The sequence below is a fragment of the Leopardus geoffroyi genome, chromosome B2 (assembly GCF_018350155.1).
Source record: "Leopardus geoffroyi isolate Oge1 chromosome B2, O.geoffroyi_Oge1_pat1.0, whole genome shotgun sequence".
NCBI lineage: Eukaryota > Metazoa > Chordata > Mammalia > Carnivora > Felidae > Leopardus > Leopardus geoffroyi.
This window is the reverse complement of record NC_059332.1, coordinates 97,314,287-97,458,465: the sequence shown is the minus strand read 5'-3', so window position 1 is coordinate 97,458,465 and position 144,179 is coordinate 97,314,287. Positions and strand designations below refer to the sequence as shown.

General features: G+C 39.6%; 2 protein-coding genes and 1 long non-coding RNA gene across 3 annotated transcripts; 2 read left to right on the top strand and 1 right to left on the bottom strand.

The window, feature by feature from the left end:
* Positions 1 to 11,099: 11,099 nt before the first annotated feature.
* Positions 11,100 to 12,012, top strand: LOC123608815 (ferritin light chain-like). Its single transcript, XM_045499201.1, has one exon. It carries the CDS (start codon positions 11,332 to 11,334, stop codon positions 11,884 to 11,886), a length of 555 nt encoding a protein of 184 aa, XP_045355157.1. The 5' UTR covers positions 11,100 to 11,331; the 3' UTR covers positions 11,887 to 12,012.
* Positions 12,013 to 41,248: 29,236 nt separating this feature from the next.
* Positions 41,249 to 117,353, top strand: SEC63 (SEC63 homolog, protein translocation regulator). The gene is made up of 21 exons (XM_045499200.1): positions 41,249 to 41,658; positions 58,156 to 58,255; positions 63,581 to 63,695; positions 65,199 to 65,311; positions 73,454 to 73,515; positions 74,099 to 74,157; positions 75,637 to 75,687; positions 76,685 to 76,793; positions 79,052 to 79,146; positions 79,251 to 79,383; positions 80,953 to 81,045; positions 81,828 to 81,982; positions 84,240 to 84,387; positions 88,069 to 88,151; positions 91,108 to 91,167; positions 91,368 to 91,541; positions 95,720 to 95,878; positions 100,192 to 100,293; positions 103,654 to 103,752; positions 115,157 to 115,261; positions 116,265 to 117,353. Exons 1-21 carry the CDS (start codon positions 41,535 to 41,537, stop codon positions 116,406 to 116,408), a joined length of 2,283 nt encoding a protein of 760 aa, XP_045355156.1. The 5' UTR covers positions 41,249 to 41,534; the 3' UTR covers positions 116,409 to 117,353.
* Positions 117,354 to 121,170: 3,817 nt separating this feature from the next.
* On the bottom strand, positions 121,171 to 122,459 carry LOC123609790. The gene is made up of 2 exons (XR_006717963.1): positions 121,993 to 122,459; positions 121,171 to 121,758 (listed from the first exon to the last, which is right to left on the bottom strand). It is a non-coding gene; the product is annotated as an uncharacterized LOC123609790 (long non-coding RNA).
* Positions 122,460 to 144,179: the final 21,720 nt, after the last annotated feature.

Below are 144,179 nucleotides of genomic sequence, written 5' to 3'. Positions count from 1 at the left end.
TCTTGCTCACCCTAAGTATCCCCAGCAGCTCAGATAGCACCTGGCATGTTGTAGATGCTTAATGAATATTTGTTGAATATATGAATTAACGAATAAAACAAGCTGGAGGATTGTGGATTATTGTTCCAATAGCAATGGGCTATCCAAGAACATCAGTGTCAGAAGTAAGACACATAGACTCATCAGCCTAAGGCAATTGCTGCTGACTGGAACTTTTCCTAAACCAGGGCTGTACTCTGACAGTCCCTTGTAATGTTTCCTGTCACATATCAGTTTAAATTCCTCACTGAGAAAATGCCCAAGCAGTACTGGGAGGTATGATGCACCTATTAATGGTAGGTTCTGGGGACACAGAGATGAGGAACCTCCAGCCCTTTCCTGAAAGATCTTGTAGTCTAACAGGGGGAAGACAGAAGGGGCTTTATTGTTTGTAAATTGCCTAGACCACAGGGTTTTCTTAGCACACGAAGCTGTCTCAGCAGTGTTGTTCTATGATATAAGATACTGAAATGGTTCCTGAATCCTTCACCCTTTGAAGCCTAGGACAGTTTGGATTCCACCAAAGTGTCCAACGTTTCAAAACCAATAATAATTTTTTAAAACCTACCCATTACTAAGCTCCTATTATATGCTAGACCTTGCTCTGGGCATTTTTTACAGTTTTTCTCCCCAGGTAGTTCCAATTATGTTACACTCATTTTTACCTATGATGACACTGAGACCCAGGAAAATTCAGTAACTTGTTCAGGGTCACATAACTAGTAAGTGAAAGCCATGAATCAAATCCTGGGTTTGTTTTTTTTTTAATGTTTATTTATTTATTTTGAGAGAGAGAGTGAATGCATGAGTGGGGTAAGGGCAGTGAGAGAGAGGGAGAGAGAGAATGCCAAGCAGGCTCCACACTGTCCAAATCCAGGTTTTTCTAATGTCAGAACCCATGTTCCTTGCACTACACTACAGGCTGTTGTTTCAAATATTTCAGGATTCAGTTCTTCCATTTTTCACCTATAATGGATCTCTTCCCAATTTCCCTTTTCTGCTCATGTCAAAGAACATCTTATGCATGCCAGGTAAAAACCATATAGACCCAGGCAGTCTTTTTACAAAAAGGGTGCAGACCAACGGCATTGTACTGATAGAATCATTAAAGAATGTGGTAGGAGCTCTAAGGATACCTAGAAGACATGGGGTAAAAGTAACACTAAACAATAAATTGCAGATGTAACTGACATGAGACCCTTAATGGGACTCAGCTTCTGCTTCCCTTTTGATAACTGCAGAGGCTTTCTGGGTGATACCATTTATCCCCTAGGTCTGTCCAGATTCCTCTCATCTCTTGCCTTTGCATAGGTGTTTTCAGCCCTTAACAGTCACCCAAAAAGTATTCATTGATGAAAAGCAGCTATATCTTCCAAGGGGTGTGACTTCCCCAGTGAATGGGCAGCAGTGAATGCTGGCTTCCCAGGGAAGCCAAACTCTTCCTCCATCTCAGAGAAGCAGTTCCATTCCTCCCAGCCCCTGTGTATGTGATTTTCATAATTTTTTTCTTTCAGATATTCCTACTTGGAAAATTGTGATTTTTATTCCTGCTCATTAAGTCTTGTAAATATTACGATTTGACACGTCACATCCCCAGTGAGTTTCCCTTCGCAAACTCTGGGCTGTTTGGACGGGTGCGGAAACAGGCAGGAAGGCTGGAGTTGGTGGGAATAAAGACCCCCTTTCTTCCCCTACATAACGTGTAGCCAATGGCAGGGCACTACTGGAAAAGTGCAAGCATAAGGGAGGAAAACTTTTAAGAATAATTATTATCCTTTTTTTTTTTAAGTTTATTTATTTTGAGAGAGAGAGAGAGAGTGTGTGGGGGAGGGTCAGAGAGAGAGGGAGAAGAGAATCCCAAGCAGGTTCTGCACTGTCAGTGCAGAGCCCAATGTGGGGCTCAAACTCGTGAACCGTGTGATCATGACCTGAGCTGAAATCAAGAGGTGGATGTTTCACCAAATGAGCTATGCAGACGCCCCCAGAGTAATTTTTATTCTGCTGAGGGAGTAAAGTTGACTTTCCTTTAAAACCAGTCTGGAGTGTCAGGCAAGTATCAAATTATCTTTCACCCTCTTGAGTTTGAAATAGTTTTGTAGATACGTGTGACAACGAACTTCAAAACAAAGGCTTTTAGAGGAGACAGGTCTCTAGTTGCTCTCCTCTCTAAACACGTCTTCTAAGAACGCATACGCCAATGGGAGAAAGGATGGGATGAAGAACAAGGGAAATAGTGGAAGAGAAAATGAGGGGCAATGGGCCGAGGATAGGAGAGAGGGAGAGTCAGGAACAAGGGCCACACTGGGGTTTAAGTGTTCTGCTTCCTTTTCTATTTCATTAGCACAAATAATGGGGCTACCCATGGGTTTCAAATCCACTTAAGCTCTTCTCGGGAGCCGGTTGTGGCCTGAGGCACAGGCTGACTCTCAGAGGAGAGCCAGGCAGTGACAGAGGCAGAAGTCGAATGGAAAGCCTCTGACACGTGAGCAGTCGGGTGGCGTCAACAACAGCTGACCTGTCATAAGACCTTGGGAAGAAAACCAATGAGAATCTTGTTTCAGAGCAACTAGTGCCCAGCCAGCTCCCTGCTAGGTGCTTGGAAACAGATTGACTAGCATAATGGAGTGGTTTTGTAATCTGTCATAATACCATAAGCCACAGACCCACAGACTTTGACCCCTCACAGGTATAATCAGCTCCTTTATTCAGCTGTACATGTTCTCCCATGGGGCGGGGAGAAGGGGGCCCTTCTTCTAATTACATATCCACCACGGATGTTTTGCTGGAGAACAAAGCATTATATTCATTAACAACAATCGTATAAACCAGCTTCTTTTTGCTAGCCAGTTAACTAATTGACAGTTAAGAATTTGTATTAATAATATACTGCAGCGAGGCCTGGCTTAATCTGACAGTTTAATGAAACACATAGGCAAGCTCTACAAGCCAGCATGACTGTCAGCCCTTACGTAGGAATCCTGCTTACAAAGGATCTTAACTTGCCTGTAAAACAGTATCACGCTGGCAGAAAATTGTTCTCTCAGGTCCGAGTCCAGGAGTCAGCAGAGTTATTCGCTTGGGTGATTTGTTGTTGTTCTTCCCTTTGTGATGCCTCTGAACAGGGAAGTGATTTTGTCCATATTTTCTTAAGATCTTAATGGCGTGGTTCCCTTGTTCTGGACTAAATTATCCGGGTAGTGAATTATTCTGACTCTTCTTGTCTGCTTTTCTGTGTCCCTTAGCTTCTTGTTTAAAATTTTATCTTAGGGGATAGAGAAAGTACTATTTCTCAAATCGTTAGCAAATCCATCAAAAGGTAAGGGGTGGTTAGAAATGGAGAAACTCAAATTCTATCATTTCACTGCCCTTTCCAGTCTTTGCCTTTGAAATTCTAACCATTTTTCCAGACCCAGCTTAAATAGTCCCTCCTCCATGACATCTTTAATTTCTTTCACTGATGGAAACCAAATATGTTCCTCTTCTGCTCTCCCAGTGCCCTTGACTCACTGACTATCACCCTCTTGGCACACAGTCTGTCTCATCTCTGCCCTCATCCTCCCTCCCGTGATCCTTTGCCTATAGTGAATTCTTACTATTTGCTGGGTCAGATGGAATTTATTCTTTATTGCTTGTTCTTAGTCTGTAAGCACTCTTTTGATCGCTATTCTTTTTATCACTGTCTCTAGAATCCAGTCCTCTGTGGCAAGATGTTAAATACCTCTGGCCCGTCTCCCTGCTTCAGTCCCAGCCTCCTTGAAATGGATCTTTCTAAGACATAAATACAGTCACTCCTCTGCTTAAAATCCTTCCACTGTTCTTCGTTCCATCATTCCTTCCCCAAATATTTACAGAGACTGCACTGGGTGCCATCCACTGTGTTGGGAGCTGGGGATTCGGCAGGGAACAAAACTCTCCAAAATCCTGTACACGTGGAGCCGACACTCCAGTGGGGAGATAAGCAATAATAAATGAGAATATAATATGTCAGATGGTGATAAGGGCTACAGGAAAAAGAAAACAAGAGATGGGGTCAGGAATGAGGGAAGGGAAGGTGCTATCCTGGGTCAGTCAGGAACGGCTTCTGCACAAAGGGTGGCCAAGTGAGGGAACAAGCCAAGTGGAAAACCTGAAGGAAGAGGTCCCCAGGCAGAGGGGACAACAGTGAAGGAGGTCTTGGGGTATGAAGGGGCAGGCCGGTGTGGTTGAACAGAACGAGGGTGAAGTAGGAGGTAGGGGGTAGATAATGTTAGACTTTGTGGACGTTAGGAAAACTTTGGATTTTACTGAGTGAGAAGGAGAGCTTTGAAGGATTTTCAGCCAAGGAGAGTTTTGATTTAACTTCAGGGTTGTTTTTTTTTTTAATGTTTATTTTTGAGAGAGAGAGAGACAGAGCATGAGCGGGGGAGGGGCAGAGAGAGAGGGAGACACAGAATCCGAAGCAGGCTCCAGACTGAGCTCTCAGCACAGGGCCAAAGCTGGGCTCGAACCCACAAACTGTGAGATCCTGACGTGAGCCAAAGTCGGACACTGAACCGACTGAGCCACCCAGGTGCCCCTAAACTTCAGTTTTTAAAAGATCCCCCTGGCTGCTGTGTTGAGTAGAGGACTGGGGAGGGCTGGATAAAGATGGAAGTAGGGAGACCTGTTCAGAGGCTTATTGCAGCAATCCAACAGAGAGATGGCAGCTACTTGGACCAGGCTGGATCATGCAGGTGGTGAGAAGTGGCTACACTGGATGTTTTTGAAGGTAGAGCCAACAGGAGGACTTGCAGGTGGTATGGATGGAAGGAGAGGGGGAGGGGAGAGGAATGAAAGGTGACTGACAATTTTAAAATATTATTATTTATTTAGAGAAACTGGAAGCATGGCTTAGGACAAAGACTTTGGGTTTTTCATCCTAGGACCCCATTTGGCCCACCTCTCAGGGTCATCACGTGCCTCTCTCTTTCTATATTCTGTGTTCCATTCACACCCAGCTCCTCCATGTTTCACCCTCACATTCTTTCCCATGCCTGAGTCTTTGTTCACGCTAATCTCTTCTACTGGATGGCCAAAGTGTGGTCATCTGTCCACCGTGCAAACTCCTATTCGTCCTTCCACAACTCTAAAATGACACATCTTCTGTGTGGTCTGCTTTCTTTTTCATACACACACACACACTCTGTCTCTCCCTCTCTCTCTCTCTCTCTCTCCCCTGAGCAGCAATGTTTGCCTCTTTTGTACTAGGCTTACTTATTCAGATCCCCTGCATCTGGGGCTTCTGGAGAAAGCGTGCTCCCAGAGAGTGGGACACTGTCATATTTATCACTCTAACCCTACCACAGTAAGGTGATAGGCTTTCATTGGTGGGCTTTCATTAAGTGTTTATTAACTCAGTGAATGAATGGGAATCATGGAGAGATGTGCCTCTTTCTCTAAATCTGTCTTCCCCCTTACCTGTCCTTGTACAAAAAGTTTTGGTTCATCCACCCTCTCTCTGTAACCTCATAAGCACTCATGCTACCTGGCAGGGCATATGATGAAGTGACTTGATGGATAAACACTGATTTGGTTTGGAAACTCAGGAATAAAATTTTATTTGCACCTTAAATATGTTTTAAAATATCAAATGGACTTAGGACTGCTTTCACTGTCCCCTGAATAAGGTTGTTTGCAAGGAATGGCAGGCTTCAAGTTCACTCCCAGGAAAGATTTCTCACAGGTCATGGAACAGAAAGGCTCATGGAACAAGTTAAGCTACTCAGATCAAAAGATTTATTGAATCTCTTTAAAACACAAGATAGGGGGACACCTGTGTAGCTCAGCTGGTTAAGCATCTGACTCTTGATTTCAGCTCGGGCCATGATCTCACAGTTCGTGAGTTGTAGCCCTGAATCGGGCTCTGTGCTGACAGTGCGGAGCCTGCTTGGGATTCTCTCTCTCTCTCTCTCTCTCTCTCTCTCTCTCTCTCTCTCCCCCCTCCCCCACTCATGCTCTTCCCACCCCTCCCCCCCCACTCATGCTCTTCCCCCCCCTCCCCCCCCCACTCATGCTCTTCCCACCCCTCACCGCCCCCATAGGGCACCTGAGTGGTTGAGGCTGGTTAAGCATCTGACTCTTGATTTCACCTCGGGTCATGATCTTATAGTTCGTGAGTTCGAGCCCTGCATCAGGCTCTGTGTTGGCAGTATGAAACTTACTTGGGATTCTCTCTCTCTTTCTCTCTCCCTCTCTCTCTGCCTTCCCTACTTGTGCACACCCTCTCTCTTTTTCAAAATAAATAAATAAACATCAAAAAAATAAATAAAACTTAGAAACATACACAGGATGAGAAGCAGGGGGACATAGATGGGGTGAGTTAAAATCCTTTTGTTACGGGGCGAGCAGCATGGAAGGAAAACTACCTTTCTCTGCTTATGTTGTAGTTAGATGGATCACGTGGAGGTTGGACAAGTTAGCGTAGGTCAGCAGAAAGAACGTGCCTGGAACTACCACATACCCCTTCGACTAGTTTGCTGTGGGTTTTATTTGCATTTCTGGGGCAGAGTGGCGGAGCATACATGGGGTCATAAAGAATAAAACTGAGATCACCGGAAGATGGATGATTTTGTAATTATCAGCCTAGATGTAGCATGATCCATACTCTATGACAGGTCTTGTCATCCCTTTTTGTCTATAAGTAGCACTCTAGTTGTTCTGTCCTTTCAAACATACAGCATATCTTACAGGCTATCAGTTTACTTACTACCTAATACCTAGCATGTCATATGAATTCTAGCTGTTTCATAGTCTATTTGCTCACTTATCTGCACTTGATAGATCCTAGGAGTTTTATCTCTCATAAGCTACTCATTTACTTTCCACCTATGCTGAACCATTTTTGTGCATTTTATCTATCTTAGCTGTTTTTCTTTCTTTTATAGCAGAATTGGATATTCTTAAATAACATGGCAAACACATGTACTTCTAGGCTGGAAAAGAGAGAGTCTAAAATGCCAGCTTAAGTGTATCTGTGCCCTAATACGATATCTAGGGAAGTAATTACACCCAGTAATTTATGCCACTCGCCACCCATAGTGCATTCCCATGATTGGCTTACTGAAGAACGTGTTTAAGGGCAAAAGAAAAATGAAAGTCATAAAAACCTCTGGGATCATTAATTATGTAAATCCACACTTCTGGTTAATAATCAGAATAGTTAATTGGAAAATTTTGTTTCCAGTCACTTTAGTAACTCAGAATCTTTTTCTTTTCTTGCCTGCTCCCTAAAAGTCCTACACTATTTCCAAAATGGTATTGCTTAGCTGGAAGAAAGAAGCCCAGGGGCAGGGATGTATGTATTATATGTATGTATTCATTAATTTATAGATTCACTCTGGTATTTTTTATTGTGTAAATTGTTTTTTAAAAATAAACTTTTTTTGCGGCATACTTTGCACACAATAAAACACACCCACTTAAGTGTGAGATTCAATGTTTTTTTTTTCCCAAATTTTTATTTAAATTCTAGGTAGTTAACATATAGTGTAATCAATGGGTTTTGACAAATGTTTGCCCCCATGTAAACACCACAATCAAGACATAGAGCATTTCCATAATTCCCCCCCCCCACTCAATTTTTTCATCCCAGCAGCCATCTGACACAAAAAGTAATAGGCTCTAAAATGTCCATTTTTAAAGGATTTCACTTTCCTTAAAGCCCAGTTCTTGCCTCCATGGGCAAATTGAGATACCTATAAAAGCATCACTAAGTGGTTTCTTTCCAATAGGTGCTGGACAACACTTACCCAATACGTTGTTTTTACTTATTGGTGTCAGGAGTATAGGTGCTTTTAGTAACTGTTGTTGGCCTTGCCTTCTGCTGTCATCTTGAGAAATGGCCCAACCACAGTTTCTGTATTACTTCTTCCCACTTCTGAACCCTCAGTCATGGTCAGACAGGATGCATGACTGCCTTTTACATGCACCACATTTAACACAAAACATAATGCAAACTCTATGCATTTGTTCACATGAAGTCCCAGTCTGTAAAGCCCTTTCCAGGACCAGCTCAAGCCCTGCCTCTCTGAGAAGCCTTTCCTAACCCACCCACACTTTTGAAGATCCCCTTCTATCCAGAGCAACCGTATTGTGCACATGGTTAGTGCACATGGTTAGCGTCAACAGTTTAGTGTCTAGCCCGTGTCTGTCCCCTCCATAACTGAGTAGTGGACTTCTCAAGGGCAGAGACTTCCCTTCTGAATGGCAATGTCCAATGCCCAATGAAGAATCACTAAATGACTGAGCTCTTGAGACTTTCCTGGGCAGAATACATTATATTTGAGCAGGTCTCAAAACACTTTTTGACTCACAACAGATAATTGGATTTTTATCCCATGCCCTAGGCAATGACCTCAAAGGGACACAATGGGAGCGCTGGGTTCTGCACTGTGATATAGAAGCCATTCTGCCTTAAGGAAACCTGATGTGTGACAATCCAAACTTACAGAGTATATAAATAATGCATATTTTTTTGGAGAGTAGGCAAGGAGTTGTAGGAAGGGGAGGGACAAGAGAATATCCATGATTACTTTCCTTACAAAATGTTGTTCCACCGTAGGGAAAGCAGTCATCACAGGCTCCTTGAGGGCTTGATTTCTTCCTCTTTTGGTCTCCTCTGGGACTTCCTTCATCATGAATCTTCTCTCTTTCCAATTCCTTCTCCCTTATGCTATGAACAACTCCAATTTTCTTTAATTAAAAAGAGAGATGAAAAAAATATATTTATCCTGAGATCCTTGATCTCTCACAGCTGTGATTATATCTTTCTCCTTCCCTTCTCTTCCAATTTTCAGAGTCTACATTCATTATCTTCACTTTCTCTATCTTTTCACTTCTTCTTTAAAAAAAAAGTTTATTTACTTATTTTGAGAGGGAGAGAGAGAGAGAGAGAGAGAGCAGGGGTGGGGCAGAGAGAGAGGGAGAGAGAGAATTCCAAGTAGGCTCTGTGTTGTCAGTGAGGAACGCAACACAGGGCTTGATCTCAGGAACTGTGAGATCATGACCTGAGCCAAAATCAAGAGTCAGATGCTTAAGTGACTCAGCCACCCAGGTGGCTATGTTTTCACTCCTAAACCCACTCCAGCCTGGCATCATCTACTGACACTTCTCTTGCAAAGATCACTGAACTCATAACTGCCAAAGCAAATGGTCAATTTTCAGTACTATCTTTGTTTCATTCACAGAGTTGATCATTCTTTTTCTCTCTCTTCCAGATTTTCTTCCAATTCTCCTAAAACTCTTTGTCAGTCTCTTTCTTGTAAGCCTTTCTTTTTATCTTATCTTTCCAGATGTTGCCATTACTCAGGATTCTGCCCTTGGCCTGCTTATCTTTTCCTTTGTATAATCTCTTTTCCCAATTGCATTTATCCCCAAGCTTGAACTGTCACCTATACAATAACAGTGAAATGTGGTTTTCCAGCCCAGCCCGTATATCTCTCCCAAGATTGAGGTATTGTCTATTAACTTCTTCAAAGTCAACATGCCCCAATTCTACTCATGTTGTTTTAATGGCACCACCATCTCTTCAACACCCAAGTCAGAAACGTGGGTAACATCCTGACTTCTCTCTCTGCTTTCCTCCCACCCTTCATTCATTCAGGTCCTACTCCAGGAAGAGTAAACATCTTTTCTTTCAAATTTCTCACATAATATAGACTGGAGTTGCATTTTACTTGGCAAGGATTGGATCCCAAAGGTGATGAGCACAGTGACAATTGGGAGAGTTAAAATTAACCCGAAAAAATTTTGCTACAGTCTATGAAGGATTAAATGTTATAGGAATTTCCCTTCTATCATAAACTGCTAGAAAACCAGATAACCTATTTGAAACAACAGTGTCTAGACATTGGACAACAGGTTGTGCAAGATTGTAATCCCTGAGAGAAGGTAAAGAAAGAAGGAAAGATTTATCAGCACTATAGCTCATTGTCTGGAGGCAGTTTCTAGGCTGTAGGGCAAGAAGAAGGAAACTAAACAGAGCCCGATGATCTTGCTGAGGTGAAAGACAGAGATCAGAGTTTGGGGGAATCTGAGGTGTAGAGTGCCAGAGTAAAGGGAGGTGAACTCCAGAGAGCTACCCAGGAGTCCCTTTGAGTCTTTGGCCGAGTACTAATCTGAGCATATACAAGAGGAAACTCCCTAAGGCCTGGGAATAAACCACTCTAAAAACAGTAAGATAATCAAATGTTCAAAGTTCATGCAGGGCTAGGGGTGGTATGTGTTTCCACCAGCCAGAACAGAGGCCTCCTGTTAGATAAAGTGCCTGCTTTTGTAGTGGGACTAACTTAGCTCTAGAATAATGGGTCTCTGTAGTGCAGTTCTTCCAGTGATGAATTCTTTCAGCTTTTCTGTCTGAAAACATTTTATTTTGTTTTGTTTTGTGAAAGATGTTTTTGCTAAGTATAGAAATCTAGGCTGACAGGTTTTTGTCTTTGTTTTCCAGTACTTTAAAGTGATGTTCCACTGTATTACTGCCAATGAAAAATCTGTTCTCATTTTAATTCTTCCTCTCTATATAATGTGTATTTTTTTCCTTTCCTGCTTCTAAGATATTCTCTTTATCACTGAGTTTCAGCAATTTGATTATGATGTGCCTTGAAGTAGTTTTCTTCATGTTTCTAGTGCTTGGGGTTTTTTACGTTCCTTAGACCTCAGTTTACAGTTTTCGTCAAATTTTGAAAAAGGTTCAGCTCTTACTTTTCTAAATATTTCTCGAAATGTTTTCCCCTTCTCATTCTGTGGAGGCTCAAATTATTATATATTAATCATTATATAACTAATATATAATGCAAATAGATAATATATTCATATTATATAAATATGTGTATATTAATTATTACATGTTAATATAATCTGTATATAAAGCTGCTTTAAGTTGTCCCACAGATCACTGATGCACTGTTCAACTTTATATTTCTTTTTTCTCTCTGTATTTCATTTTGAATATTTTCTTCAATCTCACTGATTTGCAATGTCTAATCTGCTATTAACCTCATCCGGCATATATTTTACCTCAGACACTGTGGCTTTAATCTCTACATTTGGACTTTTAAAAATATCTTCTGTCAGTACACCTGGCAGTCCCAAGGATCTGCCTCTTGCTTCAACAGTATTTGGATGGAACAGATCCAGGGACACCTCTTCTACCAGCCTCTGACCACCCTCCAACATGTTTTCTAGTCCGAACTTTCAGAGCTATCTTCTCAGCCACCCTCTGCCTCTGAGATCAGCTAACACCCTATTTTGAGCTTAGCTCCTTATTACAGATCAACAATGAGCTGCCAGATTAATCAGAATTATTCCACTAAGTTGGAGACCGCCACCAATTGCCTGGTCAACATGCATCTGCGGGCCTCCTACACCTTCCTCTCTCTGGGCTTCTATTTCAACCGTGAGGATGTGGCTCTGGGGGGTGTGAGCCACTTCTTCTACAAGTTGGCTGAGGAGAAGCGCAAGGGTGCTGAGCATCTCTCGAAGCTGCAAAACCAGTGTGGTGGCCACGCTCTCTTCCAGGATATGCAGAAGCCATCCCAAGATGAGTGGGGTAAAACTCAGGATGCCCTGGAAGCTGCCCTATTTCTGGAGAAGAACCTGAACCAGGCCCTTTTGAATCTGCATGCCTTGGGTTCTGCCCATGCAGACATGCATCTCTGTGACTTCCTGGAGAACCACTTCCTAGATGAGGAGGTGCAACTCATCGAGAAGATGCGCAACCTTCTGACTAACCTCCACACGCTGGCTGGCTCCCAGGCTGGGCTGGGTGCATATCTCTTCGAAAGGCTCACCCTCAGCCACAACGAGGAGTCTCTGGAGCCCAGCAGCCTTTGAGGGGCCCCTTTGGCATCCCTCTGGCTCCAGTCTTATGCCTGAGCCTCTCCCTACAACACCGGGCAGCTTTTTAACCATCCTGGAGCCCTCTCCTAAGCTGTGGCTGTGGACCAAATGGAAACAACATATCTTCCATGTCTCTACTTGACTTTTTGAACATACACTGCCGGAGTCCAGCTCCAGCAGGTCCAGGGGTTCCTGAAGGATGAACAGCATCGGCAAAAGAGTGAAAATAAAATAAAACTAAAATAAAAAACAAAAATAAAAATGGACACAGACAACAGCAGTGTGTTGAACTGGCCGCTTTATTGTGGTAAACGTGCCATTATATTTGCTAGCAATTTCCTTGTAGCATACGTCATCTATGTTTTCTAGCATTACCTAATTTTATTTATTTATTTAAAAAAAATTTTTTTTTTCAACGTTTATTTATTTTTGGGACAGAGAGAGACAGAGCATGAACGGGGGAGGGGCAGAGAGAGAGGGAGACACAGAATCAGAAACAGGCTCCAGGCTCTGAGCCATCAGCCCAGAGCCCGACGCGGGGCTCGAACTCACGGACCGCGAGATCGTGACCTGGCTGAAGTCGGACGCTCAACCGACTGCGCCACCCAGGCGCCCCTAGCATTACCTAATTTTAAAAATGTTTCTATGTGTAATCACCCTTTAAGGAATAACATGGTTATTTTCTCATAATGTTCCCTCCTGCCCTTTGCTTATTGATTAATTTCTTACATTATTTTCATTATGTATCTACATTTACCTACAATCTATAGAGCGTTTGCTTTGCTGTTTTCATGAGAGGTCATCTATCTCTCAACACCTCAAATGGAACAGTTACAGGGACATGACCTCTTAGTTGTTTCCCCGAACCATTTGTGGTTTGAGGAACAAAAGTGTTCGCCTTGGTCCAAGGTGCCAGGAGGGGGCCAAGAGGGCCTTAGGAACCCACGCCTTGTACATTCTCAGAGAGACAATGCACCTAGGAACTAATGAACCATTCTGTACTTTAACCGACTAGGTTCAATCATCATCTGGAATGCCTCCTGGGGGCCAAGTGGGCCTAGGGGTTGGAGTAACTTGTGCCCATAGATACACTCCTTAGTTGCCAGAGTGGGGCTTTCAAATGCATGTGTCCCTCCTGGACTTACAAATGTATAAGGCTATCCTTCCTTCAAATAGAGGAGTCTCCATAGGGGATGACAAGGGTCAAATGTAGGGCCGCACAATTTCCTTGCGGAACCTATTTTCTTTTCTAATGGTTTGTTTCCCAGGGAGCCTGTCGAGGACAGTTCCCCAACAGACAATTCCCCAGGTACTTTTATTAAGGCCAAATTACATAAAAGCGGGAGGACAAGAAGCTTCACTGTCAGCGGGCCGCCTTGCAGTCCCAGTCCATTCACAGCATCTGTCCTTGACATCAGGCCGGATAGCTCGGCTTCCAGCAATACACAAAATATCATTTTAATACTGTCTGCTAATTCCAACGTGTATACCAGGTCTGGATTGGCTTCAATTAATTGACTGTTGTCTCTGCAAAATGGTGCATATTTTCTTGCTTTCTTTGTTTACCTAGTAATCTTTTTTTTTTTTTTTTTTTTAATTTTTTTTTCAACGTTTATTTATTTTTGGGACAGAGAGAGACAGAGCATGAACGGGGGAGGGGCAGAGAGAGAGGGAGACATAGAATCGGAAACAGGCTACAGGCTCTGAGCCATCAGCCCAGAGCCCGACGCGGGGCTTGAACTCACGAACCGCGAGATCGTGACCTGGCTGAAGTCGGACGCTTAACCGACTGCGCCACCCAGGCGCCCCATTTACCTAGTAATCTTGATTGGATGGCAGACATTGTGAACTTTACCTTATTGAGTGATGGATATTTTTGAATTTTTGTAAATATTCTTCAACATTGTTCTGAAATGCACTTAAGTTACTTGGAAATCATTTGATCCTTTTGGGCCTTGCGTTTAAGACGTTATAGAATAAACTAGAATAGCATTTAGTTCAAGGGTAATAATCATTCCCCATTGTTGAGGCTATACACTTCTGAGGATTCTACAAATGCTGTGTGAATGATGAGGTTTTCTAGACTGGCTGGTGGGAACACCGCTGTTAGCCCTGTGCAAGCATCAGGTATTATTCTCTGTGATCTTTCACATAGTTCTTTCTCGAGCCTCGGGTCATAATTTCACATGCTTGTGCTGATAAATACTCTTAATATTTGAAGGTGATTTTCTGCAAATCTCTGGAGTTCTCTCTGCACAGCTCTCTCTTTTCTGGCACTTTGCACTATGAACTTTAATCGCTTGGTCTCCCCGGGCTCTTAGCTCCATGTCCTCAATTCAAGGAGTCCAAAAAGATCCACCTGAGTTCTACTCTTCTTTTCTGTGCCCTGGAAACTTTCAAGGCAGAAAGCTGGGGAAATCATGGGAATTGTTTCATTTGTTTCCTATCTTTTAGGGATTACTGTCCTTCATTGCCTGATGACCATTGTTTCATACATTTAATTTGATTCATTGTTCTTGCATCAGGTAGGATGGTAAATGCAATCATTGTTACTCTGTGATGGTTGAAAGCAGAAGTCCTAAAGGCTCCTCTAGATCTGCCCTAAAAAACTTAAAAGAAAGCACTGAAAGAATCAAACTCAAATAACTTAGTTGCATGTCAGGATGAAGTTCAAACTCTTTAAGAATATAACAAAGCCCAGTGTCTAACAATGTAAAATTCACAATGTCTGGCATCTAATAAAAATTACTATGTACACAAAGAACCAGGAAAATATGACCCACACCCAGGAGAAAAATCAACCAATAGAGACAGATCCAGAAATGACAGAGGTAATAGAGTTAGTGGACAAAGAATTAAAATTGTATAAGTATATTTGAGGATGTAGAGGAAAACATGAGCATGATGAGGAGAGACATGAAAGATACATATTTTAGAGAGAATCAGAGACTTGGATTCTAGGATTGATGCTTCCACAGGCTGGCTGTATGACCCTAGAGAATACCTCTACCCTCTCTGGGCTAATGACATCTCTAAGACTCTCTTCCTCGCCATCTCTTTCTCATCCCATAAACTCTACATCCTAAATGTCTACCTGTCTCCACCTCCACTTCCTAATCATCTCTCCCCCAGACTATGGCAAACCTCTCATCCCAACTACCACCACACCCAATCCTTTTCTCCCACAACATAGCCAGAGAGATTTTTCTAAAATGAAAAATAAACCATGCCTGTTTTCTGGCCTTTCAGTGCCCTTAGGATTAAGTTCACAGTTCATATTGCAGACTCAAGGCCCCTCTTGGTCTGGTCCCTCCCTGCTTGCTCTCTTGAGCCTTTGGGGAAACCATGCTTGCCTTTCCCTCCTGGCTTCACTCCTACTCTTTCATCCTGGGGCTTCCTGTCTGGAATATTTCTCCCAATGATGTTTCATTCAGTTCATGCCTGATTCTTCATTAAATTCCCAGCTTAAATGCCACTTCCTCAAGGCCCTCCCATAACTCAGGTGCTGCTCCTGCTATGTGCTCTCATATTTCTTTGCTTCCATAATCACGGCACTTATCTCACTTATCTCACCATATTATTATAATATTATTATATTATATTATATTATATTATATTATATTATATTATTATAATTGCTTAATTTTCTCTCCCCATCCCAGCCTCTGTGCCTGGTCTCCATGGTATCCTAGCACCTAACCCAGGGTTTGGTTCTAAAATAAGTGAATATTTATCCTCTATAACGTACTGTAGTTCTGCTCCTTGTGTCCCCGTTCTAGGCCATGCCCCTGTAACCCTGGATTCCTGACCTAGCCTCAGATCAGCCCCCCTGCCCAAGGGTCTCCTTCGTTTAATCCACCCTGCTCACAGCAGCAAGAACCATCGTCCTCAAGCATCATTTTGATCATATCACTCCCCTTCTTAGAAGCCTACAATAGCTCCAATTGCCTCTTGAATTAAATTAAAACTCCTAATCATGGGTCTCAAGGGTCTCTACCAATTAGCTGCCTCCCTTCCCCCACACCTAGCTGCTGTCATCTTTTCACAGGCCCTCCACATGGCTTCCCCTGCTGCCCTGCAAATCTGCTATGGGCCCACCTCCTCCCTAAGCTAGCCCTATGGCACTCTCTCCTCCTTTCTGAGCTTTCTCTCTTTCATTCTGCATCTCATGTCCTTTCCTGCACTTAAAAAATATGGCTCAATAATCATTTCCTTCATGACTGTTTCCTAAATCAACTCCATGTGGCTTTGTCCTTTCTAGCATAATCTGTTTTCAGGTATGTAGAATATTTGTGCTTATATGTATGCCTTATGGCTTCTGCTAACTTATTTTTGGTACTGTCTTCCCTATTAGGGTTCAGCAACTCGAAGGACAGGGACAATGTCTTTTTGTCCCTTGTAACTCCCTGTGATCCTCAGGCAGGTTCTGTGTGTGAAGTCCTCGATTACCTTTGCAACAGATATGATGGGGAGGGGGGAGACTGGAAAGTGGGAATTCCTAAAGGAAACCAGTTTCTCCTCAGGTTTGCCAGACCAGACTCTAGTCAGTCTGACGGGTGCAGCCCCAGCTAAGCAGCAGATAGTTTGTGCCCAACACCCCCACCGTGGGGGGATCTTAGCGTGGTAGTGAGAAAGAGGGACAAAAACAAACTTTTCTGAGTGCCTGCCCAATGCCAAACACTGTGCTGGGAGGTTTATATATATTATTTCATGCCTCTCTCCAAACACCCTGACAAATTAGGGATGATTCCTGACTTACAAGTACATTAGGAGTCAGAGAGGTGGGTTTAATCTGCCTGGTCACAGATTCAGGTGTTCCTGATCCAAAACACATGCTCCTGTTTTCATCCCAAGGAAGACATATTTCTGAATGAGTGGACTTTCTGGCAGGGTGCCCCAAATCTAAACCACAATTAGAACACACACTGACGGGGCACCTGGGTGGCTCAGTTGGTTAAGCTTCCAACTTCAGCTCAGGTCATGATCTCCCAGTTCATGGGTTCAAGCCCCGCATCTGGGTCTGTGCTGACAGCGCAGAGCCTGGAGCCTGCTTCAGATTCTGTGTCTCCCTCTCTCTGCCCCTCCCCCATTCGTGCTCTGTCTCTGTCTCTCTCAAAAACGAATAAACACTAAATTTTTTTAAATATATAACTTATATACAATATCAGAGTGTTCACAGACATGTAGCCACAGGTTTATGTAGACCTCAGGCCTGCAGAGAGAACTACATGTTCTCCTTATGCCTTTCCTATTTTCCAGACTCCGGAACCTATTAAAGGTAAATATGTGAGGACCCTGTGTCAATATTATTTATGTACATGTTTCAAATGATGTTCTCTATAAGTTTTGAGTTAAAGATCCAAAGCCTAGCTTCAACATGGAGACCTCTGAGAAAACCTAGGGACTGAAAAGAAGTTGCAGAAGGGGCTTTTGTGAAAATAAATTTCATGTCCCTTCGCAAGGTGGGTTGTGCCTGTATTAATCTGTGGTCCCTACTGTTAGGTTTTAATCACACCTTTATTTCCAGACGGGCTTTCATCATGATTGTAGACAACACTATCATTCCATTTCAGCTTAATTTTTTGGAGCTCATGCCAGAGTCTGCTCTATTTACAAGGGGAAGCTCCTTTCAAACAGTAAACTCATTTTCCTGGGCAACTCTTTCCTTTGTAGTTGAGGAGAAAGGAAAAAGGGAAAAACTGGAGGCTCTGGGGAGGATGTTTGAGGCTGAAGAGTGACATCTCTCGGTGGGGAGATGGAAGGGACTTCTAATTAGGCCGCTTTTTACTGGGACGTGTAGGAAATTGAGTGTCCATAGCTTCAAAGTGTCCACGAGCCCCTGAAAGTCGTATGCGAAATTTGGGGTGTAAAGTGTGTATTTTTCTGAAAAAGTGGTCCAGAGCTTTCATCAGGACCTCAAAGCGTTCTTTGCTTATGGAAGTGAAGGTCTCCTGGGTTGGGCCTGTAGTTCCTGTGTTTGAGGTCAAAAGATTACCTGCAGCAGAACCACAGCGGGGTGGTTGTTGGAAAGTCAGATTCTGGGGCCCCCACCCCCAGTCTTCTGATTTACAATCTCTAGGGGTATGACCTGATCACTGAATCTTTAACCACTTTCCCGGGTGATTTGGTTAAATTTCTGAATTTGCTAGCAGGTTTCAAATGTTTAATATCATTTTTTAGAATAAGGCTAGCAATTACAGTGTAGGAAGTGCTTACATTTCCCCAAATAGGCCTGGGTTTGAATCCCAGCTCAGCTACTTACTGAATGTGTAACCTGGCAAGTTATGAATCTCTCTGAAACTTAGTTCCCCTACCTATAAATATGGGGCTAATTTATCTGTTTTGAGATAATATTGCTTAATACGTAGTAAGAATCCAAAAAGTATTCTTTATTGTTTATAGCTTCTCTTAAACATTGAGTATTCCCTCAAACTCTCTAGGTCTAATGTGTATTTTTTATATGCTTTACGAGACTTTTTTTCATAAAGATATTGTCAATAAACAAAACAAAACAGGTTAATCATTTTCTACTGTGTATAACCATGTATAAAGGGGTTTTGTTATACCTGCAAATATTCCTGAACTGTAAACTATAAGCTGAAATTTTCTTTGCCTCAACTTAACAAATTAGCAATATTTATATTTTGCAAGCTCTACCACACTGCAACTCTTTCTGTAGACTTAGTGATTTTAGCAAATGCAAAGCATAAATATCAGAATTTACCAACAAGGGCAAAGTCTTCCAAGCTTAATAGTTACATTATTGAGAATGTTTGGTTTAATTGAGAATCTACTCACTAGTACATCTCCAGAAGCAAACAGCAAAAAGGAGAAAAGAAGAAATTCCTGTTGTACAGCCAGTTCTAAAATCTTGTTTGGTAAGATCACCTCCCCAGCCCTCCACCCGCCCCCCCACCCCCACTCCCAGCCACACTCCACCCCCTACACCCCCAGCAAACATTGGATTGTTTCACGCAAATTCCTTCCCTCCGGTGATTTTGTAGCTCTGTTGTACTACAGCTGTCTCTCTTTTATCATTTGAAAATAATTGACACAAATACCCATTTTTACATACCAAGGAACATTTATCCTTGCTCACGATGTAAGCAGAAAATTTAAAGGAAATATACTGTCTAAACAAAACCAAAAACTCTTCTAATTCATTTCCACAAAGAGTAACCAAAGTTCTCCTTTGATAAACTAAAGAATCTAAGAATTTGTCTCTGGTAGCTTTTTTTGAGGCTAGACATTTATTTCAGTCACTGGTGGAAGATGACTCGTTTATCTGGAGCGTAAGAAATTGCGCCTCTGCAGAGAATTGCTTACCCAAGAGGTGGACTACAGTGGTCTGCTTACCTTAAATTCACCATTTTAGTAATCTTAAATCAGAATCTTCTTGTGGAGGACAGGCTTAGGTTTTGTATTCCTTGATTGCCATCTGCTGGTGGTCCTCCATACTAGAAAATAAAAATTCTCAGAAAGATTGCCACAACCTGGTTGTTGCTTCCTTTGAGCAGTTCTTGCCACCTCAGAGAGAACATTTTTAACGTCCCATGATGACCCTGATGACACCAGAGAGTCATGCCAAAGTTCTGGAAAACATGTCTCTCAGAAACAGACCTTGTGTAGTTGTTTCCTGGGAAGATGGTTGCACAGCTTACTAGGCATGCTGCAGGGCCAGTTGCTCATTATTATTATTATTATTTTTTGAAACATGCTTGGGGGGCCTGGGGAGCTCAGTCAGTTGCGTATATAGGACTCTTGATTTCTGCTCAGGTCATGATATCATGGTTTGTGAGTTCGAACCCCGCATCATTGACAGTGCAGAGCCTGCTTGGGATTCTCTTTCTCCCTCTCTCTGCCCCCTCCCCCTCCTCACTCTCCCTCTAAATAAATAAATAAATAAACATAAAAAAAAAAAACATACACTTTAGTTTTGGGGTTCACAGTAAATTGAATGGAGAGGACAGAGATTTCCCATATATCCCCTGCATCCACACGTGCACAGCCTCTCCCACTATAAACATCTGGCACCACAGTGGTACATTTGTTACAACTGATGAACCTACACTGACATGTCATTATCACCTAGAGTCCACAGTTTGCACGAAGTTTCACTCTTGGTGAACTTTGGTGTTGAATATCCTATGGATTTTTGACAAGTGGATAATGATATGTCTCCACTATTATAGTATCCCACAGAATAGTTTCACGGCTCTAAAAATCCTCTGTGCTCTGCCTGTTCATCCCTCCCTAACCCCTGACAACCACTGATCTTTTATCGGTCTTCATAGTTTTGCCTTTTCCAGAATGTCATGTATTTGGAAGAATATAGTACATACGTAGCCTTTTCAGATTGACATCTTGCACTTAGTAATATGCATCTAAGTTTCTTCTTTATCTTTTCATGGCTTCATAGCTCATTTCCTTTCAGCATTAAATAATATCCCGTTGTGTGGATGTAGCACAATTTATCTATTCACCTACTGAAAGACATCTTGGTTGCTTCCAAGCTTTGACACTTGTGAATAAAGCTGCTTTAGGCATTCTTGTACAGATTTTTGTGTGCACATATGTTTTCAACTTATTTGCGTAAATACCAAGGAGTGCAATTGCTGGATGGTATGATAAAAGTTGCTCGTTTTTAAAAGGACCAAGGGATGGGGCGCCTGGGCGGCGCAGTCGGTTAAGCGTCCGACTTCAGCCAGGTCACGATCTCGCGGTCCGTGAGTTCGAGCCCCGCGTCAGGCTCTGGGCTGATGGCTCAGAGCCTGGAGCCTGTTTCCGATTCTGTGTCTCCCTCTCTCTCTGCCCCTCCCCCGTTCATGCTCTGTCTCTCTCTGTCCCAAAAATAAATAAACGTTGAAAAAAAAATTAAAAAAAATAAAATAAGTAAATAAATAAAAGGACCAAGGGGGCAGAACTGGCTATGAACATCTGTGACAAGAATGCTCTGGGCCCATGGTGGGCTTCATGTGTTCAGGAATCCTGCCAAAATCATATGCAAGCTGTTGGGTAATGTGTATTTTCTGGGGAGATGGTTCACTGCTTTCATCAGGTGCTCAAAAATGGCTGTGGCTCAAGAAATGCAGCTCCCTGGAAACTGAAAGGAGTCTAGGTGAGGGGTGCCTGGGTGGCTCAGTCACTTGAGCGTCCAACTTTTGATTTTGGCTCATGTCATGATCCCAGGACCATGGGATTGAGCCTCGCATTGGACTCTGTGCTGAGTGTGGAGCCTGCTTAAGATTCTCTCTCTGTCCCTCTCGTCCCCTCTCCCTAGCTAGCACACTCTCACTCTCTCTCTAAAATAAAAAAATAAATAAAAATAAAAAATAAAGAGTTGAGTTTGGTTGAGTTGAAATTAGAAAATAAGTTGAAATTAGAAATTAGAAAATAATAAGGAACTGGCATTCCTTGAGAACATGTGCCTGATACTCTTAGACAGCTCTCATTAAAAAACAAACAAACAAGGGGCACCTGGGTGGCGCAGTCAGTTAAGCGTCCGACTTCAGCCAGGTCATGATCTCGCGGTCCGTGAGTTCGAGCCCCGCGTCAGGCTCTGGGCTGATGGCTCAGAGCCTGGAGCCTGTTTCCGATTCTGTGTCTCCCTCTCTCTCTGCCCCTTCCCCGTTCATGCTCTGTCTCTCTCTGTCCCAAAAATAAATAAACGTTGAAAAAAAATTAAAAAAAAAAACACAAGCAAATAAAACAAAACAAAAACAAACCATAATGCTAAAAACAAGAGCTGGGGTGTATTGAGAATCCACCAAGTTAAATAGTTTATCTTTGTTACTCTATTTCTAAACTTACAATGACCCCATGCTTACAATTTATTTCCATTTTATAAAACTGACCGGGAGGGCACCTCGGTGGCTCAGCTGATTGAGTGTCCAACTTCAGCTCAGGTCATGATCTTGAAGTTTGTGAGTTTGAGCCCCACATGGGGCTCTCTGCTGTCAGTAAGTCTGCTTCAGATCCTCTGTCCTCCTTTCTCCCTGCCCCTTCCTTGCTCTCTCTTTCTCTTGCTCTCAAAAATAAATAAACTTTAAAACACTGACCAGGGATCAGAAATACTGTATTGCCTATGTTTGTACAGCTAAACATGGGGCTGAAACTCAAACACATACCAGTTTAGACTCCATTCTCCAATAACAAGGACAATTAAAAAGAAAATTCTGCCTCCAGTGTTTTCCACAAGGGAAGACAGAGCCACACACCATCTGTGGTGAGGAATGGAGACCCCCAAAGAGGAAGAAGAGAAATGTCTGAGCTAAGTCTCAAAGGGCAATAAAGACCTGGCTAGGCAGAGAAGCAGGGGGCAGAGGCAGAATTCCAAGAAGGAAACAGCCCGTTCCATGACATAGAACATGAGAAAGAGGCTGAGTGAAAGTTCCAGAGCTGGTGCTATGATGCTCAGAAAGAACAAATCCTTGCCAGCTCTTGGGGCAATAGGACAAAGACTAATAATCTCTGGTACTAAAAAGAAGAAACTTCAAAAGTGAATTTAAATTAGATAAACTGGACTTCATCAGAGTTATAAACGTTTGTGCTTCAAAGGACACCATCAAAAAGTGAAGTGACAGCCCACAGAATGGAAGAAAATACTTTTAACTCCCATATCTGATATGGGACTTTCACCAGAGTATATGAAGAACTTTCACAACTCAACAATAAAAAGACAACCCAATTTTTAAAAGGGCAAAGTTTTTTTTTTTTAATTAATTAATTAATTAATTATTTTTTAAATGTTTATTTATTATTATTATTTTTTTTTAACATATGAAATTTATTGTCAAATTGGTTTCCATACAACACCCAGTGCTCATCCCAAAAGAAAAGGGCAAAGGTTTTAGATAGACACATCTCTAAAGAGGACATACAAATGGCCAATAAACATGACAAGATGGTCGACACCATTAGTCATTAGGGACCTGCAAGTCAAAATTACAATTCAATACCACCTGAAGCCCACTAGAATGGCTAAAATTAAACAACAACAAATGTTGATGAGGATGTGAAGACATTGTGACCCTCATACATTGCTGCTGGGAGTGTAAATGGTGCAGCCACTTTAGAAAACAGTTTGGCCATTCCTCAAAATGTTAAACCTAGTTACTAGATGACCTAACAGTTCAACTCCTAGGTACATACTTGAGAGAACTGAAAGCATACATCCACACAAAAAACCCGTCCACGAGTGCTCGGAGCAGCATTATTTTTTTTTTTTTTCAACGTTTATTTATTTTTGAGACAGAGAGAGACAGAGCATGAACAGGGGAGGGGCAGAGAGAGAGGGAGACACAGAATCTGAAACAGGCTGCAGGATCTGAGCGGTCCGCACAGAGCCCGACGCGGGACTCGAACTCACAGGCCGTGAGATCATGACCTGAGCCGAAGACGGACGCCCAACCGACCAAGCCACCCAGGCGCCCCATCGGAGCAGCATTAATTAGTTCAACAGTAGAAACAACCCAAATGTCTGTCAACCAATGATTGGATAAACAGAATGTGAAATGGCCATATTCTGGAACATTATTCAGCCATAAAAGGGAATGAAGTACCTATGCGTGCTACAACATGGATGAACCTTGTAAACATTGTACACACTGAAAGAAGCCAGTCACAAAGGACTGCATTACATAATCGTATTTATATGAAATATCCAGAATAGGCAAATTCACTGAGACAGAAAGCAGGTTAGTGGTTGGACAGGCGAGGGGGGGATGAGGGAGAATACCAGTGGCTGCTGGTGGGTACAGGATTTCTTTTGGGGGTGATGAAATGTTCTGAAATTAGGTCATGATAATGGTTGCACAACACTATATTTTCATATAGTGAAAATCACTGAATTGTACACTTTAATAGGATGAATTTTATGATATGTGAATTACATCTCAACAAAGTTGTTGTTCAAAAAGGGAGAGGGAGGAACCATTCCTGAAGCAGAGTTGTCCTATACACAGAGCTGTATCAGAACGGGCAGAGTGAGGGAGGGACCTTAGGTAATGACAACAATAACAATTACAACCCCTAACTTCATTCACTTAATAAATAGTTGTTGAGCACCTACTACAGTCTAGATGCTGGGGATACAGAGAAACAGACAAAATCTCTCTCTTTAGGGAGATCCTATTCTAATGGGGAGACAGCCAGTAAGCAAATAAGTCGCTGTGATATCAGATAGTGCTAAGTCTTAGAAAAAGAAAGAAGGGCAAGGGTGAGAAAAGGATGGTAGAGGGAGGAACTGTTTTAGATGAGAGGACTGGGAAGGCCTTTAGGGGGTGACATATGCACAGAGACCTGAACAAAGTGAATTTTGTCAGTATTTCCCCTGCAGGCACTGAGTTTAAGATGTGCATCCTACTTTTTTCTTTAATTTTTTTAAACATTTATTCATTTTTGAGAGTGAGAAAGACAGAGCATGAGCAGGGGAGGGGTAGAAAGACAGGGAGACACAGAATCCGAAGCAGGCTCCAGGCTCTGAGCTGTTAGCACAGGGCCGGACGCAGGGCTTGAACTCACAGACTGCGAGATCGTGACCTGAGCTGAAGTCAGACAATCGACTGAGCCACCCAGGAGTTCCAAGACGTGCATCCTACGTAATCCTCTCAACGACCTCTGAGGTATACCATTATCTTAATTTTACTTCTGAGAAAGTTGAAGTAGAGAGAAATGGGGCTGGTGTTCAAACTCAGGTTTGTCCTTTTAGGGCACTTTATAACTTTTCAAAGCTCTTTCACGCAAACGGAGTAATATATGCAGAAATGCTTCATGGATGAGAAAGTACTATGCAAATGTAAGTAATTATAACTCTTTTAATGTAATCTGGTTTGACCTCCACGGCATCACTGTGAGGAAGATAAGGTGTGCAATATTATACCATTCTTAGACAAAAACAAACACACACACCTGTGAAGTGCAAAGTAAAGTAAGTTGCCCAAGGTCACAGAGTTAGTTAATGGTGTAGTCAGAACCAGTTAATGGTATCAAAGTTAATGGTATATTCAGAACCAGTACCATGTTTTTAAAGTTTTGTATTTGCATCTCTTGGGATGATAAATTCTAAGTATTTTTCTTGCCAAGCATATTTATAACTGCATTAATTATTAGAGTTAAAAACAGCTTAGCATTCCTGAATAAATCTTTGGATGATCCCTTCTCCCTTCTTCTGTATCTTGGATTCCACTCACTCCACAGACTCCTTCCTTCTCCTCCATGTCTTTTCTCATTCACTAACTTTTCCAGACACAGACACCTTCACATACATATTCCAGGAATTAGGGAGAAGCCCCAGGCTTCCCATGCCTCTTAATTAGCACACGGAAGAGGCACTTATCCTCTTAACTGAATGAGACCAAATCATTTGCTCTCAAGACATAGAGTGCAGTTACTAACAGAAATATGGATTTCTTAAGGTGACTACCTGGGGTTTGAAAATCACCCTTCAAAATGATTAAATGTGCTTGATTTTAGATGCTCTAAGGGGCGTCTGGATGGCTCAGTTGGAAGAACATGTGACTTTGGATCTCAGGGTTGTGTGTTCGAGCCCCATGTTGGGTGCAGAGATTGCTTAAATAAATAAAACTTAAAAAGAAAATAGGTGCTCTAGATCACAGGGAATTGGCAACATTCTGAAATGTAAGATCTATTAAGAACAGATAGTAGCATTCATCTTTCCCTTCATCCATTGGACCAGAAATCGGCCCTTTGCTGACCATTGAGCCAAAACCAGAGGCTTTGAGACTAAGATTCCAGAAAACCCACATGGGGGAGTTGGTTTGTAAATAGTGCCTTGGAGCAAAGTGGTTGGCTAGAGGCCTCGGGATACTTACCCTAACCAACCGCCTCCCCAACTCCCATTCTCTGTAAAGCTTGGTTCTTGATCACTTTCCTAAACGTTTAAATACGTTACTGTTTAAACCTTCTGTAGGGATTGGAGATATGGCTGTATCTAAAACTGAGAAGGACTCAGGCCCCTTCATAGGGAGCATAGGACCCTCATGGCTGATCAGGAGGGACCCAGCCCCAGTGGAGGGCAACAGGAGTAGTTTCTATTACGTTTCACCTGGAGAAGCAGCTAGTAGCATCCTATGAGGAAAAGAAAAGAGAGGGGCTGAGAGCATGTTATATAAACATGGTAAAGTCATCTATATTTAAAAAGAAAAAAAAAACCCCACAACCATTGATTCTTGATGTTGCACACACCTCCATCTTCTGCCTCTTCTTCCAGCTCTCATTTCCTGTTCCTTTTCTTCCTGATAGAGTGGTCCAGATGCTGAGCACCTTCACTTGTCTCTGTCTTTCTTTTCCCTCCTAATCCCTACACACCGGCTTCCCCCACCCAGATTATTCCACTGAAGCTGCTCTTCGTAAACTCATCCATCAGTGAGTGGCAGCCATCTTGGTATAAATACTAGGCCAGCATTTCCCAAAGTGTGTTTCTGCAGACCCTGGTCATGCTCATTTTTTTAAAGGAGGGAAATGGTCAAATACTTTGGGAAACCTCACATCTTCTACTTTGTCTTAGAGATTTACATTCCTATTAACATATCAAGGATTTGGGGGTGTGTTTCAATTCCTTCTCTTCTCCTTCTTCTCTCTTCCTTCCTGATTCCAGTTTAGGACACCTTCCCCTGACACCTGCAAGTGAGGGGTGGTGGGTCACAGCAGCTATAACACTATATGTGTGACTGTTTTGTTTTTTTTTTTTAATATATGAAATTTATTGTCAAATTGGTTTCCATACAACACCCAGTGCTCATCCCAAAAGGTGCCCTCCTCAATACCCATCACCCACCCTCCCCTCCCTCCCACCCCCCATCAACCCTCAGTTTGTTCTCAGTTTTTAAGAGTCTCTTACGCTTTGGCTCTCTCTCCCACTCTAAACTCTTTTTTTATTTTTCCTTCCCCTGCCCCATGGGTTTCTGTTAAGTTTCTCAGGATCCACTTAAGAGTGAAACCATATGGTATGTGTGACTGTTGAGCAGACAGCCCAACAGCTCTTCACTTGTTCTTCTAGTCATTTATTGGACATAGAACGCTCTATCTGAAGCACTGGGGCTTCCCTTATAACCAGTTTTGGAACCCAAATCTGAGTCAGTGACAGCCTGAACAAATGAAACTGAGATTAATTTTTTTCTTCCTTCTGCACTTTTTTTTTTTTAAAAGTCCTCCTTACCCACTGACATTGTATTAATGATTTAGTCTTAGAACTTGACTGTAGATTAAAGCCTAGATTCCTTATTCTGATCTTCAAAGCCCTTTACAAACTGATTCCCCCCATTGTCATCTTGATCCCGTAACTGGATGACTTTGCTGGAACAGACCTAAGATTCAGATCCTGGTGACCCTCTTTACTTTGTAGCTGTTTGCATTTACTCACATGCATCAGAACTGAGGAACCCACTGGGTAAAACACTTGAGCCCTGTCCACAATTAGGGTGAAGACATATACTGACAAGTCTGCTTGACTGGGGTCCCAGGTAGAAGCTGGGAGAGCACATTGGTAAGAAGAGTAACCTGGTGCAGGGAGCAGGGTAGGGAGCAGATGCAAAGAGGAACATCTCTGTCCTAACTCAGACTGCCTGGATTCCAAACTCGTCTCCACTGCTTACCACCTGTATGTCCCTGAAAACATTTCTTTATCTCTCTAAGCCTCCTCTTCCTCATGTTGAAAATGGGTGCAGTTCTGGTACCTAATTCATAGTGTTGTTGGGAATGAAATGAACTAAGGTATGTACTCAGCAAATTTTCCTGTTATCAGCCATAAGACTTTAGTATCATGGAGCTTGTAGTGAGCAGTTCTGGATAGAGAGCAGTTGACCCTGGAACTGCACTTCATTTGTGTGCTCTGAGGAGAAAATGCCTTTGGGTATGAACTGTAGATTCTGTGATTCTTTGGCATTCAAAAATCCTTTCTGTGGACTTCTCGAATGGCTCGTCTATCCCTCCCCCACCTCCAACTTCAGAGAACACACTACTGCCATCACCAAGCAACATTGTAATATAATATTAGGGTTTGGTCTTTTTGCAAGAGCAATGGTGTAGACTTCCAACAATCAATACAAAGGCTCCTGCATGTAAGCAGTGGCAACAGTGGTGATGAAGGCTGGGCAATGGCCTCTTTGGGTTCCATTGTAGTCTGAGCCTACAGGCTGTAACCTCATTTGCAAGTCCAAAATGGGCACGAGAGCTCCTGTGGTCATTTGTGCAACTTCTGCACGAGGCTGGATTTCCTGCAGCCTGCCAAGCAGAGATGGAGAGCCATCAAAATTGGGTGAATGAACCTAGATCTGGGGAAGCTCTAGACACTTAGGTTACATTTATACACTAGTAGCAATTATTTATTGAGGATCTTCTGTTGCCAGGCCCTGGGTGGGGTGCCTTTCATTACTAAGCATACAGGAAAAAGTTATTCCCATTTTACAGATGAAGTTAAGACATTTGTCAAAGGTCACACAGGCAGTAAGTAGTAGAGCCGGGTTTTGAATTGTAAGCTGATTTGGAAGTCCAAACTCTTCTCTTCTATGCCAGTCTGCTTTTCTTTATCTACACTTCCAGCCATATCTTCCAATATTGCACACTTTGGATTAACTTTGTCTCAAATCTGTCTCATCAGTTCCATCTACAGTTCTTCTTACTTTCATTTCCTAAAGTACTGCCCTTTATGATGTTCAGCAGGCATATAGTGTCCTGCCTTCAGGAGAGTTACAGTCCCCAGGCCCTTCTATCTCAGCCATTGCTGTATACTTTTGTAGCTTTTATCTACAGACAGTAGATTTGGGGGAAGATCTACAGCTTTGCTACTCAAAGTGTAGGTCATGGTCCAGCCTCACCTGTAGTTTATTAGAAATGTTTATCATAAGCATCACCTGTAGTTTATTACAAATGAGGAACCACAGATCCCACCCCAGACTTACTGAGTTAGAACCTTCATTTTAATAAGGCCCCCAGGGGATTCATATGGACACTAGATTCTGAGAGACAGTAGTCTATATCTTTGAGCAGAATCTCTGAAGCCACCAAATGCTGAGGTAGTTCCCAACCCAGTACAGAGCTTTCTAAAGCTAAGAGACTGCTGGCCTCAGCAGATCAAGAGCCCTCAACATTACTTGATGGGGTATCAGCTACCTCAACACTTAAGCCCCCAACACCTTAAGTTTTCATGGTGATTTCAGGCAGCTACAATTGTAAAAGACTGTGAAAGGTGCTTCAACATGAAGAGGGGTTTAACTTTTATAAGTGATTGTGGTCGTTCTAAAATTTGGTGGCCAATTGGAATCATGATGGAAGGTGGGGAGAAAAATTCTGATATAACTAGTATAGAGAATGGCCTAGGCATTGGCCTAGGCATATATTTTTTTTAAGTTTATTTATTTTGAGAGAGACAGAGAGCTCAAGTGGGAGAGGGGCAGAGAAACAGGGAGAGAGAAAGAATCCCAAGCAGGCTCCATGCTGCCAGTTGCAGAGCTGATGTGGGACTCAAACTCCTGAACTGTGAGGCTGTGACCTGAGTTGAAACCAAGAGCTGGATGCTTAATCGACTGAGCCACCCAGACATCCCTACATTGGAAATTTCTTCAGTTCCCCAAGTGGTTCTCTTTTTTTTTAAAGTTTGTTTGTTTGTTTATTTAGAGAAGGGGAGGAGTGGCAGAGGGGAAGAGAGAGAGAATCCTAAGCAGTCTCCACACTGTAAGTGCTGAGCCTGATGTGGGGCTTGATGTGCTCCTTTTCAGAGTTATTTGAGTAACTGTGAGATCATGACCCAAGCTGAAGTCAGATACTTAACTGATACCCAGGTGTGCCCCACCCCCAAGTGGTTCTTATATGCAGTAAAATTCGAAGACACTGAACTACTGTGAATACCTCCTTTCAGTTAATATAATTCTGGGGCCTATGTTGAATTCAAAGATAGCTTACTATAGGGTTTCCCATACAGTAAAAACTTGGTTTGCAAGCATAATTCGTTCTGGAAACATGCTTGTAATCCAAAGCACTTGTATATCAAAGTGAATTTCAAGAACCATTGGCTCAGTTGTGATCATGTGACATTCAGTATCACATACTACTCGTATTGCAAGACATTGCCTGTTTATCAAGTTAGAATTTATTAGAAATATTTGCTCATCTTGTAGAACATTCATGGAACAAGTTACTTGCAATCCAAGGTTTTCCTGTACTTGATTTTAGGACTTATCTGGAGGAATTGCTAGAAATACAGCAATCAGGCCTCATCCCCAACTCACTGAGTCAGAATCACCAAGGGCCTGGGAGCTGTAATTTTAACTAGCATCTAAGTACTGTGCTCCCTCTCGTAGAGGAGTTTTGGAAGATACTGCTTCCAAAGACTAGTGGATTAGAAGCTCTAAAACCTGCATCAGTCATCTACTTTTATTATCTTGTTTCTGGAAAGACACCTGAACTTCACTCATCAGGAACTAATTGGGTTTAAAAGCACAGAAAAATGGTCTTGGCATCATTCTATAGCTTTCTAAAGGGAAATGTTTTCTTATAAAATGCTCAGGCTGGCTGTAATCTAGAGCTTAACACAGCTCTTGGCAAAGGGTCTCAAATACTTGTTAAATAAATTAATGAGTAGTTAAATAACTCTGAAAAGGAGCACCACAGTGGCTGGAAGAAGGAACCAGCAAGCAGACTATCTCCCTTAATTCCTGACTTTTGATCTCCTGCTTGTATGCAAATTACACATACATCCAACCAGTACAACATACTCTATATAATTTGCTTCGGTAAACTTGACATACGACAAATAGATAAATTAGGAAGCGGTTATTCATTGCATGAAAAGTTGATTTGATTTACAGATATGATTCATTAGAGCAGTGTGGTTCCCAGACTAGCAGAATCAGCATCACCTGAGAACTTATGAGAAATGCAAATTTCCCGGCTACCCTATACAGCCTGAATGAGAAACTTTGGGGATGAGGCCCAGCAGCCTGTGTTTTAACAAGCTTTCCAAGTAATTCTCTTTCAGCTAAAGTTTGAGAACTCCTGCACCAGAAGAGTTCTTTAAATGAAACATTCCACACCACAAATAAGAAAAATTATGTCCAAGAATACACTTACTGTCAAAGGGGACCTTATCTGTATTCTATGATCAAATATCACTATGCATCTTCAGAAAGCTTCCAGATTATAGCTGAGTATTTCTTTAAGAAAGGCTTTAATGTATAAATAAGTATGCTTTGCTTATATTTAACATAAATTAGTATATGGTGTAAGGAAAATATCACAGCACATTGCACACAGTGAGAGTTAAGTTCGCTTTTTGACGTTTTTCAGTAATCTGCTGAGCCTTAATGTAAAGTATATTTCTTGCTATGAATAATGGTCAAAAACAGTTTGAAAAGCAGAACTGTATATGATATAAGATTTGGTAGCTTCTCACCCTGTGAACAGAGAATGTCATATAAATACATCTGCAGAAGGGCTCATTATAAGGATCAAGTCAGTAATCCCTGCTAAGCAAGAACATTCCTTACGTTCTAAAAAGGCTTTTTATTTCTGTGGTCCTGCCTCAGATTTCAAGCAGTGGTCTGGGTTCTCAGGTTGGCTGCTTGTTTTTCCCAGAGTGTCTGAGTTTTGGTGAGAGGAGAGACAGGCACTATGCAGATAATTAAGACATGTACAAATGGACTACTAGTATGTGTGAATACTATACCTAACAACTGTTAAAAGTAATTCATTTAACATTTACCTAATGTGGAAATGGATGAAGATCATCCAAATGAGAATAAACAGAGGCTATTTCTTCAGAGCTTGGTATGGCAAGGGATTCTGCCACCATCACCTGTGTTTGGCACAGACCCAAAGCCAGGCAGAGGAATGGGAAAGCTTTGTAGTGCAAAAAGGGAAGGCTTCAGGTATGCTCTGATTATAGGTTGTTGGCATGGAGAAGCTGGAGACAGGCTAACTCAGAGCAGGCCATCCTGTGTGATTGGTTTAGCAGCATATTTGTCTGGTTGAACCTGGTTTGAAAATGGGGGCAAAAAGCTGAGAAGCTGGCAGTTGACCTAGTCCAGACGTTCTGGGCTGATTGCTGAAGGGATTGGTTTTGGCTTCCTGGATCGATTGCTGTAAGGGTTACGTGTTAGAGTTCTACGGTCATATAGGTCCAGCCTGTGTCATTACCTACTACAGCAAAGCAAAAACCTCATCTTTAGGGCAAGTTTTTTTTTTGTTTGTTTGTTTTTTTAATTTTTTTTTTCAACGTTTATTTATTTTTGGGACAGAGAGAGACAGAGCATGAACGGGGGAGGGGCAGAGAGAGAGGGAGACACAGAATCAGAAACAGGCTCCAGGCTCTGAGCCATCAGCCCAGAGCCCGACGCGGGGCTCGAACTCACGGACCGCGAGATCGTGACCTGGCTGAAGTCGGACGCTTAACCGACTGCGCCACCCAGGCGCCCCTAGGGCAAGTTTATTAATTTATTTAACACTTAGGATCTCTTGCCAACTTGTCCAGTGAATCAGAGATTGAAATGAGGGTTGAATCTGGTTAGTCTATAGGTCAAAGCTTCCCTCCCTCTATCTGAGCCATTCGTGTTGGCAGGGATGACCCATACAAATGTGCTTTTGGTGGACTGGAAATGCCCACTGATGCTGAAACATCTTGGCTCATTATCAGTCAGCTCAAGAGTGGCTACTCTGTCTGTGCTAATCTGAGTGAACCATGCATGAGAGCTGGGGACCCGATGATGACCATAAGCACTCATCCCTCTTCAGCCCCGAGACAAAGCAGGCTCCCAACCCAGCTGCTTGCCCTAGTCTAGGCTGCCATGGACGCTCCCACTTGCTTCTGAAGTGACTCAGCACAAGTCTCCACAGTGGGTGGGATTGCTGCAACCTTAGCAACCCATAGAGGTCAAACTTCTACTACCTTCTTTCAATTCAAGGTCTTAGCCAGATGCTAACTGTAGCCCAGGAAGTAGTGGCTAGAGGATCTCACCATTTAACTGCCCAGTTTCCGTGGACCACCGATATTCTTAGTGGCATCTGCACCCCTTCCAAAGTTTGGGAATGTCCCATCTTGTGAGGCAGAACCTTCATCTCACCATAGAAGATATTCACTTTCTCATCTCACCAAATACTCACTTTCCCAGTCTCCCCTGCAGCTACAGCATGGCTGTGACCCAGACCCACAGATGGGGTATAACTATATGACTTAAACTTCCCCACTATACAAATGCAAAACTCCTACAACATACACTATCTCCCATTACCTACCTGTTCAGCTACTCTATAGTGTGAACCAGGTAAAGTGGGAGAAACAGGAAAGGAAGAAAAGGGAAAAAAGAGGCAGTGAAACTTATTTTAAGTGGAAAATTTTGACCAGGCTTTTGCTTAAGTTTAAGCAGAAGGTACAGTTTCTGAGATTGTAATAATTAGCATGAATTTAAATAGCAGGTAAGAGGATAGAATATACAGAATGTGACAAGTTTAAAAACAATTATGGAGTGTCTGGCTGGCTCAGTCAGTAGAGCATGTGACTCTTGATCTCGGGGTTGTGGGCTCATGCCCCACATTGGGTGGAGATATTACTTAAAAATAAAATCTAAAATAAAAATGAAAACAAAAAGTTATAAAATGATACATCAAACATTTTAATAGGATAGCATAAACTGAATATTCATTCAACAAATAACTTAATGTGCATATTCCACATGTGAGACACTATTCTAGGCACTGGCAATACAGCAAACAAAACAAGATTCTAACTTTGTGGAGTAGTGGGGAAAGAAATTCAATAAATAAATCAATATAGAATATATCACTTGGTGACAAATGCTCTGGAGAAAAAGAAAAGCAAATAAGAAGACAGAAGATTAAGGAGGGTGCTACTTTATAAGGAGATCAGGAAAGGTTTCCCTGAAGGACTCATATTTGAGCAGAGAATTGAATGATGAGGGCTTTGAAGGGGACCACCGGGATAACTGAGGGAAGAATATTCTAGGCAGAAAAAAACTTACTATGGGTGAAGGCCCCAAGAACAACAAGGAGACCAGTATGGCTGAAGTAAGTTAACGAGGGGGGGGTGGTAGCAATGGACTCGGAGACGTGGGGGTAGGGCACATGACTTAGGACCTTGTAGACCCAAACCCTTGGCTTTCATGCTGAGTGAGACAGGAAGACTACAGAGGGTTTTGAGGAAAGTTAAATGATCTTAGAGGCTTTGAAGGATCTTACACACATATGCACACACCCAATTGTGTGTGTATGTATACCTGGTCAATATGCATAAGATCTATAGATAGTACTAATGTCAATTTTCTTATTTTATTTTATCTTAGAAAGTGAGAGAGAGTGAGAGACAGCGAGCATGAGCTGGGGAGAGGACCAGAGGGAGAGAACGAGAGAGAGAATCTTAAGTAGGCTCCACGCTCAGCAAGGAACTAGAAGGAGGGCTCAATCTCAGGACCGTGACCTGAGCAGAAATCAAGAGTTGGACACTTAACCGACCGAGTCACCCAGGACCCTTCCAATGTTAGTTTTCTTCCTTCTTTCCTTCCTTCCTTCCTTCCTTCCTTCCTTCCTTCCTTCCTTCCTTTGGGGGGGGGCAGGTGCAAGTGAGTGAGCGGCAGAGAAAGAGAAAATCCTATGAGGGGGAGAGAGAGAGAGAGAGAGAGGAAAGTGGTGCTCACCCTAACCCTTAGCAGATCTCGAGCTCACCCCAGGCAGGGCATAAGCTCACTGGAAGCGGGACTGGAACGCCTGAACCCTGAGATCATGACCTGAGTTGAAGTCAGATGCTTAACCGACTGAGCCACCCAGACACCCCCCAATGTCAATTCTCTGCTTTTGATATTGTATTTTAGTTATATAAGACGTTACCATTGGAGGACGTTGAGTGAAGGGTATATGGGCCTCTCTCTACTTTTTGCAACTTCTTGTGTATCTATAATTATTTCAAAATCGGAAGTTAAAAGAAGATTTAAAAAAAAAAGAAGGATCACTAGCCGCTGTGTAGAGAACAGATGTGAGGCAGGACAGAGGTGGGTAGCAAGATAGGAAGTAGAGAGCGGAACAGGATGTGAAATACAGGCACCAGCAAAGTGATGTAAGGTATGTCAAACAAGTCTTTTTGGGGACATAACTTTTGTATTACATCTTAGGAAGATTTGATTGATATCAAAGAGTTGAAACTATATCCTGGGTAAAGAAGAAAGAGGAAAATAATAGAAATGGTGACCTAGTTCACCCTCTTGTTTCCTGCAGGACCATACTTAAACCATACTAGTTCAAACCATTTCTTTTTCTTTCTTTAAGGCCTCCCAAGGGGATTGCAATGTCTCCCACTCATACACACCTCTAACAAAGTTCATTTTAAAAGCAATATTGCTGACATGTGGCCTGTAACCTGGAAGCTGGACTTAAAAGTCTTTTTTCAACTCTGTTAGTCCTATTCACAAACAGACCGGACTTTATGCTATTCTCCAAATGTATTTTGAGCTGATTCCACCTGGATTGTTAAATTCAATTTCTATGTAAGTTTCCAGGCCTAGCTCAATGGCCACCTCTTCCTTGAAGCCCTCCAATTGTCTCTAACAAAACAAATGCCTCTTTCCTATGAACTTGCAAATATTTTTATCAGTACACTTCTTATAGCATTTATCAATTCCTTCCTTAGGTTTTTGCTACTTATTGAGATAGTATGTCCTCTTTGTTAGATTGTAGGTGAGTTTCCAGAGGTCAGAGACTCTGTCTTTAACATTTTTGTACTCCCTACACTGGCTAATAGTGTGTGAACTCTATGGATGTTAATGTGGAATGACCAAATTTCTTTTTTAATCTGTGTTTGGAGGTTAGGGGGTACATTCATTTTGGAGTTAGGGAGGTATTTTTATATAGTGTAGAGTTACTTCTGTGTGTAGTTGTTACCATCTCCAGGAATATTCTTATTACCTCACCCTCTGGGCAGAGTCACCCAGTATTGTAAAATGAAAGAGTGATACATCCTAATTCAGGATATGTATTTATCCCAGGAGGCCTGGCACCTGAAGTATAGAGGTAGTGGAGGAGAAACATAGTTTGAAATGTACAAAGTCAGAAACTACTTTGTGAAAAATTCTTCCACTCAGTAGGTATTAAAATTGTAAGCAGAGGATTGGGTTCTCATTGAGGCTTGTCAAAAAGGAAAATGTCTCTTACTAGGAAGATACTCAATATGCAATGCATGCAATTTTAAATGTACCACAGTTTAAAAAACTCCCAATGGAAATCATGCAAAATAGAATCTATCAGATTTCTTCCATCTGTAACACAAACCTATAGCAATTATAATTTTTATAAATGTTAACTGTCTTTAGTAGACTTTATTATTTTTTTAGAGCAGATTTAGGTTCACAGTACAATGCAATGGAAGGTACAGAGATTTCTTATATAATTTCTGCCCCCACTCATGTACAGCCTCCTCCATTATCAACATCCCCGCAAAGAGTGGTACCTTCCTTACAGCTGATGAGCCTACGTTGACACATCATTATCACCCAAAGTCCATAGCAAATGTTAACTTTTGTTTTATAATTTTATATTCTTTTTCCTAAAGTCCCCCAATTGTATATGCTTAAGTACCCACAAATATTTGTTTTTCAACAAGTTTATATTTTTTATGGTTTTCCTGAAGTTCTAATCTCTATTGAGATTTTTTTTTCTTCTTACTTAAAAGTATAGCTTTGAAATTACCCATAGTGCATTCTTCTGTTTATTTATGGCCATTCTTCCAAGTTGTATTTCAATCTGGGTGGGAAATTTCAGTAAGTGCTCTTTTATGGCTTATTGGGCAATGTCAATCAATATTTTTTTAGTTAAGCAATTTGTTGATGTTACTCTTGTCATCACTATGGGGGTAACTCTTCATCTCTTAAGGACAAATAAAAAAGAATTGGTTAATTTGTATTAGAAGAGATTTAGTTCTTTTATTTTTTGTTATTATTATCTTTTAATGTTTTACTTATTTTTGAGACAGAGAGAGACAGAGCGTGAGCAGGGGAGGGGCAGAGAGAGGGAGACACAGAATCCTAAGCGACTCCAGGCTCTGAGCTGTCAGCACAGAGTCCAATGTGGGGTTTCGAACTCACAAACCCCAAGATCATGACCTGACCTGAAGTTGGACGGTTAACCAACTAAGACACCCAGGCGCCCAACAATTAGCTCTTAATGAAAGAAAATCCTAACTCTGAAACAAAGTAATAAGGGTTTAATATTAAAGATGAATTGCTAGGCTTTGGCAGTGAAGATTATTGTAGGGTGGGGGGAGGAATAAAAGACTGGAAATAATTGCATGAACCTACCTAATAACTTGGTTCTTTCCAGTCTCATTAAGGCTAATTCCATTAAACAGAAAATTAAATAATATTGATTATGGTCACACAAATGTATGTTAGTATGTAGAAATGTAAGTCAACACTATCAGTACGAGAAGGATTGGGAATGAAACAAAGATTTGCTCTAAGGAAAAAGTAAATTATTAAGAAGAACCTAGAAATAGTCAGGCTTTCTACACTTGAGAGGAATTATCTTCCTAGCCATTGAAATGAAATTGATTAAAATATCCATTTATAGATACATAGTGAGAATACAAAAAGGCCTTTTAGAAAGTGCTATTAGATTAAGAGCAAAATGTATTTGTAGATCTGGTTCTGCCATATTCACTTAGTATTACTAAGTATTTCATTAAAATGATCTCTTGAAAGAAACTGTTGGGTTAGTTTAAAAACATCAATGAGGGGTGCCTGGGTGGTCAGGTGGCCGACTTTGGCTCAGGTCATGACCTCGCGGTTTGTGAGTTCCAGCCCTGCACCCGCCTCTGTACTGACAGATCAGAGCCTGCACCCTGCTTCAGATTCTGTCTCCCTCTCTCTCTGCCCCTCCTCCACTCACACTCTGTCACTCCCCCCAAAATGAATACATGTTAAAAGTACATAAATAAAAACATCAATGAATCAGAAATTGTGATTAATTAAGGCTATAATTAAGATTTGCTCTGGGGAATATTTGGGTGATCCAAGTTTATCCATGTTCAGTAACATTAAGTTCTAGGATACCTTTAGAAAGAGAAGATACCATGAAAAGAGAGGAACCAAAACACAGACCTGCTCTCAATGCTAAAGCACAAACCACGGCCATCAATTCCTCTGTGAAAATCGTTTTCATGATTTTGAAGTTGAGCATAATCAAGCCCTAATGTCTTTTCAATACCTCCCTTCACATTCTTTAATCTGCTTTGATAAGAAAAAAAATTCATGTTTTAGATTGGTCTGGAGGTTAGCAAATAAATGTGATTTGTTAAAAATATTATTTCGTGGTTCAGTTCTGTTCAAGCCATTCTTATGCATGACCCCAAAGCTGCAGTGAAAAGATTACTCCTGCAGAAAAAAAGTCAGAAGGGGAATATTTATCATCAATAATTTATATTGTTACAAGGTTATAAAACTGATGTATTATCTTTACACAAATGCTGAGTAAAGTATATAATCAGAGTAATAAAAAATAACCAGCTCAGCATTATTAGAACCTGGAAAGACTTAATAACAAATTCAACATAAACAAAAGAAACTTCAGGAAACTACCCACTTCAGTTGAGCCAATTTTATGGCTAATTTGTTTCTGAGGCAAGGCAAATTGTTCTGGGCATATCTGCTTTGGGGTAATCAAAATGCTGTGCTCACTTCATAGTTCAATCCCCTTCCCCTCACTTCTTTTTTATTTTTTTCCCCTCCTGTGTAGTCTTTGAAAACCTTTATATAGAAAAATGTGAGGAGGGAAATGTAGAGAAGATTATTTTTTTTAATGTTTTACTTATTTTTTTGAGAGAGAGAGCAAGCATAAGCCAGGGAGGGGCAGAGAGAGAAAGGGAACAGAGGATCTGAAACAGATTCTGCACCAACAAGCTGACACCAACAAGCCCATGTGGGGGTTGAACTCATGAACCCCAAGTTCATTAGCTGAGCCAAAGTCAGCAGCTCAACTGACTGAGCCATCCAGGTGCCCCAAGAAGACTATTTAAAAAAATTTCCTTTCAAAATGGTAGGTCATTTGAAAGGGAAGAGACAATACATCTGAACATAATCCATTATGAAGAAAAGCATTACTGATTATGATAAATGCTAGTTTTAAGGACATAAAATAAAAGACATGTGACCAGATTCCTCTTCTAACAATGGGAGACATAATGAGAAGAAGTCAGTAAAGACTGTACTAAAAATTTTTGCTTTAAATGTTTATTTATTTTGAGTCAGAGGGGGGTGGGACAGACAGAAGGAGAGACAGAATCCCAAGCAGGCTCCTCACCATCAGCGAAGAGCCTGATGTGGGGCTCGAACTCACCAACCAGGAGATCATGACCTGAGCAGACCTAGATCGAGAGTGGGAGGCTTTACCAACTGAGACACCCAGGCACCCTTTAAAATTCGTTTTAAAAAATAGTGTAAGAATAGACCTACCCTATGACCCAGCAGTAGCACTGCTAGGAATTTACCCAAGGGATACAGGAGTACTGATGCATAGGGGCACTTGTACCCCAATGTTTATAGCAGCACATACACAATGGAGTACTACATGGCAATGAGAAAGAATGAAATATGGCCCTTTGTAGCAACATGGATAGAACTGGAGAGTATTGTGCTAAGTGAAATAAGTCATACAGAGAAAGACAGATACCATATGTGTTCACTCTTATGTGGATCCTGAGAAACTTAACAGAAACCCATGGGGGAGGGGAAGGAATAAAAAGAAAAAAAAGAGGTTAGAGTGGGAGAGAGCCAAAGCATAAGAGACTCTTAAAAACTGAGAACAAACTGAGGGTTGAAGGGGGGTGGGAGGGAGGGGAGGGTAGGTAATGGGCATTGAAGAGGGCATCTTTTGGGATGAGCACTGGGTGTTGTATGGAAACTAATTTGACAATAAATTTCATATAATAAAAAAATAGTGTAAGAAAATGTAATGTGGTATTTGCTTATTTCATAGTTTTTCCTTTGTATAGCATGTTCACTATAATTCCCTTTACTCTTCACAACCACTCTGTGAGGTCGGTTAGGTGGGTCTTTCCTTTTGATCCATAGAGAGGAGATGGAGACACAGGAATAGGTCTCAGCCAGGGCTGCAGTGGGACCGCGCAGGTCATTCCCAGATCAGGAAACCAGTCCTCTCCACTCCCAGCTCAGCTGACTCCAGCCTCTGGGACCTCACAGCCAGCCAAGAGAGAGTCTCCTGAGAGCGACTGCTTCCCTAGGCATCCCTCATCGAAACACAGATTCCTGCCCACACCTTGCAAGGGGTGCCAGCCGCTCTCAGGGAAATGTTAAGGTCCACGACAAGGTGGTGGCCAAGGGCACTGGCTTTGTGGTGTCCAGTGATTTGAGTTTGAATTCCTGGACCTTTTCTTACTATGCATGACTTTAGGCAATCTCTCTGAGCCTCAATTTCCTCATCTGGAGAGGGCATGCTTTGATTTTTCCCAAGGGGTTTACCGACGATTAAATGGTATAAAGCAATAGAAGTCTTAGCCTACAGCCTGGGACGAAGAAAATACTGGTGACCTGGTGTCTATAAATATTGCCTCTGGGATGTACAGGCCACAATCTCTATTGGCCTGGGGAATCTCCATCTGCAAAATGGGCACAGCTTAGATCGCAATCTTTTTTTTTTTTTTTTTTTTTTTCAACGTTTATTTATTTTTGGGACAGAGAGAGACAGAGCATGAACCGGGGAGGGACAGAGAGAGAGGGAGACACAGAATTGGAAACAGGCTCCAGGCTCCGAGCCATCAGCTCAGAGCCCGACGCGGGGCTCGAACTCACGGACCGCGAGATCGTGACCTGGCTGAAGTCGGACGCTTAACCGACTGCGCCACCCAGGCGCCCCAGATCGCAATCTTTTAATAGCAAACATTACTTTGCAAACAAACCACAACAAAACCCCCACCGTCCCCACTGCGCCGCCCAATTCTGAATGACCCGTGTTTTCAAAATGTGAGGGCTGGAGGGACGGATCTGGAACTTAAAGAAGCGTTATTATTAACCAGGGAAATTAAATAAGAGAGAGGGCAGACAAGGTGAGGTAAGGATGGGAGAAGGGAGAGGCAAGGAAACCTCAGATCTGCTCCGAATAGCTGCGACTCCAGGAGCAGCCAGGTGATGAACCGCACGCACTCACAGCTCCGCGGGTCTTTGCTGGGACCCCCCTAAAATGACCTCAAGACAGCTAGTGTGGGACGCTGGGAAAGAAGGCGCAGGAGAAAAGGCACCACCGGGTACTCTTAAGGCTAGAGGAGGACCTACAGGAGCTCGAGGGGCGGGCCTCTGGCTTGGGGGCGGGATCAAGGGCGGGACCTCGCCGAGTTCCACGGCTGCGCGCGCCACGTCGCCCTTAGCGAGTGTATTGGGGAGAGGCAGAGGGAGGGAAAAACCGAGTGGGGCGGGAACTATTTCTTCTCGCGAGATCTGGCGACGGCAGCGGCGGTGGCGGCGGCGTGTCCGTGAGAGTAGCGTGGGGGCGGGGAGGAGAGGCGGCGGCGGCGGCGGCGTCCGAGCTACGCCACACAGGGCCGGGGTGTTGGGTGCTGGAGATCAGAGCGGGGTCGTGGCGGCGGCGGTGAGGACAGAGCGGCGGAGGGGGGGGGTGCCATGGCGGGACAGCAGTTCCAGTACGATGACAGCGGGAACACCTTCTTCTATTTCCTCACCTCATTCGTGGGGCTCATCGTGATCCCGGCCACATACTACCTCTGGCCCCGCGACCAGAACGCCGGTGAGTCCTGCCGGCAGCTGCCCGCGGACCCGCGCAGGCCCCGCCGGCCCCTGTGGGCCGCGCCGCCCCCGTCCGCTCCAGCCTAGCCCAGCCCCCAGCGTCCGGGTGATACAGCCCGCCCAGCCGAGCCTCGAGTCCAGGCGTCCGCCTCTGGCGGGGCCCGGGCTCGGCGGTGTTTCCCTGGTTCCTCTCCGGGCTCCTCTCCACCCTTGTTTCATTGTCCTTTTCAGGAGTTTCGCTTCGCACCCTCTCCCCCATTGTTCTGGACGCTCCTTGCAGCCTCCTCCTGCTTCTTTGTCTTCTCTGCCTCTGATTTTATTGGTTATTTTTCTATATGGAGGGAGCAGGATGGGTTGGGGAGGATGGGAATTGGGAGGTGAGAGAAGAGTTGGCAAAGGAGGAAGCCGAACGTGCAGGCACAACTCCGAGCCCCCAAGCCACGGCCCTCTACCCTCACACCCCCGTTTCTCTGCTGCAGCTGCCGTTACAGATGTTTTGGGCACTGTCTGAGCTGGATGGCATGTTTAGGACTCCTAACTGAGCTCACCGACCGCCCCTCCCCCCGTGCCTTTCCCCTGTTGCTTTTTCATTTGTTCACTCACGCTGTGGGGTTGGAAGCAATGCTGTTATTCCCCTTAGCAAAAATAGGCTGTTCTCTATTTCCTTCTCTTTGGAGTTTCCTGTTTATGGAGGAAAAGTGCAAGAATGAAGGATTAAGTGTGTAGGTAGTGCATCTCGTTGGTGGTTGTGAGGTACCTGGTCCATTTGCTTTTAGTTCTAAATCTTTTCTCATTAAACACATGGGATTAGAACATAGAATAATAGAGATTCTTTTCGAGGCATTTTATGTTGCGCTGTACTAGGATATATGGCAAGTGATATTCTTGAAGCTGATGGAACTGCCAGGCCCTAATAGGTTATTTAACTAGTAGTTTTTGAGTAATAACATTTAGGGAAAGCTTTCAATTTCATAGGAGCTATGCTAACTTGATTAAACGTTTTCCTTCAAGTTCAGTGTGATGGAAGTCTAGGTTGTCCACGTTGTATACTGTATTTGGGGGCAGTTGTTAACAGTGAAGCATTTAATTCTTTTTATGCTTTAAGACTCCATGTTCTGTAAAATTCTTGAATTGCATCATGGAATTAAATTGAATTTAGGATAAATAGCAAAGGATTCCATCTTTTTGTACATTTGATGGTAAGTTTAAATATCCATTGGGTGCAAAATCTGCCCAAAGTTACCAGTTTTCTTACTTTGTGGATAGTTTATGAAAGTTGGATTTTGGACTGTTGTGCCTTAGTTTCCTGTGTATTTAAATTATCTGGGTTCTTTGGACAGTGGTTGTATATGAATGATGAAGTCTTAATACTGTAATGGTTTCCCTTATCTGCCAAACCTAGGCCAATCTAATTTTATTTTGAGTGAAAAGTGAACTTCTGAGTACAGTGGTTTAATTTCACTTACTATCCCTATGTGTGCAACTGGTTGTGTGGAAGACAGAAGGGTATTGGGAGAGAGGTAGGTTTGGATAGAATGTGTTTCGAGAAGCTGCTGATTTCAGAAATTAGTCATTTTAATCTACACTGGACTTTTGAAATTTGAAAGTCCTATTTTGATGGTCGGTTTTGTATTATAAAATTTGCCTGATAACTTACAGGCAAGTTATACTTGAGCTGCTTCAGCATATGGTTAGTTGGTCTTTGGAAAGGTGATAGGGAATTAATAGTGACTATATAAGTTATGGATTTCAGATGTCACTTTATTTAATCCTGTTGAAAACACAATGAAGTAGGTACTGTTATTATCATCTCTATCCTTATGTGAAGAAACTGCAGTTTAGAAAGCTTAAGTAACTTTCTCCTTTGTGGCAGAACCTGGTCTGCTTAGCTTCAAAGTCCTCTGTTGTCTCCAAATTGCTAGAGAGAAAGGTGTTGATTTGTCCTTTCTTTACATCTGGCTCTCTGCCTCAAGCTTGCCTTAGTCAGTAAATGCGTACATGTTAGTAACGTATTTGTTTGGTCTTGCTCAAAATTGCACTGTGAAAATTAAGGTGGGTGCTTAAAATGCTATTCTCATCATCATGAAAATTGGTGGACATCACTTGGGCTATTTTTTATTTTTGTGTTTCTACCGTAATTTGAGTTGTTTCTTTAGAACTACCGTGGTATTAAAGGGATGTTTTTATTATAGGGACTTTTTTCCTGAAGTTCAGTTTGCAGTGTCTTGGGTATCAAAGAGAAATCTTGGAATTATAGGTTCACCCAAAGCTCTGAAAGTTTTTCTTCAGATGTTTGCAGCAAAATAATTTGGTGACTTGTATCAACAGGTGGCTACTTACAATCTTTATTCTTCTCACTTAGCAAATAGTATTAATATAGCATATTAATTTGGAATACTAATTTGTTTGATGATTGGTGTTGTTGTAGATCCTCAAGGGCTTGTAAAGATAGAGGCACTGTACTGTGTTTCTAAAAGCTGAAAAATTCTGAAATATGTATTTCCTCAAGGGTTTTGAATAAAGGATATGGACCTGTAGTAGTATTTTTGATTAACACAACAGGATATTTTTATATTTGATTTTGAAGCTTACTGTATTTCATTTTCCTGTGAAACTGCAAGTAGCCAGATGTAAAAATGTAGGCATATGAGTTTGAATTTCAGAGTTCTTATGGCATTCTTGACTTTTCAGGGATACTCTCTGCAGGAAAGTATGAAAATGTTTTCTTTGCCAGCATTTCTACATTAAAGTTCAGGTTAATTTTCGTTTTGTTTTTCAAGATGATGAGGGGCGCCTGGGTGGCGCAGTCGGTTAAGCATCTGACTTCAGCCAGGTCACGATCTCGCGGTCCGTGAGTTCGAGCCCCGCGTCAGGCTCTGGGCTGATGGCTCGGAGCCTGGAGCCTGTTTCTGATTCTGTGTCTCCCTCTCTCTCTGCCCCTCCCCCGTTCATGCTCTGTCTCTCTCTGTCCCAAAAATAAATAAAAAACGTTGGGAAAAAAAAAAATTAAAAAAAAAAAAAAGATGATGATACATGTGGGTCTTTTAGTTTCAAGGTTTATGCTTGTTTCAGTGTTGCTTTTCTTGAATTATTGGGCTCTTGGGTCCATTAGAAATTATGGCACCGTTTCACAGATGGTAAAATCTACAGTTTGAGAGATAGAAGTAATTGGTCATCGGCATATTTGATATGTTAATTGAAGTTCCTCTGTTATCCAGAACACTAATGGAATCCTTTAGCCTTGATTGTTGTCTAATCTGTTGGGCTAAGTGCACTCACAGTTAATACCCCTTTTAGTAGTTGCGGGGTCCTATTTATTTTACTCTCCTGGTTGTTTGCAAATGTGTTGAGTAAGTTGACTGAATACTTTTTCAGACCATTATGGACAAAAGCTCTGCATGAAGTAATAACAGAGGGTTTAGATTTCCTTAGAACAGTGGTTCTCAACCCTGGCTACACATTAGAATCACTTGGGGAGCTTTTAAAAAAAAAAACAAACTTATACCCATCCCCAGATATCTGGTGTAATTGGTCTGGAGTGGGTGCTGTGTATTGGTTATTTTTAAAGGTCCCTATGTGATGTAAATGGTAGCTAGCAAAGAGAACTTCCTTAGTACTGGTCTTTTGCTGGAGTTGTCATTTTGGGAGATGGTGTATTTCTTTTGATATGTGCTCTTTGCTAAAAAACAACCACTAATGTTTTAGCCTTTTTGTTTTACATAGCTAAGAAGCACTTCCTGTAGAACAGTGCTGTAAAGTTCTTGTAGTTGAAAGCCGAATATATTTGTTAAAACAGTGTTGGGGCACCTGGGTGGCTCAGTCGGTTCAGTGTCCGACTTCAGCTCAGGTCATGATCTCACAGCTTTTGAGTTGGAACCCCGCGTCAGGCTCTGTGCTGACATCTCAGAGCCTGGAGCCTGCTTCAGATTCTGTGTCTCCCTCTCTCTCTGCCCCTCTCCTGCTCACGCTGTCTCTCTATCAAAAATAAATAAACATTAAAATAAATAAAACAATGTTAATAATACAGGTTTACAGTGGTATTTAACAAGAAAAAATAACTGCTTGTAAATATTAGAATTTCAAATAATCAAGAACATGCTTTTATCTGTTCCATAGATGAAGGCTTATTGATCCTTTGAATTGAGATAAAATATATCATTATCTTTTCCAGGTTATTGTTTCTTTAATTTCTTGACCTTATTTTTTTAAAACTTATTTGACCTTACTCCTTGATCTTACTGTTTCAAAACTGTCTGGTTTTGAAACCTGGATCTGCTGCTTTACTAACAGTGTGATCTTGGGCAAGTTATTTAACTTCTATATATTTTAGTTCACTCATCTGTAAAATAGAGACAGTAGTTATTTATTTTACAGAATTAATTCAGGAGTAAACAAATAGATATACTGTACTCAGGTTTTTTTTCCCCATGGTTTTGAAAGGATGAGTAAAACTTAAAAAAAAAGTTATGTTTCTTTATTTTTCTTTGCTTTCTCCCTCTCAGTGTGCAAGTGATTCAACTCTCTGACTTGGGAATGTGAATAGGAGTCCATTTTTAGTGCTCCGTAGTATAGTAAGAAAACTCTGAATTTGGAAAGTTAGAAGTTCTGGCTTTAAGTTCCAGCTTTGTTCCTATTTTGTTATTTCTGAACTCAATCTCATTTTCTAGGCATAATAATAATATGCCCTATAAGAAGTGATTCTCAGAAGCAAAGAAATAAAATGCACATAAACATGCCCACAAAACTAAACACGGTGTAGACATTCCTTCATTTGATAGGTATTTATAGAGGATTAACTATGTGCTAGATACTGCTTCTAGGTGATGGATCAGATTTTTAAGTGCATAGAACTTTTTTCTTACTAGGTTGTATATACCCAGTACAGAAAAGCACACACACAAAGAAAGCAGAACAAAAATTGCTTGTAGTCGCATCACCCAGAGGTAATTAAACATTTTGGTGTGTGCACCTCCCCCTTTTCTTCCTTTTCTGGGGATGACTGTAGACATGGTCCTTCCTCTTGTTGCGGAAGGCCCTACACCCCCCTCCAGCCTGAGACAGATAATTGTGATTCTCATCTCAGCTCTGCTGCTGTTCATTTGAATGTTTGCTAGCCCAAGGCAAGTAGTGCTGAATGCACTCATAATAGCACTTTGAGCCAGACTCAGGTATTATCCCAATTTTACTAATAGGAAAACTAAGTCCTAGAGGAGGAAAGTTTATCTAAAGCCGTATAGCTTCTAGCTGGAAGATAGGGTGTTGGATCCAAAACCGTCTTAATGCTAGAGCTTCTCTTGTTAGCCATTACTCTTGCACTGCCTCCTGTAATATAACACACGATAGTAAGTATTGAAATGGTAAGTGGAAAGTGCTGTGAGAGCACAGAGGAAGAAATGAATAATTCTGTTTCTGGATTTGGGTATTTCATGCAGAGGAGGTTATTTGAGATGGGTCATAAAGGGTCAGTGGGGGAAATGTATCCCTTAGGTAGGAGAAAGTATATGCAAAAGCATGGAGATGTTTAATAAATGGTAGAGATTTGCTGTGTTCTTAAAAGTAAATCAGCCATCTTAGGACTCTTATACTTTATTTTGTAATTTTTTGGGTAAACAGTGGAAGTTTTTAAATAGTTCATGACATGGTCAGTTTGCCATTTTAGGAAGCTTATACTTTATCCTGTAAGTTATTGGATAAACAGTGGAGTTTTTAGAGTAGGGTAATGCCTTGGTCAGTTTTGCTCTTGTGGAGCATTGTGTGGAGAATGATTTGGCAGAAAAGGATGGGAGGTTGATGGGTGGGGAAGAACTAGATAGAGAAGGAGACCATTTCAGAGGCTGATTAGTCCACTGACATGTCAGGATGTAGGGGAATGGGTAGATTAGAAAGAGAACTCTAAGATAGCTTGGACTACTTATAGAATGTCAAAGTACCTTGGTGAGAATTAAAGTGGAGTGCAGATTTTGAATTTTCACTTATTTCTCCCTCCCTCCCTCTCTCTTTTTAAAAAAATTTTATTTATTTATTTTGAGAGAGACAGAGACAGCAACGAGGGGGAGGGGCAGAGAGAGGGAGAGAATTCCAAGCAGGCTCTGCACTGTCAACACAGAGCCTGATGCAGGGCTCAAACCCAGGAACTGTGAGATCATGCATGACCTGAGCTGAAACCAAGAATCAGATGCTTAACTGACTAAACCACCCAGGCACCCCTGTTTCTCCCTCTCTTAAAAGCTGCTTGGTGGGGCACCTGGGTGGTTCAGTTGGTTAAGCCTCCAACTTTGGCTCAGGTCATGATCTTCTGGCTGGTAAGTTCAAGCCCCGTGTTGAGCTCTGTTCTGACAGCTCAGAGTCTGGAGCTTGCTTCGGATTCTCTGTCTCCCTGTGTCTCTGCCCCTCCCTGTCTCATGCTCTTTCTCTTCTTCAAAAATAAACATTAAAAAAAAACAAAAGCAAAAACAAACCCTGGTGATTGGCCCAGTAATAACTGATTTATCAGTTCAGTTTTGGGATTGAGTGCAGGGAAAAGGGTGGGGATGATCATTTTTATTTCAAATGAAATATTTCAATTGAAAATTATCTATTGATTTATCTAGGTTTCTAATTATAGTGGAGTTGATTATTTCAGTCTGTTGAATGGAATTTAGCAGAAAAAACTGGCTCGTATAGCTTTGTGTTCACAGGAGTATATTTTATGAGCATTCATATTTAATTTAGAACATATAGTCTTTTTAAGACTAGATCTTGGAGGGATATTAGACATCTGAGAAGTTTGAGTCATTTTAAAATAAAGTCATTTCCCTCTGATCTATCCTGACAGAAAGGGGAATCAGACATGTACGCTTAAGTCCTACACAGCAGAGGAAACCAGCTGGGACCTTGGCATAATGAATTATAGTGCAGCATTTAGACTTTGTAGATGGGGTGACAAACATTGGATTAGTAAATGCATTGTTGCAGTTGTTTTTATTTAAAGGTCATACTGCATACTTGCTTCATCTTGGAAGAACCTGAAAAACAAAGATAGTCCTATTTTCTTTTTCTCGGATATTTGTTCCCTTAGTCATACTTTTTATTCAGACATAAGGGAAGTCAAAACAAATGTATCCATACTGTACTTGGACTTTCTTTTAAAAAAGGTTTTCTGTTACCAGACTTTATCAATAAGAAATATTACACATTCTTACCATCACATTGTTTCTTTGAAAGATGTTGGCTCATTCTCTTAAAAAGGCGTTCCTTTTACATTTTGAGATTGTGTTTGTGTCCGTATGGATGAAGGGATTTTCATCTGGAAAGTAGGTTTTTTGCTTGTTTGGTTAAATCTAGTAGTTATTGTTTGAGCCTTAGCTGTTTGCCTGTACCAGGAGGGCAGAAGATAGGAGTATGAATGCCATTGTTTTGATAGAGTTTGTAATCTGGGTGGGGTGGAAGGATTAGGTTTAGACAAGTCTGTGAATTATATCCGTAGCACAACAAAGTAAATGTAAGAGCAGTGAAAACAAGTGCTTTGGAAGTTAGGTGGATAAAGTATTTGCATTTGGTTGGTAACGATAGTGGGGATCTAGAGTTCAGGAAAGGCTCTTGCGGGTAGGTCAATTTTGACTAAACTATTAAAGGATGAGAAAGATTTAATGGGTTGAATGGTGGGGGTGGGGGTCCAAAGAAGAAATCACACGATGGGGGGCTCCTGGCTGGCTCAGTCGGTGGGCCCAGTGACTCTTGATCTTGAGGTCATGAGTTAGAGCCCCACACTAGGTGTAGAGATTACTTAAAAATAAAATCTTTAATAATAATTAAAAAACGAAATCATATGAGCAAAAAGTACAGAGGCTGGAAAGCATGGAACATGTTAAAAATACAGATCAGTTGAAGCAGAAATCATTCATTGATTAAGTGTGAGAAAAGATCTGAAAAGTTGATTTAAGTCAAAAGGAGAATCTTGTATGCCTAGCTGAAGAGTTTATGTGTTTTTTGGTTGACAGTGTGTCATTTTTGGACATTTTAGAACATATTTTTACAGTTGTATGCAAATTAATGTGATAACGTTTCATAGAATGAGAAAGAACAGAGATTAAGAAGCAGAGGGATAATGTGGGCCTGAACAATGGTGGTGGCAATAGGAAGAAACAGGACTTTCTTCAGATACTGCTGAGGTGGAATCTTTTCTTTTTAAATTTTATACTTTATAAGTTTATATCATATTATATAATTATATATACTTTGGTAAAGTATATATAATGTAAAATTTCTAGTTTTAGCCATTTTAAATGAACAATTCAGTAGCATTAATTACATTTACAATGTTGTGCAGCCATCACCACTGTTTACAATATTTTTCATCACCCCAGACAAATTGTATACCTATTGACAATAACTCCCCATTCTCTTTTTCCTCCAGCCCCTGAAAAACTCTAATTTACTTTTTGTCTCTATAAATTTGCCTATTCGAGTTATTACATGTAAGTGGAATCCTACAATATTTGTCCTTTTGTGTCTAGCTTATTTCGTTTAGCATAACGTTTTCAGATTCATCCATGTTGTAGCATGTGTCTGAACTTCATTCTTTTCATGGTTGAATAATATTCCATTGTATGGATATACCACGTTTTTATTCATCTGTTGAACGCTTTTTGTTTTATTTTTAATTAGAGCGCAGGCATGAACAGGGGAGAGGGGCAGAGGGAGAGAGAGAGAAAGAAAAAAATTAAGCAGGTTCTGCACTCAGCATGGAGCCTGGTGTGGGGATTGATCCCATGACCCTGGGATTATGCATGACCTGAGCCAGGATTCAGAGTGGGACACTTCAGCCAGCTGAGCCACCCAGGTGCCCCTATTGAATTGTGAATAATGCTGTAGTGAGCATTGTCATATAAGTATCTCTTTAAGTCCTTATTTTCAGTTTTTTGGGGGTGTATATTACTAGGAGTGGAATTGCTGGGTCATAGGGTAATACTATGTTTAGCTTCTTGAGGAACCGCCAGACTGCCACAGAGCTGCACCATTTTGCATTTCTACCAGCAATGTAGATGGGCTCTAATTTCTGCATATTCTCTTCGCTTATTTTTCATTCTTTAAAAATTATAGCCATTGTAATAGATGTGAAGTGGTATTTCATTATGGTTTTGATATGCATTTCCCTAGTGGCTAATGATTTTGAGCATCATTTCATTTGTTTGTTGGCCATATGTATATCTTCTTTGGAAAAATGTCCATTCAAATCTTTTGTGCAGAGCTCGATGTGTTGTTTATCTTTTTTTTTTGTTAACTTGTAGGAGTTCTTTATACATTCTGGATATGAATCCCTGCTAGATACATGGTTTGAAAAGATTTTCTTCCATTCTATAGATTGTCTTTTCACTTTCTTGTGTCTTTTGATGCATGAAAGTTTTTAAGTTTGATGAAGTCCAATTTATTTTATCTTTCATTGCTTGTGTTTTTATTGTCTAAGAATCCATTGGCAAATCCACGGTCATGAAATTTTATCCCTGCATTTTCTTATAAGAGAATTATGGTTTTGGTGTTGAGTTGTGTAAATTTTTTTTTTTTTTTTAAGTTTTGAGAGAGAGAGAGAGCATGAGCAGGGGAAGGGCAGAGATTGGGAGACATAGAATACAAAGCAGGCTCCAGACTCTTAACTGTCAGCACAGAGCCTGACATGGGACTTGAACTCATGAACTGGGAGATCATCACCTGAGCTGAAGTCAGATGCTTAACCAACTGAGCCACCCAGGCACCCCAAGTTGTGTAAATTATTTATATTTGGATATTAACCCCTTGTTGGATATATCATTTACAGATATCTTCTCCCATTCAGTAGGTTGCCTTTCCTTTTTGTTGATTACCTTTGCTGTGCAAAAAGCTTTTTATTTTGGTGTAGCCCTAATAGTTTATTTTTGCTTTTATTTTCTTCTATATCTATACTTTAGTGATTAATATGCTATTCCTTTGTATCATTTGTGCCTTTAGACAAGTTAACCTTTCTGGGCGTCAATTTTATTTATTTATTTTGACAGAGAGAGGGAGGGAAAAAGAGAGGGAGGGGCAGCGAGAGAGGGAAAGAGACTCTCAAGCAGGTTTGCATCAGTGCAGAGTTCAGTGTGGGGCTCAGTCTCACAAACCGTGAGATCATGACCTGAGCTGAAATCAAGAGTTGGGACATTTAACCTACTGAGCCACCCAGGCAGCCCTCAACATTTTTAAAGTATAATACATACATACATGCCCTCAGGGTTATTGGGAAGTCTAAATGAGAAAATTCATGCATTCAACAATTATGTATTAAGCACCTACTATTTGCCAGGCATTGTGTTAGGCAGTGGAATGTGGGATAAACAATGTAGGCGGGATCCTTATTCTCTTGAAGCTTACATCCTAGTGTGGGGGAGATGAGTGACATACTACATATGAACAATAAAATATCAGATAGTGATATGTGCTGTGTAGAGAAGTAGAGTATTCAGAGAGTCTTCCTGAGAACATTCCTTCATGCTGTGACAAAAGGCAGCCAGTTATTCAGAGGTTTGAATTGGGTAGGAAAAGCCTGTTACAGGCTGAATGAACAGTTGTGTGTGTACAAGAGCCTTTAAGGCAAAAAAAAGTTGGGCATATTCCACCAACAGAGAAGACCAGAGTGGCAAGGGTATGTCAGGTGAGGAGAATAATCTGGGATAAATTCAGAGAGGGAGCTGGGGTGCAGAGCATGTCTGTAAGCCAGGGAAAGAAGTTTGGATTTTAAGTTTGGATGGGAAGGTTATTGAAGGTTTTTAAGCAGAGAAGTGACAAGATCTTGACTATTTTATTTCTTAATGAGAGGAGAATAGTTTTTGGCCACTTTATATATCCTTTTATGGGTAATGTCTTTTCTACTTAAAATGTTTATTTAAAAAATTTTAGTTGCATATTTAAGAAATCACATACTGGGGGCAGCTGGGTGACTCAGTTGGTTAAGTGTCTGACTCTTGATATTGGCTAAGGTCACGATCTCATGGTTCATGAAATAGAGCCCCTAAGCAAGCCCCGCAGCGCAGAGCCTGCTTGGAATTTCCTCTCTCTTCCTCTCTCTCTCTCTGCCCCTCCCCTGATTGTGCTCTCTCCCTCTTCTCTCCCCCCTCAAAATAAATAGGCATTTGAAAAATTAAAAAATCACATCCTATAAAATATCCTGCAGGTGGTCCCTGGTTATAATGGTTTGACTTAGGATTTTCCAATATAAAGTATGACGTTGATATGCATTCGGTGGAAACTGTGCTTCACATTGTGAATTTTGATCTTTTTCTGGGCTAGTGGCATGGGGTACAGTGCTGTTAATGGTACTGGGCAGCAGCCGTGAACCACAGCTCCCAGTCAGCCATGTGATCATGAGGGTAAACAACTGATGCACTTAAAACCGTTCTGTAGCATACATCCGTTCTGTTTTTAACTTTCAGTACAGTATTTAATAAATTAAACGGGTTTCCTTCTTCGTTACCAGAGTATGCAGGGGTATAGGTGGCAGATGAACCCAAGTTTCTGAAATCTTCCAATTTAGATAATCTGATGATAGTGAGTAGTGTTTAGTCAATCCTCTTTTGTCTAAAGCTCTTTTGTCTAAAATTGTGTCATATTGGCAACAGTGTGCCTTTATTTTAAAAATAAGTTTTAGGGGCGCCTGGGTGGCTCAGTCGGTTAAGCGGCCGACTTTGGCTCAGGTCACGATCTCGCGGTCCTGCATTGGGCTCTGTGCTGACAGCTCAGAGCCTGGAGCCTGTTTCAGATTCTGTGTCTCCCTCTCTCTCTGACCCTCCCCCGTTCATGCTCTGTCTCTCTCTGTCTCAAAAATAAATAAACGTTAAAAAAAAATAAGTTTTAGTATTTAGAGTTTTAACTTTTTTTGAACATATGGGATATTTACAAACTTATAAGTGAAAGAAAGCATAGCAGATACTTTACTCAAATTTTAGTGATTTATCAATTTATAGTATTTATGTTGTCTTCATACCAAAAAACGTAGCATCGAATTTTAACATATAAAAGCTTATAGATGTTAAACCTGAGTATGATAAACATACTGATTTTTTTGGCAGTATGTGCTAAAGGATTTATAGGTGGAGCATCTTGATATCTGTAGTTTACTGGAAGATAGTTCAGATAAAAAAGAATGGGGAGGGGGCTGCGTGGCTCAGTCCGTTAAGCATCTTACTCTTGATTTCAGCTGAGGTCATGAACTCACTGTTCCTGAAATCAAGCCCCCAAACTTGGCTCTGTGCTGACAGCGGGAGTCTGCTTGGGATTCCCTCTCTCCCTCTTTCTCTGCCCCTCCCCCAACTCGTACATGCACATGTTTTCTCTCCCCCCACCCCCAATAAATAATAAACTTAGAAAAAAAAGTGGGAGGGGAAAGAGGGAACTAGAGGTAAAGCCAAGAGTTGCAAAATGTTAACATTTGGTGAATTTAGATGAAGGATGTTTTCATTGTGATATCTTTCAACTTTTTTGAAGGTTTGAAATTTTTCAAAAAGTTGGGAAAAACATTAGTCATGGGGAATAAAAAAATTAATTTTTAGAGGTATGTGTCAGTATTATAAGAAATGACTTAGGATGAAAATATATTACATTAGGATAAAATTATGTGGGGGAAATAAAATGAAGGGCTGGCTTGTTCATGAAGTTTTGTAAAGGGAAATTTTGTAAATGGTAAATGTATGAAACTGCTGTGGTTTTTAGGTTTAATTTGTGTGTTTAAAAGTGATGGAACTATTTTATTTTAAAATGTCAACTCATATCAGAAATGACATCTTTTGTAACTCTTCAGACTTCTGGTGAAAAATTTGAGATGCCAAATGAGAAACCTACAAGTAGGTACATGAGTTTTACAAATTCTTTTGTGGTAATGAAGCAAACAGGTTTGAAGATTTAAGATCTGGCTAATGTTCTTTCAGCTCTTTGGGTTCCAGGAATATGGTGCTAAGAGTTCACTCAGTTATACTACACCTTGGCAGATCATACTGGCATGGGCAGATGGATGTGACTATTTTAGCAAAAGGCATTATATAGCTTATGAAGCACAGCCATATTAACCTTCTCCCAAACCTGTACTATTCCCACGGACATAAAAACTTTATGTTCACCTGCCAAGAGCAGTCATAATATGTTGTTATATAGTTTAAGTCACAGAATTGTTTTATGACTTTGTAATTTCCCTTTTCTGTAAATGTGTATTGATTTCTTTAAAAACTATATCATAAGTAAATGGTATTACTAACATAATTTTTACTAGCTATAACACTAGTAATTTATAAATGAACTTAAAAACAAATTCTAAGTGTCTTTTAAAAAACTACCTGGAAAGACCTCACTTGTGGTAGTTACTTTCACTTGAGATCATTCATACAGAGATTTGGAATGTGTGCTATGAATGTTTAATTGTGCTGGAAATCTAAATGCCAGTGTCTTCCTGTGTAAACCATAGCTTGTAGTACTTATTGATTGACTTCTGTATTCTCCTAAAAGGTTAAGATTTAATTTTTGGATTGGAAGAGTGAGGCGTACAAGGTACATATACATTGTGCAAAACTACGTAACTGAAAATCGTGTGTACTTTTTTTGGCTAGAGACATTGGGAGAATGTCATTCCTTTTAATAGATCAAGCTGGCTAATAAAGAGACTTCTGCATTGTTCTTATAACCTTATCAAGCATTTCCTTGGTTTTATAGAAAATGGGAGACTGTGGAGGCTTAATTTAATGAAATACAGATTAAAAAATCACCAGTGGTATTTTCAAGTGTCTTGAAAATAACCATGAAAATCAGAAAATTAATATTACTACCATTTCATTCTCAGACCCCATTTAAGTTTTGTCACTTGTGTCAGTGAAGTTGTTTATAGCAAAAGATCCAGCTCAGAATCACACATGACATTTAGTTGACATGTTTCTTTAATCTCCTTTAGTCTGGTACAGTTCTTCACCTTTTTGACTTCCAAAATTACAGGTCAGTTATTTTGTAGGATGGCTCTGGATTTGGCTGGTGTTTAATCATGATTAGATTCAGATTTATATCTTAGGCAGGAATTTCACAAAAGTGATTCTGTGTTCCTCTTACTATGTTCTATCAGATGGCATATGATTGCATTTTGTCCCATTGCTGGTAATGTTTACTGAGCACCTGATTAAGATAATGTCTGCCAGGCTTTCTGTATTAGTTTCTTATTGGTGCTGTAACAAATTCCCACAGTCTTAATGGCTTATTACATTATTGCAACGTAAATTTATTCTCTTACAGTTCAGGAGGCTGGAAGTCCAAAATCCATTTCACTAGGCTAGTCATGGTGTTCGTAGAGCTGGTTCTTCCTGGAGGCTCTTGGTTAGAGTCTATTTCCTTGCCTTTTCCAGCTTATAGAGATAGCCTGGGCTCCTTGGCTTATGATTCCTCCTTCCATGTTCAGAGGATATCACTCCACCATCTGCTCCTGTTGTCATATCACCTTCTTTGTCTTTGACCCTCCTGCTTCCTCCTTATAAGGACCCTTGTGACTATATTGTATCCATCCAGATAACATAGAATACTCTTCTCTCTCAAGATCTTTAATTTAATTGGATCTGTAGAGTCTCTTTTGCCATGTAAGATAATGTAGTCACTGGTCCTGGCTATTAGGATCTGAACTTCTTGGGTGGCAATTATTCAGCCTACCATACTTTGCACTGTAAAATTATTTTTTCCCTTTTGTAATTTGTGGGAAGGCACTTGAATCCCTTGTTCTTATTAGTGGAGAATGGTATTTAGAAACTAGATCTGGGTACTAGTGTGCTTACTGCTATTGGTCTCACGCACTGTTCCTAGGCTCACTTAGTAGACAGTGGCTATATGTGTATGTATATAAGTCTACGTCTGTAACCCTTTATTAAAATATATTAGTTTATAGCAATATCTTCAATTCCAATTCAGTACCACAGGATTCATTCTTATTATTTTCTCATATATATAACTCCCTTCTGAGTCCAGTTATCCTTTGTGTATTAACTTATTTGATCAATCCCCCTGTATGTTACCAGTCTCCTTTTCTGTCACCACCCCTTTCCCTCTATGGATCCCTCTTCACCACACCTGGTTGGTTCTGCTACCTCCTGTCACCTAGCTCTCCATGTGGATGCTTTCCTCAAAGCATGGTGGTAACAGGGTAGTTGGACTTCTTACATGGTGGCTTTGGAGCATTCTGTTATAGGCAAAGTTCTTTTACTTATCTAACATCTCATTTAAGGACTGTGATTTTGTAGTTTTTTTAGTATTGTGAAAAAATTTATATTTAGTATTAGCCAGCTAGACTCCATTTAGATGATCTCATTTTTGTTGGCAACATCCAAAGCATTATAGTCAGGAGCCAGTGGACCATATGCCTTCTTAATCACGCCTGATCAGGGAGTTGACCATGGCCCTTGTCAATATCATAGAGCTTCTTCATAATCTGATCTGGTGCTTGTTGGCCTTGACATCCATAATGAACACAAGTATTGTTGTCTTCTATCTTCTTCATGGCTGACTCATTGCTCAGGGGGAACTTGATGATGGCATAGTGGTCAAGCTTGTTGCTCTTCCAGAGAAAATATTTGGGCTGCCTTTGGAGTGTCTTGGGCCACCAGAAGGTGGGTAACATGCAGATCTTTTTTTTTTTTTTTTTTTTTTTTTTTTTGTGGCTGTGGTTGCCTTTCAGCACTGCCTTCTTGGCCTTCCAAGCCTTTGTTTTGGCTTTGGCTTTGGGAGGGGCAGGGTTTTTTTTCCCTTTGCTTTCTGCATGCCATCTTTGCTAAGAGGTACATTTTTTTAAAATTAAATTAAATTTTATTTTATTTTATTTTTTTTGGTACATTTTTATTTTATAACTTTTTTTTTTTTTTTTTTTTAACTTGGGAGACTTATTCAAGTGATTGGTAGTGAGTTTATCAGTAAAACAATACATGATATTTTGGCTTGGTTTAATTCCTTTTTAGTTGAATTGCAGATTTTTTTCTGAGGACTAAAATAATGCCTTTCATAACTCTTATATGAACCTATTTTAACTTCTTATGGGTTTGGGTGACTTTTCTAATTTAACATTTTCATGATTGAATAATACCATTTCCGCTTAGCTTCCTTAATAAGCTGCATGTTTCAACTATTTTATACTTTCTGTACCTCCTATAGCAGAAGGGAAAGGAAGAAAGCATTTCTCAGAAATTACTGATTATGTGACTAAGTATTTTGGATTCAAGTCATTTTTTTGCGTTTTTTGATTAGAAGTTATTTAAGTCTCATATGCAAATGGTTGCCTGGTAGTTGAACAAAATTTTCCAGATAGATCATTTGTTTGGAGTGGCAGAAAAATTAACCTATATTGTGAATTTTTCTTAAAGGTTATTTGAGAAGGTAGTACTTTGATGTTCCAACAAAATCTAGCATGGTAATGAAGGTTAGTATGTTATTAACTGGTTTTGTCTTCACAGTGAAAAATGCTTCAACTTATCATCTTATTTATTTATTGTTTTGACAGAGCAAATTCGATTAAAGAATATCAGAAAAGTATATGGAAGATGTATGTGGTATCGTTTACGGTTATTAAAACCCCAGCCAAATATTATTCCTACTGTAAAGTAAGTAATTGGTTTCAATTAAAAAAATACTTCTTATTCTTTGCTAGGTATCATATAAAATATGGGTGTAATGATGAATAAGACATATGTTTAAAGAAATTGTAGCCTTAGTAGGGGTAAGATGTGAGTTTGAGAGCTGTCTGAACAGAATGATTTAGGAGAGAGAATGTACTTTTTTTTTTTTAATGTTTATTTACTTTCGAGAGACAGAGCATGAACAGGGGAGGGGCAGAGAGAGAGGCAGACACAGAATCAGAAGCAGGCTCCAGGCCCGAGCCGTCAGCACAAAGCCTGACGGGCTCAAACCCATGAACCATGAGATCATGACCTGAGCCGAAGTCGGACGCTTGACCAACTGAGCCACCCAAGGCACCCTGAGACAATGTACTTCTGACTTGAGGGAGGGTGGGAGAAAGGGAAGTCAAATCTTGAAGGAAGACCTTGTGCATCTTGCCAGGATTTGAATTTTGCCTTAAAGATTATGGGGGAATCTTTAAAAGATTATCAAAAACAGGGAGGTGACATGGTCAAGTTTGCATTTCATAGTGATAATTAAGGTTTATTGAGCACACACTGTATGCCAGATGTGCTAAGGCTTTATGTGTTACCTCCTAATTTTATCATTAACTTCAAAGTAGATGTTTTTGCTGTTTTCTGAGATGAAGAACCTGAGACTAAGAGGTTCTCTTAGCTCCTGGAGAGCTAGAAGCGTTCCTGGAGCTAGAAGCGGTGGAACGGGGACCTAGTCACCCTTTATTTTTGCACGCCAATCTGATTAAACAAGCCATTAGAATTTTTAATTAGAGCAGGCGTGTTTGATTTTGTGAGGCAAGGGGGCCTGGGGTCTGCTGGTTTAGAGACTAGGCTTTGGACCTTCACCCTGAGTTGTCAGTTTTGAGGTAGTAGATGAATCTGATAGGTGATGAAAGAGTTGCCATTATAGGAGGACTGTATCTTGTGAATTACTTATATCTGTCTATCTCGTAGATAGGAGGGGAAGAACTAGCAGAGGAAATTAGTAAAAGTAGAACCATGTATTTTTTGATCTTGGTTTAAATGATGATGATAATTTTCAACATCTCTAACTTCAAGGGTTTTAAATAGTTTTTCTTTGTAAGGTTTGACTTTGCCTAGTTTAGTTCCTTTACAGAGGAAGGGAAATCTTAGCTTTGATGTTAAGAGTTCTTCAACGATGCAAAACTAAAACTCAAAGTTAGTGTTTACAAGAGTAGTTTTACGTTCACTGTTGACTCTGCTTTTGCTTCTCATAGTTTTATGAGGCAGCAAGGCAAATATTTATGCCCTCCCAATCTCTTCTTTTCTGGGCTTTGGTCAACACTTTGTTAGTATCTGAACTTCAGTTTTCAAGGAAAAAGCCCAATTGTGTAAAGTTCTCTTCAGTGATTAGCAAACTGATTTACTTAAATGAAAGTACAGATTAAGGGATGTTTATAAGTAAGGAAGAATTAAATAGATAACTGGTAACAATTTTAGATAAGGTCAGAAACCATCAAAACCTTTTTGCTCCATAACCTTAAAGCATTCTTTCAGAATTAAGCAGTCATTGTGTAATGCTCTAATTTGTGGAAGTTGGTTCCAAAATGACCTTTAAAATATGCTTAAAGAAAAACACGAGACTTCACAAGTTGATCACTGACCCTATATGTAGGGAAATATGCTTATCTTTTCACAGGACCTAAATAATGTTTTTTTAAAAATTGGGTGGGGATCATGATGAAATCCATTATGTTTCCACCTTTGCTTGGTTTTTAGGAAATGAAAACCTGGCTTTATTGGTGGTTATAGTTTTCATCAGCCTCTGAGGGATTCTGTTATGAGGTTGTCTTCTCTTCCCTTTATATTTTGTCTCAGAGAGCCAGGTGCTACATGTAAAGCTATCATGGGGTGTAGCATATCCTAGGTGTTTTCATTTTCCTTCTACCTTTGTTTGCTTTTAAATCTTGTTTATTTGTTTGTTTTTGGTGGTTTTCAATTTTACTTTTATCTTTGTTTTCTGAGCTTTCTTAGCCTTTTGGGGGAGTTGGCAGAACGAAATGTGGAATTATTAACTTGTGTGGGAATAAAGTAGGTTTTCAAGTGTTTTTTAGCAAATTGAAGGTATAGCGAACTTTGGGTTTGAATTAAAAATTACTGTTTAGGGACACTTGGTTGCCTCAGTTGGTAGTGTCCAACTTCAGCTCAGGTCATGATCTCATGGTTCATGAGTTTGAGCCCGCATTGAGCTTGCTGCTGTCAGCACAGAGCCCACTTCAGATCCTCTGTCCCCCTCTCTGCCCCTCCCTCGCTCACACTCTATCTCAAAAATGAATAAACATTTATTTTTAGAAAATTACTGTTTAAATTATTTTCATTATTCATTCAATAAGTAGTTAATGTATGCCTATTATGTATGTATCAGGTGTTGTACCAAGAGCTGATATATTGTGATTAACAAATAGATGTGGTTCAACAACTTAACAGTCATGAGAAATACAAGTAAACAGGTAATGATAATAATAAGGGCTGTGAGGTGGGTGCCATGAAAGAGCAGAGGAAGGGCTCTCAACTCTGGCTTGAGACAGAGAAGGCTTCTCTGAGTGAGGTCAGAGCTGAGATTTGGGTCAGAGATACTAAGAACAGATAACAGGAATCGATTGTTTGCTATCAGTGAGGCACCTTCTAGGTGCTTTACATACCTAATCTCATTTAATTATTAAATCTACCCTAAAAATTGGAAACCGAGTTGTAAAGGAGAAAGCGACTTTCCAAGATCTCTAAGTTAATAAGTAGTGAAGCTGGGATTTGACCTCAGGTAGTTTTATTTCAGAGCCTATGTTCTTAATTACCTCTCCCTACATAGCTAGGTAAAAGTGTTCCAGTTACGGCATCCTCTTTGTCTTTGGGTGTTTAGGTAGTATGGAAAGCCGTTTGCAGTACTGTATTTTGCCCTTAGTAAGAATTAGAACGTTATTTTGGCCAGATAGAAAGAAATTTGCATCTGAATGCCAACTGTGTTTAAGCTACTCTGAGGTTAGTCAAAACTGAGTGAGATACTGTCCACAGCTCAAGGAGCTTGCAGTGAGTTCGAGGGGGAGAGACATGGTTTTACTTCTTTTGCTTCTTTTTGGCTGTTTCTCCATTGATGACCTTGGCAAAGGTAAGGCTTGCTTTGAGGTATGAGTCTGGAAGGATGAATAGTGTTTGGATAGGCAGAGATGGGGAATGGGAATTCTAAGTAGAAAGATTCAAGAGCATGATGGTGGGAAAAGCTTAGGGAGCTTGGGGAGATGGGTTTTTTGTGTTTGTTTGTTTGTTTTAAATAAGGGTGATAAAGGTCATTAGGTAGGTTGGAACTTGATCATAGAGTCTCATTCCAAATAAACATGTTTAAGCTAGATTTCTACCAAGTGAGCTTAAACACATGGAATGTTTTCTGTCTTTGAAAACGGGTCACTCCAATTTTGTTTGGTTAGGTTTCCTATGATTCATTTTATGTGTTTAACAGTTCCTACTCAGCATATCAAATTGATGTAAAGGGCATAAAAAAATAAAAATTGTTCAGTTTCATCACTTAAAGATAGCCACTATTAAGATGATTTACCATCTATATTTTTATTTATAATAAACTTTTATCTGTAAAAATAGCATTATATAATATGTATATTTTTGAAAGCTGTTTTTCTTTTTTTTAATTAAAATTTTCTTTGAGTTTATTTATTTATTTTGAGAGAGACAGAGACAGTGCAAGTGGGGGAGGGGCAGAGAAAGAAGGAAAGAGAGAATCCTAAGCAAACTCCACACTGCCAGCACAAAGCCCAACATGGGACTTGAACCCACAAAACTGCGAGACTGACCTGAGCCAAAACCAAGAGCCTGCGCTTAACTGACTGAGCCACCCAGGAGTCCCTCTTTTTTTAAAAAGTTAACAATACGTCAGGCTCTGGGCTGATGGCTCAGAGCCTGGAGCCTGTTTCCGATTCTGTGTCTCCCTCTCTCTCTCTGACCCTCCCCCGTTCATGCTCTGTCTCTCTCCCAAAAATAAATAAACGTTGAAAAAAAAATTTAAAAAAAAAAAAAAAGGGGCGCCTGGGTGGCGCAGTCGGTTAAGCGTCCGACTTCAACCAGGTCACGATCTCACGGTCCGTGAGTTCGAGCCCCGCGTCAGGCTCTGGGCTGATGGCTCAGAGCCTGGAGCCTGTTTCCGATTCTGTGTCTCCCTCTCTCTCTCTGACCCTCCCCCGTTCATGCTCTGTCTCTCTCCCAAAAATAAATAAACGTTGAAAAAAAAAATTTTTTAAAAAATAAAAAGTTAACAATAGATAATCTTCCAAGCAAATACTGTCTTTATTGCCTAGATGATATTTCACTTTATGAATATACTGTTAATTTATTTGTCTACTACTCTATTGATGGACATCTCCGTGTTTTCTGCTGTTATTTATATCTGTGACCAGTTTTTTATCCTTTGTATACTTAATTCTAGTTTATTTCCTTCTAAATTTCTTGAGGTAGATTGTTAAAAGGGTGTGTACTTTAGGGTTTTTGACCGTATTGCCAGATATTTTTTTCAGAGTTTAGAGTGTATGAGTCTTCCTTTTTTCTTTAGCCTCTCCAACACTGCTAATACCAGTCTTTTAAATATTTTTACTAAATAAAACATATTGGAGAGGAGAAATTAGGTTTTTTCCAAACCATATGTTCCTTTATATCCTTTTTTAACCTATATGTGCATCTTTCTATATCTGTGTTGGCTAATTGTTTGGTTGTGTCTTGGTTTATTTAATTAATCTCCTATAAATGGTTTATTTAATTAGTTCTATATAAATGGACATTGAGTTTGTTTCTGAAGTCTTACTGTTATAAACAAGGCTATTCCTTCATCATTGCATAATTGACCCATTTTTTGTAGTTTATCTTAGTAAAAGTGTAATTGCAAGGGTAAGAGCAGATCTTTTTTTTACATTACATGGTTTACTGAATACTTAGTATTGATATATTTTGATCTAATATAATGAGACCAATAAGTTAGTAAGTTGAATTAAGTTCACATAAAATTCTGCAAATAGTAATTGAGGGAATATCACATGCAAGACTCTAGATGCAAGACTATATTAGATTCTAGAGAATTCATAGATAAAAAAGACACTGTTCTGGCTGTAACAGGAGTTTACAACCTAGAGATTGTAGAATTGACTCAATAGCATAGCGATGTAGACACTTTAGATTGTTTTATTGCCTTGATCTGCCATAATGTCTTTAGAGACTCTTAAAGGAAAACCATATAGATGTATTTATTTATACTTTACTTATCTTTTTCCTAAACAGGAAAATAGTTCTGCTTGCAGGATGGGCATTGTTCTTATTCCTTGTATACAAAGTTTCCAAAACAGACCGAGAATATCAAGAATACAATCCTTATGAAGTATTAAATTTGGATCCTGTAAGTAGTATTTTTATATAATGCACATTAGTTTATTGATCCCATGAAAATACTTTAAGTCTAAATTCTAAAAGAAATTGGGTTGTGCCTAAAGAAATGAGACTTTGGATATTTAATCTGTTATTCTAATGTATATATGTTTTTTAAGCTACAAATGTTGATTGCCATTCTAGTAAGTCTTGGTTTGTAATTGCTAAAATGTAAGAATATTTGAAGTGAGATGAGAAATTAGTATATTTTTTAAAGACTTGTGTAGGATTGGTTTAATGCAAAGTTAAAACCAGGAGTTCATTTATGTTGGTTGAATGATAAAAATCTTATGACCCTTTGTTAGATGACACTAAGGCAGTGTGTTTAAGTCTTTGTGTCTTACAAAGAACTGGTTTCATTGTAACCTTGGATATACTCTTTAGGTGATTTCCTGATTGAACTTGATTGATGGATCCCAATAGAAAATTAGTCTTTTAGATATATCAGAGGAAAGTTAGAACTGAAATGAATGCTAGAGATCCTCTAGCCTTTTTTTCCAATGGAGAAAACAAGGCCTGAAAAATTGTGTCTTGCCTGGAGTGCCATAACTTCTTAGTAGCCAAGCTGAATCTAGTGCTCTTTCTATTTTTCCCCCAAACCACTTTTTTTACTTCTAGTATTTGCTCAGTAGATGGCTTGATCCAGAGGTTCATATAATATAATATAAATATGAAACATACCTAGTTTTCTGTTTTGGAGAAGCAAAATTTGCTTTAAGACTAATAAAAGATTTGTGGGCAACTTAATGCCATAAAAATTAATATGAAAAGTTTATTAATAGAAATTGAGTCTAATTAGGAAACAGCTAAGGTAACCTTCTTAAGTATTTATTTAATATTAAAATATTGATAAGCAGATGAAACCAGATTTTCTTCAGATTATTTCTTAGAAGGGAAGTTAATCTTTGATTTGAGGGTTTCTTCAGAGAGACTTAATTTACTGTGATCATTCTTTGATATTTAAATGTTACTGTCCTTTTATTTCAATGTGGCATTATGTAGTTTTACTCTTAAATCATTGGTGCCTAGTGTACTGCACAACATGTAGGTGCTCAATAAAATAAATATATTGGACAAAATAAGTGTATTTTTATTAAAAATACATGGGATGAAATTTAAGGGACAAGTATATAGGATGAAAACACTCTCTTTCTGAAAATATTTTAAAAAATTTTTTTAGTATTTATTTTTGAGAGAGAAAGAGAGAACAAGTTGGGGAGGGGCAGAGAGAGAGGGAGACACAGAATTTGAAGCAGCCTCCAGGCTCTGAGCTGTCAGCACAGAGCCTGATGTGGCGCTTGAACCCACAAACTACGAGATCATGACCTGAGCCGAAGTTGGACACTTAACCAACCGAGTCACCCAGGAGCCCCTCTGAAAATATTGAATAGTTTATATTTTAAGTTCAAAATGGGATGAATTATGTTTTTACAGCATTGTGCTTAGTTTTACTAAAACAAAGCTTTCCTTTCAGGGGGCAACGGTAGCAGAAATTAAGAAACAGTATCGTTTGCTGTCACTTAAATATCATCCAGATAAAGGAGGTGATGAAGTTATGTTCATGAGGATAGCAAAAGCTTATGCAGCGTAAGTATCATAGGACCTATTACACGTTTTTAGAAGTGGTAAAGAAAGTTCTTTATTTGAATGAAATAGTCAATTGTTGTCGGGCACTTTGAAATGCTAAAAACCTCATATGTTGAATCTATTCTTTATGGAACTGCATGACAACCCAAAAGTGCTAATTTAACTAAGCTTGAATTTTAAGTAAATTAGTTAAAGTAGTGCTTTTGCCCTGTGATGTTAGTTAAATTAGGTAGTAAGTTAATTGAGCTATTTTCGAAGTATCCTGATTAGAAGAAGATATGCTTACACCTTGTTTTCATTTCTAGGCTTTTATTAAGCTAGATCTATTTCTCTTGTTTTGGAAATGTAGCTGTCTCATTAAACTATGTAAAGACTAGTTTAATTTTTGGGAAACAGGATAGAGTGTATAAAATTAGAGGTAGCTCTTCCTTGAGTGTTAATATTACAAGAGGTAAAAGTTAGCTGGATTCTTCAGGACTCATAGGCATATCCCTGTATAGCTCTTGCATTGAATTAAAGAGTAAAATACGGACAAGATATTGTCTGTTTTTAGAGGACTCAGTGATGTATCATTTTGTAAGCTGATTTTAAAAATAGAAGCAAGTCATAGGATACTCAGATATAATAGCAAACTGTGAAAGTGGCATGTGAATTACAGAAGTTTGGGAAATAATCATTTCATGCTTAATAAAAGTCTATTGACTGTGTTTCCTGTCCCCTCTTTTTTGTGAGTTGCTTGTTACATATGTGAATATGATTCTGCAATAAAGCAGTGCCATTAGGAGCTTCTGAAGGGTATACTACATTTTCTGCATAGCAGATGTCCTCCAGATTACAGTCTGGTGTCTCCCCCTTTTTTCATTGTGTCTCCTCCGGCCATTTACTCTCATTGCACAAGTGTTTCAGTGCCTTAGTTGCTGTCTTCAGGTAATTTCAGAAGAATTCAAGATACCCAGAGGAAGTCAGATAGCTAAGATTATTTAGTAATTTTAATTTTAGTTTAAATTTAGTTTTCAGGTATTGTAACTTTACCTTAAGTTTATTTATTTTGAGAGTGAGAGAGAGCAAGCGAGCTGGGGAGGGGCACAGAGAGAGAGAGAGAGAGAGAGAGAGAGAGAGGGAGAGAGAGAAAAATCCCAAGCAGGCTCTGAACTGTCAGCGCAGAGCCCAATGTGGGGCTCGAACTCACAACCATGAGATCATGACCTGAGCCAAAATTGAGTCAGATGATTAACTGACTCAGCCACCCCAGGCGCCCCAGGTATTGTAACATTTTTAAGTTCATGAATTTGTCCTCAAGTTAATGGAAATCTGACTCTTTATGATGTATGGTCACTTTTCTGAAAAGTACAGAAGAATAATATATGGCTTTTGGTTTTAACTCAATTACCTGATCAAGATACAGAATGTTTTGTGTTAAAAATGTCTTAAATAGTTGGTGGTCCATCAGACAAATGAAGGAGTAAAATGATTATGGGACCCAGAACTTTGAGATCTTGTAGCTTGTATAAGTATAAATGAATTAGATAAAGGTACATTTTACTAATTACAAGTTCTGAGTGATTGAAGTTCCTGTTTTTTATGCATTACTCTAGCAGCCCAAGTATAACTCAAGCAGCATTTAAAGGCTTTGATCTGCAAAGCTTTTTAGAATTTGCTTTGGTTATTCAGGAGATTTTCTTTTCCCTTATGTGCCCATTACAATAATAGGCTTGGGTGATTCCTATTTCTTCATACCAGTTTCTAACTTAAAGAAAAGGAGTTCTGGTTATTTTTGAGGAGTTAGACCAACTATTGAATTTTCTGGTTCATAGTTTCTGTTTTTTCTATAACCATATAGTTGAGATTTGGTTTTTGGGTGTAAAACCTGTTTTTAACCTACTGTATAGTGAGTGGACAACATAGCGGTTACTTTATTTTAAAGGAACATTTTTTTTAAGTTTATTTTTTAGAGAGAGAGAGACAGAGCATGAGCAGGGGAGGGGCAGAGAGAGAGGGAGACACAGAATCAGAAGTAGGCTCCAGGCTGCGACCTACCAGCACAGAGCCTGACTGGGGCTCGAACCCATGAATCGTGAGATCATGAGCTGAGCTGAAGTTGGATGCTCAGCTGACTGAGCCACCCACGCACCCCTAGATGTTATTTTAAAGCTATTTTAGGGGCGCCTGGGTGGCGCAGTCGGTTAAGCGTCCGACTTCAGCCAGGTCACGATCTCGCGGTCCGTGAGTTCGAGCCCCGCGTCAGGCTCTGGGCTGATGGCTCAGAGCCTGGAGCCTGTTTCCGATTCTGTGTCTCCCTCTCTCTCTGCCCCTCCCCCGTTCATGCTCTGTCTCTCTCTGTCCCAAAAATAAATAAACGTTGAAAACAAAAAAAAAAAATTAAAAAAAAAAAAAAAAAAGCTATTTTAATTTTTAAAAACATGTGTTTTCATGTGTCACTATATATGAATATGTAATTTTGGATTACGTAGTCAACTCAGGGTCATTCACCTATAATTTAATGAAAGCATTCTCTAGATTAGGTTGTATGATCTGGGGCCCCCGAAACTGTATACAGAGTATATGTGTATTTGTAACTGTGCATTTTTCTTTTTTTTTTTTTTTTAATTTTTTTTTTTTCAACGTTTATTTATTTTTGGGACAGAGAGAGATAGAGCATGAACGGGGGAGGGGCAGAGAGAGAGGGAGACACAGAATCGGAAACAGGCTCCAGGCTCTGAGCCATCAGCCCAGAGCCCGACGCGGGGCTCGAACTCACGGACCGCGAGATCGTGACCTGGCTGAAGTCGGACGCTTAACCGACTGCGCCACCCAGGCGCCCCAATAACTGTGCATTTTTCTAGAGCAGAAGGGTTATAGATCTTATCAGATTTGTAATAGAATCTATGACACAGCCTCCTACCTCCAAAATTAAGATATGTAATCATGTTTAGGAAACCTTATACTCATTGAATTTTTGAAAATTATGTTAATATCATTGGTCTTGTTTAAGCTCATTATATATGAATTATACTAAAATTACATAACTTTTAAGTACTTTAAGTCTTAGAAGTGGTATTTTACCGAAGCACTAATAACTATCCAAAAATTAGTTGCTTTCTAACAACTTTTTTAAAAGTTGATGATTCCTTTAATTTGAATATTGAACATGGTGCGTGTCTCACACCAGTTGTACAAGTCAGCTTAATGAATGAGTTAATGGAATTGTAATCAGCAGTGTGTGCAGTTTGAAAAAATCAAGTGCTTCTATGATGTGAACTATGCTTTATTTTGTGAAATTTGAGGGCATTGTTTGGAAAACAGAGCAGTTTATTATGTTGCTGTCATCAGAAAAGTAGAGGGGATAGAGTTATGTTTGGGAAAAAGTTCTGGTTAGAAGGGCGAATAGCTGAAGTCCTAAGTGAGTGGGCAGTTGTACAGGGAAACCAGGGCAAAATTTTTTGAGAAACATCCCTCCCTTAGCAAAACAGAGCTACCATACGCACCCCTCCTTCTGAAGTTGCAGTCTCTCTGATAGTGCTTTTTGTTGGCTTCTTTATTTTACTCTGGCCTTGGTCAAATAGCGTAAGTGGAGTTATGGTTAAAAAGGGACTGAGGATGTCAACGTACTTGTTTCCTTAAATGACCAGAGAAGTTTAAAAAATATTTGCAATCCCTGTTGAACATAGATATAAAAATTCTCAACAAGGTATTACTAAATCACCTTCAACAGTACATTAAAAAGATCATTCATCACAATCAAGTAGAATTTATTCTGGTGCAAGAATGGCTCAGTATCTGCAAAATCAGTCAGTATGATACACCACATTAACAGAATGAAGAATAAAAATCAGATGTTTATTTCAATAGATGTAGAAAAAGTATTTCACAAAATTCTTATGTTTATGATAAAATTCTCAAAAAAGTAGATTTAGAGGGAACGTATCTCAACATAATAAAAGCTATATATGAAAAGCACAGAGCTAACATCAAAGTCAAAGGTGAAAAACTGAGCAGGAATAAGACTAGGATGTCCAGTGTCACCATGTTTATTCAACATAGTACTAGAAGTGCTAGACACAGCAACCAGAAAAGAAAAAGAAGTAAAAGACATCCATGTTGGTAAGGAAGAAGTTAAATTGTCATCATCTGTACATGGCATGATACTGTACATAGAAAACCCTAGGGTGGCTCAGTTGGTTAAGTGTCTGACTTTGGCTCAGGTCATGATCTTGCTGTTCCCAAGTTCAAGCCCCGTGTTGGGCTCTGTGCTGACAACTCAGAGCCTGGAGCCTGCTTGGGATTCTGTGTTTCCCTCTCTATTTCTCTGTCCTTTCCCTGCTTGCACTCTGTCTCTCTCCTTCTCAAAAATAAACATTAAAAAGGGGCGCCTGGGTGGCTTAGTAGGTTGAGCGTCTGACTTTGGCTCAGGTCATGATCTCACAGCTCGTGGGTTCATGCTCCGTGTTGGACACTGTGCTGACAGCTCAGAGCCTGGGGCCTGCTTCGGATTCTGTGTCTGTCTGTCTGTCTGTCTCTCTCTGCCCCTCCCCCACTGGCAGTCTCTCTCTCTCTCTCTCTCTCTCTCTCTCTCTCTCTCTCTCTCTCAAAAATAAATGTTAAAAAAATTTAAAAAAAATTAAAAGAAAAAAGAAAACCCTAAAGATCTCTAAAAAGCTATTAAAAGTAATAAATGACTTCAGTAAAGTTGCAGGATACAAAATTAGTACCTAGAAATCAGTTGTGTTTTTACACACTAATAATGAAGTAGCAGAAAGAGAATTTAAGAAAACGGTTCCATTTACAATTATATCAAAAAGAATAAAATACTTGGAAATAAATTTAAGGAGGTGAAAAATCTATACTCTGGAAACTATAAAATACTGATGAAAGAAATTAAAGATGACACAACCAAATGGAAGGATATTTTATGCTCATGGGTTGGAAGAATTAATATTGTTAAAATGTCTGTATTACCCAAAGCAGTCTACAGATTCCATGCAATCCCTATCAAAATACCAACAGAACTAGAACAAATAATTCTGAAATTTGTATGGAACCACAAAAGACCCTCAATAGCCAAAGCAATCTTGAGAAAGAAGAACAAAGCTGGAGGTATAACAATTCCAGATTTCAAGCTATACTACAGAGCTGTAGTAATTAAACTGTATAGGAGTGGCCCAAAAATAGAAACGTAGATTAATGGAACAAAATAGCCCAGAAATAAACCTGCGTTTATATGGTCATTTAATCTATGACAGAGGAGGCAAGAATATACTCTGGGGAGAGACAGTCATTTCAGTAAATGGTGCTGGGAAAACTAGACAGTTACATGCAAGAGAATGGAACTGGACCACTTTCTTACTTCATACACAGAAATAAACTCAGAATAGATCAAAGACGTAATTATGAGATCTGAAACCGTAAAACACCTAGAAGAACATAGGCACTAATTTCTTGGACATCCACCATAGCAGTCTTTCTAGATGAAGATCATAAGGCAGAGGCACCTGGCTGGCTCAGAGCATTCAACTCTTGCTTTCATGGTCATGAGCTGAAGCCCCACATTGGACATGGAACTTACTTAGAAAAAAATAATATTAAAATCATAAGGCAAGGGAGACAAGCAAAAATGAACTATTGGGACTACACCAAAATAAAAAGCTTTTGCACAGCAGAGGAAACCAATAAAAAGGCACCCTATTGAAAGAGAAGATATTTGCAAATGATATCTTCAATAAGGGGTTAATATCCAAAATATATAAAGAACTTAGCAACTCAACACCAAAAAACCCAACAATATGATTTTTAAAAAATGGGCAAAGGACCTTAATAGATACTTTCCCAAGGAATATATATAGATGGTCAACTGATGCATGAAAATATGCTCAGCAGTACTAGTCATCAGGCAGATGCAAATCAGAACCACAATGAGGTAATGCCTTAGACCTGTCAAAATGGCTAAAATAAAAAAGACAAGAAATAAGTCTTGGCGAGGATTGAAGAAAAAGAAATCCTTGTGCACTGTTGGTAGGAATGTTAATTGGTACAGCCACTACAGAAACTGGTATGGAGCATCCTCAAAAAAGTAAAAGTAGGAATACCATATGATCCAGTAATTCCATTACTGGGTTTTTACCCATAGAAAGCAAAGACATTCATTCAGAAAGATACATGCACTCCTATGTTTATTGCAGTATTATTTATAAGAGCCGAGGTATAGAAGCAACTCAGTATCCATTGATAGATGAATGGATGAAGATGTGGTATTCATTTATACAATGGAATATTATTCAGCTATAAAAAAGAATGTGATCTTGCCATTTGTGACAACATGGATGGACCTGGATCTAGAGGGTATTATGCTAAAGAGAAAGGCAGATATCATATGATTTCACTTATATGTGGGACTTAAAAAACAAAGCAAAGGAATAACCAAAAGGCAGAAACAGACCCATTAATATAGAGAACAAACAGGTTGCCAGAGGGGAATGGGATGGAAGAATGGGCAAAATGGGTGAAGGGGAGTGGGAGATACAGACTTACAGTTATAGAAAGAATAAGTTTATAGATAATAGTCTAAGAAGAAGTCTATAGAAGGAATAAAAGGTACAACATAGAGAATATAGTCAATGGTATTATAATAGCATTGTGTAGTGACAGATGGTAGCTATGTCAGTGGTGAGCATAGCATAACGTATAAACTTGTCAGATCACTATCTTGTATACCTGAAACTAATGTAACATTGTGTGTCAACTATACTTCAATTAAAAAAAAAACAAAAATAGGGGGGCACCTGGCTGGCTCATTTGGTAGAACATACAACTCTTGATCTCAGGGTTATGGGTTCAAGCCCATACATAAAGCTTACCTTAAAAAAAAAATAATAATAAAAGATAGAAATTATGGTTTAGGTGAAAAAAAATGAACTCTTTGAAAATTGTTGCTGTTTTTTTAAAGGTACTTCTGCATTCTGTCTCTTACTGTGGAGCTTTGTTGAATAGAAAACTACATTGTATCCTATGTGCATATGTTCTGGGAAATAGAAATACTGTTAAAATTAGATTTGGACATAAACATAATCTTTTGCCATATGGACTTCAAAAATGCCTTTCTTACGATCTTACTGGTCATTTTTGTGTGTGTCTGCCTTGTCTCCTTAACAACGTAAAGTTTTTGAAGGAATTGAAAATTTCTTTCAGTGTTTTTTTTTTAATATCTATTTTGGGATCTGAAATAAAACCACTCTCATTTTGTGCCTTGGACCACTGCCCAGGTCAAAGGTTATATTTCTTTTTAGGTGTTAAAAAAATCACTCTGGGGGCGCCTGGGTGACTCAGTTGGTTAAATGTCTGACTTTGGCTCAGGTCATGATCTCATGGTTTGGGAGTTTGAGCCCTGTGTTGGGCTCTGTGCCGCCATCTCAGAGCCTGGAGCCTGCTTTGGATTTTATGTCTCCCTCTCTCTTTGTCCCTTCGCAGTTTGTGCTCGCTCGCTCGCTCTCTCTCTCTCTCTCTCTCTCTCTCAAAAAGTAAACATTAAAAAAATTTTTTTTTTAAATCACTCTGTCACTTTTATATTGCTGGATTAGAAAAGCATTGTTTCAGCAGGGTTTTCCCTAGTCCTTCTGGCAGTTGTTTTAGGAGAAAATTGTGACCTCAGCACAATGCAAAATGACCTTTTCTGTAGCATTGGAATTTTCCAGGTGTTCATTTTTTTCTTTTGAGAATGTGGTACCAGTTTTGGAGGGATTATTATTATTAATTTGTAGTGGGTTTATAAGTAGGTATATATTATTAAAGTATAAGCAAAGCTCATTGAAGAAATTTTGGAAAATGTATAAGGATATAAGAAAAAAGTCCCTGTAATCCTCCCTGCTTGCTTAGAAAATTTCTAAAGTTTTATCTTCCAACTTGAACTGGCAAAACTTCAGAACCCACAGGCCAACCAGGAATTTCTCTAAAGTCTCAATAGTTAGCATTTTCTTTAATGTAGAATTCCTTGCTTTCTTCTCTTTCTTTTTATCTGATTTCAGAGAGGCTTTTCTTGATTTCCTGAAATTAATATCTATAAGAAATGAGTTGGCTCATTAATAGAGTTTGTATATGTGAGTACTTTGCAGATGTGGTTTTCTAATTTTGCAATTTTGTTCTTAATGCTAGTTTAACTGATGAAGAGTCCCGGAAAAACTGGGAAGAGTTTGGAAATCCAGATGGCCCTCAAGGTGTGGTAAATAATAATCAAAAATTACTAGTGGTATAGTGTGTGTGTGTGTGTGTGTTTGTGTATTTAAGTGAAAATATTAATAGATTGAAAGGAATATTTTGATTCTTAGTTTGTGAATAGGAAAATTATAACCTCAAGGAGTTAAATGGATATGTAAATTGAGTTTCCTTTAGCTAATTTTTATTTTTCTTTCTAGCAGCCAGTTTGAAAGATAGAACTCAGATTGAGAAGAGTGATCATTGTCATTCATTTCCAATTAGCAGTTGATAAAAGTTGGATGAAAACAATCTGTTTTTCTTTATTGACTTTAAACATTTTATCATATATTCATAGTGTTTACATAATGACATATAAAAAAATTTAGATTTACTAAGAAGGAATTCATATACTTTGGTCGAGTCCCCCCTGCCCCCACTTCTGGAAAAATCCATCGACTTTTCTGTAATGGGAACACACATAATATAATCTTTCTGAAAGATTTTTTTTTTTGGGGGGAGGGAAGGGTTGGGGTGCAGAATTTTGAAATATAAATAAATAAAATTGGAAGTGCAGATTCTTCAGAAATACTCTTCCTATTTTAGCCACAAGCTTTGGAATTGCCCTGCCAGCTTGGATAGTTGACCAGAAAAACTCAATTTTGGTGAGTACATGTAAATAGGACACATTATAATGTGCTAGAGATATCTTAGTACTATAGAGAGCTATATCAAAATACTGTTATGCTGTCTTTAATTTAACTGTGTATTATGAAAACTTTTTATATAATAAAGAAAAGAATTGGTTCCCATTATTAGGTTGTTGTTTGGGGCGGTATGGATTTTTTTTGCTTGTTTTTCTTCAGAGGAAGGGCAGTGTGTTCTAAATGTTGTTTTAAAACCTTAAAGCTGTGGTGATTTCTTTTGGAGGTAGTTTCAGGTTGGGTCATTTCCTTGGTTTGGGGAACTATGGTTTTATATGGTATCTATCCTAAGTAGTGCTCAACATTTAAATTATCCTTCATTTCACATTTACCCAGGTGAAATTAATGTTAATATATATTAAATTAATGATATATATTCCATATGGTACTTAGGGAGGCAGTAGGGTATCAGACTTTTATTTGGTGATAGATTTTACAACTCTGAAACATCAGGAATTAACTTACTGTTCAGGAATAGATGTTTCCCTATTTCACATATCTTAAAAATGATTAGGAGCTATCTTTGAAGCAATAAAAGAATTCATATAGTCTGTAATTTGTTTTGAAAATGGCTATTTAATGTTATTTTATGGCTGGCAAACATTTGTTATCTTAGGGATATATGCTTTCTGTGTGTAAGTGTGTCTATCATGCTTAGGATTACTGTGGGAATACTGGAGAAGAGGATAGTTAGCTACCAGATTTGGAATCAAGCAGTAGGAGAAAAATCTAAGACCAATAGACAGAAATTACTTGTAAATAGAACATTATGAAGTTGCTCCTTGATAAGGAACCAGGATTCTTTCATTTATTTCCAAGGCACTAACTACTTACTAACGTGTAGAGCTATAAGTATCTGACTGGAAGGAAAATATAATTTATAAAAGCTGTTTTGCTGGTATTATTTACAGAGCAAATTAAAAGGTGACTTGTTATATTGGATAAGAGCATAAGTTTCAGAATTGAAATGCCTGGATTCCAATCCACTTACTAGCTGTGTGACCTAGGACAAGTCCTGTAACCTATGTGTGCTGCAGGTTTTCTATTTGCAAAAGAAAAATAATAACAGTAGCTTTCTCATAAAATTTGAAAATGAAGTAAGAATTAAATGAAATAACATAAGAGGAGTGCTTTTTTTTGTTTTTAGGAGTTCATTTTTCTTTTAAGAGCTAGCAAATGGGGGAGGGGTAGAGAGGGAGGGAGACAGAATCCCAAACAGGCTACGTGCTGTCAGCACAGAGCCCGATGTGGGGCTCGAACTCAGTAACTGAAGTCATGACCTCAGCCGAAATCAAGAGTCAAATGCTTAACTGAGCCACCCACGCTCCCTGAGGAGTGCTTTTGTTAGTGCCTCCCCCATGCAAGCCTCAAGGTAAGTGTTCATGGATGTTTTTATAATTTACCTGTGAAAGCCATAATTTTTTTTGTCTTCAATTCTAGGTTTTACTTGTATATGGATTGGCATTCATGGTTATCCTTCCAGTTGTTGTGGTAAGTGCTAGCTCTTTTTATTAACTTTTTTTTGGAAAGGGAATTGGTGGCGTGCTTTGGAGCCTCCTATAATTTGTATTAGAATATAATCCATTGATCCTTGAATTTTAAGAATCTTCTATTCATCTATACTTTAAAGGTTTTCTAAAGGTGATATCATTTAAGTATGTGAAAGTATATCTCCTTCCATACAAAAGTTACATATAAGTGAAATAATACAGGTATATGTAGAGTTTGGAATGTTTTCCTTTACCGTCTCCCTCAACTTCATTTCTTTGTTAGAGATAATCACTGCTAAGTTTGGTGTTCTCCCTTTCAGATATTTTTCTATGGATTATGTTTACATACACACTTTAAAAAAAATGTGGTCTTTCTATCATTCTGTGACTTCTTTTGCTTCCTATGTTGGAGATACACCTCATTTTTAAAAACAGCTGCATAATATGTCAATATGGAAATACCATAAGGTTTATGATTTTACTGTTACTTTTGTGACTGGTGGTTTTCTTTCTGATCTTACAGTTCCTGAGTCCCATAGTGAGACTAATAATTAACCTGTCTTGCCTTCTTCATGGGTTTATTATGTGAGGATCCAGCTGTATGGAGTCATGTGAATGAAAGTAGTATATCAACTGTAAAATTGTCCTGCACTTACTTATCAAATATTTATTGAATCCATACTGCGTGTCAGGAACCAGCTTGTTGCTTTTATAGTGATGGGTTGTTTCGTTTCTGTTTTGTGTTCAGTTTCTAGCTGAAACTTAAATGGTTTAATCATATATATGTAGTGAGGTGGGTTGGTGTTTAGGTGTTGGGCAGTATAAATACTTGCTAAATAATTTGAAATAAGTAACAAAGGCATTTGTTCTAAAGCTCAGGTATTGTTACTGGTTTTATGAACGCTTAGGAAATTTGACCGTAACATATTCTGCATTAGACTTAATATTTATTGTGGTTTTGATGCTTTATTTATTGTTTAATTTTATTTGTGTTTTAGGGCTCTTGGTGGTATCGCTCAATACGCTATAGTGGAGACCAGATTCTAATACGCACAACACAGATTTATACATACTTTGTTTATAAAACCCGAAATATGGATATGAAACGTGAGTAAATTTAAGTATCTGCGTTAGTAGATTATTTTCTGAGTCATTTATTTGGAGTTGATACATACTCCACTGGAAACCTTTTATTTCACAGGTTTATACTCAGTTCATATAACTAAAGCTGGAGGAAAGTGGCTGGTACCCTTTATCACATGTATTTCTATTATTTCCATTTACTCAACTATGCATGTTTTTTACCCTACAAATTTTATGGTAAAGCTTCATGTGGGTTAACTTTGTAATAATACTAGCTAATATTTCTTGAGTATTTGTTGTATGCCTGGCATTACTATGGATTATGTAGATATTAACTCATTTAATCTTTACTGTTTTTAAGCACATTTGATAGATGGGGAAACTGAGCTTAAGGAAATATTAAGTGGTAGAGTCAGGATCGAACTCAAGCAGTCGGTTCCCAAGCCTTAAATCGGTACATTACACTGTATTAATCTCAGTAAAATAAGTCAGGTCTTGGGCGTGCTGAAAGAAAACTGTCAGGATATTTCATTCCCAGAGTCTTATTTCAGAATTTCTTTTTAGCAAAAAAAAGTTCCATTTAAGATACTTTCTTTGATTCCATAAAGCTAACACTGTAAATTTTATCCTTGGAGTATGTAGTGATTGTTGCCTTTCAGAATCTCTGCTCTGCAGAAATCATAGACCTGTCATAGACAAGCCCTGCTTCTCTTCCTCTGGGAAAAAAAAGAGATGATACACGTTTTAAAGTTTTAAATTGTGTCTCACTGGAGAATACATTTTTGTTCCAAAACCTAAATGGACTTGTCTGTACTTTGGATTTGCCAATTTAACTAATTTTTTTGGTAATGAGAAAGAGACTCCTCAGGGTCATGTGACTGTGTGAACAGATTTTTTATTTCTGAGAAGTGAGCAGATCTTTTATTTCTGAGGAATGAGTGAGTTACTCTCCCTTATGCACACATGTCATTCTTCCTTATGTTGGATTGAAATATTAATATGGGAACTTAGCCCCTTATGAAAATGTTTCATGTTTATAATGTCTTTTAACATGTTTTTTGCATCAGTGAACTTGATTTCTGTTTTATTCCTGAGTGTGGTACTTAGCCTTATACAGTACTATCAGAAAAGCATTTTTTAGCTGGTGGGCTTGATTATATATCCTTGGTTACTTTAGTGTTGGTATCGTTTACATAGTTGTCTCAGGAATAGTTGTTTTCATGAAAACATTTGATAGCGGTAGCTTACACATATTACTGTGCTTACTGTGTGTCAGGCACATTGGGAGAAACTGAGACCCATGGAAAGGTGAAGAATATTGTCCTACATCATTTAGTTAGGGAGTGAAAACTCCAGGGTCTGTGCCCTTAAGCTCTACATTGTCCTGCTTTTAGTGAGCACATGGTATGTATTTTCTGCTGGAAGGTGAGATTGATGACTATAGGTGACTATAGTGCTGGTCATTAAAAAGCTTGAATAGGGACGCCTGGGTGATTCACAGTTGGTTAAGGCTCTGACTCTTGATTTCAGCTGAGGTCGTGATCTCATGGTTCCTGAGTTCGAGCCCTGCACTGGGCTCTGTGCTGACAGTGTGGAGCTTGTTTGGGATTATCTCTCTCTCCCTCTCTCTCTGCTCCTCTCTTGTTCTCAAAATAAGTAAATTTTAAAAAAATTATTTAAAAAAATAAAGAGCTTGTATAGACTAACAAGTAATGCTCATAGTGTATGTAGCTGCAAATCATGTGTATTTCAAAGAACATGTCCCGCAAACCCTTCAGGGTTCCATGATAAAAATTTCTGTAAATTATAGAGTATTTCAGTTTACTTAAGGTTCTGAGAAGTCATCAAGTGAAGAAACCTAAAACTCTTTTAACTCATTGTTTCTCAGTCTTGTTTAACCATAGAGCCCCCTTTGTTCACATAATAGTTATTAACATCGTATGGGATACTTAATAATTACTCTGTAGAAAGTTTCTGTGGAACATATGCTTAAATCTAGAAACAGATGCTATTTGAAGTGATTTTAATGCATCCAGTTGCTTTGGGGCCCTTAATGTATGTTTCTGTTCACTTGTGATAAGTAATACTGTACACTTTTAAAAAAGTGAAATGTTTCTTTTTTGTTGGAGAAATGAATACTTAGTATTGGAGTTCAGATGATTTTTAGCTTTTTGCGCAATTGGAAAACTGCCTCACTCTACATTAATAAAGTATCCTAGGAGAGGAAATTAATAGATGAGCAAGTTTATTTGTTTACCTTTATATTTCTTTTGTTTTCTTAGGTCTTATCATGGTTTTGGCTGGAGCCTCTGAATTTGATCCTCAGTATAACAAAGATGCCACAAGCAGACCAACAGATAATATTCTAATACCTCAGGTTAGACCTGTCTCCTAAATTCCTTGATATAATAAGCATTTAGGTATTAAAGTTAATGCTTTTCAGTATATAGATATTTTTAATAATTTTTTTATTTACTCTAGCTAATCAGAGAAATTGGCAGCATTAATTTAAAGAAGAATGAGCCTCCACTTACCTGCCCATATAGCCTGAAAGCCAGAGTTCTTTTACTGTCTCATCTTGCTAGAATGAAAATTCCTGAGACCCTTGAAGAAGGTATTTATGATTCTAATATCTGCACGGTTTTAATGGTACAAAAGCAACGGATTTAATTAGACTTCATGGTGCAATGTTTTTGTTGCTGTTCTTTTTTGCTCAATCAAATAATTGCTCAAGGATCTTTTAAAAAGAAATCTTTATGCTACATAATTACTTCACAGATACTTTGAAGGTCTAAGTCCGATATTTTGGCAAATGTTAAAATTTAGTATTTCAAGGTGAGAGAATACTCTGAAAAATGTTTAGTCAGTTGCAGATTATACAAAAATTCCTAGTGACTTTTTAAAAAAGATTTTATAAGCTTTTGGGGGGAAGAAAAAATGGATTTCATAATCAATACCTCGGTCAGCTCCACAACTACCACCACCACTTCCAGCTGTGGTTGCTGATAAAGTGTTTAATCTTTATTTAAAGCTTCCTAAGTATTTGCAGCCACCTATCTATTTAAAAGAGAAGCAGTGGGGCACTTGGGTGACTCAGTCGGTTAAGCATCCAACTTTGGCTCAGGTCATGATCTTGTGGTTCATGAGTTCAAGCCCCGTGTCAGGCTCTGTGCTGACAGCTCAGAGTCTAGAGCCTACTTTCGATTTTGTGTCTCCCTCTCTCTCTGACCCTTCCCTGCTCTTGCTCTCTCTCTCTCTCTCGGAGTGAATAAACATAAACAAAATAAAAATAAATAAATAAAAGTAGTGGATTGGGACAGTGGTATTTCCAGGAATACCATGAATTTGTCATTTTTTTTTTTTTACTTGCATGATTTCATTTGAAGTTTTCAAAGAAAGTTATTATCCTTCGGGAATAAATGTTCTTTCTGAATGAAGCTCCTCCTCTACCATTTTTAAGCCAATAATATAATCAAATGCCTTTGAAAACAAGGCCAATTGATGATCAGTGGTTGATGATAAGATAGGATACTTAAGATGGAATGAAGGATCTCTATTTAGGCGTTGTTATTGGAGTTGCAAGTTAACTGGTAATTCTAATGTTCCTAATGTTCTGTACAGATACAAAACCATCTCCCTTTTTCCAGTTATCTAAGAAACAGGGAACAAATATTTTTTTAGGTTGAGTACCAACCCCATGTATGATCTTAACAGTTAACTATTAGGTGCAGTAAAAATGACTCTGTCTCGTTCCTTTTCCTTCCCCTCTTTATCATCCCCTCTCTTCTTTCTGCATGGAATTGACATTCACTATCAATTTTAGTCTTTGGACTTACTCATAGTTACAGAAACTTAGGTATACAAGAAGAAAATTTTTAAGGTTCTTAAATATAGTAAGATTAGAATTAAGTTTAAGACTATTCCCTCCAAACAAGGGAGTTAACTTACAAAGCACAACACTTGTAATATTAAAAATTTGAAACATCATATCTGAGCTAGAATTTTCTGACTGATTTTTGACAGTGCTGCTTAGGAGAAACTTCAGCCTGCAAAATTCTTATTAGGTCGTGTGAAATATTTGTGGGAAAACTTAAATTTAGTATTAGTCTTGGACTGTAGATGATAAAGATGTTATAATTGTAAAAGTAGAATGATTCGTTTCAGGTTTTCTCTTGTTTTGCAGATCAGCAGTTTATGTTGAAAAAATGCCCTGCCCTACTTCAAGAAATGGTTAATGTAATCTGCCAACTAATAATAATGGCCCGAAGCCGTGAAGGTGAGGTGGAAATGTAATTAATTATGTTGTACTTTTTCTTGCAAGCATATGCAGATTACACTTCATAGTTCTAAGATTTATGAGTACCTACAGTAATTCTGCCCGTAGGTTGAGTCAGCTTTCCCACTTTTGTTCATGGTTTTTCTTACTTCTTTCCTATATTTTCCATTATGTAAAGTCTTTATCACAACTCATGTTTTTTAATTTATTGTTTTATTGTTTGTTGTCACTTATTGTTTGCAAATATTTAATATACCTCTTCTTTCCTTTGAATATTTTTAGAGTTAGGTTATTCTGTATTTTAACAGTGAGTTTGAAATAATTCTTTTAAGTGACGTAACGATGATTTATCTGATATGTAGTGTTTTTCACATGAAGGGAAAAAAAGAGTGAGGGGGAAGAAAAAGAATGAGGGAGTTTGTGGTCAGTAATGGAAAGGGAGACTCTTAGGAAAGGAGATGATGGTTGTGGTTTGTTGTTATGGCTGATGTCAGTTCTTGGCATGGTGTCAGTATTTGATACTGATAATTTGCTATTTGTGGAAGTGATGCAAAGAATTTTTCTGTTAAATCAGTGCTTCTTGCTGGATAATGATTATTGCATTTGAACAAATTTGTGTATTTTTGGTATCTTATAACTTTTAAAGGAAAGTCAGCACTATGATCTTAAAATATGAGGTGTTAAGGATAGTCGCATGAATCATGTTATTGTGATGAATTATATACTCCTGAACGTATAAAAAGTCCAGCCTTGTTTTTTCTTTTCCTCCTGTTCTTTCTAAGAAAGGGAGTTTCGTGCTCCAACTTTGGCATCCCTAGAAAACTGCATGAAGCTTTCCCAGATGGCTGTGCAAGGCCTTCAGCAGTTTAAGTCTCCCCTTCTGCAGCTGCCTCACATTGAAGAGGACAATCTTAGAAGGGTTTCTAATCATAAAAAGGTAATTCTTTGCCACTTTAAAATCTGTTTTACGCAGTTTGTTATGTTACTTAAATAACGAGAAAAGTGTCCTAAATTTTTTATTACGAATTTCTTAGATTTAGAATATCTTAAACACTCTAAAACTATCCCTCAAGTGGTTCTGTTAACAATTTCTTGATTAGGTAGGTGTTTTATAATCTTTTACCTACTGTAAGTTATTTTACTACTTTGGGGTCCAATACATTTTAGCAATTAGCACTTTATTCCTTATATTATGTTACCAGAAATAAATATACAAAGTAGAAGTGCAGTGTATGCTTTCTAGTCATTAATACCTGGCTTAAAGGTTGGGCAATGGTTTATTGGTTGAATAGGAACAAAAAAATTAAGTTTTCAAAAAATAAGTAGATCAAATAAAGATGCTTCTTATTTAGAAAATGCAGTCTGTAGTAAAGATCCAACAATGAATCTTAAGATGTAGCAAAAATATGTATAAATGAAAAAACTTGGAAATACAAGAAAAAAACTAAAATTATAATTCTGATAGGAGATTTTAAATATTGCTTTGTATACACTAGACAAAATGGGCAGAAGACAGACATTGGATTTGATGGTATTTTTTTTTCTAATTTTTTTTTAATGTTTATTAGTTTTGAGAGAGAGAAAGACAGAGACCAAGCAAGAAAGGGTCAGAGAGAGAGGGAGGCACAGAATTGGAAGCAGGCTCCAGGCTCTGAGCTGTCAGCACAGAGCCCGATGCGGGACTCGAACTCACAGACCGTGAGATCATGACCTGAGCCGTAGTCAGCTGCCCAACAGACTGAGCCACCCAGGTGCCCCTGGATTTGATAATATATTAAGGTAGAACTAATGTATATTAGAAATTTGCATTTGAGTTTTCTGTCCTTTCAGGTAATTGTATTGCAATTATAAATTTGTTCACTTAAAACAAAAATTTTTTTTTAATCTTTATTTTTGAGAGAGAGAGAGACAGACAGAGCATGAGCAGGGGAGGGACAGAGAGTGAGGGAGACACAGAATCTGAAGCAGGCTTCAGGCTCTGAGCTGTCAGCACAGAGCCCGACAAAGGGCTCGAGCTCACGGACCACAAGATCATGACCTGAGCCAAAGTTGGACACTTAACCGACTGAGCCATGCAGGCGCCCTGATTTGTTCACATTTCTAATCGAAAACTTTGTAATAGAAAAGTGGACATTCCACACACCTCATGATCTAATCCCTGTCTGCAAAAGTAAAAATTAACTAGCACCAAATGGCTGGAAATTAACACTCTCCTAAGTATCCCTTTAGCCCAGATGGATATTAGTGCAGTAACAGCTATATTTAGAGAACAACAAAAATGAGAAAATTGCATAGTAAAACCATAAGGATGCAGCTGCACTTGGAGATAAATTCATACTCTTAAAGGTTTTTATCATTAAAATTGAAAATACGGGTCAGCAAACTGAGCATAGAAGATGACAATCATTCTTGCTTGGGTCAAGAGTCTATGAATGTTACTGTCTTTTCCTCCTAACTTTATTTTTTCTAGAATTAAAAAATTACTCTGTTTTAACTTTGTAATAAAAAAAATTCTTAATTTGAATTTCCTTGGATAAAAGGCCATGAAATGCCATAAAGTTGTATTGTTTGCTTTGAAATGTGTATGTAGATCTTCCTCAGCTTATAGTGGGGTTACATCCTCATAAAGCCATCGATTGTAAGTTGAAAATATCCTAAGTCAAAAATGCATTGAATACATCTAACCTACCAAATACAGTAGCTTAGCCTAGCCTACCTTAAATGGGCTCAGAACACTTATATTAACCTACACTTGGGCAAAATCATCTAACACAAAGCCTGTTTTATAGTAAAGTGTTGAATATCTGTCTCATATAATTTATTGAATACTGAACGTGAAAAACAGAGTGGTTCTAAGTGTATGGATTGTTTACTCTTGTGAGCACGTGCTGACTGGGAGCTACTGCTCACTGCTGCTGCCCAGCATCATGATGATATTGTATTAAATATCACTAGTCCTAGACAAGATCAAAACTCAAGAGTATGGTTTCTACTGAATGCATATTGCTTTGACAGCATTGTAAAGTTTAAAAGCTTTAAGTAGAACCATTGTTAAGTTGGGGACCCTGTGTAATCTTGACATTTTTTTAAAAGTTGTTGGATTTTGTTTTAGTAAATATGCTAATTTTCCTTTTGTGAAAAATTCTATGACTTTAGGATTTATTTTCTTTCTTCTTCTCTCTTTTAAAATTCAGTACAAAATTAAGACTATCCAGGATTTGGTGAGTTTAAAAGAATCAGATCGTCACAATCTACTGCACTTCCTTGAAGATGAAAAATATGAGGAGGTTATGGCTGTCCTTGGGAGTTTCCCATATGTGACTATGGACATAAAATCACAGGGTATGTGGGAGGTTTCCGTGTTGAACATTGTTTCCCTTTTGATAGATTGGCTCCTGTTTATTTGGTTTAAGGTTCTCAAAACATTTGGTATCATAATGTGTAACTAGACTTTCCAGAACTGTGGTTTACATGTCACATTTGCTGTGATAGAATATGATGTATGCTTAATAGTTTTGAGAACACTGATATAATCCTATAGAATCTTACTTTTATGATCCTCAGAATGGGATTAAGCTTGAGGACTCTCTGTTCTGTAGTTCAAGTTTTAGGAGTATCTTACCTTTTTAAAGAATGAAGGATTTTCAGATGCAGTGAAAGATCTTAGAAATACATATATTGTTAGTATGAAAGAAATAGCTGCTTAGTTCTAAAATTCATTTTAAGCCCAATTTACTTATGTTAAATAAACCTTGGAAATTACCGTGTTCTGTGCCACATTTCATGTGTTTTTCTCATCCTGTCTCTATGTTTATGTCTGTTGGGATGAAAATATAGAGATTATTTTTCTACCTACACAGTTGGCCAGTGAGTGTCCATTATAATAGTTGAATAATAGTATTTTACAATGGTGACAGAATTAAGAGATTATCTGCTCCATTCCTTCATTGTAACATTACTCTGAGTTTTGACATTTACTAAGTTACTGTTGTGAGAACATTTTTGTGGGACCAAAAATACAAGGATGTGTTAGGGGTGGTTTCTGTCTGTAAGGGGCTTATAGTCTAGTTGAGGAAAGAGGATATAAACATAGGATTAAAACCAAGGAATCATAAAGCAAGTGTGAAATGAATGACACGGACCTTGTGTCATTCATGCATTCAACAACTATTGAGTGCCACTCATTTATCTGGGTGTTGGGGAAGCAGTGGTGAGTTAGACAAAGCCTCTACCTTACTAAGTTTGCATTCTAATGGAATTGAAAAGAGATAAATGACTCTCAAAGATTGGGGTGTTTGAGAAAGTAAGGTAAAACTGCAGTCTGGTTTCAAATCGGCTGGAGTGTAGGATACATGTAGGGACTGCTTTGGTGAAGAGTTCGGATTTCCTTGTGGGTTTGTGAGTCTTCAAACACTTAAAAACAGTAAATTTCATTTAGGACCAATTTAAATCAGAAACTATTCAAGTAAAAAAAAAAATAGAAACTATTCAAGTAAAATCCAATTTGGGACTTAAGAGATAACTCTGATAATAATCAAGAGCTATAAAAAGTACATGCTGCTTAGAAAAATGAATGTCAGATTTTCTCGTTAGAAGTAAGGTAAGAATATTCAACCTCATTGGGAAACTTCATGATGTATTTCATTCCATAGCCTCTTGTATAGACAATTTACTGTATTTTCACAGTGCTATCCCAATGTGTAATATGAGTAATATAGTTAAGGGAGGGAGAGGAGAAGCAGTTTAGAAGCAGGAAAGGGGCATCTGCATTATCTAGTGCTGGAGATGGTGGATCTCTCTCCCACATTGCCTAGAGGCTGTAGAGAATCACCTGTAGGCTTTTTCTCCACTGTAAAGCATCAAATGGCCGGTAGATACAGTTATAGCTATTAACTCGTGTGCAGTGCTCATGCACATACAACTGTGCCGTGTTGATGAATGTGTAGCCCAGATTTGATAATGGAAAGATAATGGAGACTTCCAGATTGAAGAAAGGATATTGTATCCTTCTTTATAAATTTTTTTTTTTTCAACGTTTATTTTATTTTTGGGACAGAGAGAGACAGAGCATGAACGGGGGAGGGGCAGAGAGAGAGGGAGACACAGAATCGGAAACAGGCTCCAGGCTCTGAGCCATCAGCCCAGAGCCTGATGCGGGGCTCGAACTCACGGACCGCGAGATCGTGACCTGGCTGAAGTCGGACGCTTAACCGACTGCGCCACCCAGGCGCCCCTATTTTTTATAAATTTTTTTTTTTTCAACGTTTATTTTATTTTTGGGACAGAGAGAGACAGAGCATGAACGGGGGAGGGGCAGAGAGAGAGGGAGACACAGAATCGGAAACAGGCTCCAGGCTCTGAGCCATCAGCCCAGAGCCTGACGCGGGGCTCGAACTCACGGACCGCGAGATCGTGACCTGGCTGAAGTCGGACGCTTAACCGACTGCGCCACCCAGGCGCCCCTATTTTTTATAAATTTTTTTTTTTTCAACGTTTATTTTATTTTTGGGACAGAGAGAGACAGAGCATGAACGGGGGAGGGGCAGAGAGAGAGGGAGACACAGAATCGGAAACAGTATTGTATCCTTCTTGATGCCTAGCTGTTGCACCTCACAGCCAGTAATTGAAGAGAGATAGTGATAGTTTGTTGGAGGCCATTCTTTTCCAACTGGAAGTGTGTTAATGTAGGCCACAACAGAGTATGCTAATCTACATCTATGTAAAATAAACATAACAAGCTCAGAAAAATCTATAGGCAGAAATACATAGTGAAGAAAACTCTTACAGATAAAACTTGTAGGTGAAATGAATTATTTACATATTTGAATAAGATCTGTTTGATGTTGTAGTAATTTATTTTAACATTTATTTTAATGTTACTAATTTTAATGTTAAGCTTATCTTACTAGCTTTTGGCAATATGTGTGGCAAGTGTAGAGTTGTTTTTTTTTTTTTTTTTTGGCAAATGTGGTTTTAAAAAATTAAACAATTGCAAAAACATTGTGAAAACTTTTAAAGGTGTTTTTTAATATAAACAAATCTTGGAAGTTTTTGCCTTAAAAAAATAAATTTAATGTGACTTGGAATACTAGTCCTAATTATCTTATTTCTGACCGGCAGGCTGGCATTGATGATATAGTTAAAGTCTTGTGAATACGAGGTTTGCATAGTTTAAGAGAGTAACAGAACCCTTTTTTATATGGTATGAAAGAAAGGTGTGGTATAGCAGTCCTCACATTATACTTTGTTTTAAAACACCTGGGTTTGAAACTTGGCAGTGCAAATATAGCCATTTTGTGACCTCAGGCATTTAATTTTACGTTAGTTTTGAACGTCAGTTTTTTCTTTATTTTTTTTTTTAATTATCTTTTTTTATTTTAGAGTGAGTGTGAGTTGGGGCGAGGGCAGAGAGAGAGAGAGAGAGAGAGAGAGAGGCAGGGTCCACGCTCTAGCACAGAGCCCATCGCAGGGCTGAATCCCATGACCCTGGTGACCTGAGCCGAAATCAAGAGTGGGATACTCAGTTGACTGAGCCACCCAGGTGCCCCCTCAGTTTCTTCTTTAAAATGGAAATAATAGTAATGCTTCATAGGGCTATTTTATTTTTTAAATTTTAACTTTATTTTATTTTATTTTATTTTATTTTATTTTATTTTATTTTTATTTTATTTTAGAGAAAGCGAGCGTGGGCGGCGGGGAGAGGCAGAGGGAGAGGAGAGAGAGGGAGAGAGAGAGAAACAGTCAGTCTTAAAGCAGGCTCCACAGTCAAGCCTGACATGGGGCTTGATCCCACAACCCCGGGATCATGACCTGAGCTGAAATCAAGAGTCAGACGCTCATCTGATTGACCCATGCAGCTGCCCCTTCATAGGGCCATTTTAAAGATTAAATGAGTACATTGTTGAAAGCATCTAGTGGAGCATTTTATACAGAATAGACAAATTATTTTTCATTGAGTAAGTTTAAAATGTGTACATGAAATACTGAAGTACCAAATTGAATTTTTTTACTTTCATCTTCTAGTATTGGATGATGAAGATAGCAACAACATCACAGTAGGATCCCTAGTTACAGTGTTGGTTAAATTGACAAGGCAAACAATGGCAGTAAGTAATTTCTTATTTTTATTCTTTAAGAGTTACATGTTAAAAAAAGAGTTATGTGTTAAGTAGTGAAGGGGAATAGGAGGTATAGGCTTCCCCAGTTATGGAATAAATCAAGGTACAGCATAGGGAATATAGTTAAAGACATTGTAATGGTCTTGTGTGGTGACATAGCATAATGCATAGAGTTGTTGAATCACCATGTAGTATGCTTGAAACTAATGTAACATTGTGTATCAACTATACTGCAGTGAAAAAAGGGGGAGTTATATGTTAAAGTTCTTTTATTTATTTTCTCATTTTAAGTCATGTATTCTTAAAGTCAAAACTATTGTAGTCGTAAAATCTAATTTTGCAAGTCCTTTTAGCTGTTTTGACATTTTAAATAAATTTTCAGTTTTTCACGTTAGTTTTACATACAAAAAAACCCTTGGAAAATAGATTAATTCTTCATGTGATTTGTTAATTCCCTGTAAAACATAATAACAAGGCAATGTGCGTATAGTATTTAAACTGTAAAGTTTTATACAAAGATTAATTATTGATTATTGTTGAGAATTTCTTTACCTATTCTTTAGTCAATTCCTTTTTTTTTTTTTTTTAACATTTATTTATTTTTGAGACAGAGAGAGACAGAGCATGAACAGGGAGGGTCAGAGAGAGGGAGACACAGAATCTGAAACAGGCTCCAGGCTCTGAGTTGTCAGCACAGAGCCCGATGCGGGGCTCGAACTCACGGACCGTGAGATCATGACCTGAGCTGAAGTCGGCTGCTCAACCGACTGAGCCACCCAGGTGCCCCTGTTTAGTCAATTCTTTAGAGAATTTACTCTCAATTTTTTTATTTTAAAAAATGTTAAATTACAGTGAAAATATTTTTTTTTCTAATTATGTGAAAAATTCATGCTGTCTGGGGAAAAAAGTTCAGGCAATGTAGAAAAGTAGAAGAAATTAAAATGACCTAAAGTCCTACCACCCTGAAATTATTGATTTTGAAGCGCATCACTGTAGATACCCTAATGCATGAATAACTGTGGGGCTAAATGATGTTTTTACTATCATGGATTCCTTCTCTAACCCACCTTCCTCAGGAAAGCCCTTGTCAGCCCCAGACCAGAATTTAGTCTTCTGTATATCTTTTCATGTCTTTCTTCATGCTCATATTTACTCTCTGGACCTTTACGTTGTATGTGTATATACATACTGGTACTTTTCTCATTCCTTTTCATTAAATCCAGTCACATTGTATATGTTTCCTGTATCTTGTTTTTCTCAGTTTCTATTACAAATTTGCATTACCTCCCAAGTTAGAACTTGTTTTTGATTGTACTATTTCAACTCTACTTATTCACCTAATGGCAGATCTTAGCCTGTTCTACTCTGGGGTCTGTGAACATCTGTAGGAAACCTAGTATGCATTTAAACACCGTGTGTAAAATTTCTAGTGGGGTGTCTGGGTGGCTCAGTTGGTGAAGTGTCTGACTTCAGCTCAGATCATGATTTCGTGGTTTGTAGGTGGAAGCCCCCCGTTGGGCTCTGTGCTGACAGCTCAGAGCCTGGAGCCTGCTTCAGATTCTGTGTCTCCCTCTCTCTCTGTCCCTGCCACGCTCACACTCTGTCTCTCTGTCTGTCTCTGTCTCTGTCTCTCTCTCAAAAAAACAGACAAAAACCTCTGTTAGGAAAAGCATATTTTGTAGTAGGATATATCAAATTAAAGATGTTGGTTTTATGGTAGCAGGTGGTAAGGAAACATTTGTGTCATGGACTCTGGATGAGACGTGCCCTCTGGGAGAAGAGGAAATTCTAAGCCAGTGGCTAGGATTGGGTTAGAATCCAAATTTATACTACCCACATGCTTTGGAATTCCCAGCCTGAAAAACGAGCAAAAGTTGGCCTTCAGCTGTTGAACTTCTGGGATAATTGGTAGAAGAAAAAGCAAAATTGCCCTGGAAGAAGGGAAAGAATCAACCATTTATCTTCCAGTTCTTGTATGAACAGTACCTGAGAGTAATTTAAGTATTAGAATCTAGCTAAAAAATGAAGAAATGAAAAAAAAAATGATGAAGCAGAGATGATAGAATTAGACAAGGGGCTGGCACACTTTTTCTGTGAAGGTCCAATTAATAAATGTTTTAGGTTTTATAGGCCACAGTTTCTGTAGCAACTACTGAATTCACAAATGAGCATGGTTGAGTTCTAATAAAACTTTATTTAAAAACGAGGCAATGGGCCATAGTTTGCGGACCCCTGAATTAGGCTAATAGTTCAGAGCCCAAGTTATCATTGTTTTTATTTGTTAGCTTTAGTAATTCCAAGGAGTTTATAAATACAATGAACATCACTTACTGTCTTCTAGTATAGATTCTCACTGAAATCTTACTGGAATTTAAATCCCAAATTTATGGCTTTTGTACTGATCCTAAGTGGATTATACAGTGGATATGTCTTTAGGTTATATGGATTTTTTTGGTGTTCCACTTCTTAGTCATTTAATTAAATTATTTAAACTTTTTTCTAAGTTTTTGTTTGTTTGTTTTTTTAAGGAGACTCTATCCCCAGTGTGGCACTTGAGCTTATGACCCCGAGATCAAGAGTCGCACTCTCTACCAATGCAGCCAGCCAGGCGCCCCTCCTTACTCTAAACTGTGGAATATTTTTTACTTTATAATGAGTTTACATATCTTAAGGCATTGCATTTATAAATTTAAGTAGACTGTACTTTTCAAATGTATTCAAGACAGATGTGAGATATTTTAGAAGGTAACTTCCAAAGTGTAAATTAGTAATTGCTAAATTTGTACACATCATTTAGTAATTGCTAAAAATCTCCTGTTCTTCCTTCACCCACCAATTGTCACCAGTTAAAAAGCGTATTGGTCATCTATTTTGAAAGATTGCTTTGTTTATCTGAAAGATAAATGTAAGTTGATAGAGATATTTTTCTTCTCTCTACCTCCAGGAAGTATTTGAAAAGGAACAGTCCATCTGTGCTGCAGAGGAACAGCCGGCAGAAGATGGGGTAAAAACTTGATTTTTCTTACCTATCTTTCCTGGTGAAGGAAATGTTTTGTTTAGTTCTGATTGATTTATATTGCTGTGGGAGAGTAATTCAGTTTATGAAAACATTTAGTTTAGCCATTTTTATCTAAAAATTACTATGACTCCCAAATGAAACTATTGTTATAACTTCTGAGTGTGTACGTATGTTGTGATTTACAGCAGGTTGATGCTAACAAGAATAGGACAAAAGGAGGATGGCAACAGAAGAGTAAAGGACCTAAGAAAGCTGCTAAATCGAAAAAAAAGAAACCTTTAAAAAAAAAACCTACACCTGTGCCCTTACCACAATCAAAGCAACAGAAACAAAAGCAGGCAAATGGAGTTGTTGGGAGTGTAAGTTAATACTGTTATTATCATTATCTTTATTTTCATGTAACTTATACTAAAATGTTTAAATCCTATGTGTATAGCTCCTGAAATTTTACATATATGTGTATGCATGATACCCAGATTAAGATGGAAAACTTTAACACCCTAGAAAACTTGCTTATGCCCCTTCTCAAAGATCCCTCCCTTTACCTCCATACCTTCCTGTTCTGGCTCTTATTACCATAGATTAGTTTTGTCTATTTTTTTTTTTTAATGTTTGTTTATTTTTGAGAGAGAGAGAGAGAGAGCATACGTGCCCAAGCACAAGTGGGGTAGGGGCAGAGAGAGGGGGACAGAGGATCCGAAGCAGGCTCTGCATTGACAGCAGAGAGCCCGACGTGGGGCTTGAACTCACAAACTGTGAGATTGTGACTTGAGCTGAAGTCAGGCACTTAACCAGCTGAGCCACCCAGGTGCCCCAGTTTTGCCTATTCTTAAGCTTGATATAATTGGAAATGTTTGCTTTCATTCAGCATTATGTCCGTGACATTCATCTGTGTTGTGGATAGCACCTGTTCATTCTTTGTGTGTATATGATATTCCATTTTTTGAATATACTACAATTTATCTATCTTTGGTTGGTGAACATTTGGGTTGTTTCTAGTTTTTGCCTGTTATGAGTAAAAGTGCTGTGTTTATTCATGCACATGTCATTTTGTGGACATTCATTTTTTTTTGGGTATGTGGAATCTAGCATTGGAATTGCTGGGTCACAAATAGGTGTATGTTGAGTTTGTTGAAAAGAGCCTATTTTCCAAAGTTGTACTATTCTATGCTCATACTAGCAAAACCTGAGTCCAGTTGTTCCACATCCTCACTAATACGTAGTTCTACCATTCTTTTTCATTTTAACCACAATGGTGGATTTGTAGCGGTATCTCTGTGTGGTTTTTATTTGTTATTTACTTGATAACTAATGATAATGAGCATCTTTTCATATATTTACTAGCCATTTGGATATCCTCTTTTTCTGTTGGGTTGTCTTATGGATTTGTAGGGTTCCCTTTATATATTCTGGATATGAGTCCTTTTTACTCTCTTAGTGGTAGCTTTTGATGGTACTTAATTTTAAGGAAGTCTGTTTATCAATTTTATGGTTAGTGTTTTTGTTTCTTGTTGAAGACATTTCTGCCTGTCACAAGAACCTGGAGATATTTTTCTGTTTTCTCCTAGAAATATTATTTTACTTACTATATTTAGCTTAGATACATCTTGAATTAATTATTGTGAATAGTGTGAGATAGGGATTATGGACCACTTAGTCTAGCACCACTTATTGACAAGATCATCCTTTTCTCAGAATTGCAGTGATGGTTGGTCATAAAACAAGCGACCATAACGATGTTTGTGCAGATCTGTTTATGGACTCACTAGACCATTCCATTGATTATTTGTCTATTCTTGTTCCAAACCACATGGTCTTAATTATGATGAGTTTATATTAAGTTTTGAAATATGTTAGTGTAAGTTCTCAAACTCTTCTTTAAAATTGTCTTGCTTATTTTAGGTTCTTTGCATTTCCCTCAACATTTTTAAAATAAGCTTGGCAGTTTCCACCAAAAAAAGCTCCTGGAGTTTAGATGAGGATTGCATTGAATCTGTGCTTCAGTGTAGGGAGAATTCACATGAACAATATTGAGTCTTTTTATTCATAATTATGGTTTATCTTTATTAATTTGGATCTTCCTTAATTTTTTCTCAGCAGTGTTTTGTAATTTCCAGTGGCAGAGGTATGGCACATCTTTCATTAGATTTACTTACCCTTCTGCATTTGATACTTTCTGGTGCTGTTGCATATAACATTTTTAAAAAATCCATTCTTCAGTGTTTATTGCTGGTGTGTAGAGATACAGTTGCGTTCTAAATATTGACCTTGTATCAAGCGGCATACGTTGACAATATGCGCATTCCTTGTTTTATTGCACTTCTGTTTATTGCACTTAGCACATACTGCATTTTTTACAGATTGAAGGTTTGTGGCAACCCTGTGTTGAGCAAATCTATCAGCGCCATTTTTCCAGCAGCATTTGCTCACTTTGTGTTTCTGTCATATTTTGGTAATGCCCTCAATATTTTAAACTTTGTATTATTATTATATTCACTATGGTGATCTGTGATCAGTGATTACAGCTCTCTGGCAGCTCATGTGATAATATTCTTTAGCAGTATTTTTAATTAAGGCATGCACATGATTTAAGACATAATGCTGTTTGTACACTTAACATTCTGCAGTATAGTATTTATATGTAATGGGGAACAAAAAAAGTCATTTGACTTGATTGCATTAATTGCTCTACTGTCTGGAACTGAACTTGCAGTATCTCCAAGGTGTGTTTGTAATTCTAACCATTTGTAGGTACTTTTAAAAAGATTTTCTATGTACATAATCATGCCATCTGGGAATAAAGATAGTTTTACTTTTTTGTTTTTAATCTTTATGCCTCCTTCTCTTCCTTTTCCTTTTTGCCTTACTCTACTAGCTAGAACTTTCAGTGTAATGCTCGTTAGGAATGGGGACAGTGGTCACCCTTATCATCTTGCTTATCTCCAGGAGAAAGGAAACAAACTGTTAAGTATGATGTTAGCTACAGGGTTTTTGTAGATATTCTTTATCAGGTTAAGGAAGTATTCCCTTCTGTTTCCAGTTTGCTGAGAATTTTTATCATGAGCAGTACTGAATTTTATTAAATGCCATTTCTCCATTTGTTGAGGTGACTGATTTTTCTCCTTTTTGTAATGTGGTGAGTTATGCTGATGCATTTAAAAATTTTAAGCTATCCTTGCATTCCTGGAACAAATTCATTTGGTCATAACATAGTATCCTTTTTCATATTTATTTGGACTTGATAATATTTTATTTAGGATTCCTACATTTATTTTTATGAGAGAATATTGGTTTGCCTTTCTCCCTTCTTGTAATACCCTTGCCAGATTTTGTATCAGGTTTATGTTGGCCTCATTAAACAAGAAGTATTCTTTCTTTCTTTTTCCTGGAAGAGTTTGTGTAAGATTGGATTTGTTATTTGGAAGAATTATCTAGAAAAGCCATCTGGGTTTGGAGTTTTAAAAAGGGTTTAGTTATAGAATCCATTTCTTTAGCAAATTCTACTTTTTTCCGTATATCAATTTTAGTATATTATGTCTTTCAAGAAGCTTGTCCATTTCCTGTAAGTTATCAAATTTATTGACAGTTACTGATAATATCCTTTATTTGTGATGTCCTTTGGATCTGTAGTTATGTTTCTTTTATTCCTAATATTAGTAATTTGTATTCTCTTTTTCTTTCATCAGTCTTGCCTAATGGAAGTCTTGCTGCAGTTGTATTAATCTTTTCAAAGAACCAACTTTTTTTTTTAATGTTTATTCTTGAGGGAGAGAGAGCGCACACATGCGCATGCACACGTTGGGGAGGGGCAGAGAGAGGGAGACAGAGGATTCGAAGCAGGCTCTGTGCTGATAGCAGAGAGCTTGACGGCTCTAACTCACGAACTCTGAGATCATGACCTGAGCCGAAGTCAGACGCCCAACTGACTGAGCCACCCAGGCACCCCTCAAAGAACCAACTTTTGGTTTTATTTAGGTTTCTCTTTTGTGTATCTGCCTTCTCTTTAATTGATTTCTGGTCTGTATTATTTACTTTGACTTTTTTTGCATTTAATTTGCTGTTCTCTTTCTTGCTTCTTGAAATGGATTAGTAAGTATCTTGTCTGGGATATTGGCTTTCCTTACTACATTATATTCTATCAGCCATAGAAGATAATACTAAACTGTCAAAGCAGTACTTTTCTATAAACTTCCCATTTCCCCATCCCGAATAAAATATATTGTATGATTGGTGTTTTGAAAGATGAGCCATCTTTGCCATTGTGGTAGTATACTTTGTAAATAAAAATAAAAGTATTTTTTATTTTACAAACAAAAATAAAATAACAGTAGACAAATAAGCCAAATGTTAAAATCTTTAGTCTGACTACCACATATTTATAAGTAAATGTGTTTATAATTCTCTAAAATTCTGTATGAATAGTGAAATTATAATCTTGAGCCAATTTAATTTTAATGACAAAAAGTTAGCTTCAGGGGCTCCGAATGATATATTCACTGAGGTATTCAAAACTTTTGTGGTTGCTTTTTCCTTTTAGGAAGCTGCAGTAAAGGAAGATGAAGAAGAAGTTTCTGACAAAGGCAGTGATTCTGAAGAAGAAGAAACGAATAGAGAATCCCAGAGTGAAAAAGATGATGGTAGTGACAGAGACTCTGATAGAGAGCAAGATGAAAAACAAAACAAAGATGACGAAGCAGTAAGACTTATAAGTTTAAATAATTGGAGTTATATACCTCTGATTGTTTTGGGTTTTGTTGTTTTTTAATTTGTTTTGTTTACTTGTCTTAAATAATATCAGTATATTTTACAATCATATTATTTTGTAAGAATATTTTTGTGGGATGGTCAGAATTATAAAGAAAAATCATTTCTAACAAGGATTGGACCCCTTAATTTTTTTTTAGTTAATTAATTAGTCTATTTATTTATTTTGAGAGAGCACATGCAAACAGGGGAGGAACAGAGAGAGAGAATCCCAGGGAGGTTCTGTGCTGTCAGCGTAAAGCTCTACGCGGAGCTGCACCCCATCAGCCATGAGATTATGACCTGAGTCGAGATCAAGAGTCAGACACTTAACCGACTAAGCTACCCAGGCACCCGGACTTCTTAATTTTCTGAAATCTTTAAGTTGCTAGATAGTATAGGATGTGGGTCTAAATCGAAGCCAGTTTGGTGTCTTACAATGGTTTTCATTGTTGGAGTTGAGTCTGCAAATGAGTTAGGAAAGGTGGGTTATGGTCTAAGCAGTTACTTAGAACTGAGTCTTTCCAGAGTTGCAGGTAATGTTTAGAGTTAAGAAACATTACTGTGGACTCTAACGTCTCGAGGTTGGTTAAGGGAAAAACTAATATTTACAAAATTCCACCTTGTTTCAAGAATTATATAAGACCTTAAGGAAAAGAGGTGTCTCTAAGGAACTTACTAAGATTGTGAGGGTAGAAAATAGAAAAAAATCTCATGGTATGGCGTTAGTTTGCACCTGATTTATGGATGGGCTATAGAAAAGAGGGTTTGTTGGACAAATAATGGGTCCTTAGAGGCTTACTGCAAATGAACTGTAAACTGATCAGCCATTCCTTTATGTTTGTGTTGTTCTTTCTGACTAGGCCATTGACCTAAAAGGTACCCTTGTAGTTTAGGAGAGAAAAAGAGTTTCCCCAAATAGCCTGAGAGGGTCAAGTAGAGAGGAATAAAAGGAAAAGGCAAAGGATAAAAATATGAGGAATTGCAGGCGTAGTTTGGAGATACTACAGGCTTATATCCAGACCACTAGAATGAAACTAACATCACAGTATAGCGAATCAAATGAATTTTTTGGTTTCCTAGTGGATATGAAAGTTATGTTTAACACTATATTGTAGTGTAGTGTATAGAGTATGCAGTAGCAGTGTCTCAAACAATATATATGCCTTAATGAAAACATTCTCTATTACTAAAAAATCCTAACCATCGTCTGAGCCTTCAGCAAATTGTGATCTTTTTGCTGGTGAAAGCTCTTGCCTAGGTGTTGGTGGCTACTGACTATTCAGGGTGGTGGTTGCTGAAGATTGCAGTGGCTGGGGGCAGTTTTTCAAATAAGACAACAGTAAAATTTGCCACATTGACTATTCTTTCACAAATGATTTCTGTGTAGCGTGCAATGCTGTTTATAGCATTTTACCCACAATAGAACTTCTTTCAAATTGGAGTCAGACCTGTCAAATCCTATCACTGCTTTGTCAACTGAGTTTATGTCATCTTTTAAGTCCTTTGTTGTTATTTCAACAATCTTCACAGTACCTTCACCAGGAGTAGATTCCATCTCTGGAAACCACTTTCTTTGCTCCTCCATAAGAAGCAACTCCTCATCTGCTCAAGTTCTCTCATGAGACTGCAGCAATTCAGTTCCATCTTTGGGCTCCACTGCTAATTCTCTTGCTATTTCCACCCCATCTGCAGTACTCCTTCCTCCATTGAAGTCTTGAACCCCTCAAAGTCATCCATCAGGGTTGGAAATCAGTTCTCCAAACTCCTGTGAATGTTGATATTTTGACTCTTCTTATGAATCATAAATATACTTAATGGCTTGTAAAAGGGTGAATGAGAAGATTTTCAGTATACTTTGCCCAGATCCACCAGAGGAATCACTATCTGTGGCAGCTGTTGCCTTAAAAAATGTATTTCTAAAATAGTAAGACTTGAAAGTGAAAATTACTCCTTGATCCATGGACTACAGAATGGATGTTGTGTTAGCAGTCATGAAAACAACATTAATCTTACTGTATGTCTCTATCAGAGCTCTTGGGTGACCAGGTGCGTTGTCAATGAGCAGTAGTACTATTTTGAAAGGATTTTTTTTTTTTTTTTTTTGAGTAATCGATCTCAACAGTGGACTTAAAATATTCAATAAACCATGTGCTATCATTCAGGTTTTGTTGTTCCATTTAGGGAGCACACGCAGGGTAGATTTAGCATAGTTCTTAAGGGCCCTAGGATTTTCAGAACGCTAAGCAAGTATTGGCTTCAGCCAAATGTCACCAGTTGCATTAGCTCCTAATGGAAGAGTCAACCTGTCTTTTGAAGCCGAGCATGGACTTCTCTCTAGCTATGAAAGTCTGAGATGGCATCTTCTTCCAGTGTAAGGCTGTTTTGTTAGTGTGGAAAATCTGTTACTTAGTGTAGCCATCTTCATTAATTATCCCAGCTAGACCTTGTGGATAGCTTGCTGCAGTTTCTCCACAAGCACTTGCTGCTTCCCCTTTGCACTTTGATGTTAGTGAGATGCCTTCTTTCCTGAAACCTCACGAACCAACCTCTCCTAGCTTCAAATTTTTCTTCTGCACCTTCTTCACTTCTCTCAGCCTTTATAGAATTGAAGAGGCAAGTCCTTGCTCTGGATTAAGGTTTGGCTTAAAGAACTATTACGGCTGGTTTGATCTTCTGTTCAGACTGCTAAAACTTTCTCTGTGTCAACAATAAGGCTGTTTCACTTTGTTATCACTTGTGTTTTCACTGGAGTAGCACTTTTAATTTCCTTCATGAATTTTTCCTGTGCATTCACAACTTGTCTATTTGGTACAAGAGCCCTAGCTTTCAGCCTGTCTCAACTTCCAGCTTGCCTTCTTCACTAAGCTTAATCATTTCTAGCTTTTGATTTAGAGTGAGAGACATGTGGCTCTTCCTTTCACTTGAACACTGAGAGATCACTGTAGGGTTATTAATTGGCCTAATTTCAGTATTGTTGTGTCTCAGGGAATAGAGAGGCCAAGAGGAGGGGAAGAAATGGAGGAACAGCCCATTGGTGGAGCAGTCAGAATACACACAATATTTATTAAGTTTGCCATCTTAGGTGAGCATGGTTCGTGGTGCCCCAAAACAATTACTGTAGTAACATCAAAGATCAGTGATCAGAGATCACCGTAACAAATATAATAAGAAAGAAGTTTTAAATATTGCAAGAATTACCAAAATGTGACACACACAGACACGAAGTGAGCAAACTCTGTTGGAGAAATGGCAACGGTAGAACAAGAGACTTGCTCAACACAGGGTTGCCACAAACCTTCAGTTTGTAAAAATCACAGTATTTGTAAAGCACACATGTGCAAAGTGCAATTAAATGAGGTATGCCTGTGATGTACCTGCCCTTGGGAATGGTGGGGAAAAACAAGGGTGACTTTTTAGCAGTTGCTGGCCCTTGACCGTTTTTGTACTTCGGGAATTAAATTGATTGCCAGGAAATTAAAGCCTATCAAAGAAATTATTTCCCCACCCACGTTTTGAGAAAGAGTTGACATATTCTTTTCTGAGTACAGTATTAGGGTTAGTAGAAGTGACAGACTAGTTTCTTTAGATACCAAAATACATTCATTCAATTGTCAAATAATTATACAATTATTCATTATCTGCCACATTGCAAGCCCTGTGTTAGTTAGATGACAGAAATGCAAGCCAAATGTAAAACAGTTTCTGCCCTTGAATGACAGGCTAGTGGGTAAGGCAGACTTGTAAGTAAACATTAAAGTACAAAAGTACAAAAGAGATTATGCACATTTTTGCCAGGTACAGTGATAACACAGAGGAGGGAGTGATCAACTTAAGTTGAGGGAAATTTCTGGTATTTGGGAACTCATGGTTTAGGCTTTAGCAGTTCCTAAGGGAATAATAGGAGGAATTTGCCAGGTTAAAGACAGAGGGAGAAGACAAATCCAAACAGGGTTTAGGAGGAGTGAAATAGCTTGGTGAGTTCAGAGAAGTCAAGATAGTTCGAAATGACTAGAATAGAAAGTGCAAAGAGGAAGGCAGTGTTAGGAGACTGAAGAGATTGGCCCAGATCAGATCACGACCCGTGTAGTTGATGCTGAAGGGCTTAGATTTGATTTATGAAATGATGTGTTGTAAGTTTAGAGAAGGGAAATGATCAGGTCTGTGGGACTGAACTCAGTAGTAGTTAGCATTGTCAGGAATAATAGCTGGAAGAAGATGGAAACTTCAAAACGATTTCAAATGTTTGATTTTTACTTTACCTAGGAGTGGCAAGAATTACAACAAAGTATACAGCGAAAGGAGAGAGCTCTACTGGAAACCAAATCAAAGATAACACATCCTGTTTATAGTCTTTACTTTCCTGAGGTGAGTTATTCATGATTCAGCGTTTTCCTTATTCCATCTACTTTCTCTTCAGGTATTTTTCAGTTGCCTTTTATCCCTCCATGGTGTGTACTGGCTCAAATGTGCTGATGTGGTCCGTTCTTGATAGGTGACAGTTTGAAGAATACATTTCAGTATGAATTAGATTTAGTGAATGTGGTCTATAATGGGAGGATTGTTAACTTTTTAAGTATTTATATGGTTTCCTGTGCTTCTGTCTTTTCTGTGCCTATATTACTGAAGGTTGTGCTGACTGCTGATTTCTCTTTAGTAGTTCAGGCAGTCTGTCAGACAAATGCATATTTTGCCTGTGATTACACAGCTTTTGTGAGTCTCTCACTTCTGTCGAGTTTTAAATAAAATGAAAAAAGTTCTTAAATTTTTCCCATGAGTTTTCTCTGATGGCTCTGTACTGGCCACCTGGAGCCACTGCACTTGCTCTGGCCCTAGTCCCCGGGAATAGGCAAGCCCATGGGCTGTGGGACCAGCTGAGTTCAGTAAGAGTTCAGAATGACTGAGCCCCAAGCTCAGGACAGATTGCTGCAGTGCTATTTGTTCTCCTGTCCTTGTTTACTTTGTGGTTGTGGCCTGCTCAACTTTTGGTCTCCTTGAGTTGTTTGTCTTTCAAATGAATGTGGAATTTACACAATGCTTTGCTTTTTCAATGATTCTGTCTCTGGCCAGAGGTCGAGAACTGGTTGCCTCTTAGTTCAAGGAAGCTGTTCCACCAACTGCCTCACAGCTTGGCCACAGAATCTTATGCTCGGCACTCATGTTTGGCAGGTGATTTCATGTATAAATCTGCTTTCTGCTTTAGAATGTCAATCCAGAGTTGCTGGGGGCTGCTGAAGGCAAATTCCCAAGTAATTTGGCTTCCCTAATAATAAATGAGTGGCTCTGCAGACTGTTGTTTTGACTTGGAGGAAAGTCAGCCCAGGATTCCATGTTAATGTGCTTGCTGATCTTCTGGCGTGTCGTGAGCGTTAGCCCATCTGTTAGGGGCATTTTGCCCATTGCAGTGGTAGTCTGCCAACCCCAAGACTTCCGAAATCAAGCGAGTAAATTTCACTCATTGATTGGTTTTAAAAGTGCCATGGGATGTTATAAGCTGCATAATTTGTACCCTTGTAACAGACAGTTCATTTTAGACCATGCTTAGTTAATAAGCAAAACATCCATTCACTCCCTTAGAACATTTTAGCCTTGAGAATGCCTTTTTCTAATTTAATCTACAACTACACAGTAAACATCTCAAAAAGTACCACTTATCGGACAAAATTTATTTAGGATTTTACTAATGTCTACCTGTCTACCTTCCCGTGTACCTGTAGAGCTACCCTAACTATCACACTACCCATTTAAATTGCTAAAAGTTACATGTTTATAATTGACTTACATGTAACTGAAACTCATCCATTATGCTTAATATGTTAAGAATGGGGGGGAATCTCACACAGTAGAGAAGCTACTGTGTTGAAAGTGTGAATAAGTCATGGTAGAACATCTTTTCCACTTTCACCGTGTGCATCAAAGAGTCTAGGCACAGGTACAGTGCCATGGATTCATATTCACCAGCTTCTTAATAAATATTCTTGAATGAATCACATTTTAATCAAATAGCCTGGGAGAGGGAAGGAAAGGCATTCTCTTAGTGGAGAGGTAAAGAAGATACGCACATTCTTAAACATCTCCCGTGCTTCTTATATTACATGTGTGTTCTAGTAATGAGATCATTTCGTTAATAATTGTGATTATCACACTCAATGTGCTAGACATTCTAATATATAATTTACTTGTATTATCTCAGTCCATCTTCACAACACAGCCTGAGGTAGATGCTCCTCATTTAATAGAGAAGAAAAGCAGGGTTTTAGAGAAGTGAAATAATCCGGTCTATGTGGCTTTAAATCAGGCATTGACAAACTACTGCCTGTAGACAAGTCTGCCTCCCTGCCTGTTTTATGAATGAAGTTTTATTGGAACCCAGTCACACTTACTCTTTTCATGTTACAGTGGCAGAATCAAGTAATTGTGACTGAGACTCTGGCCCATAAGGTGCAGAAATTAATACTGCATTTTGAGTCCATTATACTGTTTTTATCCACTTTGTGCAACACACACACAGACAAATATACATATATATGTATACACACACACACACACACACACACACACACACACATACACATATATATATATATACCTATACCTATTATGGTAGTCCACTTTGGGTTAAGCAGAAGTTGAATTAATCATATACTTGTGATTTATTTATTCTGCTTATTAATGTTGTGCTTTGTAGTTTACAAGAATTTTTAGTTAACCTCAGTGTAGCATTATCAAATAATCAAATTTAATTGTCTTGTGGTTAAAATAAAATAGCAAGTACAAGTGATTTTGAATTCAAAAGACATTTTCCCTATGATAATGTTTTCAGTAAAAAGTTATTTTTCTAACTTTCTTTTGGATAATTGAGAATTTAGAATAGACTAGTGTTGTTTTGGTTAAATGAGTATTTAGACTATCCTAGAGTCTGTTTTAGCTCCAAAACATTTTTCTTTAATTTGTTTAAAGAAGATCTCTTCCCTGACCAGTTCTTAAGCAGAGGGTACTAAGACATGACTAAACAGATATTGATGAGTTCTGTACAGCAGTGCTGAGCACACTGAAGTTTGGTGCCTCCAGACTGCTGTGTCTTCTCATTGTTTTTTTTAAATACTTTTCTGTCTCCTGTCAGTTCTTCCTGCTGTCATTGTACATTCTGGTGGCAGTTTCTTTACTGAGCTCTTTTTTTATTCCTAATCTTTTCTGAGGTACAGCTAAAAATGTGCTTATTAAAATCATGTGCAGTGAAAGGTATTAGGTAGGCTCTTAGATGATCTCTTATGAGTAGTGTATTTTCATGATTTCCGATTTGGTTGCCCAAGTCCCTTCTCCTCTTACTTTCTGGCTTTTGCTTATTACTAGGTAAGATGACTAAGATTATTTGCTGGATGATCCTGTAATAGTTTATGATGTTTTATTTTATTTTATTATATCTCTTGTCATTTAAGGTTAATCAGGGGTTTTTAACACAGAGGCCCATCACTACCGTTTTTTAAGGGACTGTTTGAAACCCCCATATTACATACAGAATTCTTTTGGACAGCAGATCTATAAATGGTTAAGAATAGTTTATTCATTCAGTAAACATTTATTGAATATCTATTTTGTACCAGGCACTGTGTCTGTGCCGGAGATACTGCAGTGAACAAAACCAGAACAATACCTCTAGAATGAGACAAGGCAGACAGTTACTTCTCTAGTTCTTTCTGATAACGTCTCTTTTTTTTTTCTTTGCAGGAGAAACAAGAATGGTGGTGGCTTTATATTGCAGATAGGAAGGAACAGACGTTAATATCTATGCCATATCATGTGTGTACGCTAAAAGATACAGAAGAGGTAAGTATCCAACATTATTTCAGTTTTTACAAATGTAAGGCATCTCACCTTCATGCTGCTTCATAAAATCTTTTTTAGATTTCAGTTTATCATATTTGGCTTATTGTATTGTATTTGTTAAGGCACCTTTTATAACTGTTCTCTGGTGCCTGGGGGGAACTAATTCGAAGTTTATATAGTATTGTTAAAAGTAGGCAACTTTCTTAGTCTTAAAAGCTTGTTTTCAACTTACTTTGGGGAGTTTTCACTGTCAGTGTCTAAGAACATATGCCTTTTGTTCTGTCCAGAATTTAATGATATTTTACAAAAATTTGCAATTTTTATCTTCACTGGATTAGTGCTAAGACCTTTGATCTTAAAAATGAATGTAAGAATTGCTAATTAGATTTTTAGAGTGGAATTTTTGATTATGTAGCATTATTCATTGTTCATGACATCACTCATGTACCATCGTGATGAACATGTTTTATCCCTTGGCAACTCCTTTCTATTTTTCTTGTTTTTCTTGATTTTTTCATGTTACTTTTCTAGAAGGAAGGTTCTTTCTACCTGGACTTGGTGGACAAGAGCAAGGGTTTTTTTTTTTTTTTTTTAATTTCAAGATAGTTCTGTGATGTTGATTTTTTAAAAATTTTTTTTTTTTTTAATTTTTTTTTTTTTTCAACGTTTATTTATTTTTGGGACAGAGAGAGACAGAGCATGAACGGGGGAGGGGCAGAGAGAGAGGGAGACACAGAATCGGAAACAGGCTCCAGGCTCCGAGCCATCAGCCCAGAGCCCGACGCGGGGCTCGAACTCACAGACCGCGAGATCATGACCTGGCTGAAGTCAGACGGTTAACTGACTGCGCCACCCAGGCGCCCCTAAAAATATTTTTTTAAATGTTTATTTACTGAGAGACACAGAGTGCCGGCGGGGGAGAGGCAGATAGAGAGAAGATGACACAGAATCCGTAGCAGGCTCCAGGCTCTGAGCTCTGAGCTGATAGCATGAAACCTGATGCAGGACTTGAACCCATGAACCGTGAGATCATGACCTGAGCCAAAGTCAGCTGCTTAACTGACTAGCCACCTAGGTGCCCCTCATTTTTAATACAAAAAGTACATTTCCCCCTTTATTACCAAGTAGTAAATGTATGAAGTAGTTCGTTGTTTATTTGACAGTTAGAGCTAACTTAAGGTTATTTCTTTGATAGAGCAGTTTTATTATTTTTTAAATTTAAGTTTTACCAGAGTACCGTGAGAACAAGAGTGATCTCCTACATAAGCACAATAAGATTACTATGTTCAGGAAATTTAACATTGATATGGTATTTATCTAATATGCAGTCCATATTCAAATTTCCCTAAATACTCACTAGTGCCTGTTACAGTTTTTGTTTTGTTTTCAAATTATTTTTTTATTCTTTAGAGAGAGCATGTTCACACGTGTGGGAGGGGTCAGGGGAGAGGGGAAGAGAGAACCTTAAGCAGGCTCTGCGCTGATGCAGTGCTCAATCCCACGACCCTGGGATCGTGACCTGAGCCAAAATTGAGTGGGATGCTCAACTGACTGAGCCACCCAGACATCCCCTTTTTTTTTTTTTAATTAGTTTTTATTTTGTTTTAAAATTCAGGATCCAGTCAAGGATCGTGCATTGAATTTGGTTGTCATTCATCTTTATTCTAGAACTCTTCATTGGCCTTTTTGTTTTTATTTTTTTATTTTTTATTTTTTATTTTATTTTATTTTATTTATTTTTTTTTTTTTTAATTTTTTTTTTCAACGTTTATTTATTTTTGGGACAGAGAGAGACAGAGCATGAATGGGGGAGGGGCAGAGAGAGAGGGAGACACAGAATCGGAAACAGGCTCCAGGCTCTGAGCCATCAGCCCAGAGCCTGACGCGGGGCTCGAACTCACGGACCGCGAGATCGTGACCTGGCTCAAGTCGGACGCTTAACCGACTGCGCCACCCAGGCGCCCCAGCCTTTTTGTTTTTAAATTTTTCATGCCATCAACATTTTTAAAGAGTCCAGACAAAGTATTTTGTAGAATATCCCTCCGTTTTGTCTCATCGGTTACTCATAATTGTATTCATCTTAAATATTTTTGGTAAAAATACTACATAAGTGATGTAACCTTCTTAGTGCATCAAATTGGGGCACATTATATCAGTTTGCCCCACATTGGTGATACCATGGTTGAACATTTAGTTAAGGCTTCTCTACTGTAAAAGGTATTTTTTCTTCTAATCTTTGGGGTGCTACTTGGGCACTATGTTAATATTAATATCCTGTTCTCTTTTACCCACTCATTTTAATATAATTGATGATTCTTGACTGAATCAGTTTTTCCTAATTATACTCAGTGTAGTTTCAGTATTGTATTTCTCTTCAGAGTAATACATCTTTCAGTGTATTTGAATTGTACTTCTCTTTGTGACCATTGTTCATTTTTATTGGTCTTTTAATTTGGTTTGGGCAATTGTTGTTGTTTTAAATATTATGAAATCAACCTGTGGTGATATTTGTTGCAGATATTTCTCCCCACTTTGTTTTACTATTATGGTTGTTTTTGCTAGGCAAAAATATAAACATTTATTTACTTGGGAGTTTTTTTTGCAGTGTGATTTAGTAATTTTTTCTTTTCTGTTTTCTTGGTTTTGTGGTGACTTAGAAAGGTCAAACTATGAGATTAATTTTAAAAAAAGGATTCTCCCATGATTTTTCTAGTTTGTTTTAATATATAATCTTGCTTACAAAATCTGGATTTTGGAGATTGGAGGCAGATTGTCAAAACATCCAAATGACATCTTAATAATTTATTCTTCCTTTGTCTAAGTGGAAATGAAACTTTTTTTTTTTAAGTTGTTATTATAATCACCTAGTGCTCATCACAACAAATGCCCCTTAATACCCATCATCTGTTTCACTCATTCCCCACCCACCTCCACTCTGGTAACCATCTGTTTGTTCTCTGTAGTTAAAAAGTCAGTTTCTTGGTTTGTCTCTCTTTTTTCCCCCTTTTCTTATTTATTTTGTTCCTTATATGAGTGAAATCATATGGTATTTGTCTTTCTCTGATTGACTTACTTCACTTAGCATTATACGTTCTAGCTCCATCCATGTTATTGCAAGTGGCAAGATTTCATTCTTTTTTATGGCTAATATTCCATTGTATGTATATATCACATCTTCTTTATCCATTCATCCATTGATGGACATTTGGGCTGCTTCCATAATTAGGCTGTTGTAAATAATGCTGCTGTAAACATAGGGATGCATATATCCCTTTGAGTTAGTGTTTTTGTATTTTGGGAGTAAATATCCAGTAGTGTGATTGCTGGATTGTAGGATACTTCTGTTTTTAACTTTTTGAAGAACCTCCATACTGTTTTCCACAGTGGCTGTACCAGTTTGCATTTCTACCAACAGTGGAAGAAGGTTATGTTTTCTCCACATCCTCACCAACACCAGTTGTTTCTTACATTTTTTATTTTAGCCAGAATTCTGACAGGTGTGAGGTGATACCCCATTGTAGTTTTGATTTGTATTTCTCTGATGGTAAGTGATGATGCACATCTTTTCATGTGTCGGCCATCTGTAGGTCTTCTTGGCCAAATGTCTGTTCATGTCTTGCCCATTTTTTAATTGGATTGTTTTTTGGGTGTTGAGTTTTATAAGTTCTTTATATATTTGGATAGTAACCCTTTATTAGATTACTTGCAAATATCTTCTTTCATTCCATAGGTTGCCTTTTAGTTTTGTTGATTGTTTTCTTCACTCTGCAGAAGCTTTTTATTTTGATGGAGTCCCAATAGTTTATTTTTGCTTTTGTTTCCCTTGCTTCAGGAGACATACCTAGAAAAAAGTTGCTATAGCCAGTGTCAAAAAAGATACTACCTATGTTCTTTTCTAGGATTTTTATGGTTTCAGGCCTCACATTTAGGTCCATAACCTGTTTTGAATTTATTTTTGTGCATGGTGTAAGAAAGTGGTCCAGTTTCTTTCTTTCTTTTTTAATTTTTATTTTTCATTAAAATTTTTTTTTTAAGTTTATTTTGAGAGAGAGAGAGAGAGAGAGAGAGCATGCACACAAGTGGGGGAGGGGCAGAGAGAGAGGGAGAGAGAGAATCCCCAGCAGGCTCTGTCTGCTCTATCAGTGCAGAGCCTGACACAGGGCTCACTCTCACGAACTGTGAGATCATGACCTGAGCCGAAATCAAGAGTCAGGTGCTTAACCTACTGAGCCACCCAGGTGCCCCCAGTTTCTTTGTTTTGCAGTTGCTGTCTAGTTTTCCAAACACCATTTGTTGAAGAGACCATCTTTTTCCCACTGGATATTCTTTCCTGCTTTTTTGAAGATCAGTTGATCACATAATTGTGTGTTTATTTCTGGAGTTTCTGTTCTGTTCCATTAATCTACACGTCTGTTTTTGTGCCATTACCGTACTGCTTGATCACTATAGCTTTGTAATATAACTTGCAATCTAAAATTGTGATGCCTCCAGTTTTGCTTTTCTTTTTCAAGGTTGCTTTGGCTACTCAGGGTCTTTCTGGTTTCATATAAATTTTAGGATTATTTGTTCTAGTTCTGGAAAAATGGTGTAGGTATTTTGGTAGGGATTGCATTGAACGTGTAGACTGCTTTGGGTAGTATAGACATTTTTACAATATTTGCTCTTCCAGTCCATGAGTATGGAATGTCTTTCCATTTTTTTGTGTCATTTTCAGTTTCTTTCATTGGTGTTTTATACTTTTCAGAGTATAGGTGTATCACTTCTTTGGTTAGGTTTATTCCTAGATATCTTACCATTTTTGGTGTACTTGTAGATGGGATTGATTTCTTAATTTCTCTTTCTGCTGCTTCATTATTGGTGTATATAAATGCAACAGATTTCTGTACATTGATTTTGTGTCCTGTGACTTTACTGAGTTCGTTTATCAGTTCTAGCAGTTTTTTGGTGGAATCTTTCAGGTTTTCCATATATAGTATTATGTCATCTGCAAATACTGAAAGATTTCTTTTTTCCTTACCAATTTAGATGCCTTTTATTTTTTTTCTGTTGTCTGATTGCTGTGGCTAAGACTTCCAGTACTATGTTGAATAAAATAAGAGTCAATATCCTTGTCTTGCTCCTGACCTTAAGGGAAAGGTTCTCAGTTTTATTCCATTGAGGAGATTGTTGTGGGGTTTTTCATATATGACCTTTATTATGTTGAGGTATGTTCCTTCTACACTATTATTGAGGGTTTTTATCATGAATGGATGTTATACTTTGTCAAATGCTTTTTCTGCATCTGTTGGAATGATCGTATTCTTACCCTTTCTCTTCTTGATGTGATATATCACGTTGATTGATTTGTGAATATTGAACCACCCTTGCAACGCATGAATAAATCCCACTTGATCATGATGAATGATTTTTGTAATGTATTGCTGGATTTGGTTTGTTAGAATTTTTGCATCTATTTTCATCAGATGTATTGGTCTGTAGTTCTCTTGTTTTGTGACGTCGTTACCTGGTTTCGGTATCAGGGTAATCCTGGCTTCATAGAATGAATTTGGAAGTTTCCCTTCCTTTTCTGTATTTTGGAATAGTTTGAGAAGAATAGGTATTAAATCTTCTGTAAACACTTGGTAGGGGTGCCTGGGCAGCTTAGTCAGTTGAGCGTCTGACTCTCAATTTTGGCTCAGGTCATGGGATCAAGCCCTGCCTTAAGCTCTGCACTGAACGTGGAGCCTGCTTGAGATTCATTCTTTCTTTCTCTCTCTCTCTCTCTCTGTCTCTCTCTGTCTCTCTCTGTCTCTCTCCCTAAACATTCATTGTTTAGTAGAATGTTATTTTATTTATGGTGGTTACAGATTTTTTTTCTTGTGGTTAACTTCTTTTTTAAGTTTATTTATTTTGAGAGAGACAGAGACAGTGTGAGTTGGGGAAGGGCAGAGAGAGGGAGAGAGAGATCTAGTGCAGAGCCCATTGCAGGGCTCGAACCCACGAAACCGCAAGATCTTGACCTGAGCTGAAACCAAGAGTCAGACGTTTAACCGACTGAGCCCCCTGGGATCCCCCTTGTGGTTGACTTGTAGTTTTGTAGGTTGACTAGTGTTGTGGTCAGAAAAGATGCATGGTATGACTTTGATCTTTTTGAATTTGTTGAGGCTTGTTTTGTGACCTAATATGTGACCTGTCCTGGAGAATTTTCCATGTGTACTTGAAAAGAATGTATATTCTGCTGTTGGGGTGGAATGTTATGAATATACCTGTTAAATTTATATGGTCCAGTCTGTCATTCAAAAGCCTTTGTTTCTGGGGCGTCTGGGTGGCTCAGTTGGTTGGGTGTCTGACTTTGGCTTAGGTTATGATCTCACAGTGTGTGGGTTTGAGTCCCGCAACATGCTCTGTGCTGACAGCCCAGAGCCTGGAGCCTGCTTTGGATTCTCTGTCTCCCTCTGTCTCTGCTCCTCCCCTATTCATGCTCTGTCCCTCATAAATAAATAAACATTAAAAATAAAAATAAAAAAGGACTTTGTTTCCTTGTTGATTTTCTGTTTAGATGATCTCTCCATCGATGTAAGTGGGATGTTAAAGTCCTCTACTTTTATTGTATTATTATTGATCAGTTCCTTATGTTTGTTATTAACTAGTTTATGAATTTGGGTGCTTTCATGTTGGGTGCATACATATTTAACAATTATTATATCTTCTTGTTGGATTGTCCCTTTAATTTATAATATTATATAGTGTCCTTTTTGTCTCCTGTTCCAGTCTTTGTTTTAAAGTCTATTTTGTCTGATATCAGTATTTTTACTCTGGCTTTCTTTTGAGATTCATTTGCATGATAGATGTTTTTCCATCCCCTCACTTTCAATCTGCCAGTGTCTTTTGGTCTGAAATGAATCTCTTGTAGGCAGCATATAGATAGGTATTGTCTTTTTATCCATTCTGTCACCCTGTGTCTTTTGATTGGAGTGTTTAGTCCATTCAGAGTGATGATGATGATGGTGATGATGATGATGATTACTATTTTTTAGAGAGAGAGAGAGAAAGAGAGAGAAAGTGGGGGAGAGTGGCAGAGAGAATCTTAAGCAGGCTCCATGCTTAGCATGGAGCCAGATGCGGGGCTCATTCCCACAACTTTGGGATCATGACCTGAGCCTAAATCAAGGGTCAGACGGTCAACTGACTGAGCCACCCAGAAGCCTTGCACAGAGTAATTATTAATAGGTGTGTATTTATTGCTCTTTTATTACATGTTTGGTAGTTTCTAAAGATTTTCTCTGATCCTTTCTTTCATGGTTTGCTGGTTTTCTTTAGTGATATATTTGGATTTCTCTTTATTCTTTGCATATTTATTAATGATTTTTGATTTGTGGTTACCATTAGGTTTGTATATAACATCTTTTGCATATAGCAGCCTGTATTAAGTTGATGGTTGTTTAAGTTTGAACCCATTCTTTGTTCCTCTTCTCCCCACATTTTCGGTATATGTTATTACATTTTATATCCTTTTATTTTGTGAGTTCCTTGACTGATTTCTTTCCAGAAGTATTCAGTTTTACAGCTTTGTGTATCCTACCTTCATAGTGTCATTTTTGATCTTTTCCACTTAGAGTCCCCTTTAATATTTTTTGCAGGGCTGATTTAGTGGTCATGAACTCTTTCACTTTTTGTTTGTCTAGGAGACTCTTTATCTCTCCTGTTCTGAATGATAGCCTTACTGGATAGTGTTTCTTGGTTGCAGGTTTTCCTCGTTCAACACTTTGAATATATCATGCCACTCCTTTCTGGCTTGGAAAGTTTCTGCTGAAAAATCTGCTGATAGCCTTATGGGGTTTCCTTTGTATGTAATTGTCTTTTTTTTCTTTTTCATGCTGCTTTTAACATTCTTTTTCTTTATTACTATATTTTGCCATTTTAATTACAATATGTCTTGGTGTGGGTCTGCTTTTGTTAATTTTGTTGAGGGTTCTCTGTGCCTCCTGGATCTGACTATCTGTTTCCTTCTCAGATTAGGAAAGTTTTCAGCTATTATTTCTTCAAATAAATTCTGTCTCCTTTTTTCTGTCTTCTTCTGAGACTCCTATAATGTGAATGTTACTGCCATTTGATGTAGTCACTGAATTCGCTAGGTCTTTTCTCATTTTGTAAATCCTTTCTTTTGTTTGTTCAGCTTGATCACTTTCCATTGTTCTGTCTTCTAGGCCATTAATTCGTTCCTCTGCATCTGCCAGCCTGCTGTTCATTCCATTAGGCGTGTTTCTTATTTTATTTATTGATCCCTTTATCTCTGCTGTTAGTCCTTATCTCTGTGTTAATGGTCTCACTGAGGTCCTCTACTCTTTTCTCAAATCCAGTGAGTATCCTTATGATCACTGCTTTAAGTTCTCTATCAGGCATTACTTCTGTCTGTTTTGCTTAGATCTCCTGCTGTGGCCTTGTCCTGTTCTTTCATCTGGGAGAGATTCCTCTGTCTTCTCATTTTGTCTAAGTCCCTGTGCCTGTCTCTCTGTGTTAGGAAAGTCAGCTGTGTCTCCTGTTCTTGAGGGTAATGGCTTTATTTAGAAGAGGTCCTGTAGTGCCTTGCAGTGTAGTGTCCCTTGTTCCCCCAGGGTCTGGTGCTTCAGGGGGTGTCTCCAATGTGTGCTGTGTGTGCTTTGCTTTTTTGCAAGCCAGTTGTTTTCAGAGGGTCTCTTTGTTGGTAGGCAGTGTTTGGTCCCTAGCCTGAACGTGACTGAGTTTTAATTAGGTGTGTTCTGGTCTGCTTGTGAAATGAGTCCTTTTGCCACCGCCAAGGGAGCCAAGGCCCTGCGAAACTTGGGGCTCCGCTGTGCTGGGACTGAAGCAAGTGTGACTGGGAGGGGCAGTTGTACTGGAGTGCAGAGGGTGGGGGCTTAGTGTAAGCAAGTTAGGTAGTATTGGTGCTGCTTCCCGCAGGTGGCCCTGTGCTTATGCTGAAGAGGCGGGGAGGGAAATGGCACTGGCCAGGGATTTCTCCCTGAATGCTGTTTCTCAGCAATGCCCTGTGAGATGAGCAAATACACTCCCCACTGTGTACCCCATGCACTCTTCAGGTCACTGTTTCCACACTGTATGTCTGTGGACTGTTTGCCCTGCCTTTTCTCTAAGAGCAGCCCCGATGTCCTCCCAGTGCTCCCAGAGCCAAGTATGCTGACCTTTAAAACTCCAGGCTAAAAACCCTGCTGGTTGCAAGAACTCAAGAAATTCAGGCCCTTGTGCTCTCCAAGCCAGTTACTACGGGGATTCCTTTTCCCCATGCACTCCTCTGTGGCTAGTTTGTCTCTGTCTCTTGCCCTTCTTCACGACCCTGGCTCCCTCCCCATCACAGTAGTCATAATCCATTTCTTACCCAAACCATATCTCCGCACTTCCTTTCTTCTTTGATGTGGCCTCTTTTCTACCCTTAGTTGTGGAGTTTGTTCTGCTAGTCTTCAAGTCAATTTCTAGGGTATTTAGAATGATTTGATAGTTATCTAGTTATATTTGTGGGATGATGAGAGCATAGGGTCCTCCTACTCCCTCGGCATCTTCCTTCCCCTGGAATTGAAACTCTTAAGAGTTTGTAACTCTTTGTATATGAAGTTTATGATTTGATAGGAAATAAATATCTTCTTGACTTTTTAAAGCATTGGGCATGTTTAAAATTTGTTTTTAATTTGGGTATAGTTGACATACAATGTTATATTAGTTTCAGGTGTTTAACATAGTGATTCAACTTCTCTGTATGTTATACTATGCTCACAATGTGTGTAGCTACTGTCTACAGACCATACAGTGCTATTACAGTATTATTTACTATATTTTCTAGGCTGTACCTTCTGTTTATGTAACTTATTCATTCCATAACTGGAAACCTGTATCTCCTACTCCCCTTCACCCAGTTTGCCCATCCCCTCTTCCCTTGCCCGTCAGTTCCCTCTGGCAACCATCAGTTTCTTCTCTGTATTTATAGGTTAGATTCTGGTTTTTGTTTATTAATTTGTTTTTTAGATTCCACATATGAGTGAAAGCATATGGTATTTTCAGCATTGGGCATTTGTAAAGGAAAAACTCACTTCCCCTGTGTGTTTCTTAGTAACTCACACTATTATCACACTCACGGCACTTTTGACACCAGGTATGGGGGTTTTTCCCCACACCAAGTAATTTTCTATGACACCAGCTGAGTGTCCTGCAATTTAATTCAACACTGACTCTCTTTATCTGGAGTTGGGATCAGATATTGCATGGTAAGGGCTCAGTTCTATAAGACTGCCCCTCTCCCTCTATGTGCTTCAGATGCCACTTGCAAGTCTCAAGTTGTCATCTGTACTTCTGACCAACTGGCTATAAATTGGGGTTCTCACGAACCTCTCCTTGGGTTTGACAGTTTGCTAGAATGGCTCATAGAACTCAGGGGAACATACTTGCTAGTTTATTATAAAATAATGTAATAAAGGATACAGAGGACTATTCAAATGGAAGAGATAACATAGGACATGGTATGTGGTAAGGAGCATGGAGTTTCCATGCTCTTTTGAGCATGCACTGTTCTCCCAGCACTTCCATGTACTCACCAACTTGGCAGCTCCCTGAACACCCCCTTACTTTGAGGATTTTTATGGAGGCTTCATCAACATAGGGATGATGGATCATTAACTCAGTTTCTAGCCCCTCTCTGGAGAATGGGTGGCCATGGCTGAGGGCTCCAGACTTCTAATCATGGCTTGGTCTTTCTGGTGACCAGACCTCATCTAGGTGCTCATCAAGGGTCACCTCATTTGAACAAAACACATTACTGTTATCCAGGTAATTCTTCAGGTGTTACAAGCTCAGTGTCAGAAACCAGGGTCTGTCAGAAACAGACCAAATACTAGAACAAAAGATGTTCCTAGTGCTCTTATCACTTAGGAAATTATAGGGGTTTCGCTCTGTGCCAGGAACTGGGGGTAGAGACAAATACATGTATTTTCTATTATCTCATAGCATTTATCTTAGAAATAAGAAAATCACACAAGAATTGCCTATTTGGTGAAGCCTATGTTATTTTTACATTTCATTTATTTTCCTTTATTCCCTACTTCATTTCTTCAAGTTGTCAAGGTGTGATGGTTAATACAGAACTTGGTTGCTTTAAATGTTTTCTTGAATTGCAGAGATACAAGTTAACCTCATCAGTCCTGCCTAATTTGGTTTCTTTTTTACATAGTATATATAATAAATGACATAAATATATATATGTATTTGTTGGGGTTCCAACTTTTGTAATGTTTGTTAGGGCTCCCTATGTCATCTGAGTAAATAAACCTGCCCATTAAACGCTCTTATCTAGGAACTTTAAGAATGAGTTGTTGTTTCTTTCGTTTCTCAAATACGGATTTTAAGTGCTGTTTTTTGTTTTTTTGTTTTTTTTTTTTTCTAGGTAGAACTGAAGTTTCCTGCACCAGGCAAGCCTGGAAATTATCAGTATACAGTGTTTCTGAGATCAGACTCCTATATGGGTTTGGATCAGATTAAACCCCTGAAGGTAATAATAGTGACTCTTCAATAAATACGGTTTCCTGTTTGAATAAGTGCTTTATATACTAGGGAAGCATTTCTAGTTTTGAAATGTAGAGTAACAGAGGGAAAAAGATGTCATCTTATACTTTATATATGATATTCTTGATGGCCTGCTCTTTCCATAATTAACTTAAGTTGTTGAGTTAAAGGAGTATAATACTTTAGAACCTTGAAAATGAATTATTAGAAGGATTTAGAATGTTAACTATAAATTACTTAAGAGATACTCTTAATATGCTTTTATATGCTATAACTTTATAGGGCCTCACCAGCTGGGTTCTTTTTTTTTTTTTTTTTTTTAAGAAAAGCACATGTATTTTCCCACAGGTTCTTTTGGAGTGTTTATTAATTTCTAAAACTAATTTGTTTTTTTATCAGAGTATATACTTTGTGTAAGTATCATTTGAAGCACATTCCTGTCAGTGTTTACCAGTTTCCCTTGAGGTTTTTATAAAAGGCATTCTTTTGTGTAAAAGCTGTATTGAAGTATTACTGCTCTGTGTGCTGGGAGTCCCAAAGTATAGGGAGCTGGTAAAGGCATGCCTGTTTTTCTCCCACGAGGATATCCTATTTCTTTCCATTGTCTACAGAATTTTATTTCAGGAAGCTGGAGGCTGCAAAAGTCACACTTGAGGTTTTCTTCCCTCAGCAGACTTCTTGAGACATACCTTGTTGTTGCTCAAGATTGAGTCACAATTATTAATCTTCCATGCTACAGAGTAAATAGTGTAGTTTCTGTAAAATTAAAATGTCAAATTGTATTAGAAATTTAATGACATTTGCATGTTAGTAGATTGCCTTTTTATTTCTGGGATGAATGTCTGTTATAAGCAAATACGTTAAATTTAGAGTTAGAACCATAAAATCTATTTCTTTATAATTGTTGAAGTCAAAGAAAATCTTTTATCATATATTTCTTCACTATGCCTCCCAAATTTCTCATGTCTGCATTTAATTCTTCTTTATAGTTGGAAGTTCACGAGGCTAAGCCTGTACCGGAAAATCACCCACAGTGGGATACAGCAATAGAGGGGGATGAAGACCAGGAAGACAGCGAGGGCTTTGAAGATAGCTTTGAGGAAGAGGAAGAAGAGGAGGAAGATGATGACTAAGCAGTACTATGACTGGACCACAATATTTGCACATACTTGCAAATTTTTGCTGTTTCGGAAGTGTATAATAAACCAGAAACAGTGCAGAACTGCTGTTGAGGGAGGTATTAGTTCTTTACTCGAAATGGGTGCATAATACAACTGGGCAGTGGTGGTGCCTTGGTGCAGGCCGAAACGCTTAAGGCTTGTTAGAGCCTTTCACGTATGAATGGGATGGTGCATTTATTTCATCTGCAAACGATAATAAACCCTTTTGTTATAACTGTCCAGAAGTGTGGGCTATGTATTATCTGATCATTTTATGGTCCCAGTAAAAGTAAAGGTACATGAAAACCAATCTATAAGTGAGCAACTTTTCCTTGTTTAGCTTTAGTTTGTAGCAAACATTAGAGGATGATAAACACCACACATACGTTTTAAGTAACATCTGCTCAAGTTTTAATCTTTTGATAAGCTCTATCATTCATTTTATTGACATTTTGCAGTGATACAAGACTATTTATAACAGCTCTATTCATAGCTTTAAACTTTTTATTTTTATCTATCTTGGTCATAAGTTGGCATTCTGTCACATTCCACATAATACAGAGGGCTACATTTGGGGATTTTCCTTTTCTTAATTGCCCAGAGTTATTAGGTTATAAAAATGGCTTTTAATGGCTTAAAACATTTTTAAGCCTCTATTTTAGCAGATCAGTGCAGGATCTAATTCTTTTTATAAACTATAGGTCTAAAAATGAGTGTGGGACCATATGTTCTCTGATGTTGGTGACTCATGTTATTAAGCCTTTTTTAAAAGGTTCACTATAAAAGCTAAAATACGTTCTTAGCTTTTAATCTACCTGACTCAGAAGCCTTTTAAGGAAAAAAAATAGATAACATGCAGTGGAGGCATTTTTTTGTATTCATTTTGGACTCCTGTCAATAAAATAGAAGTTTGACTCATTTTACATTTGTAACGGTGTGTCTTTTTACCCCCAGAGAAAGCATATAATAGGATAATCCATTCTTTTATTTTTCAACTAAAATTTAATAATGTCCATTACTGCTCAAGTGGTCACTGTGTCTGTATGGCATAGAAAACCGTGTGAGTGGGAGGAGTTTCCCCCTCACACATTGCAACCCCGAAGGATAGTGCTTATAGAGAGTAGAAATGTATACATGATGAATCACTGAGGTAAGATGAATTATTTTTATTACTAGTTACTGAGGAAGCATATGTCTGTAATATTACAGGACTGATTGTAATAATCCCTCTCCTATCAAAATCTCCATAGGCCAAAGTATGGTTGGAATACTGATTTGTGACCTTACTGATTTAAAAGGTTGCCACTTCCCATTCAGAATTACCACTGGTGTTTTGTTATTGCAGTAGTTGGAAATAAAATGTGAAAATTACCAAAAACATGAATGGTTTTCATGGTTCTAAATTTAGGATGTAATATTTTCTACAGTATGTTCAAAGCGATTTCTCCATTGGAAACTCCATCACCTGTTTTTCTCTTTAAAGGTGTTAGACCCTTCCTTGGCAGGCAGAAGTGCCACTGAGGAGTTGTTTCTCTTCGCAAGTAGAGGGTTTAATTTTTGAGTTAGGTTTTGCCGGGAAGGTGAGACTGTCAGGTGAGACAGCTGCTGGTCACCTAAGTGTGGTAGAAGGCAGTGAGCCCTGCCCGTAGCATCAAGCAAAAGGAGTTGTTCAAGAAAACGTGTGAACGAACCAGTGTGTAATGTACACATGTCCTGGTTTTCTTAAAAGATAATTTTCAAGAAAGTATTTCTATTCTAGTAGCCATTTTGTCTTACAGAGGCTTTCTGTGTTTAGAGAGGATGATTTCACAGCCTAGTAACTCACCATAGTACTTAAAAAAACAGCATCACCTTGACCTTAGAAAATGCCACTGGTCTGTTTTCCTTTGCCCTCTGGGTGACCTATATGTACTTCCCAACCAAGTAAGTACATTATCCTCTAATAAGTACTTTAGGTAAAAAAAAAAAACCCTCCATATTGCAATAGTGAAAGAACTGAGCCTTCGGTTTATGGTTCTCGTCTCTTCAGCAAATCTCTAAACTCCATATCCTGTCTTCTCCTGATCAAGGTTTGATAACTGACCCTGGTTTGCATTAATCTAATGGAAACTCTTGTGTAGTTTCAGTTTTGTTTTCATCAAGAAACTATTTTGTCAACAGAATAATCGAGCATACAGATGAAAACTGTGTACACAAAGTGAAACGTTATTTATGAAATTTATTTAAATTGTGTAGTATTTTTATTTCTCTAAATCGGCGAAGTACCTATTAGAAGATAACTCTTCCATGAGGAGACCACACTTGAAAGTCTAGCAGTTGTAAAGTTTAGTGTTATAAAACTTGATTGAGGCCCCATGGTGTTTGTCATGTGTATATCCCAATCTCAAAAGTCAGATGTTCATGTCCTTTCTACAAAGTTTTTAAGTTTTCATGAAGAACTTTTTAAAATTAAGGAGCACTTTGTGTGGGGTAATACCCTTACATTTCTCCCAGCTTGCACTAAGGGGTGGAGAAGGACAAGCCTGGCTTGCTGTTTTACTCTGCTGCATGGCGGGAAGCTCAGACCTTGGGTGGAAGCAATGTGGGTTGCGGGATGCCAAAGGACTGACTGATGGGGAAAAGATGTGGGAGGATGTTGAGGAATGTAATGAAACTCTCTGAGTGTATTGCTGACCATGATGTCTATCTAGTTCTTTGCTTCAACAAATCAAAACCAGATGCTGAAGTGTTCTTTCGCAACAGTTATTTCAAATGTAACTCGGCAGTCTATGTATTTGAGGGGTTGTTCATCATATGTCATATATTCACTGCGTTTCTATGTTTCCAGGGCAATGATTGGATACTGGGGCTATAGAAATCAAAGAATTCATGTTCTTAAGGACTCACTGGTATTAGGACAGGCAGATGTGTGGCAATCCATTCTAAACCATTTGCATTAGCTAATGGTCATTGTTTGGGATGCCCTCCCCGCCCCCCCCCCCCCGCCCCCACCGCTTTTAAAGTCTTTTCCACTGTAGGCAGAGGAATTACTTTTTTAGGTACTAGCTGTTTTTTGTTTTTTGCTTTTCTTACACAGGCAAATCGTCATCCTTTAAGTATTTCTTGAAAGCATTTTTGTCCCCAAATATTCTTACTTAACTCTATGAAACCCCCATTTAAGTTTGCCTTAAGATGAAACGGCTAACATTGAACCATAAAGTACCATTTCATTGGCTGTGTGGTGATTGGTCCTAATGTGTCTTAAGTTAGTGTCAAACATCTTCACACATTAAACTAGATATTAGGGCTATTTTGCAAAACTGTAAAAGCTATGATCTTGCACATTTTTCTGTAACTTGAGCTAAAAATCCAAATACAGCAATCCTTGGCATGCTTTAGGGCTGTGGTTTCAGGTGGGTGTGTTATATATCCCTGGGGTATGCAGATAATCAGTCCGTGGGGAAAAGGTAAAATGGTTATTTGTATTTACTCTCATCCTTTTAAATTTCTATTTTTGTGTGTTTTATAATGTACATAATATATTGTACAATTGTACACTTATATAATTTGTAAATAAATAATACATTTATTGGTGCATTATATTTTTTTCTGATTTCAGTGCATGACCAAAACATTTAGGCAGGCTGCTTTTAGGTACAGTTAGGGTGACATTTATTTTATTTATTTTTTTAATGTTTATTTATTTTTGAGAGAGCCGGAGACAGAATGTGAGTGGGTTAGGGGCAGAGCAAGAGGGAGACACAGAATCCGAAGCAGGCTCCAGGCTCCAAGCTGTCAGCACAGAGCCTGACACGGGGCTCGAACTCACAAGCTGTGAGATCATGAGCTGAAGTCAGCTGCTCAACCAACTGAGCCACCCAGGCGCCCCTAGATAGGGTAACATTTAAACTAAAATGAAGGTTTGGACTTGTGGCACTCACCGTTTGAGTTCACAGTGTGATGTTACTCTGCTGGAAGAGTTGGCATTCCGTCTAGTCCTGTAGGGCCCAGGAGCAAAGTGATACTTTCTGAGATGGAACTGAATAGTTTGGTGATGGGGTTAATAGATGAGGGAAGGGTTCTAAGCAGATGTCCATGGAATAGAAGTGGGGTAGGTGGAGGCAGAAGTGCTAGGGACGACCTGTTGGGATGTCCAGCAAAGGCTACTACTATTAGTGGTTCTGTTAGTGGTCCTGTAATCTGGCTGCTACAAATTAAAGGTGAGTATTGGGAAGGACTGCCCACTCTCTTTTCAGCATGAGGTGGTTCAGCATTAACCTGTCAGGCTGCAGATGCAAAGGGAGCTGTGTTCCTTTATCTTTCTGAACACCTGAGGTTTATACTTTAAAGTCTGGAAAGTGGTAGCAATGCATAACAGAGATGTGAGCAGATTCCATGAAGAGCAACTTCAAATAATTTCCCTGTAGTTTCCAGCCTGGTTCCGGTAGAGGGCGATAGGGCCACAATTTTCAATTAAGCAAAGAAGGGTTTCGCTTGTGGGACTAAACCAAAATTAAATATGTGCTTTGCGATTTATTTTATTTCCACCTTCTAGGATTACCTTCTTCCCCTTTAACCTCTTTTAGTCCTATCTAACCATTGTCTCTCTTACATATGTCTTTTAATACATTATATTAACTTCTCATTTTTCTGGCTGGAAATATTAAGTGCATTTGCAACAAACTCCAGAAGACAATCCATACGTATTCATTGCACTGGAATTGTATTAGATCGTTTGCCTGAGAGAGGTGGAAAATCAGGTAGGACAAAGAAATCCTTTTATTCTATGAGATTTAAGTTTCGGGGGTGACTGGTGTCAACAACTATGAAGGGTCAGACGCTGTGTGCAAGCTAACAAGTTAACCTGCCACAGTGTCATGGACGTTGGCCAAAGACAGGAGAGTCCCAGGTCAGAAGGCTCTCTGGCTGCGTGAGCTTCCTGTTCCTCATCTGCTCCTCTGGTCTTCCAAGTTCCATGGGGGCGATGCGAGTAGCCCAGGTAGAGGCTGTCACAGCTGAAGAATTTCCAGCTCAGGAAGCCTAGTCTTTTAAAGGGCATGCAAGCAAGGCTGTCCAAGAGGGGAAAACTCTCTCTTTCCAAGGTTGTTTCCTACATAAAAAGATAGTCTGGAACAAGAAAGCTCTGTGCCTCCTCTCACAAGGAGTGCAGAAACATGAGATTCCCGTGGAAAATTGTCAAAAGTCAGAATTCAAAATACATAGTACCTCTGTTTATAGCGAATCTTTGGACTTCGGTTGAAATTGAGGAAGCTCTGAAATACTCTCAAGAGTCGTGCTGGCACCTGGGATCGTTCTTTGAAGGAAGATTTATTTTTGGTTTTGACTGTGAAAAGTCAAAGTTAGAGATTATGCAGATGAATGGGGAGGGGAATCAAATTTGCTGATAGACATTTTGATCAAGAATGAGGCATGTGACTAAAATTTAATGTGAGACTTTAAAAATCATGATCATTGAGCTGCATTTGAGACATCCAATAATATTACCAGGATAACTATAGTCTCCCTCATTTCTATGCCTTAGTCTGCATCTATATCTTTGTAAAATTAGTCTACTTACTTTATAATCGCATCCAAAGTTTCTCCAGCCTTTAAAAAAGAAATGCCAGTATAATTAACATCCAGTGTTCTCTTAGTGTCTCTCCAGCTTTTTTATTTCTTGATTTTCTGCCACGTCCTTGGGACTTCAGTCACTGGCTGTGCTGAACTTCTCTTTCCAAGTTTCTCCAAAAGCCTACAGTTGGTCTTCTTGACGCGATAGCACACACACATTGAAACAGAGCGGAGAGGTAGCACCAGGAGGGGTGCCCCCGCCAAAGGGAAGCAAGGCACCCCTCCCAAGTGTCCTGAAGTTGTAGCTCTGCCCACAACCAACTCCTGGGTCAGAACTCTGCACTTAGTCTCCCACGATCCCCAGGAGCTCTGGCCCCACTTACCCCGCCCCTTCCTCACAAAACCCTGATCCAGGCCTATTATCATGGAAATTACAAGGATTAATGCGATTTTCAGCGAAGTGCTTTTGAGAATTGGAGATGAAACTATAGTGTTATGATTCACAGCATTCTTTCTTTATACACTGAAAACCCCCACGTCTTTCAAGTCTGCTGACTTCATGACAGGGTAGCTCACTAAATGTCAGAAGTGACACTTCAGGAAGAGCACATTTCAGATGGGAGTTTGGGTTTGGTAATACTAAAACTGAGTTTTGAGTAGATTTTTGAATGTGTGTTAAAGAGAAAAAAATTTAGAGTGAGAAAAAAATTTTTTTTAAAAGGAAGCCTTCCTCCATCTCAGTATGATTTGCAAAGTTTACTTTGCATTTGGTACTAAGGTATTTATAATCCTCCCTAACTGTCCACATAAACTGTCTGTAATGTGGGCTAGAAACAAAATCCCTGGATTTTGTTTTTGGGTTTTTTAAAACATTTTTTAGTTTTATATGTTTATTTTTGAGACTGAGAACGCGAATGGGGAAGGGGCAGAGGGCAAGGGGACAGAGGATCTGAAGCGGGCTCTGGGTTGACAGCGGGGCTTGAATTCACAAACCCTGAGATCATGACCTGGGTTGAAGTCAGATGCTCAACTGACTGAGCCACCCAGGCGCCCCCCAAATCCCTGGCTTTTGGTCTTGGGAGCTACCTCCGTGGGGTGGCACTGTTGTGGGAAGTTAATGACTTCTCTTCAGCTCTAGTTTGAAGGAAATTGCACTCCCGGTTTTACCCACAGAGGGCCAGGTGTTGATGTGAGGGAGAGACCTAGAAAGGAAGACCCAGAGAAGAGAAGTGACTTGTCACAGCTGGTGACAAAACTGGAGCAGGGATGCAGGCACCTTTCCATACAGGCGGCTGCACACAGTCCACAACCCATGTGTCCACCTGTGCCACACAGCCTCCCACAGCAGAGCCACCACAGGAAGCACCCTCCTCCCCAAAGGAGGTTCCTCTCGGGCTCCAGGGCCTGGGGCCTGAGGGTGTAGGGAGGGGCAGAGGACAAAGCTAATAGTAGACTATTGTTTGCTGTTCCGGGTGCTTGGGACACAAAGAGAACAGAACAGAAAAAGCAGGAAAAGATCCCTGCCATGCATTCTACCAGGGGGTAAAGAATGAACAATAAACATAACAGATAAGTAATGTAAATAGTATATCTGAACTTGCTAAGTGTAATGGAAAAAGAAGTAGAGAAAGGTAAAGAAGGCAGGGAGGACAGTTTCAGTTTTCATGGTCAAGACGGGCCTCATCTCAAGGCTGACATCTGGGTCAAGGCTTGAAGGAATGAAGAAGTTAGCCATACAGATTTGGGGGCAGAGTGTTCTGGACAGAGGGCAAAGCAAACACACAGGCTCCAAGACACTAGCAGGCTGGCCTGTATGCAGAGCACTCAAGAGGCCAGGGAGTGGATCAGAGTGAATCAGGGGAGAGAGAGCAAAGTCACAGCAGGCTGGGCCCTGTAGGCCCTTGTAAGGACATCAGCTTCTACTCTGGGTGAAGTGGGAGCCACTGCAAGTTTTTGAGCAAGGGAGGGACGGGATCTGCTTGTGTCTTAAAAGGATTCCTCTGGCTGTTGTGTTTAAGACAAACAAACAGAAACAGACTAAAGAGAGGGGGCTTGAAGCAGGAAGACCCAGTGAGGTTACTGCAGAAACCTCCCTGAAGTTTTTACATACATTACAAGGCAATAGGTGAGGTAGTATAGCTGTGCCTCAGCCCATACGGAGGCTCCGATGGTGTGGCAGCCGTGGAGGTAGGGGGCAGTGTTTGGATTTGGGCTGTGCATATTTGAAGGTAAAGCCAGCAGGCTCGCCCAATGAGTCGGATGTGCTGCTATGAGAGAAAGAAGGGAGTAAGGATGCTGCTAAGGATGTGTCTGAACAAGTGGAAGTAGGGAGTTGCCATCAGCTGAGAAGGTAAAGGCAAGAGGTGGAACAGATCTGGGAGGAAAAATTAGAAGTCCTGTTTTGATATGTTAGATTGAGATTCTTCATATGAAAATCTTAGGGAGGCGGCTGGATGTAGGAGTCGGGTTTGAGAACAAAGTCCAGTTAGAAATACAAATTTGGGGTTAAATGGCATGTACATGCTGGATGGGATCCCTAAAGAAATATGAGTAGAGGTCTGGGCCCTGAGGGGGGTTGACATTACAGAGTTGGAGGCGGAGAGGGGGGAAGGCAGTGGTGCCGGAGGCAGAGAAGGAGAGCAGGAAAACCAAGAGTGCAGTGACCAGGAGGACACTGTGTCAGGAGAAGGGGTGCCATTGGTGTCACCTACTGCTCAGAAAGAAAGTAAAATGACAGCTGAGAATTGACCTGAGATTTTCCTAAGAGCAATTGCAGTGGAACAGCTGGAGGCAAAACCCTGTTCCAAGGAGGCTTGAACAGGAATGGGAACGAGGACAGGGTGGTATTGGGACAAAAGCAAAAAGGCCAGTGATACAGAAGGGAAATCCAGAAACAGCCCCGCACATGTGGACAGACTCACACACCTGGTATACGTGACAAGTTGGCATTGCAGAACAGTGAAGGAAAGGAAAGTGTTTTCAAAATGTGGAGCTGGGACAATAGGATACCCATTCGGGGGTGGCGGGGGAGGGGGGAGGAACTGACACATGGCCTCTGTCTCATCCCTTATGAAACAATTAATTCCAGGTGGCTTGTAAATCTAAATTTGAAAGGCAAAACAATGAAAGCTTTTAGAATATAAGAGATTTTTATGACCTCAGGGTAGGATACAAAGGGCATGTCTAAAAAGGAAAAAAATTTGAGAAATCGAATTACATCCAAATGAAGGACTTTTGTTCTTCAAAGACACAATAAAGAAGTGAGAAACGAAAGCCCTAGAGTGGGAAAAGATATTTGCCACACACGTCATTGACAAAGGACTTGAATCCATACTAAACAAAAGACTCCTACAAATTAGTAAGAAGAAAAAAAGACAACTCAATAGGAAAATCAGCAATAGGCTTGAAAAGACAGTTTGTGCCACAGATCGAGTCCTTCAGAAACAGACACTGAGAAGGAGTTTGTGGTACCAGATGTTTATTAAGAAGCAAGATGTCGGGGCACCTGGGTGGCTCAGTCAGTGTAGAGTCCGACTCTTGATTTTGGCTCAGGTCATCATCTCAGGGTTGTGAGATCGAGCCCTGTGTTAGGCTCTGCCCTGGGCTTGGAGCCTGCTTGATATTCTCTCTCCCTCTCCCTCTGCCCTTTTCCTAATTGCATGGGTGCATGTGTGCACCCAAGCACACATGCGCTCTCTCTCTCTCTCTCTCTCAAAAAAAAAAAAAAAAAAAAATCAAGATGTTTATTGTGAATAAAACAGGGATGAAGCAGGATGGGGCGAGAAAGGAGCTGAACTTTGATGTGGGTCTAGCAAAGCCTGGGCCAACCGGGAGGTGCTCAGGAGTAAATGTCACTCATTAGTATGTCCCGTTTCAGGCTGAAATGGCTGTGCCTTTATAGCTCTGCCTTGCTCAGTCAGAGCATGAGCTCCCCAGGAAGAGCAGGACCTTGACAAGGTTCAAGGCCAACCTTGAAGAAACTGTTGGCTGGAGGCTGTCTCCTGACCATACTCCCTGCCAGTAGGCAGCATGTCATTCCTTGAAGGAGGATCTGAGTGCCATGTCTCCATGTGTGCTACACTTCACAAAACACTATGTCCTAAGAGCAATACAAATACGTGAACAGCTGTGCAAGTTCTTTATCCATCAGGGAGATGAACATTGAGATATCATCACTACATGTTCACCAGAATGGCAGAAGTGAAAGAGATTGGCAATACCAAGTGGTGGACACATAGTATGTTGAAATCTCATCTGCTCCTGGTAAAAATATAAATTTGTAGATCACTTTGTGAAACACTTGTCCATTAGTTACTAAAGTTGAGCTTATGCATAGGCAGGGACATAGTAATTAAACTTTCAGGTATTTAGCCAATAGAAATGCATGCACATATGTGTTGATAGACATGTATTAAGAATGTTCGTAGAGGCTCTATTCATAAGAGTCCCAAACTAGAAACAACCCAAATGTCGACTGATAATGGAATGGATAAATACATTTTTCTATGTTTATACAAAGGTTATGATAGGTAGCCTGCAAGATGGTCCCCAGTGATCCCTGCCTCCTGGTGCTCACATCCGTGGCTGGTCCCCTCCCACAATGGACCAGCTTGGTCTGTGTGATCAATAGCATACAACAGCAACGATGCCGTGTCACTTCTGAGATTAGGTTATAAAAAACATTGTAGCTTCTATGGTGGGAGCTCTCATTCCCATATTTTCTCTTGGACTATTTCCTCTGGGGAATCTATGTCATGAGCAGTCCTATGGAGAGGCCCACATGGCAAGGACCTAATCTCTTGTTAACAGCCATGTGAGTGAATTTGGAAGTGGATCCTCCAGCCCTAGTTAAGTCATCAGGGCTGAAGGCCTGAAGGCCTGATAGCTTGACTACAACTACCTGAGAGACTATAAACCAGAACACCCAGCTAAACCACAGATGATTCTGGACTCTCAGAACATGGGTGAGATGATAAATGTTGGTTTTCAGCTGCTAAATTCTGGGGTAATTTGTTACACAGCAATAGATAACTAATGCAAAGGAATAATATAAGTTAATGAAAACAAATGAAATGCAGTTACATATGTCAACATGGGTAAATTTTGCCAACACAATATTGAGTGAAAGAAGGCAATTACAGAAGACATTAAAATTTTTTTTTGTTGTTATTTATTTTTCAGAGAGAGACAAAGCACAAGCAGGGGAAGGGCAGAAAGAGAGGGAGACACAGAATCCAAAGCAGGCTCCAGGCTCTGAGTTGTCAGCACAGAGCCCAGCCCGATGGGGGGCTTGAACCCACGAGCAGTAGATCATGACCTGAACCAATGTCAGAGGCTTAACCCACTGGGCCACCCAGCCCTACAGAAGACATTTTTAATTATCCCATTACTTAAAATTCAAGAAATAGGTAAAACTAAAGTACAAAGTTTACGGACGCATGCTTAGATGGCAAAACAATCAAATCAATGAAGGAAATCATTTTCATAAAAGTCAGGATGATGTTTACCTTTGGGGGTGGAAATGGGTAGGAAGTGGGAGGGGGTATGAGGAAGGCTTCTGTTCTTGCTAATGTGCTATTTCTTGACTGGATGGTGGTAGCAAGGGTATTTGTTTTGGATAAATCATCAAGCTTTGTGCTTTTGTTTTTACCCCCCACTCCACCTTTTTTATGTTTGTCAATTTCACAATAAAAAGGCAAACAAAGAGAACCAGTTGGAGAGAAACTGGGGACAAAGAACACAGACAACTCTTTAGAGGAATGTTGTTGCAAGAGGACCAAAGAAATGGAATACCAGCTGGAAAAGAACTTCCAAGAAAGATTTCCAAGTGAAGACTTTTAAAAAGATGAAACAGCAGTATGTTTTATGCAGAAGGAAGTCATCTCTGGAGAGGAAAAACTGATAAGACAGAAGAGGGGTATTGCTGGACCAGGTTCTGAAGTGGGTGAGGGATGGGTCTGAGCTGCGTTGGGGATCCCGCAGGAGTCACGGTTCTCCAGACACACAACCAAGAGAATGCACCTATAGCTATACACTCTATTCACAAGCCTACAGCTATCGCCTGATTAATAAACCTATATCTGTATCTGTCTAGATTTACTTTAAGGAGTTGGCTCACATGATTGTGGAGACTGGCGAGTCCCAAATCTCCAGGGTGGGCTGGCAGGCTTGGCAAGTCTTATATTTGACAAGACGGGATATCCGGATCACACATAGTCAAGGGGATCTAACCGGTGGGGTCGGCAAAGCATTAAGCTACCTAATATCTGCAGAAGAGGCGAGCAAAGGCTCCCTCAGGAGGAATAAGGATCCTCCCTGGGGGACATGCAAATGCGGGCTCAGTTCTGCCACCAGAACTGGGTGACCAGGTGGGTAGATGCTTTGGGGGACGCTCAGCTGTCATTTCCTAGTCGTGAAGACACTGAAAGAGGTCCCTTCGGTGGAAACGGCCACTTTTTTCTTCCCTGCCCCTGGGAGGCACTAGAGTCCCCGAGACTTTGCCCCCACCATCTCCCCCAAGTGCAGGTGCTCAGTGCCCGCGTTGGGACGGCCGCGGGAGCAGGCGAGCCAGCTGTGGCCGCCAGGGGGCGTGAGGTGGCCGTGGCGGGGGGGGGGGTGGGGTTGGGTCAGGCCGGCGGGCAGGGCCAGGGACATCCGGTGCCCCTTCCTGGAGCCCGCGGCCCCAGCGGGGTGGCTAGAGCGCTGCTGCAGGCACCCCATCGCCCAGCTTCGCGGGCACTCCTCGGCCGCGGGCCGGGCCCCAGGCCCTCCAGAACCCAGAACGGAGTCGGGCGTCCGCGGTTTCACCGACCACGTCCCCTGTGCCCGCTCCCGGCACCGAGCTGCTTCTCCTCGGACCCCTGGAGCCAAAGGAAGCTCCGCCGCTTCCACTTTTGGCCTCTCAGCGGCTGCGAGCTGGCGCCCCGCCTCCTGCGGGGCCTACCCCCCCTCCCCCCGCCCGTGCCGGGCCACCTTGGGGGCGGGGGACGGCTACCCATGTTCACGCCTCAGAGGTGGCCGAGTGAGCTTTCAGGGCCTCTCCTAAGAGTGGGGGGGGGGGGGGGCGGGATACAACTACCCTCACTATTCCAGCCAGTGAAAACAATATATCCGACGTCTCTCCGTTGTGTTTCAGTTAAACGCAAGCACAACCTTGTCTGTAAATCCACCCTCCCCCCCGCCCCAAGCCATCCCCTTTCTTAATAGATATTAAAAAGAAACAATTTATCCTTCTAATCATGGCATTCCTTCAGCTAGAACTGCTGCCCTTTAGGTCTATGGAACCTTTCCTTTCGAGGAGCTTAATGTTTTTATGTTAATTTATTTTTATGGACAAAGCTGTATTGTTATTTTGGCCGACAGGTTTGTTTTCTGACCGGAATCCAAGCTGAATGGGAGCGGTTCGGTGGGGTAGAATATGAAAGTCATATATATATATATATATATATATGAAAGTCATGATACCACCTGTACAGCACCCTGGGCAAGGCCCTGGGGGAGCCTCCTTGGGGACCTTACTTCTGGATAACCATTTCATACCCACTATCTTATGGGACACACACACACACACACACACACACACACGGTCTATGTGTCCGTTACATTTAGATTTTGGGTCAAGGGACTCAATGTCTTGTAAGGGAGCAAAGCCCTTATAATATTCTTAATAACACTCCTTGGCCCTGTGGCACTCAGTTCCCTCGTTCCACTGTGGAATGCCATCCAAAATTAAACTGGCTCAGATATAGACAAGCTCTCCCTTGGTCCTGACCGGCTTGGTGCCCAGGACAGGAAGCCAAGAATGTCAGTTTCCTGGGACTGCTGCAACAATGTACCACAAATTGATTGGCTTAAGCAGCAGAAATGCATTGTCTCCCAGCTCTGGAGGCTAGGTTTCCGGAATCAAGGTGTCAGCAGGTTATTTCTTTCTGAGGACTGTGAGGGAAGGGTCTGTTCCAGGATCTCTCCTTGGTTTGTAGACGGCATCTCTTCCTGTGTCTCTCACATTTTGTTTTCCCTCTACGCATGTCTGTCTCTGTGTCCAAATTTCTCTTTCTTTTTATTTAAAAAAAAAATTAATGTTTATTTTTGAGAGAGAAAGAGAGAGACAGAGTGTGAGTGGGGGAGGGCAGAGAGAAAGGGAGCCATAGAATCCGAAGCAGACTCCAGGCTCAGAGCTGTCCACACAGACAGCTCAAACTCACGAACTGTGAGATCATGACCTGAGCCAATGTCAGATGCTTAACCAACTGAGCCACACAGGAGCCCCAAATTTCTTTTTTTAGTAAGGACCCCAGCTATATTAGAGCCCACCCTAATGACCTCTGTAAAGACCCTATCTCAAGTACCGTAAGGTTCTGAGGAACTAGAGGTTAGGATTTCAGCCTATCTTTTTTGGTGGGAGGGACATAATTTAACCCACACACCATGGAAACCCTGATGAGGGAAGGTACAGTTCATTGGTACCTGAGAGATGACTTTGAGGGATCCCATCAACACCTCAATAGACAAAAGCTTGGCTGTCAGGCTGGAGTTTTGGTCAGGAAGCTCCTAGAACCTAGGAAGTGCTGACTTCATGGGAGAGCTTGCCGTTCTGTTGGATGCCAAAGCTTGGTCTGAGAGGCCAGCTGAGTTCCCGGCAGAAGAGGTGCTTTCCTCTCCACGGTGAGCCTCAGGGAGGGGTCCTTCTCTTCAGCAGGTGAGAACAGAACTGCATGCAGAGCATGCAGTCGATTTGTGCAACCCACGTGACACCCGAGTTCAATGGGGAGCTGGGAATGGGTCCAGGAAAGAAAAACAAGGGCAGACATTTGGAGGATTTGAGGTAAAAATTTAATAACACGTGTGGTAAATGTTCGTAGTAATTTGGGTCTCATAAAACCCTGCCTTCCCACACTGTATCCCCTTACTCGGACAATAAAACTCTAATGTTCTGTCACACACAATTGAAATCTGAGGATTCAAAATAATACCCGTGCCTATTTCTTTCTTATGGGAGCACAGTCACGGGAGTTTCAGACTCAGATTGTGGTCACCTTATCATTGTTATAAGATTTTAATATTCCATTTGGTAATAGGAAATCATGCAAGCAAGTAAGAAAAATCCCATTCCCTCCACTGATCCATGGAGAAGAAAGACTCCAGTCAATCATTCTGTCATTTCCAGAGAACCATCATCTTTCCAGTAGCTGCTAAGTCCAGTGTGAAAAGAGGCTAATAGCACATGTGATCCCCCACATGTGATCTCCCCCATGGGAGAGTGTTCGGGCTCCAACAACACTAAGTTGGTAGGTGGGGGCATCATGGCCTGCTGTGTTAGGACAGATTTTTGGACCCACCCCCACCCCCACCCCAACGAGCCTAACTAACTTCAGATGGTCCTTTTTGCCAAAGTGAGATCCTTTGAATCACTACGTTAGGGATATGATTTCTTAGTCTCTCCAAAATATATAGTGTTGAAGGTGCGAAATTTGGCATGTGAGCATATGGTATGGAGAATTGACTGCAGGGAGGGAGTCCCCCTGCTGTGACTGCCAGTGCAATTTGGGGCTTTGGAGGTAGTTGTTTGGAAAACGAATTAGATTCTGTCCTTAAAATAAAGTTAGCAGAGTGAGGAAGCCTTGATCCAGCTGAGAGCTACAAGAGCAACTGGGGGCTTAACACCCTTCCGCTCACCTCTAAGGACGTTTGAGGCTTGGGGTTGCTAATCAGCACCCTGCAAATCATTTTAATCATCAGCTGCTTGATGCGTTGTGAGCCCGTTAACAATTTTTTCTCAGTGCATTTAGGGGAAAAAGACTGCTAGTACAAGCCTACTTCATTTGCTCACCTGTGGCCTTGGGCACCAACACCCTTTCTTCTGCCTTCCTTCCTTGGCACCCTCTGTCTAGGACACATGTCCCATCCCGCATTCATGAGTCAACCCCGTGCCGCGAGAGCCGCTTGCCCTCTCATAGCCAACTTGGGTTTTCTTTCTGTCTCTTCATTTCCTCTTCTCCTCACACACACTCACATCTGTTTCCCATCATTTAATTTTTCTGTGTCATGGTTTATATTTTAGTGTTCAATTTTCCTCTGTCTGCCATCCTACCTCTAGCTTTTCTGGAGTAAATACATACTCATTTCATTCTGGTGCTGTGTCCTTGATAGTTTCCCCTATTTGGTTTGCTCTTGTTGTGATTTTCTCTGTCTTTTTTGATTTTTGTTGTTGTCGTTGCTTTGGGTTTCTTTCTCTCTCCCTCAGGGGCAGGAAACCAGGGTACGGGTGCCAAAACTGGCCGAGAGGACATCACCAGCAGCCCGGTATTATCCCTGCCAATCTCCGTATCAGTGGTCTCCCTAATGTTTGTGAAAGCAGAATGTGGTTAAGTCCCCTTCTCACCCCTTCTCACTCTCAGGCTGTTTCAGGAAGTTTAGCTGGGTCATCCACACCTGGTAATATGTTCAGTCTCCTTCTTTCCCAATGTCGAGTGTGCCTACGAGTGTACTCTCTTCTGCAGTCACCCTCTTCAGGGTCTGTGGGGACAACAGCACAGACGTCACTAGCAGGGTGTGCAGGCAGAGCAGGCAGGTTGATGAAGGAGTCAGTGAGTACTGGTGTAGAGGGAGTTGTTTTCCTGGTTTGCTTTGAATAAGGCACTTCTCTGTACTTTGGAATATCTGGTGGTCAAAGGGCATGCTATTGAAAGTTTTAAGGTTGCTGCAAAATAGGTTGCCATAACTTTGGAGAAGTGAACTCCAGATTTCTTTCTTTCTTTTTCTTTTTCTTTCTTTCTTTCTTTCTTTCTTTCTTTCTTTCTTTCTTTCTTTCTCTCTTCTTTCTCTCTCTTTGTTTCTTTGTTTCTCTGTTTCTTTCTTTCTTTCTTTCTTTCTTTCTTTCTTTCTTTCTTTCTTTCAGATTTTGCATTGATGATCTTCTTAAAGGCACTACCATGGTGTTTCTGACTACCCTTGAGTCTCCTGCCTTAGGGAATATAATCTGCCTTTTCCCCCTGATTGCCTTCAAGACTTCCTTTTTATATTTTATTTTCAGCAGGTTAAAAATTATATGCCTAGGCGTGATGTTTTTGTTTGTTTTTGTGTTTTCTGCTTGATGTTTCTGAGCTTCCTGGATTTGTGGTTTGTTGTCTGTCATGAATTTTGAGAAACTCTCAGCCATTAGTTCTTCCCATATTTCTTCTGCCTCATTCTCTCTCTCTTCTCCCTCTGGTATTCCAAATGCATATATGTTAGACCACTTGATATTGTCTTACCTTAAACATGAAAACATAGCCTCATTATGGGTAAAAGGATGAAAAAATAGACGCCATCCAATCACTAAAGAAAGCTGGAGTAGCTGTATTGTATTAACATTTGAAAAGGTAAACTTCAAAATAAGGAATATTTTCAAGGATAAATAGTGGTATTATATAGTGATAAAGAAATTAATCCTCCAAAAAGACTTAATAATCCTAAATGTGTACATAGCTAACAACAGTGCTTAAAAAAAACACACAGCAAAAACTGCTAGAACTCAAAGGAGAAAAAGGCAAATCTACTTGGAGATGGAGACTTCAGTGATTCATAGAGAAAGGAGGCAGAGAAGACATAGAGGATCTGAATAATATCATTAACCAACGTGACCTCAGTGGCACTTACAGAATACTGTACTCAACAACGGCAGAGTACACAGGACTCTTTTCAGTTGCACACAGGACAGGCACAAGATAGACCATATGCTGACCCATAAAGAAAACCTTAACAGACTTTTAAAAATGGAAATCTCTTCTTGGCTCCTGGAGGTGCAGCCTGTGGGCAAGAGTCATGGGGTCGGCCAGAGAGCATGTGGAGTGCTCCCGCTGGGCCCAGGAGCAAAGGGCAGGCAGGAAGATGGAAGGAAGGAAGGAAGGAAGGAAGGAAGGAAAAAAAGGAAGGAAGAAAGGAAGGAAGAGGGGAGGGAGGAAAGAAGGCAGAAAGAAACTCACAAAAAGATGTTCTTGGAGCACAATGGAATTAAACTAGAAATCAGTAAGTGTAAGATATCTGGAAAATCCCCAAATAATCAGAAATTAAACAATATGCTTTTATGTCATTCATGGACAAAGAAAATAAGCCTCAAGACAAATTTAAAAATACTTTGGGAGTGCCTAGGTGGCTCAGTTGGTTAAGTGTCTGACTCTTAATTCGGCTCAGGTCATGATCTCACAGTTCATGAGTTCAAGCCTCACATCCAGCTGAGATAGAGCCTGCTTGGGATTCTTTCTCTCTCTCTCTCTCTCCCTCTACCCCTCCCCCCTGCTCACAAGTGTGTGCACTTCCTCTCTTTAAAAAAATACTTTCAACAAAATAAAAATGACAATTCATTATATCTCATCTCTGGGTTTCAACTCAAGTAATGCTGAGAGGAAAGTGCATAGCACTAAAATGTTTACATTGGGGAAGAAGCAATGTCTCCAATCAATAATCTAAGCTTCTACTCTAAGAAACTAGAAAAAGAAGAGCAATGAAACCCAAAACAAGCAGAAGGAGGACATAATTAAGAGCCTAAATTAATGAAACTGAAAAGAAGGGAAAACCTTCCTGCCACCCCTCACCCCCTAGAAGAGTCCTATGTCACTGTGTACATTAGTGGATGCAAACAGAGATGTGTGGAGGAGGAAGAATTTATAGAATTACTCAGATCAGGCTCTGGGTGTTAGCTCTGTCCCACCCAGGACCTCTGAAAGCTAGATGCTATAAAATGTTTTTTTTTAATATTGTAAGCTATCTGTGTCATTTTATTTATTTTTTAAATGTTTTATTTTTGAGAGAGAGAGCACCAGCAAGGGAGGCATCGGGGGGGCGGCACAGGGACAGAGGATCTGAAGCAGGCTCCATGCTGATAGCAGAGCGCCCAATATGGCGCTCCAACTCATGAACCATGAGATCATGACCTGAGCAGAAGCTGGAGGCTCATCCAACTGAGCCACCCAGATGCCCCTATGTCATTTTAAAAGCTAACATCTGGGAGGTTCTTGGGTGGCTTTGTTGGTTAAGCGGCTGACTCTTAATTTCTGTTCAGTTCATGATCTCACAGTTTGTGAGATGGAGCCCCCACGTCAGGCTAGTCTACCATCATGCAGTGGGTGAGGGTCCCCCAGAGCTGATACCCCTGCTCACTGTCTTTCCACTATGCATTGTGTAGAGGAGTTGAGTCTCACTGGGCTCTGCCTCCCTCACTGCTTTCAGGTCTTAACACATCTTCACCTCCAGCAGACTCTTCTTGCTTCTTTCCTTTTAGCCACAATTCCCTTCCTTCTCACCATAACCCTGTCATTCTCTATCGCCCTTCCTTGCTCAAATGTTTCTCCTTAGCACTCATCGCCATTTACATGGACCTATTTTACTTATTTATCTTGCTTATTGTCTGTCACTCTACCTTAGAGAGTAAGCTCCTTGAGGGTAGACATTTTGGTCTTTTTTTTTTTAATTCAATTTAATTATTATTATTATTATTTTTAATTTTTTTTTCAACGTTTTATTTATTTTTGGGACAGAGAGAGACAGAGCATGAACGGGGGAGGGGCAGAGAGAGAGGGAGACACAGAATCGGAAACAGGCTCCAGGCTCTGAGCCATCAACCCAGAGCCTGACGCGGGGCTCGAACTCACGGACCGCGAGATCGTGACCTGGCTGAAGTCGGACGCTTAACCGACTGCGCCACCCAGGCGCCCCTTAATTTAATTATTTTTTAAAAAAATTTACATACAGGGGCGCCTGGGTGGTTCAGTCGGTTGAGCGTCCGACTTCGGCTCAGGTCATGATCTCGCAGTCTGTGGGTTTGAGCCCTGCATCGGGCTCTGTGCTGACAGCTCAGAGCCTGGAGCCTGTTTCAGATTCTGTGTCTCCCTCTTCCTCTGACCCTCCCCTGTTCATGCTCTCTCTCTCTCTGTCTCAAGAATAAATAAATGTTAAAAAAAAAAAATTTACATACAAGTTAGTTAGCATATAGTGCAACAATGACTTCAGGAGTAGATTCCTTACTGCCCCTTTCCCATTTAGCCCATCCACCCTCCCACAATCCCTCCAGTAACCCTTTGTTTGTTCTCCATATTTAAGAGTCTCTTCTGTTTTGTCCCCCTCCCTGTTTTCATATTATTTTTGCTTCCCTTCCCTTATATTCATCTGTTTTGTATCTTAAAGTCCTCATATGAGTGAAGTCGTATGATATTTGTCTTTCTCTGACTAATTTTGTTTAGCATAATACCTTCTAGTTCCATCCACTTAGTTGCAAATGGCAAGATTTCATTCTTTTTGATTGCCGAGTAATACTCTATTTTGTGTGTGTGTGTGTGTGTGTGTGTGTGTGTGTATACCTCTTCTTTATCCATTCATCCATTGATGGACACATTTGGGCTCTTTCCATACTTAGGTTTTTGTTGATAGTGCTGCTATAAACATTGGGGTGCATGTGCCTCTTCAGAATAACACATCCGTATCCCTTGGAAAAGCTTCAAGAGAATAGGTGTTAACTCTTCCTTAAATGTTTGGTAGAATTCCCCTGGAAAGTTATCTGGCCCTGGACTCTTGTTTTTTGGGCGATTTTTGATTACTAATTTGACTTTTTTACTGGGTGTGGGTCCGTTCAAATTTTCTATTTCTTCCTGTTTCAATGTGGGTAGTTTATGTGTTTCTAGGAATTTGTCCATTTCTTCCAGATTACCCATTTTATTGGTATATAATTGCTCTTAATATTCTCTTATTAAGAGTAATTAAGAGCTTATTAAGAGCAGAAAGAAAGCATGGTGTTCTTTCTGCTGTGTTGGTTGTGATGTCTCCTTTTTTATTCTTGATTTTTTAAATTTGCATCCTTTCCTTTTTCTGTTTTGATCAAACTGGCTAGTGGTTTATCAATTTTGTTAATTCGTTCAAAGAACCAGCTTCTGGTTTCATTGATATGTTCTACTGTTTGTTTGTTTGTTTGTTTGTTTGGGGGGGGGGGTTGATAGCATTGATTTCTGCCCTAATCTTTATTATTTCCTGTCTTCTGCTGGTTTGGGATTTTATTTGCTGTTCTTTTTCCAGTTCTTTGAGGTGTAAGGTTAGGTTCTGTATCTGAGACCTTTCTTCCTTCTTTAGGAAGGCCTGGATTGCTATATACTTCCCTCTTATGACCGCCTTTGCTGCATCCCAAAAGTTTTGGGTTGTGGTGTTATTATTTTCATTGGCTTCCATGAACTTTTTAATTTCCTCTTTAACTTCTTGGTTAGCCCATTCATTCTTTAGTAGGATGTTCTTCAGTCTCCAAGTGTTTGTTATCTTTCCAAATTTTTTCTTGAGGTTGATTTAGAGTTTCATAGCATTGTGGTCTGAAAATATGCACCGTATGGTCTCAATCCTTTTGTACTTGTTGAGGGCTGATTTGTGTCCCAGTGTGTGATCTATTCTGGAGAATGTTTCATGTGCACTGGAGAAGAATGTATAGTCTGCTGCTTTAGGATGAGATGTTCTGAATATATCTGTTAAGTCCATCTGGTCCAGTGTGTCATTCAAAGCCATTGTGTCCTTTCTGATTTTCAGTTTAGATGATCTGTCCCTTGATGTAAGTGGGGTGTTGAAGTCCCCTACTATTATGGTATTATTTTCAATGAGTTTCTTTATGTTTGTGATTAATTGATTTATATATTTGGCTGCTGCCACATTTGGTGCACAAATGTTTACAATTGTTAGGTCTTCTTGGTGTATAGACCCCTTAATTATGATATAAGGCCCTTCTTCATCTCTTGTTACAGTCTTCATTTTAAAATTTAGATTGTCTGATATAAGTATGGCTACTTTCTTTTGTTGACCATTAGCATGATATATGGTTCTCCATCCCATTACTTTCAATCTGAAGGTGTCTTTAGGTCTAAAGTGAGTCTCTTGTAAATAGCATATAGACAGATCTTGTTTTCTATCCATTCTGTTACCCTATGTCTTTTGATTGGAGCATTTAGTCCATTGACATTTAGAGTGAGTACTGAAAGATATGAATTTATTGCCATTATGTTTCTTGTAGAGTTGGAGTTTCTGGTGGTGTTCTCTGGTCCTTTCTAGTCTTTGTTGCTTTTTTTTTTTTTTTTCTTGTCTTTTCTCCCCTTAGAGATTTCTCCCTTAAAATTTCTTGCAGGGCTGGTTAGTGGTCACAAACGCCTTTAATTTTTGTTTGTCTGGGAAAGTTTTAATCTCTCCCTCTATGTTGAATGACAGCCTTGCTGGATAAAGAATTCTTGGCTGCATATTTTTCTGATTCAGCACATTGAATATACCCTGCCACTCCTTTCTGGCCTGACAAGTTTCTGTGGCTTGGTCGATGGTTGGTTTTTGTTGAATCTAATGGGAGTCCTCTGTGCTTCCTGGATTTTGATGTCTGTATCTTTCCCAGGTTAAGAAGCTTTTCGCTATGATTTGCTCACATAACCCTTCTACCCCTTTTTCTCTCTCTTCATCTTCTGGGACCCCTATGATTCTGATGTTGTTCCTTTTTAATGAGTGACTGATTTCTCTAATTCTTAAATCGTGCTCTTTTGTCTTAGTCTACCCCCTTTTTTCTGCTTCATTATACTCCATAAGTTTGTCCTCTATATCACTGACTTGCTGCTCTGCCTCATTCATCCTTGCCGCTGTGGCATTCATTTGAGATTTCAGCTCAGTTATAACATTTTTTATCTCATCCTGACTAGCTTTTACTTCTTTTATTTCCACAGAAAGGGATTCTAATTCATTTTCAACCCCAGCTAGTATTCTTATTACTGTGATTCTAAATTCTGGTTCAGACATCTTGCTTGTATCTGTGTTGATTAAGTCCCTGGCTGTCGGTTCTTCCTGCTCTTTCTTTTGGGGTGAATTCCTTCATTTTGGTATTTTGAAGGAAGAAAAGGAATTATTACTAAGGTAAAAAAAAAATTAAAAAATTAAAAATAACACACACACACACAAAATCAAATGATGCTAGATCTTAGGTGTGTTTTGGTTTAGTTGTTGAAAGGAGCTTGATAGATTAGAGAAAAAAGGGGGGAAAAAGGGGAAACATTTGAAAATTTGAAAAAATGAATACAATGAAATAGAATAAAATGAAATTATGGAAGTAAAGAAGAATTTGAAAAACTTACAAAAAAGTAAAAAATATAGTAGAAAAAATTAAAGAAAATTATTTTTAATAAAAATTGATAATACATGTTTTCTCTTTCTATATTCAAGAAAAAGAAAGGAAATGAAAAGAAAAGAAAATTGAATAGATGGACCAGTGAACGACTGAAATATGATTGAAATTACATTGTTTTCCCCCAGAAGGCAAACTATGAAGCACTTTAAAGTCCATAAACTAAGCAGGTGGAGATGCCCCAGGGTGTTTCTGAAGAGTGAGGTTGGCCCTGCTGGGCGGGGCTTCGTGTAACAGCTCCATTCTCCATTAGATGGCTTTGCTTAGCTTGCTGGGGTGGATTGTTGTGGTGCCTGTAGGTGTGTATGCACATGCGCAGCAGGGGTGAAAATGGCATCACCCAGCTACCCAGTCTCTAGTAGTGGAACTCTATTCTCCCCAAGCAGCAATAGCACACTGTCCTTTGTCTTTGGCTTCCATCCACTTCCTGCTTTTACACTGTCTGTGACCAAGCCGTCAGGTTGCCAGAGTTTTATCTCAGATGCAGCTGTGTTTCCCAACCCCTCGCTTCTGAGGGACTGCGGCTTTGACCCGCTCAGACCTTCTGGGGGAGGGCCTCACTGAGCAATGGCTGGGTGCTGGCCACACCCAGGAACATTCAGGAGACTGTGCTGCTGCCAATGCCCAGGGACTGCAGCTGGGTGCCAGCCCACCGCAGAAAACGTTCACGCAATCGTGTAGCAGGGAATCGTGTTCAGGGATTATGGAAAACCACAACACACATCTGGTGCCAGGCTTCCCCTGTAACATCCTTGTACCAGCACCAGCGAATGTGGTTGTTCTCTGGGGTCTGCTGGGACCTTTGCCTGCCTCTGGGGTGGCTGCACACTCTCTACCAAATGTCCTCCCAGCAGGGGAACAGCCTCTCCTTGTGTGGCCTGAGGATCCCCCAGACCTCAATCTGCTCCTGGGGATTCGCCCTTTCCACCAGAGCACCGCCAGGTATCAAGCTGTGGAGTTTCAGACGCTGTGCTTCCCCTGTTTATAGAGTCTTAATCCTTTCTCCCTTTTTAGTTCAGTCCCTGTGGCTGTTTCTACTTTTCTACTTTCTCTCCAACTGCTTTTTGGGGGAGTGCTTTTCCCGTAGTCTCCTCACGTCTCCATCCTCTTTCCACAAGCCAGAACAGCTCCCTGCCCTCAGCGGCTTCTCTCCCCCAGTTCACCTATCTGTGCCACGTAACTGCTGAGTTCTGTGGTTCAGGTTGTGCAGATTGTCGTGTTAATCCTCAAATCAGTTTTCTAGGTGTGCAGGATGGTTTAGTGTTGATATGGCTGTATTTCATGAACGCGAGATGCAAAAAAACTTCCATGCTGTTCCGTCATCTTGGCTCCTTGGTCTTTTTCTTAAGCTGAGCCTAGAATAGTGCCTGACATGTGGAAGGCATTCATTACATATTTATTAAATGAATGAATGAGTAAAGGTTCTCTGTCATTTCACCTATAAGTTAGGAGAAAGACATTCAGAAGTCAAGACTTCATGAGCATCTGATATGCTAGATAGCTCAAAAAGTGCCATGTTTGTTATAAAATCCCTGCTTATGATAAAGTGTGTGCTCGGCATTTGGTGGCTCATGTTATTTGTCTCAGATCAGAACCCAGTGGTAAATCTGACACAGCCTCTGCTCTCAAGACACTCTCTCCCACTCATTCAGAGTTCGAGCTAGGATACTAGATGTTCACAGGTGTGTAACAAATTAGTATTTCTTATGCATTCATTTATCACTTAACAAACATTATGGAGTGCCTGCCATCTGGCAGGTGCTAGGTGCTGTTCTACGTGCTACACTGTTCAGTGGATGTCTCCAAGAGAAAAAGTTTGACTAGAGAGCAATGGTCAAGTATCTTCAAAAAGAATGCACTGACATGGCATTTTTATCGTGAGTTAAAAAGCCATAAAATTAGGTTTAAATGTTTAGAAATTTTGTTTGCAATTTTTATTTTAACTTATGATTGAGTTTTATTAAATGTTTTAAAAATGACAACTCTCCTTAGGTGAGAAAATATCACGCTCCTAGTTTTTGTGAACTCTTCCGCTCTCAGAGGTAGAGGATCAATGGTTGTTTTTTTTTTTTTTATTTTAATGAGCATGCTTAAAATTTTTTATTTAATGCTTTTTACAATCAAAATCATGTATGTATATATGTTTGTATCTATTGAGAAAGATTAAAAAGGGAAATAATTCTATAAGATTTATATAAAAAATAATTATTTGTTGTCCCCCATCTCCACTCTGTAATGACAACCTTGGTTTTAGCTGTTGTTTCTGATGTTTGCCTCTGAATTTGTAATTACCCTGCATAGATTGCCATTTCTTGATTATTTTTTGTTTTAGATATAATCTATTGATTTCTTACTTTGGAAGATGTGGATTTTGTTGAAAACCTCATCTCACCTTTTCCTCCCCTCATCCTCCCAATAAAGTTGTAGCATAATTTTTTTTTTTAATTTTTTTTTCAACGTTTATTCATTTTTGGGACAGAGAGAGACAGAGCATGAACGGGGGAGGGGCAGAGAGAGAGGGAGACACAGAATCGGAAACAGGCTCCAGGCTCCGAGCCATCAGCCCAGAGCCTGATGCGGGGCTCGAACTCATGGACCGCGAGATCGTGACCTGGCTGAAGTCGGACGCCTAACCGACTGCGCCACCCAGGCGCCCCAAGTTGTAGCATAATTTTTAATGAAATCAATACTTAGTGGTAATATTATTTTGAAAATGCGTATATTATTTAGAATTGAGCTATGGTGTACTATGGTTTTCTCTCTCTTAGAGTTAATAATTCTCACTCTCTTTTTATTTGTTCACTTGATTTTCCAAGCAACTTCCATAAATTTATCCCCAAATTGTCCATCAGCACTGTAATGCTTTCATTATGTTCTAACATTACCTTACCTCCTAGTTTTATTTTTTCCTTTGGAGACATTCCTCTAGGATGGCCAATTCACTACGTCTCTTGGCATCCATCATTCTGGAATTTCTCTTCACAGTTATTCTGGAATGAATCACTCCTACCAACTACCCTGTGATGATTTGTCCATCTTCAAACACTCCTGAACCAAGCCTTAGAGGACACTGGGGAAGAATTAAGGCTGAGCCAGACCTGACATCATGTTTCTTTTACCACCCCTGGTATTTGAGTTTCTTGACCACGGTCACAGACATGGTCAAGCCAGAATCTCTGCTCTGAGCCACTGAGCTTCAAATAAAACTTGTATATTTCTTGTTAATTTTTCTTTTCATTTTCACTTTTTGCTATTTCTATCTCCTTTAGTGTTCATATATGGGCTGTACCCCTTCCTACAGTCTGGAAAATGGGACATCTCTCTACAGAGAGATTTGTTCTTAGTCCAAAGAGGTCATTTGTGGTCTTGGTCACTGGAAGGTCAGTAAAGGGCCCATTTTTAGATGGTGCTGTCATGTCCTGTTGCTACCAAAAGCAGGCAGTCCCTGAGTCCCCACAGTGCCCCTTGTGCCCCAAGATGTGTGGTGCCTGCTCACCAGCTCCTTCAGTTCCCCCTTGGCCATTTTCCCAAGGCTTGCCTGCAGCCCTTCATGGTTCAAAAATTCAGAACTGACCCTCCCACAATTCCCTGAAGGCAGGTCCTGGCTGTTAACTCCCACAAAACACAACACACTTACACTCTCCCCCACCCCCCCCGCAACACACACACAAATAAATGTACATGCACACACAGCTGGGGGACAAACTGCGCAGCCAGATTAAAGCGATCCCAATATTCTCTTAAATAACTCACCTGGAGAGTACCAATTCCAGTCAAGTCTTCCTCTCCAGAAGATCCCTCCCCTTTATTAAAGGACACAATACAGCTAAGTACACACTCAACTTACGTGACTCTAGCCCCTTTGTCAGCTGGCTGCCTTTCTGCCCTTTAAATTCCTGATTTTCACACCCTGGGAAAGTTCAGAGTCCTCCTGGTGTGGCTACTTACTCCCCTAGGCTTGACAGTTTCTAAATCCCTTTGGTCTTGTCCCCTGGCTTCTCATGAGCTGTCTTGGTTTCACCTGCATCAACCCACGATGCAAAACTCAGTGTCTTCACCAGTTTCTACAAGAAATTCAACCACATCAAGCACTTCATGATTTCTGCGGTCTTTCCTAAAGATCAGTGTCTGTGAGCACTATGGGATGTGGGTCTCAGTCATAATGCACAACATCCTACCATCTTCCTATCCCCTCACACTTTTTTTCTTCTAGATCTCCCCTCCCCACCTTTTACAAGTCAGTAGCTTCTTGCTGATTTTGGTCTTTTAGCATCCATTTCTCTTTTTTTGCTAAGAGTATGGCAATTATTCAGGCATCCACCCCTCCCCTGGCAGCTCCTCTTCCTGGAAGAAAGCAGAACTCCTTTCCTTCCAAAGGTGGACTTAACCCAATCAGCGTATCCTGGTGGCACTGGTTGGTTCCAGGATGGGGCATAGTCCACTTCCAGGCAATGAGATGAGAGAGATGTTGGCAGCAGACTCTAGGAAAGAAACTTCGTAGCTCTTCTGTGGATGGTACCTGAAGAGGCTCTCCCTTGTGTTGGATGTCAATAGGAAAGTATGGCAGCCTGAAAGCAACCGGCAGCCATATTGTGACCATGAGGGAGGCCAGACATAGGATGATTCAGACCATTTCTTTGGTGAATTGTTGGGTAAGCCTCACCTAAAGCTCACTGGACACTCTACCAATGACTCATCTTTATTTTTAAGCCAGTTTGAGTTGCTCTTACTGTTACTTGCAGTCTTACTTCCCTCTTCCTTCCTCTGGGTCCAGACCCAGTTTTCTGATTTCAGCTTCTGCCCCAAGTGGGCTTATTAAAGACGTGGTCCACACTAAAGTTGGTTATCCTTAAGAGGAATTCATCAGCAGTTGCTTTTTATTCACCAACCAGATGCATTTTTATTAAAGAGAGTGAGAAAATTCAGACTGTATCATCTGCATTCAGGTTCAAATTTTAGTAACTAAGAGGCTCATCTTGGAGATATTCCCTCAAATAAAGGCAGACAGAGCTGTGGGTGATCAATGACTTTATTTT

Coding starts and splice junctions, on each gene's coding strand:
- LOC123608815 (XM_045499201.1), top strand. CDS start 11,332: ATGAGCTGCCAGATTAATCAGAATTATTCCACTAAGTTGGAGACCGCC.
- SEC63 (XM_045499200.1), top strand. CDS start 41,535: ATGGCGGGACAGCAGTTCCAGTACGATGACAGCGGGAACACCTTCTTC. Junction 63,696..65,198: donor AAGTATTAAATTTGGATCCT/GTAAGTAGTATT, acceptor CTTTCCTTTCAG/GGGGCAACGGTAGCAGAAAT. Junction 79,147..79,250: donor ATAATATTCTAATACCTCAG/GTTAGACCTGTC, acceptor TATTTACTCTAG/CTAATCAGAGAAATTGGCAG.